This window comes from Mesoplodon mirus (assembly GCF_964341445.2).
Source record: "Mesoplodon mirus genome assembly, contig: HAP1_SCAFFOLD_1265, whole genome shotgun sequence".
In the NCBI taxonomy this organism is placed as follows: Eukaryota; Metazoa; Chordata; class Mammalia; order Artiodactyla; family Ziphiidae; genus Mesoplodon; species Mesoplodon mirus.
Genome location: NW_028294823.1, coordinates 1 through 111,000, shown reverse-complemented (window position 1 = coordinate 111,000; position 111,000 = coordinate 1). Strand labels below are relative to the sequence as shown.

The 111,000-nt window shown below is 39.2% G+C and overlaps 1 protein-coding gene across 12 annotated transcripts; it reads right to left on the bottom strand.

Annotated features, from left to right (window-relative positions):
* Window positions 1-43,117: 43,117 nt before the first annotated feature.
* Window positions 43,118-110,129, bottom strand: LOC309797946 (putative spermatogenesis-associated protein 31C2). Of its 12 annotated transcripts, none has more exons than XM_082646317.1 (10): window positions 100,316-100,446; window positions 99,979-100,042; window positions 82,561-82,687; window positions 66,149-66,367; window positions 64,543-64,631; window positions 60,697-60,969; window positions 46,899-47,187; window positions 45,881-45,938; window positions 45,478-45,538; window positions 43,118-45,249 (listed from the first exon to the last, which is right to left on the bottom strand). In XM_082646317.1, exons 7-10 carry the CDS (start codon window positions 47,079-47,081, stop codon window positions 43,683-43,685), a joined length of 1,869 nt encoding a protein of 622 aa, XP_082502443.1. In that variant the 5' UTR covers window positions 47,082-47,187; window positions 60,697-60,969; window positions 64,543-64,631; window positions 66,149-66,367; window positions 82,561-82,687; window positions 99,979-100,042; window positions 100,316-100,446; the 3' UTR covers window positions 43,118-43,682. The 12 variants fall into 12 exon arrangements, 7 of the variants coding, with proteins under 7 accessions (XP_082502443.1, XP_082502439.1, XP_082502442.1 ...); XM_082646313.1 differs by having other exon boundaries at window positions 66,149-66,370; window positions 100,316-100,444; XM_082646316.1 differs by lacking the exons at window positions 99,979-100,042; window positions 100,316-100,446 and adding an exon at window positions 110,106-110,129 and having other exon boundaries at window positions 66,149-66,370.
* Between the last annotated feature and the right edge of the window lie 871 nt (window positions 110,130-111,000).

Genomic DNA, 111,000 nt, shown 5'->3' with positions numbered 1-111,000 from the left:
ATCGAGGGAAAATACAATTAGTAGTTTTTTTAGCTTTTTCCACTTCCCCGCTCCAACTCTGGGGAGCCTTCACGGACATGGCTGCCCTCCCAGCCTCCAGCCTCAAAGAATTCAAAGAAATGGAACATAGGTTTCCAACTTATTAATTTATTAGCAAAATCAAAAATTATATATAATGTCTTCTGTTGGCAAAGATTTTTGCAATATAATTTGGTTCCATCTTTTGACAAGTAATTTGGCAATGTCTAGCAAGATAAAAATGTTAATAGCTTTTTACACATTAATTCTAATTCTGGAAGCTTATGCCAATAAATAATTTATAATCCAGAAAATTATTATATAAAGATGCTCATTGTCATGTCATTTGTAATAACAAAAAATTGGAAACACCTTTAATTGTTAACAGTAGGAAAACAGTTAAGGAAATTATATCCACTTAGTAGAAAGCTACACAGTTACTATATTATAATTACAAGGTGATGGAGCAAAATAGAATAATGCTTAATAAAGAAAGAATGAAGAAAGCTGACCTAAAATTGTCTTCCTTATGACAGTAATTATGTAAACATATAAATATTTATTAACACTTAAAACCAAAATAAGGTTTTAAAAGCTCTGTACCAGTAATGGGGATTTTATGTTTGTTTCAAAATATTTTTTAACATAACTCTTATAATTTTGTTTTTTCTACTCCTTTGCTTAAGAATTTCTGATTATTACCTCATTTTTCATTTCATAGTTTCAAATAAAGTCAGCAATTTTATCATCAGAGGAGATTAGACTTATTTGACAGTTCATAATTCCAAGTTTTTTGGTATAAAAAGACCATATACACTTGTAGGTGCTTTCAAAATAAAATTTCGAGAATTTTTTTTTTTTTTTTTTTGCTTAGTCTTTCCTAGTATGGAGATTAAGCAAACTACCTAAAATTGCTAGCCATTCTTTTTTCATTTTTCTCATTTTATTCATTTATCTTGCCCTTCACAGGAATGATAACAAATGAGTCTGCAGTTGCATCTGCCAATTTCTTAAATCCTCTATTATCCACAATATGAAACCATACTAATATGAATGTTTCCAATATTTTCAGAGCTCTTTAGTTATTATACTTCAGCATTCTGTATGAAGTATCTTATGTAAGTGTAAACTTTAGACTCAACTTCTGGAAGCTTTTGATTTCTTAGTTCAAAAGTGAGAGATCCTTAGTTCAGCCATATGATTAACAATTACTTGTATAGTAGGAAGCTCCTAAATTATTGTTTTATGGATACCTGGTAGTTTTCTTGCCATTTCTCAGAAGTTCTCTATTAAACACATTCTCTCTCTCTCTCTCTCTCTCTCTCTCTCTCTCTCTCTCTCTCTCTCACACACACACACACACACACACACACACACATACTGTGATTAAAAGCACAGACTTTGGCATTATGAAGTCTAAGGTTCAATTTCCAGTTCTTTAGTTTCTGGGCCACCTCACTTTAGGCAAGTAACCTAATGTCTCTGAACCTTGTTATTTTCATCTGTAAAATGGAGATTACAATTATATCAGGTAATCCTCAAAACATCCATAATGATTTTAGAGTTTCAGAGTCACGTACAAGCAGGCACTCAGTAAATGGCTAGTGCTTTTATTACTTTATTATTATTTAGGTTTTGGTTTTCCTTGAGTCTGTGAGTCCCCATAATGAAATGTAATTTCCAGTTGATTGAGTAACACCTGTTTTCACCAAAAATTTTAACTGAGTTCATTACTTTCTGTGAAACCCAGATTAGTTTTCTGCCTTCTTTTCTGTGCCATATGTAGGTGTTCAATAGGTTTATTTAATATATGTATGAATGCATGAGTGCGTAGATGAATTTTTAAATGCTTCTTTTTGAGAAGGTAGAACAGATGTGACACAGTAGAACAGATAAGAAAATAGTGCATGGAAAAAATGGCAAAGTCACGTATGTGCCCAGGGCCAGCCTAAGGAGAATTACTTTTTTTTTTTTTTTAAGGGGAAATGTGTTGAATAGCTTATTTTAATTATTTTTAAAAGTTAAATACAGGGACTTCCCTGGCGGTCCAGTGGTTAAGACTTCGTCTTGAATGCAGGGGGTGTGGGTTCAATCTCTAATCGGGGAGCTATGGTCCCACATGCCTCACGGCCAAAAAACCAAAACATAAAACAGAAGCAGTATTGTAACAAATTCAACAAAGACTTTAAAAAGTGGTCCACATCAAAGAAAAAAAGTTAAGTACAAAAATTTGCTGACGATTTACATATTTAGCACCAATAATATAATGTGAGATTAGCTGTACTAAAACAGAATGTTGAGCTACATTCACATTAAGTGACATTATATAGTCTAAATTTGTGGAAAACTTCTGAGATGGCTGAGAAAAAGTAAGATGGTGAGTGACCTTTGAGCAGAAAAAGACAGAAAGAGAAATGGCCTTTTCTACATCCTATTGCGCCTCTAAGTAAAATGCTTGGTAATCTAGCTACAAAGCTATATGTCATTTGGCTTTAGGCACCTACTGTGATTTACCTTGTGAAGATCAGCTTTTGCCATGGAGAGGATTTGTAAAAGTGTCACACATTCCAGTACCATTGGCAACCACAGCTACCAAAAACTCCAATTTAAATTGATGAACCTAATATCAGATGATAGTATCATTTCCTTGTGGGTGTTTTGGGAAAAGGTGGGTAGGAAATGTATAAAAGTGAATACTTTATTAACTGAAAAAACAATTCATCATTTTGAAAACATAAAATACATTAAAGTTGTTATAGCATCAGGCATTAATATTTCACTGTACTTTAGTCATTGCCTACAATCAACATTTTCTGCCCTTGGAAACAGAATCATGCTTGTGGTATGCATTAATCCTATAAAAGATTAAGCACTGAAAAGAAATTCAGCTTTTAAAGATAATTTGCTTTGATTTATTCAGTGGGTTCTTCCAAAAAGTTAATACCAAGAATTATTGCTTGTTGAATTGGAGTTACAAATTCTTTCAGAGTTACTTAGTATTTTCTGTAATATCAGTATCAAGGAAGGTAAAGCAAATTTACATATTTATTAGGAAATACAGGCACATAATCATAAAACAAGAAAACACAGCGTTTTTATAGACTTTATTTTTTAGAAGTGTTTTAATTTTACAGAAAAATTGAAAAGATAGTATAAAGTGTTTCCATATACACTAGACCCATTTCCCTCTATGATGATCCACTTATATTAGTATGTTACATTGTTACAATCAATTAACAAATATTGATACATTTTCATTTACTATAGTTCATACATTAGTCCAGTTCCTTAGTTTTTACCTAATGTCCTTTTTCTATTCCAGGATTTCATCCAAAACATCACATTACGTTTAGTTGCCGTGTTTCCTTCGGCTCCTCTTGGGTTTGATAGCTTCTCAGATTTTCCGTGGATGACCTTGACAATTTTGAGTACTTAGGTTTTTGTAGGATGCCCACTACTAGAATTTGTTTGATGCATTTTTCATGATAATATTGGGATTATGTGTTTTGGGGAGGAAGACCACAGAGTAGAAGGGTTATTTTGTCAGATCACATCAAGTGTATAAAGTATCAATATGCATTATGAATGCTGAGGTGGACCTTGATCACCAGGCTGGGGTAGTGTTTTTCAGGATTCTCCATAGTAAGATTACTGTTTTCCCTTTTTCATACTGTACTTGTTTGGAAGGAAGTCAATATGCTCAGCCCACAACTAAGGAATAGGGAGTTATGCTTAAGATGGAGTACTACATAAACTATTTGGAATTCCCTTGCACTGGAGATTTATCTATTCTCCTGCATTTATGTATCCAATTATTTATTCATATCAGAAGAACTCATGGATTTTTATTTTATACTTTGGGTTATAATCGAATTCTACTTTAGTTACTTTGTTCCTCAAATTGCTCTAGTCCTGACCCTTGTGAACTCTTTTCAGTTGGCTCTTGTCCCACTCTGAGGTATCCCCATCCTATATATTTTTTTGGAACTTCCTTACTTTCTGACACTGTAGGATGGCCTTGTATATAAATCTTGTATATTTACTGCCCCAGTCCTAGAATCAGCTATTTCTTCAAGGATAACTAGGTCTTTTTAGTGGAGAACGGTATTAGACAGCAGGATCTGGGTGTGGGGTGTGCTAATTGCTGCTCAGATGTCATTGCTTCTAGATCTTCTCAGCTGACAGAGCAAAGAGATAATATGTGTGTACATTTCCCATGTATATGCACATATCTGTAAGTATCTCTCTACATGACCCTGTGTATTAAGGTAATATGAAGCAATATTAAGCTAAACATGAATGTATATTGATATTTCCAACTTTAATCTGTTACCACATAGATCATCTTAGCCTCATCTCTTGCTTATCTTTAAATTTCAACTCCAGCAAAACACATGGCTTCTAGAAGTATGAAAATCAAATTGTAGCAACTTTGGGAAGCCACATCATCTAGCAGAATAATTCTTAAAGGGCAAGGTGTGTATCATCAAATTTTAATTTACAGTCAGCAGTACTTTTTAACATCAAAAGACCTCCAGACCTCTGCTTCCAAGAAGATGAAGTAGCCCATTTCTCCCAGGTTCTCCCACTTAAAACTAAAACCCTGAACATAACAACAAACAAACATAGGAAGACGCTGAAAGGTGGAAATGAGAAGGCAGACTTAACTAAGGACTTTGGGACTTGAGGAATGACATGGTGATGAGTCCCCTGTGTTTCCTGTTGCTTCCCATACATCCTGGAGAGGGTATTACAGGAACCCCCAATCAATAACCACCAACAGAACAACAGACAAAAAAACTTCAAAAAAAACCCCATAAAACCCTGTTCCCCCTAGCCAAAGTATGAGGAAAGGGGTTGCTAAAGACAGAAGACCATTTGGGCAATAATATACACACTACTCGAGCCAAGTGCCAGTGGAATATTGCACCCATCCCCTATGTCCTGTCGTTTCAGTTGGGCCAAGGTAGGATTTGATCTTCCACACCACCCCACTCCTGCCCTCCAGAAGAGCCAGTGCTCTGATTCCCCACCAGGGTTGTTTCAGTGAGGTCCAGTGGTGAGCTGAGGCTCCACCCCTTTCCATGAGCAAACAGACTTTAAAAGGTGGTGCCTGACAGGCTAGTTAACACTGGGCTGCCCTCACACAGTCGTGGGGTCCACTGGTGGGACTTAGCCTCCATCTCTCCCTGACATCAATAAGAATAGGGTGTTACAGATTGGAGGGAGTAGGCACCCCACTAACCCCCAACACATGATGTCAGTGAGACCCACTGGGGTGCTGAATCCCCATAACCATCCTGAGGCAGTAAGACGGAATGAGACGGCACAAGCAGGGCTAGTTGGCACTTCTCTTCCTCTTACCCTGGTGTCAGTGGGGCCAGCAGGTAGCTGACCCTCTACCCACACCCGGCATCAACAAGAAGGAATGAAGCGGGAGGAAGGACAGCAAACAGTTCACTTCTCCCCTCCCCTGGTGTCAAGAAATCTACTGGGGAGATGAACTTCCACTCCTACTAAAAGGCAACACAATGATATTAATGTTCCACTTTGGGGGGAAGGTGTCAGAAGGGCCATAGGCTAGCTGAACTTCTCCTTGATCTGTCTGCAGTGAGACAATGTAAGTGCCCACTTTTGCTGGGGTATTGTCAGTAGGGCCCAATGGAAATCTGTACATCACTCCCCAGTCCTCATACTACGCCTCAAATAGGATGACTTCCTTCTAAAAAGTAATAATAAAATTAAATGGGATACAGAGTCATATAATAACTCACAATGTTTAGAATACAATTGAAAAATACTCATGACACCAAGAACCAGGAAATCACAGAATAAATGAGAAAAGACAATAAACATACACCAACACTGAGGTAAAACATCTATTGATATGATCAGACAAGGATTTTAAATAAGCTGTCACTTAAATGCTTCAGTTAGCAATTATGTGTTCCTTGACAGAAATGGGAAAAATAGAAAATGTAAACAAAGAACTAGAAGTTATAACAATAAAAACAAATGAGAACAGTAGAACTGAAAAATACAACAATCAAAAAACTTAGCTCAAGAGTAGAGTGGAGATTACAAAGCATAGAATCATGAATTTAGAAGAGATCAATACAATCCACCAAATGTACAGAGAAAGTAGACTGAGGGGTAAAGATGGGAGAAAGAACAGGGACTCAAGAACGTGTAAACAGTAACAAAAGCACTAACATTCATATCATCAAAGTTCCAGAATGAAAAAAGAGAACAAGCAGGACTGACAAAGTATTCAAAGAAATCACGACTAAAAAGTTCCCAATTTTTTAGAAGACATAAATACAAATTCAAGAATCTGAACAAACCCAAAGAGGAAAAACGCAAAGATATCCTTGGCAAGACGCGTCATAATTAAACTTCTGAAAAGTAGAGACAAAAAAATTCTCGCAAGTGGACAGGCAGAAACAATGCATCACTTATTGAGAAACACCAATTCCAATGACAGCATATTTCTTGTCTAAAACTCTGGAGTCAGAAGCATTGACATAACATTTTTCAAGTGCTAAGAGAAAAGAACGCTCAGCCACAAATTCACACTTTTTATCTCCACTTTCTTGTTTGACTTACATTAATGGAGTACTAACTCATCTTTGTATATCCGGGACTGCCGTCACCCTTCTCCAAAAATCTAGTCACAGTATTTCCAGAGTGATCGTTCTGAAAATGAAACAAATTTTTCTTATAAAAATACCTGATTGTGTTATGAAACTTGTCTCTCTTCTAAGTTACCAGTTAAAATCCTTCAGTGGATTCCCATCTTTCTTGGAGTAAAATCTCACATCCAAACTCTCTTTGTCCTTTTGGGCTGCTGTAAGATTATATTGCAGGTTGGGTGGCTCATAAACAACAGGCATTTTTTTCTCACAGTTCTGGAGGCTGCAAGTGCAAGAATAGGGTGCCAGTATGGTCAGATGAGGGCCCTCTTTTGAGTTCCAGACTTCTCATTGTAACCTCACATGGCAGAAGAGCTTCAGGAGCTCTGTGGAGTCTCTTTTGTAAGAGCACTAATACCGTAATCATTTCCCAAAGGCCCCACCTACTAATACTATCACCTCCGGAAATTAAGATTTCAACGTATAAATTTGGAGGGGAACACAAAGACTAGACCATAGCACTTAGTATACATACATGGACCATTCATGGTCTGGCTTCTACCACCCTCTCCATTGTCTTCTTTTCTTACACTCCAGTGAGCATTTCTTTTTTTTTTTTTTTTTTGCGGTACGCAGGCCTCTCACTGTTGTGGCCTCTCCCGTTGCGGAGCCCAGGCTCCGGACGCGCAGGCTCAGCAGCCATGGCTCACGGGCCCAGCCGCTCTGTGGCATGTGGGATCTTCCCAGACCGGGGCACAAACCCGTGTCCCCTGCATCGGCAGGCGGACTCTCAACCACTGCGCCACCAGGGAAGCCCCAGTGAGCATTTCTTATACTGATTATGAATGGAACTCCTTTCTGGACTGATCCTTAACCATTCATTTTCTGGCAAACATGAATTTATCTTCTTTTTCTCAAAAATTCACCCTTCCTTCATGTTACATATCCATTTCAATTGCCTTCTACAGGAAGCCCTACTGATATCCCCCATATACTACTCTCCACAGAATGCATTAAGGTCTCACCGTGTCTTCCTAGAGCATTCTGTAATAATTTTTATGGTAACTATGGATTTTCTTATTTGAGTGTCACAATATATTGACTTCTAGGTGGCACGATAATGATTTTAGTAACAGTAACACTGGTGCCTAGTTTAACCCATGGCTTACTTTAGGTGTTCAATAAATGTTTGTTGAAGGAGTGAATGAATGAATGAATGGTCAATTTGAAATCTTAATCATGTTACTTTACAAAAATCTGTTAAAAGATACCCACAGTTTTCCAGAAGATTAGGGACTTAGGATCATTTTTTTTTTTTTTTTTTTTTTTTTTGCGGTACGCGGGCCTCTCACTGTTGTGGCCTCTCCCGTTGTGGAGCACAGGCTCTGGACGCACAGGCTCAGCGGCCATGGCTCACGGGCCCAGCCGCTCCACGGCATGTGGGATCCTCCCGGACTGGGGCACGAACCCGTGTCCCCTGCATCGGCAGTTGGACTCCCAACCACCGCGCCACCAGGGAAGCCCTTCAGAAGATTTTATGAGCCCAGTTTCTTTTATCTTCTCATATCTAGAAAAGCACTAAAATCATTAATGGAGACATCTGCTCCTTGTGACTAGCAGGCACCATTTTGTGACTAGCAGCAAATTTCTGCCAAAATGTGTCCCTGATTACGTGTCCCCCTTCACCAAAATCATATACATACTGTGACCTTCCCCTTAACTCTTTCGAGCAGTTCCTCAGAGCTATCTGAGAGGCTGTTTCCTTGGCAATAGTCCTCATTTTGCCCCAAATAAAACTTAACTCACAACTCTCGGTTTGTGCTTTTTTTTTTTTCAGTTGACAGTTTAAAACTTTCCCAATTTGGCTGTTCAAGGAGACACTGTTTTGGGAAAATCCCTGGTGTTCTCCTTACTTGCTGCAAGTAATAAACCCTTCCTTCTCCTGCCCTTTGGCTTGGTTGTGTCTTTTGGCTCAACAAAAGAAGTGTTTCAGGTAACACTTTTAGCTGGTCTAAGAATTAAATTGACATGAGACTGATTAACAGGAGAAAATAAAACAAAAGTTTAGTAATATGTATATCTAGGAGTCATTTTTGGCCTAAGCCATTTTGCCATCTAAGCCTGGCCAGGATGCTTGCCGTTGAAAGGGTCTCAGTAATTAATGATCTTAAGGGAACAAAATAATGCCGAATCAAAGGACTGTTTTCAGGTAAAAGAAGTAACAATAACAAAGATAATTGTAAAGACTCCCAGTTCTCTTTCAATGGTAAAGATTAGCCTGATCAACTGGGAACATAAGGAATGATGATATTGACCTTTTCTGACCCTCATGACTTCAGTCCACTAAAGCTTGGACTCTGTGGACCACCCAAACCCCTTCATGAATATGCATATACCCTTAGCTTAAAAATTCCCCAATTTTGCTGTTCAGGAAGACACTGCTTTGGTAAAGGCCCCCGGTGTTCTCTTTACTTGCTGCAAGTAATAAATCCTTTCTTCTCCCAATCTTTGTTTTTGATGTGCCTTTCAGCTTGACACCCACCAAGAGGCAAACCCAGGTTTTTGGGTAACATTAGCTCTTTGGCTGGCAATGAAAATGACATAAGGCAGATTAACAAGAGAAAATTAAATTATTATGTGCACATGGGGAATTCACATAAGTATGAAGAATTCCAAAGACAGCAAGACAAGGTGACATATATATATTCTTGACTAAAGAGAAGTGAAACTGAGCAGGACATTGTGGGGCTCCTGGGCACTAAAGTCTTTCTGTGTCCCCCATTTCTTGTTTGCAGGGACTAGGCTTCAGCCTCCACAACCTTCCCTGAATTCCAAAGGGTAGGGTCAAGTAGTTGCTAATCAGGGAAGGGAGGGGCTGCAGAGACAAGGGAGGAACTGTCAAGAAACAATAGTGCAGCTTTGGGACAAGATCCTGGTTCTGCCTCAAGGGAAACATATAACAATAACTTTGAGCTCTTCTACAGAACTAAAACCCCCAACAAATGGAAGATGTTAACTACTTGATGAAGCATCCTTCATTCTAGAGAGAAGGTCACAGTTTGATAACCTTGAGAAGCATAGAAGCTCATCAGGAGACCACCTGAGGCCAGATTAAAGGATTGCAGGCCCTGAACACACCATAATCCTTATCAGCAACCCTGATCTTGAACCATTGCTATAAAACTCCTCACCAAATCCCCCCAGGTTGGGACACACAGTTTTGAGGGCATTAGCCTGCTGTGTCCCTCTTTGCCTGGCAATGCAATAAACCTATTCTTTTCTACTTCACCCAAACTCTGCCTCCGAATTCGATTCCATACCAGTGCACAGAGGCCAAATTTCTGCATCAGAAGGAGGTATGGGTCTGAAATTTCAAGGGGAAGTAAGGTAATTCACAGGAAGTTAAAAAGAGTTAATGTTTGGTAAACAAATGTTTGCTGAGCCATCCAAAGACAATGAGACACAGAGAGGATTTTTTATTTTTATTTTTTTATTTTTTTTTGTGGTACGCCGGCCTCTCACTGTTGTGGCCTCTCCCATTGCAGAGCACAGACTCCGGACGCGCAGGCCCAGCGGCCATGGCTCACGGGCCCAGCCGCTCCACGGCATGTGGGATCTTCCCAGACCGGGGCACGAACCCGTGTCCCCTGCATCGGCAGGCGGACTCTCAACCACTGCGCCACCAGGGAAGCCCCACAGAGAGGATTTTGATCAAATGGGCTTTTCAATGTTCCTCCTGTTCTACCACACCTAGTATTATACTACATTTATCTCTAGTGATAGCTTCTTCCTGGGACAGGCCTCCTGTCTTAAATTATTTTAGGGAATAGGGGGGAAGTTCAAAGGCTCTTCCTGAGTCTTTTGGGACTTGATTGTTTTCAGCTCAAAATAATCCACATGCCATAGTGGCACATCTTGTGGTGGCCTGCACTTAGACCCATTGGCTCCCACGTGCAAATGAGAACCATGCAATGACTCAGGGAGAGCCCTGAGCACATTATTCAGATAGACACCAACATGATGCAATTTTTCTTCGGTGTGTTCAGTGAGAGAAAGCAATACAAGAGGCACTGCCCTTTTACTTTGGGGGAGGTTGAAAGTCCCTTCTTGGAAAGGAAAAAGAAGTACTTTTAGAGCATTTAGAAAACCTAAAACCTGTGACTCAATTTTTTTAAGTGCAGAGTTAATTTTACCCAAATGTGTTTTCTTAAAAATTGCAACCAGTCAAGATCAGTCTCTTCACGGGGTGCACCAGCTGTGATATTTGCTGACTTTACACTGTTCTGAAGTTGAGGACACCTGCCCTCTACTCAGTTAATGTTTATTTTTATTAAGTTTTAAAACTGTTTTAAGTAGGAGATCTTTTACTGGAGCCTGAGGATTGATAATGTTAACCACTGTGACACTGCTCTGTTACCTCACATCAACCAATCAAAGAACGGTGCAGGAGCTGATCACATACCCTGTGATTCCCCTCTCTCACCTGGTATTTAAAAATGCTTTCATGAAACCCATCAGGAAAGGGAGTTCAGGGGTTTTGAGCACTAGCTGACCTGAACTCCCTGCCTGGCACCTGCAGTAAACGCCGCACTTTCCTTTGCCATAACCTGGTGTCAGTAGATTTGCTTTACTGCACATGGGAGAGCAGACCCACGTTTTTTTCATCAGCATATTTATATATATTATTATATATTGTAGGCAATGGAGACATTTTACTTCTTTCCTATTGTGCTGTTTTATTTTTTAATTGAGTTAACCATGAAAGTCAATTTTTGTTGATAGGAAAGAAAAGGTACAAATTAATTCGCTATCGTTAAAAATTTAAAGCTTTCAAAATGCTTGTTATTTATAATGAGATTTATATAACAGAGAGTTAGGAAATAATTCTGTATTTAAATGGTTAGATTGTGATTGTGGAACATGAAATTGGTAGTCCACAGGACATATACTAAATTTTCACCCTTAGTGATACTATATTTGTACTGTCCATGTCAAGCTAAAATGTTGTTTTTCAACAATCTTTAGCAAACATATCTTAGTTTTATTATTCAGAGGGAATATAGGAGCTCAATTTGTTATAGGGAACTTGAGCATTCCATCAACATGAATTTGAAGAATACACTAAGAATATCTTCTACATTACATTGGAGTAGTGAATTACTGATAATTATTTAGGGAATTCTTTTGAAAAATATAGTCATCAGGGGCCGATAATTGAATTCTATTGAAATATAGAGATAGATATTAATAAGAATGGAAAATCATATTTTCATTTTATATTGCCCATATCTTCATTTTATTTGTAGTTTTTGAAAGTTTGCAAGAGAAAGATATCAGAATTTATACTTCATTCAGCAGAATCCCTTGGACCAAATGATCACACACTCAGAATACATAAGTGGAGACATTACTGACTGTGGCCCAGGAGATAAGGACAAGACCTAGAAAAGACACAGTAAATAATGGGGGGAAAAAAGATTGGAATAGACAGGCATTTCTCTTAATGAAAAATGTTAACAGTAGAATCCTTGAGGGAGAATCTTTGAAAACATTGGATTTCTATAACAATAAAAAATTGAGTCCCAAAGTACAATGAGAAATAACAATAATGAATAAATAGGATAAAGAAATTATATGTTAACTGGCATATATTCCAGGAGATTATCAGACTCCTGCAGAAACCAGGGCTTTCTGGCCTTTAATTCCCCTTGGGCAGAACTGCAGCGCCCCTGTGCCCAGCCTTCAGCCATCAACTCCAGGACTACAGAGGCAGAGTCCTGGCCCTCAAGTCAGGCTGCCTCACTGACTTGAATGCCCATGGAAAAGGGAACTTTGATCCTGACCTGAGACACAGCCCTCAGATGTTTGTAAGCTGGAAAGTCTGCGTCAGACTTCCTCCTTGCATCTCTCTAGGGTGAACTAGGGAAAACAAGACATCACAAAACCCTTTCCCACAGAAGAAGTCTGGGAAAAAACACATGACGATCTTGGCCTTGGTGCCAGGTGAGGCTGATATAACTAGAGCACACCTTCTCCTGGGTTTGGTACCAGAATCCAGGGCCCTGGTGGGAGGACCTGGGCTCTGCCCTGGGTTCCATGGACACAGACAAGCAAGTATGATCTCAGCAACCTTCAAGGACCCAGATGTAAGAAAGAGGCAATGAAGACACAATGGCTTCTTCAGGGTGGCTTGGTGTCAGCCTAGAATAGCTGGACTTCATAAGGAGTAACACACTGTGGAGGGAAATAATAAAGAATTTATAATAGGAACAGAAAACAGTTTTATTTGAGCCAAGCTGAGGGCTATAATCTAGGAGGCAGCCCCTCAAAAGCCTCTAAGGAACTTCTCCGCTGAAGCATGGTAGTCTTATACTTTATCAGAACAAAGAACATATATCAAACATGACAGGGGTCTATTCCTTAAAGATTTCAAAAGAGACAGATTGAGGACATGTATAGTGAGACAGTAGGATCCTGGTACCTGGGAAAGGAAGCTCGTCTTCGAGAGGGTGTTAACATGGGCATCGTAAGAAGGGAGTCATTTCTCCTTATTTTTGAATCAGGCATTTCTTTTCCTTAATGGTTAAAGCAGATGTGCTGTGTGTGTTTGACAGGCTCTTTCAGTTCACACAAAGTTTAGACTGAACCATGTATAAGCCTAAATGACTTCCCCATACCTCACTACGTGAAAAATTTCTCCCTCAACACTATAATTTGGGGCTTGACTAATCTTGGCGATAAACCAGACACATAATACCCTCAGCTCTCTAGGCCTCTCCACCTGCAGATCCTGCTGTCTCCTCCCTCCAGGGCCCAGCACCACAAGAGGCTGTCAGGTGAGGGGTTTGAGACTCAGAGAATTGACTCCCGAAAGTGTTTCTGTTTTCCAAGATAAATAACAATACAGTTTGGATTCTAAAAATCATCCAAATAAGTGAAAAAAAAAAATGCTAGACCAACAGTGAATCACAGCATTTTTCATAAGATAAATGAATGTTATATAATGAAAGAGTAAATAGAGCCCAGAGGCTTTAATACATAGAATTAAAATGGAGTTCAGTAGTGTTTAAAACACATCCAAAGGTCATATTTATGAGCTGCAAGTCCAACTGTATTCCACAAGAATTTAGGCAAATGCATGAAAGATGAGTTATGAGTAAAGCACTATCCCCAAACTGTGGGTGTGGGGAAACTCATCCTAGCACTTTGTGCAGAACTAATACATTGCAACCATATCTGGTTTCAAAATTGATATTTTCTGTAACTAAAAAGGCAGAAATAAGCTAAATAAGCTACCTATCCCCCCTCTGTCCTTCACTTATTAAGACTCCTATTTCTTCCTCTCATCTATTTTTTAAATTCCAATTTCAAATGCCAAAATATTCAACTATTATATATGTTATTGTTCTCTTAATTTAGTCTCTACACAGCCTGAAATTTCTTTTTAATTTCCCTATTATATAATTAGTGTTATATTCATCAATTATGTGATATTTCCAGCAGGTACTGAGCTTTTATACTCCAAATGTATGCCCTTCCATACTTTAATGCACATAAATATACTTTATACTTTTACATCAACTTAAAAAGTAATCTGTTGAGTGCAAATTCTGTCTTCAGCATTTTGTTGGGGTCAGCAGTGGGGAGAGAAAATGTAGAAGAAGGAAAAGACATGGCTTATTGTTCTCAAAAGAAGTTACAGAGAAACCTCTGGCTTCCTTATCAAAAGGAGGCCCATTTCTTTTTCAATGTCTTTTCTATTGACTTCAAATCTATCGGGCTTTAAAATTATTTGTGTGTGTGCTCATATTCTGACTGTGTCTCCCAGCAGATTGTGAGTTTTGTGAAAGTGAGGCAGGAGATAGATGGGCCCCAGGGTAAGCAGCAGGAGTTCATTCCCTCTGGACAGAAACTCCAAAATATCAATAACAGGACAATCGAGAAAGGAGGCTGTGCCCTGCCCAGATAAGAGATAAAAGACTAGATATTCCTCATTCTCAAGTCAAGGAGACCTTCCCAGCTACACATGTGCAGAAGGGTTCCTTGGAGGTCAAAAAGGGAGAGGGCACCACCCCATAGTAAGTGATGTCAACTACCCATAGGCCTCTTCACTAGAATCCATCTTGGCTAAGAGATGCACATGAACACGGGAGGACCCTGAGGTATACCAAATATGAACTCAGAACCAGGCAAAGCAAGATGATTGGTCAAAGGAAACCTGGAAGAAATTCCCCATAAAAATGATTCAAACTACCATGCGAGCGCAACTCTCTCTCTGAGCCCGCCCATGTGTCTATCCACATGTATTCTTTGTCCTCCTAATGAACACTTTACTTGTTTCACTACTTTCCATCTCTGTGGAAATTCATTTCTACACAGCAGACAGGCCAGGACCTTGTCACTGGCCACTAGTTCCTAGTGGTCTAGTGGCTAGGATTTAGTGCTTTCACTGCCCCGGCCTGACTTCAATCTCTGGTCAGGAACCAAAATCCTGCTTCAAGCAGCTGCAGGCTGAGGCCACCTGAGATGAAAACAGGGGCAATGTTTATCTTGTTTAAGGTCATGTCTTGTTAAAAAACAAAATTCAACTGAGTCAATTTGAAAATCTGATTGGACTTATTTGATGCTTTATGAATTGGGCAGCATCCCATCTAGTGAATAGAAGGGCACTTTGAGAAGTTATACAGAATGGAAGGTTTTTATAGAAAGGAGGGTGGGCAAGAAAGTCATTAGCAAAAGAAAAAAGGTTATTTGGGACCAGTACTATCTTCTCTTTGTAGGGAAGGGAAGCCTTGAGTTTTATCATGCAGATTGCCTCTTCTTCTTGGGTTGGGGGAGATGGAGAGGGCCCCTGTGACAGATTACCACATTGGTGCTGACCAGAAAATTCCAGATTTCAGAATTAAGATAACATTTCTGGTGAAGGTCGAAATTGCAAGTAGGTTAAGTATTAAATATATGCGTGGTATCATGGGCTTTAGCACAAATGAAACCATTTTGTGTCAGTGGTTTTCCTCCTTAATAGTCCCTAATGTAGAACTAGCAGAAGCACAACAAAGATTTGTGGAAAAGTAAATGAGTGCCTAACTCAATTGATCAACTGGTGTAAAGAATGTGGCATAAGAATAAAAAGATCTAGAGAGCAGATGAAAGAAGCTTTTGTGTATATTTTTAAAAGGAATGTCTTCTGTGTTTTCAAATTACTGCAAACCTAATCAGCAATGTTGATGTGACTATTAAAAATGATGCTTTTTGAAAGGTTAGAGAAAGGAAAAACAAGAAAAAAAATAAGGATGTTTGGCATTCTGGATGTTGGCTAAATGGCAATTTAATCACTAAGAACATATTTTATTCTATTGTCATGATATATATGTAATATATGTAAACATTTATTTATATGTCATACATAATATATATTTCTTTTTAATCACCCCTATTGGGGTACAATTTACATACAACTAATAGTACTCATGTTAAGTGTATAGCACAGTTAGATAAATTTTGACAAATATATACAGTTGTGTAATCACTACCACAGTCATGATACAGAAAATTTCCATTACCCAGAAAGTTTCCTTAGGCTCCTTTGTGGTCAATCCTCACCTTCCTACAAAAGTGATATGATGATTTGCTTTCAGTGACTGTAGTTTTCCCATTCTCAAATTTACATAAATAGAATCTAACAGTGTGTATTTGGTTCCTGTTTTCTTTCACTCAGCATGTTTTGAGATTCATCCATGTTATGTATATTAATATTTCATTGCCCTTTACTGCGGATGTGAATTACTCATTCACTTGATGATGAACATTTGAGCTGTTTACAGTTTGCAGCCTTAACCTTTATGAAACCACTGGGATTTCCATTAGAATTCTTTAATTTCTTACCCAATTCAACAGTATGATTTGAAAGTTATCAGAAACCTGCACTTGTCAGAAAGTCTTTAGTATGAATCTTCCTGAAGATGAAGCATTTTTGCAAAAGCATCTATGAATGATAAAAAGATTTAAAAAGACACAGTTAAAGATCTGGTTAAAATGCAATTGACAAAAAAAAATTTGTTTACTGCTGTAACATACAAATTTGACATATTCAAATTTTAGAAATTTTATTTAATTTCATATAACTTATAAGAATATCTATATTAATGATATTTAGTATAATCTAAGTGTATAACCTAAGAAGGTTGGAGATACATTTATCTCTAATCAATTGACAGTGCCTCCTATAACATACCAAATAATCCTAATTAGTTTAATATCTCTCTTTGAGATGACTTAGGGGTCCTCTGAAACATCCCAAAGCTATCTAGAGGTCAAACTAACTTTAATTAGGATTCTATCCTTGAGAAGTTTATCCAAAATGTTAAAAAGTTTCAAAACACTTGGTCAAATAGGATTACAGATCACTGTGAAACAATGCTTATCCATTTAACCAAAGTGACAATGAAAGATTTTAAAAGCAAATACAGAAAGTTATAACAGATTATTTAAAAGGTAAAGAAAATTTACAATCTGTAATCAAAAGCAAATCAGTATTCCAAGAAAACTTTTTCCTCTTAACAGAGAGAGAAAAAAATTTCAAGTTTTTATACCACTTTACTTTTAATCTTAAAATTCATTTACTCAATTAAATTCATTCTAATCTTAGTGAGTCCTGACAACACATAGAATTTCTTTCTAAAGATTACTTTTTCTCCAGAAATCTACAACTTTCTATATTCATATTAACTTGCCCTTTATTTCCTATTTAGAAATAACCAGCATTAAGACAAAATTACTTCCTTTTTCTTTAACAAAATAAATTTCTATTCTTCATACCTTCTTTTAATGAAAACACACATCCTAATACCCTGTATACTAAAATGTTCTCATTATTTCTAGTAGCTTTAATTACATATTTAATTAGAATTCTCAAGTCTTAAAAACCTAAATTCCTAGTGAAAATTAAGAAGTAAGCAATTATGAGCTGTTCTTTACATTAGCATTCTGTAGATTGGCAAATTTATAAATAAATGCTATTTATAATTTCTAAAAATATGTGCTTTCTTACGGAAAATGTCTCAGTGTGACAGCAAACATATTTATTAATAGTCTTAAATATCTTTACTTTCTCTGTAAAAGGAAGCCAATGTTTAGTAATTAATATTTCAGTATATTATTTTATTTGGAAAAGACCTCGATATTCAATGAATTCTCATCATTTAGCTTAACTTAGTTAAACTCTAAAATTTCAAGTTACTAAAACTTCCAGAAAAGCTATTTTTAAGTAGACATTCCTAAAACATAATTATTCCCAGAGTTCACCTAAAAACTCTTGTCTCATTTACCTCTGTTTTATTCACTTGTTCTCAAAAATTATGTTTAGATTACCCAAGAAAACTTTATGAGACATTAGGCCAAGTCAGCCATTATCCCACATTTAATATTGAATATTTTTCAGATCACATGAATCTGAAATTCATTCAAGTTAGTTTCTTTTATATTTCTGAGAATTTCTATAAGTGCTTAATTTCCTTTAAGTCAATTAAATAGAGCTCATTTACAAACTAACTTTGATAATACCATCCAAAGGAAAAGAGACATATTTATAATGTACACATGGACATACATACATCCAGACAAACAGAGATTTCACAGTTTTCCTGCCTGAGTTTAAAAAGGACTCTTCTCCCCTTTTTTCCCCCCTCAGTCTCAGGAATTGGCGATGGTATAGACAAGAGTGAGTGGGAGTACATTAGAGCCCAGGGTAGAACATTTACATTTCAAAGGCACAGGGAGAAAAATGTAAGTTCCTCCTAGTAAGATTCGTTTCCTTCTGGTCAGAATAGTGAAGAGATACTTTTAACAAGCCAGCTTTTTCATATGCAAAAACAAGTTTTAGAATGTCAAAAAGTGCCCCATCTGGGTCATTATTCTCCAGAGCCTAAAGAATACTGTGACAAGCCAGCTTTTTCATATGCAAAAACAAGTTTTAGAATGTCAAAAAGTGCCCCATCTGGGTCATTATTCTCCAGAGCCTAAAGAATACTGTGACCACATGATTTTAGAAAAATATCACCTTCTCCTTTTCATGGGTATGAGCCCATGAAATGAAGAGCTAAGAATTTCCCAATTCTGCAAAATACACCGTAGGGAATATAAGATGAAACAGAGCTCTGATTACCCATTCTCAGTTGTTTATGGCTGGTAATCTTAAAATCTCAAACAAACAAACAAATGTAGTCTCTCAGTGTTGCAAACTCCTCAGCCCAAAAGGGAAAATCCCAAAAATGTTTAGCCACTGACAGACCCAAATGGCTAAGAGAATGAATACCCTGGTATTATCACACACAAGTTCCACTACTTACTAGAGAAATCTCAACCAGCAAAGCATGTGTCTTTTTCCCTTTACCACAGAAATGAAAAGTGCCATGGGCCAATGATGCCTGGTCAGTGGCAAGTGTTCAGGGCCATCTCTGAGACAAAGGTGCTCAAGCAGCTGCTGAGTAGTATCCATGAGCTGCCACTGGTCAGGGGCCAGTGTGCTATGGTTGAGATGCCCACTAGGGATGGTGGCCCCTTCATGGTTGCCAAAATTATTGCCAAACCAAACACAGATTCACTCACCCAATACAGAGCAAAGCCAATCTACTGATACCAGTTGTGGTGAAGGGTTTTATTTGCAGGATGCCAAGCAAGGATAACAAGCAGCTAATGCTCAAAAGACCCAAACTCCCTGAAGACTTTTGGGCAAGTGTTTCTAAAGGCAACATTAGGAGTGAGGGTCTCAGGGTGAATTATCAGTTCATGGACATTCTTTGGATTAGTTGGTGGAGAGGTGACAGGGTGATGTTTTGGGAACCTTAATCATCAGCCTTCTTGTTCCAACCAGTCTGGGACCTACATGCTTGTGATCAGCATGTAGTCAAATCCTCCATCAGGTGGAGAGCCTTAGTGTCTACAAAAAACGCTCAAGTGTCGTGGTCCAAACGTGGGTTGGAAAAGAATTTCCAGACACAAGGCAGAATGTAAAGAAGATAGAATTTATTGGGGGAAAGTGTCTCTGCCAGAACAGCAGGCTGACTTCCTAGTAGTCTGGGGGAGTCGACCCCAAACATGTGCTATTGATCAGTTTTTATAGCCAGAAAACAAAAGAATGGTCCAAGGGGAAAATTTCATTTACTAATTGGTGGAGGCACATATACTTTCCTTCTGTAGGGTGGCAGTGGGACAGGGAAGATGCCTTTTCTTATTTGGGACAGGTCTCATGGCCCAGCTGGGCTCAGGAATTTCATAACCATCACAACATGGTGGGGAGGGCAATTAAGGGTCTGATAAGGGGTGTAACGCTGACACTTTTTCAGAGAGGGTTGTCCTTTGTCCTTGAAGCACCATTGTCCTTGGAGCACCACATCAAGGATATGTGTCAGACTGTTATCTATATCCCTTGAGGAGAAAGGGATATAGATAACACTGTTTTTCAATCTATTGTTACTTTTCTTGCTTGACTGCTTTTCCTTTGTTTCTGAGTTTTGTCAGTTCTATAATCATTAACTGCTCTTTGGAAATCAAGGGAGGCCTAGGAGACTAAAGCTTTTTTCTACAAACAAGAAGCAGGGAACACTGGGAGTCTGTCACTGGGAAGGCCCCACAGGATTCTACTCAGTTTCACAATCATGAATAAAGTTGTTTCTATGAACGTTCATGTACAAATTTTGTGTGGACATATTTTTCTCATTTAAATTCCTAGGGGGTGAAATTAGGGGGTTGTATTAATGCTAAACTGTTTTCGAAAATAGTACATCATTTCACATTTTCTTCAGGAATGTATGGGACTTCTGGTTGTTCTCCATCCTTACTAACATTTGATGCTATCAATCTTTTTAATTTTAGTCATTCTAGTAGATGTGAAGTTATTTGCATCGTGGTTTTAATTTTTCTTTGATGACTAATAATGCTGAACATTTAAAAAAGTTGCTTATTTACCATTCATGTATCTTCTTTGGTTAAGTGTCTTATTAAATTTTTTGCCCAATTTAAATTAAATTGTTTGTCTACTAAGTAGTGTTTTAGTAAAAGCTGGAGAAGAAGTAAGTTTGGCTGGATTACAGAAAACAAGGGGGAGAGTGGTAGGAATGAGGCCAAGAGAGACATGGGAGAAGGGGAGAACAGATCAAAAAGGACTTTGAGGCCTTGGTGCAAACTTTGGATTTATTGTAATTAAATTGAATTCACTGGATGATTTTGAGTATAGAGTGGCACAATCAGGCTTAAATTTTAAGGGACCACTTTGGCAGCTCTGTGAACAGGCCAGAGGAATGGGAGTAAACACAGGATAGACTAGGAGGTTATTGCAGCAGTCAGAAAGAGAGAAACTGGTTAGTTGCAGTTCTGAATGATCTTTCCCCTCACTCTTGTTCCTGACATTCCAAACTGTATAATTTCAGATGTGGAAGACTGAGAAATTTCCTGGATTTTCTCAACAGAATATTGACTTACTCAAGGCCTTTAAGTGGAACACACTCTACTGAGGGTTGAGAGAAAGCTGACAATAGTGGCTTGCTTAGCTTAACTCAGTGGTTATGGTTGTTAGTTGTGGTTGCAATATTATGGTTGTGTGACTCTTTGGTTAGTATTCACTTTCTCCATCTTGGAATATAAGTTTGATGAGGATGGAAAAATTACCTCTTTTTTTAACTCACCACTGTAGCCTCAGTTTGAGCACAGTGCCTGCCAATTAGCATTTAGTCAATGAGTTTTTTTGTAGGGGAGTGAATGTGTGTATGTGTGAGGGAGAGAGAGAAGAGGGGCAGAAACAGAGAGGGGAAGAGACAGACATAGGGACAGGGGAACAAGTCCATATTGCAAAAGAACAGGACAATATTTTCTGTGAGTAGAATGCTCAGAGCCTGTGTACTGTGTTCTTTTCTACTTTCTCAGGTTAGATTTATCACTTCATAAATTTTCTTTATCTTATCCAAAATGAATCTACATATTTTTTTCTTATAAGTATAAAGAAAAAGATTTTGGGGGGGGGAAATTTTTAATGTCTCACTACAATTCAAGTACCATAGATGTCTCTTTCTATTATTTGTATATCTTGAAAATATACCAGTATTATTGTCTAACACAAAGGAAGCACTAAATAAAACTTTTTCTTTGAAACATTGGTACTATAAATTATAAGAGACAGGAGCTATGTTTTCACAGCTCTGTTTCTTGAGCACCCAGCCCAATGGTATTGTGGAGATGGAATAACAATCACCATGAGCACAGGTCACTGCTGACATAGGGACTTGCTTTCTCTCTAAACCATTTGACTTTGTTGGTGCCCAGGGCAGGATGCTCCAAAGTATGCCTCAGTGGAATATTACTTTGAATTAAAGTTACTGAAGAAATGACTGATGCAAGAGAAACACACTGACCTTCCTATCTGTCTCCATGAAAGCAGGAAATTAATATCTCATGTGAATGGTGCCCTCCCTGTACCAGGAGGTAGAAAGACATCATTAGCACCAGAGATAGGGAATGCAGGGTCAAGAAGACTGTATAAACCTTTTTACTTCTTTAACTCAAGAAGGTTGGCAGGGACATTTCTTCCTCCTCAACAGCTGACAAGACAACCAAGAGGCTGGCTAAACCCTGCTTCCCACCACAAGACTGCTGCAGCTGAGAGATCCTAGGACACATGACAAAGGCCAGCAGAAGGTAAAATTTCTTATCTCCTCAACTTCCCAGGCCTTTAAGGTCTGGTGGGAGGGAAAGTGCTTAAGAATCTCCTTTTCTCTATCTCTAAATTTAGATTAGCAGAAGAAAATACTTATGGAGCAAGATCCTTGTGACATAGAAAATCTGGTATTTGGAAATGAGTAATCTCGTCTCAGTTTTTCTTAATCCTTTCCTCCCAGAGACAGTCACTGTTTTTCTTTGTCTCTGTCTCCTGAGTCATGTTTCATAAGAAGAAAGAACCATAGGGCAGAATACAGGCGTAGGCCCTATAAGCCTGCTGTCTGAGACAGCCTCACAGACTGGTGAGTTAACAGTTCTCTCCAGTCCAGTGCCTATTAAGACAAACTTTGCTGTCAGTCCTCTGTATAAAAACTGGATGAGATTTTTCCTTCTGTATTTTTCTATGTCCTGAGAGTTTGGCTTTTTGTCCAGTGAGAATATTATCTCTGGTCTCCACCATCTGGATGGTGTATTTACTGGGGTGCATCTGGTAACCCGTTGAATTGACTGGGGTTCTGAGACACAAAGTCACAAACAGCACACTCTAGTCTTGTTGTGCCAGCTGTCAGAGGAGTTTGTCCTAAGGGGACCCAGTCCATAAGGGGCCTTTGTTGTTTCAACCTTCATTGCCTTGTTAGTGTTGGAAAAGTCCCATTCCAGTAGCATATGCCTGATGTCACAGATTAGTAGGTTTGGGATCAGAGGTGCCTCAAATTCCCAGGAGAGACCAGGGACACCGTTTGCATTATACCACCCTTACTGCCTGTGCAATGAAGGCCTTTGCTTTCTTAGATTATCCTTGGAAATGAATTTTCACATTATAGGGGCTATATCATCTGTGCCCTCTCCATCTGAAAGTCTGCTTATTTTATCCATGGTAAGGATTTATTCTAAGCCTGAAAAGTTACCTCTGGGTCGTTCCATTAAAAGGCTTACTGATTTGAGTCACTATTTGAAATTAATGTAAGGTCTTACTCCTCAATGGCCAGATGATGGATCCTTTAAATTTGCTGTATTTAAAAGATTGCCTTTTTGAGAGCTCTCATCATAAACAGCTGTCATATTGATATTTATGGAAGGATCAAATTGAAAGGAAAAATAATGTATAACAGCTAGCCTTAGGGAATCGTTATTAAGATGAAATAACAGAAATTAGACTTAAAGATCCAACATGAATTCCCCTTTTTAAGAAAAATTTTAAAAATTGCCCCATCTCCTCAGCAATTCCTTAGGTCCTCCTACAAATAATTAGGAAAAGATCAGTTGGAAGCCAATATTCAAGAGCTAATAGAAACAATTATCTTTGTCTTCCAAATCTCTACAAAACCAGAAATGCAACTTAGGAACGAGTCAAGGCCCATTTATCTTCACCAACCCTGAAACCTATTCCTCTCAAATTCTTGTAGATATTATAAAAGTTAAGGATAATTGGAACAAAATTGTCCTGTACTTAAGAAGAAAAAGTTTTTTAAATAATAATTACCCTGAGACTTATGATAATAGAAAAATACACTCCAAAACTCATAGAAGAAAATTTACATTTTTTTTCCTCTGTCCCTTAAAGTTATAAATCTTACCATGTCTTTGAAATGTAAACACAGCCACATTGGCTGAGACTGAGCCCAGATTAGCTCAATTGTTAGAACCTGAAACTAAAATTTAAAGAAAAAAAAGAAAGAGGTTTTTTTTTAAACAAAAACCCTCTCTTGCTCAAACTCTAAATCACAGTCTCCTTAAAATTGTTTATCAAGGGCAAGTACACTTAAAGGGCAAGAAGACTTAAAAGTCTTCTCCATAAATAATAAAAGACTGTAGCTATCTGAGTGAGTAAACTTAATTTATTCCAACAAGCAATATAAAAATTCTCAAAAATATAACAAAAACAAATACAAATATTTTTCAAATTCACATGATCTAAGATAATTTTTGGTAAGTAAAATCTAGTTCAGGTTTAGGTTTAATTAATACAGACATATCTTAAGAGTTATCAGCATTAAGTATAATAGCTTTATTCTATGTAGTTTTACTAAAAGTCAAATAAGCTCATGTTATCTCTTTTACAAAATTTCTCAGAAAAAAGTAATAATAATAATAATTTAAGATGATGGCTAACACTACTTTAACATCTTATGAAATTGTCTTGAGTAATCTGAGTGATTGTTAAGAACAAATTAATTAAATAGACATAAGATAAGAATTCTTTTAGGTAAACTTTTTTTAGCAATAATTGTTTTTGCCATGTCAACTTAAATAGTTTTCTAAATGTCTTTGATAAATTGTACCCTTAGAGTTTTGCTAAGTTAAATTAAATGAATTGAATGTCTAGATCATTTCCAACTAAGACAAAATACTGAAATATTAATTGCTGAACGAGTCTAAGTTTACCTACTTTTGACCTCTTATTACACACTAAATATGTTTGGTTCTATTAGTAAACATGTCTTGTGCTTCATTAAAAGCTTGTACTATGAAGTAGAATATGTTTCTAGAAATTATGAAATGTATTTATAAGTTTGCCAAGCCACAAAATACTTACACAGTTAATAATTTTAACTTTATCTTTACAAAAAAATTAAAGCTTCAAAGGATTAAGAATTGTAAATAATATATGTGGTTAAAACTACTAGGAATTATAAGGAAATTAGAATGTGTTTTGGGGTAAGAAAAAGTGTAAGGTATGGAGATGTTTTTGTTAATGTAAAAACTTTGTTAAGTGATTTTTGTCCTAAAGCCAGTTACTTCTAAATGGGAAAGAGAACAAGGGACAAACCAAAATGGACATAGAAAGTTGTAAGAGGTTTGTTAAAAAGGAATCTTTAGAAAGGAATTTTATGTGTAGTCAGGTCTAAGATTGGAATGAATTTAATAAAGTGATTGAGTTTTAATATCCAATGTAAGCTTAATATCCAATGTAAGCTGGTAGAAAATTAAAATTTGTTTTTTCTCTCTTTTTGCAAAATTTTCTTAATTATTAGTCTGCTCTTAATGAGAAATTGTAAACAAAGACTTTTTTTTACATTTAATGTAATCTGTCTAGCAAAACAAATATTGTTCATTTTGTCTTTATGAGTCTTTGATAATTTTGAAGAAAAACTGAGTGCTTTCAATATTAAAAGAGCTAAGTCTTTGTACAACTATTTAACTATCTGTATTTACATGTGAATCTTTGTCACTTTGATTAAATTGATAACTAAATATTAATTCACAGTGACATATGATCATATTTGACAAAGTGTTTTAAAACATTTTTATTTTTGAAAAAGTAGATTTTCCCCCAAATCAAATTCTAAATGAAGTCTTATTGACCTGGAAATAACGTTCAGGTTTTCCAGAGGCCCCCTGGAACACCTTAAAAGATTTGTTTTATCTTATTAGAAAAGAGAGCTATGAAACTCATTAGGCTTATTTGGTATGTTACTTACATGGGAAGCATTGCTAAATAAATGATCATAAACTCTAGGTTATATCATAAGGGTGAATGTTATTAATATAAATGTTCTAGAAAGTATATGAAATTCCTAAAATTGGATATGTCCTAGTATAATGTTATCAGTCATAATTCTAGTTATTATCTTAAATGTTTTGTGTCACAGATAAATTTTCTTGTCAATTCCATTAGAATGAATCAAATTTTTAGTAATGGATATTTGTCTTTTATTACTTAGACAATGGTTTCACTCAGATGCTTTTACAAAAGCTTCCTGAAAATGTGTTTCATGTTCAGAGAAATTCTTGGAAAAGGATCTAACAAGTATTCTAGAGCACAAGTTTCTGATGAATTTCAAATCATTACACTGAACTGAGTAAGAATTTACAAAACCCTAATGGAGAAATTGATGGTTTCATAAAACTTCTAACAAAAGATCAAACAAAACAAGAATTAATTACATGGGACTAAGTAAACTGAAGAAGATGGTTATAATGTTTTATGATTTTAAAAATAAATTTATTTATTTTATTTATCTTTGGTTGCGTTGGGTCTTTGTTGCTGTGTGTGGGCTTTCTCTAGTTGCGGCGAACGGCAGCTACTCTTCATTGTGGTGCGTGGCCTTCTCATGTTGTGGAGCGTGGGCTCTACGTGCATGGGCTTCAGTAGTTGTGGCTTGTGGACTTCAGTAGTTGTGGCTCATGGGCTCTAGAACACAGGCTCAGTAGTTGTGGCGTGTGGGCTTAGTTGCTCTGGGGCTTGTGGGATCTTCCTGGACCATGGCTCGAACCCATGTCCCCTGCACTGGCAGGCAGATTCTTAACCACTGTGCCACCAGGAAAGCCCCATTTTATGATTTCTTTTTCGTGGTACACGGGCCTCTCACTGTTGTGGCCTCTCCTGTTGTGGAGCATAGGCTCCGGACGAGCAGGCTCAGCGGCCATGGCTCACGGGCCCAGCCACTCCGCGGCATGTGGGATCTTCCAGGACCAGGGCACGAACCCGTGTCCCCTGCATCAGCAGGCAGACTCTCAACCACTGCGCCACCAGGGAAGCCCTATGATTTTTAAATTTGAAACATTGCTGGTTCTTTTTTTTAAGTTTTGTTTCTCCAAATTTAGGAAAATTTGTTTTTCTCTCTCTTTTTTTTTTTTTTTTTGCGGTATGTGGGCCTCTCACTGTTGTGGCCTCTCCTGTTGCGGAGCACAGGCTCCGGAAACGCAGGCTCAGCGGCCATGGCTCACGGGCCTAGCCGCTCTGCGGCATGTGGGATCTTCCTGGACCGGGGCACGAACCCGTGTCCCCTTCATCGGCAGGCGGACTCTCCACCAGTGCGCCACAAGGGAAGCCCTGTTTTTCTCTCGTAAGCTTAGAGCAATTTGGTAAATTATACCCTTGTAAGCAAAATTGAATCATTTGTCTTTTTCTCCCTACCCGATTCCTCCAGAATTCAGAGGCTTTCAGTGAACATTCTTATTTTCTTGGCAATATAGTTATTTGCATAATTTCAATAAGAATCTGTTCTCCTTATAATAGCACATAATTGCAAACATTGATTATATTACTAAAGTTTTGCCTAGAATGTCATATTTCAGAGAGATATACATAAACTTAGATTTGACCAAACAGCTTTAAGAAACTAAGGTTGACTTCATGGAGCCAATAAAGCCCCTTGGGAAAATAGTGTGGTACCTTGCTTACAGAGTTCCCAGCAGCCTTACTAGCTGAGTAAGGAAGGTCACTTCCTGGCAAATGCAAGAAACTCAGAATATTTGGGGGACATTGAGGAGAAAAATTCCCCCAAATCTATGGATGTCAAATGATTGGCTTGGCTTCTTAGCCTCAAGGGACTATTAAAAGTTTAATCTGGAGATTCCTTATAAAAAGTTCCAGCAAAGCAGATTTAAAAGAGCCTATATGGGAGATTTCCCTCTAACCCTGGAGATATTCTGCATAGATAGTGGTTGACCAGAGGTAAAGCCTGAAGTCCTTCATGAATTTCAATCAAAATTGGACTTTAAGAAGCCAGAACTCCTCACAGTGACATTCAGGAGAGAGGGTAGAGACAAAGATGGCAGAGTAGAAGGACGTGAGCTCACCTCCTCTCATGAAACCACCCAAATCACAACTAACTGCTGAACAACCATCAACAAAAAAGACTTGAACATACAAAAAAGACATTCTACATCCAAAGACAAAGAAGAAGCTACAAGTAGATGGTAGGAGGAGTGCTTTCGTGATATAATCAAATCTCATACCTACTGGGTGGGCGACCCAGAAAGTGGAAAATAATCATCATATCACAGAGGTTCTCCCACAGGAGTGAGAGTTCTGAGACCCACGTGAGGCTCCTCAGCCTGGGGACATGGCAATGAGAGGAGGAGATCCCAGAGCATTTGATCTTGAAGGCCAGTGGGACTTGAGGGCAGGAGCTCCACAGGATTGGGGGAAACAGAGACTCCACTTTCGGAGGGTGCACACAAGGTTTCATGTGTACTGGGACCCAGGGCAAAGCAGTAACTCTGTAAAAGCCTGGGTCAGACCTACCTGAGGGTCTTGGAGGGTCTCCTGGGGAGGAAGAAGTTGGCTGTGGCTCACTGTGGGGGCAAGGACACTGGTGGCAGAGGACCCAGGGAATATTTTTTGTTGTGAGCTCTCCTGGAGGTCACCATTTGGGCACTGAGACCTGGCCCCACCCAACAGCCTGCAGTCTCCAGTTCTGGGATGCCTCAGGGCAAACAACCAACAGGGTGGGAACACAGACCCTCCCATGAGCAGACAGGCTGCCTAAAGTTATTCTGATCCCACAGCCGCCTCTAAACACCACGTGACACAGCCCTGCCCACAAGAGGGAGAAGACCCAGCTCCACCCACCAGTGGGCAGGCACCAGTCCCTACCACCAGGAAGACTGCACAAGCTCCTGAACCAACCTCACCCATCAGGGGGCAGGCACCAGAAGTGAGAGGAGCCATGATCCTGCAGCCTGAGGAAAGGAGGCTACAAACACGGAAGGCAGAGAAATGTCTTCCAGATGAAGGAACATCATCAAACTCCAGAAGAACAACTAAGTGGAGTGGAGACAGGCAATCTTCCAGAAAAAGAATTCAGAGTAATGATAGTAAAGATGATACAAGTAACTGGAAAAAGAATGGAGGCACAGACCAAGAACATAGATGAAATTTTTAACAAAGAGCTAGAAGTTTTAAAAAACAGAGATAAACAAAACTGAAATGAAAAATACCCTACAAGTAATCAATAGCAGAATAAATGAGGCAGAAGAATAAATAAGTGAGCTGGTAGACAGATTGGTGAAAATCACTGCTTTGGAACCGAATAAAGAAAAAAAATGAAAACAAATGAGGACAGTCTAAGAGACCTCTGGGACAACATTAAATGTGCCAACATTCACATTATAGGGGTCCCAGAAGGAGAAGAGAGAGACAGAGGGGCTGAAAAAATATTTGAAGAGATAATAGCCATAAACTTCCCTAACATGGAAAAGGAACAGTCACTCAAGTCCAGGAAGCACAGAGAGTCAAATACAGGACAAACCCAAAGAGGAACATGCCAACACACATGAATCAAATTGACAAAAATTAAAGACAAAGAAAACATTAAAAGCAACAAGAGAAAAACAACAAATAACATACAAGGAAACCCCAGTAAGGTTATCAGCTGATTTTTTCAGCAGAAACTTTGCAGGCCAGAAGGGAGTGGCCCACTATATTTACAGTGATGAAAGGCAAAAACCTACGACCAAAAATACTCTACCCAGCAAGGCTCTTATTCAGACCTGACAGAGAAATCAAAAGCTTTATAGACAAACAAAAGCTAAGAGAATTCAGCACCATCAAACCAGCTTTACAACAAATGCTAAAGGAACTTCTCTAGATGAAAAAGAAAATGCCACAACTAGAAAAAAAAGAAAATTATGAATGGGAAAGCTCACCATTAAAGGCAAACATACAGTAAAGGTAGGAAATCATCTACTCACAAATATGATATCAAAACAAGCAATCATGAGAAGAGGAGAGTACAAATGCAGGATATTGGAAATGCATTTGAAATTAAGAGACCAGCAACTTAAAACAACTTTTCGTGTATATATATATATATATATATATATATATATATATACACTCTGCTATATCAAAACCTCATGGGAAATGCAAACCAGATATCTACAATAGATACACAAAGAAAAAGCAACCCAAATGCAACACTAAAGATGGTCATCAAACCACAAGGGAAGAGAACAAAAGAGGAAGGGAAGAAAAAAGAGCTACAAAAACAAACCCAAAACAATGAACAAAATGACAATAAGAACATACATATTGATAATTACATTAAAAGTAAATAGACTAAATGCTCCAACCAAAAGACATAGACTGGCTGAATAGATACAAAAGCAAGAACCATATATATGCTGCCTACTAGAAACTCACTTTAGATCTAGACACCCACACAGACTGAAAGTGGGAGGGTAAAAGAAAGGTATTCCATACAAATGGAAATCAAAGGAAAGCCAGAGTAGCAATAGTCATATCAGACAAAATAGACTCTAAAATAAAGACTGTAACAAGGACCAAGAAGGACACTGCATAATGATCAAGGAATCAATCCAAGAAGAAGATACAACAATTGTAAATATATATTCACCCAACACAGGAACGCCTCAATATATAAGGCTAATGCTAATAGCCATAAAAGGAGAAATTGACAGTAACACAATAGTATTGGGGGATGTTAACACCCCACTTTCATCAATGGACGGATCATCCAGACAGAAAATCAATATGAAAACACAGGCCTTGAATGACACATTAGACCAGAAGAAATCAATTGATATTTATAGAGCATTCCATCTGAAAGCAGCAGAATACACATTCTTCTCAAGTGCACACGAAACATTCTCCAGGATAGATCACACACTGGGCCACAAAGTGAGCCTTGGTAAATTTAAGAAAATTGAAATCATATGAAGCACCTGTTCCAAACACAATGCTATGAGATTAGAAATCAACTACGAGAAAAAAACTGTAAAAAACACAAATACATGGAGGCTAAACAATATGCTATAAGCAACCAATGTATCACTGAAGAAATCAAAGCAAAAATTAAAAATATACCTACAAATGAAAACAAAAACACGAAGTTCCAAAACCTATGGGATGCAGCAGAAGCATTTCTAAAAGGGAAGTTTATAGTGATAAAATCTTACCTCAGGAAACAAGAAAAATCTCAAATAAACAACCTAACCTTATAAGTAAAGCAACTAGAGAAAGGAGAACAAACAAAACCCAAATTTAGTAGAAGGAAAGAAATCATATAGATCAGAGCAGAAATAAATGAGAGACAAAGAAAACAGTAGGAAAGATCAATGAAACTAGTAGCTGGTTCTTTGAAAAGATAAAATTGATAAACCATTAGCCAGCATCATCAAGAAAAAAATGGGGAGAGCTCAAATCAATAAAATTAGAAATAAAAAAGAAGTTACAATGGACACCACAGAAATACAAAAGCTCATAAGAGACTACTACAAGAAACTATATGCCTGTAAAATGCACAACCTAGAAGAAATGGACAAATTCTTAGAAAGGTACAACCTTCGAAGACTGAACCAGGAAGAAATAGAAAATATGAGCAGACAAATCACAAGTACTGAAATTGAAATTGTGATTAAGAAACTCCAACAGGGCATCCCTGGTGGCGCAGTTGTTAAGAAACCACCTGCCAAGGCAGGGGACATGGATTTGAACCCTGGTCCAGGAAGATCCCACATGTCACAGAGCAACTAAGCCCATGGGTCACAACTACTAAGCCTGCTCTCTAGAGCCCACGAACCACAGCTGCTGAGCCTGCATGCCACAACTACTGAAGCTCACGTGCCTAGATCCCATGCTCTGCAACGAGAGAAGCCACCGCAATGAGAAGCCCATGCACCGCAATGAAGAGTAGCCCCCGCTTGCCACAACTAAAAAAAGAAAGCCTACATACAACAACAAACACCCAATGCAGCCAAAAATAAAATAAATAAATTAATTAATTAAAAAAAATTTATTTAAAAAAAAGAAACTCCCAACAAACAGAAGTCCAAGATCAGATGGCTTCACAGGTGAATTCTCTCAAGCATTTAGAGAACACTAAACACCTGTTCTTCTGAAACTATTCCATAAAATTTCAGAAGAAGAAACATTCCCAAACTCATCCTATGAGGCCATAATCACCCTGATACCAAAACCAAACAAAGGTACTACAAAAAAAGAAAAAGAAGTCAATATCACTGATGAACATAGACTCAAAAATCATTTACAAAATACTAGCAAAGTGAATCCAACAACACATTAAAAGGATCAGACACCATGATCAAGTGGGATTTATCCCAAGGATGCAAGGATTTTTCAATATCCACATATCAATCAGTGTGATACACCACATCAATGAATTCAGTAAAGTCACAGAATACAAAATTAATACACAGAAATCTCTTTCATTCCTATACACTAAAAACAAAAGATCAGAAAGAGAAATTATGGAAGGAATCCCATTTACCATCACATCAAAAAGAAAAAAATACCTATGAATAAATCTACCTAAGGAGACAAAAGACCTGTACTCTGAAAACTCTAAGATGCTGATGAAAGAAATCGAAAGTGACACAAACAGATGGAGAGATATACCATGTGCTTGGATTGGAAGAATCAATACTGTCAAAATGACTATACTACTTAAGGCAATCTACAGATTCAATGCAATCCCTGTTAAATTACCAGTGGAATTTTTTTTTTTAGACTTTTTTCATGTGGACCATTTTTAAAGTCTTTATTGAATTTGTTACAATATTGCTTCTGTTTTATGCTTTGATTTTTGGTTTTTGTTTGTTTGTTTGTTTGTTTGTTTTGGTTGCATGGCATGTGGGATCCCAGCTCCCTGACCAGGGATCGAAGCTGCATCCTCCTCATTGGAAGGTGAAGTCCCAACCACCGGACCGCCAGGGAAGCCCCCACCAATGGCATTTTTCACAGAACTAGAACAGAAAAATTTTAAATGTGTATAGAAACACAAACCCCCAAATAGCCAAAGCATACTATGAAAGCAAAATGGAGCTGGAGGAATCAGGCTCACTGTCTTCAGACTATATTAAAAGCTACAGTAATCAGTATGGTACTTGCACAAAAACAGAAATATAGATCAGTGGAACAGAATAGAAAGCCCAGAAGTAAACCCACACAACTATGGTCAATTAATCTATGACAAAGGAGGCAGGAATATACAATGTAGAAAAGACAGTCTCTTCAATAAGTGGTGCTGGGAAAACTGGACAGCTACATGTAAAAAAAAATGAAATTAGAACAATTTTCTAACACCACAGACAAAAATAAACTCAAAATGCATTAAAGACCTAAATGTAAGATGGGATATTATAAAACTCTTAGAGGAAAATCCAGGCAGAACACTCTTTCACAGCAGCAATATCTTTTTGGATCCACCTCCTAGAGGAAAGAAAACAAAAACTAAAATAAACAAATGGGACCTAATAAAACTTAAAAGCTTTTGCCCAGCAAAGGAAACCATAAACAAAACAAAAAGACAACCTACAGAATGGGAGAAAATATTTGCAAATGATGGGACTGACAATGGAATAATCTCCAAAGTATACAAATAGCTTATGCAGCTCAATATCAAAAAAGCAAACAACCCAATCAAAAAATGGACAGAAGATCTAAACAGACATTTCTCCAAAGAAGACATACTGATGGGCAAAAAGCACATGAAAATCTGCTCAACATCACTAATTATTAGAGAAATGCAAATCAAAACTACAATGAGGTATCACCTCACACCAGTCAGAGTAACCATCATCAAAAAGTCTACAAACTGTAGACTACAAAAATGTTGGAGAGGGTGTGGAGAAAAGGAGTCCTCCTACACTGTTGGTGGGAATGTAAATTGATTCAACCACTATGGAGAATATTATGGGATTCCTTAAAAAACTAAAAATAGAACTACCATATGATCCAGCAATCCTACTCTTAGGCATGTATCTGGAGAAAATTATACTTCCAAAAGATACATGCACCCCAGTGTTCAGTGCAGCACTATTCACAATAACCAGGATATGAAAGCAATTTAAATGTCCATTGACAGATGAATGGATAAAGAAGATGTGGAACATATATACAATGGAATATTACTCAGCCATAAAAATGAATGAAATAATGCCATTTGCAGTAACATGAATTGATGTAGAGATTATCATACTAAGTGAAGTAATTCAGAGAAAGACAAATATCATATGATATCACTTATCTGTGGAATCTAAACAAATGATACAAATGAACTTAATTACAAAAGAGAAACAGACTCACAGACTTAAAAAACAAACTTATGGTTACTAAAGGGAAAAGGTATGGGGAGGGATAAATTAGGAGTTTGGATTCACATATACACACTACTATATATAAAATAGATAATCCACAAGACCCTACTGTATAGCAAAGGGAACTCTACTCAATATTCTGTAATAACCTATATGGCAAAAGAATCTGAAAAAGAATGGATATATGTATATGTATAACTGAATCATTTTGCTGTACACCTGAAACTAATTCAACATTGTAAATCAACTATACTTCAATATAAAATAAAAATTAAATTTAAAAAAGAGATTAAAAAAAGAAGTGTCTTCCAATGCAAGGATCAGATCAAAGAACATGAATGGAATATTCCTACTGGGACGATTAGGAGGATAACACATCCTTGGTAGGTGCAGAGCCTGTTCACTTATCCTCTGACTTTCCTTGTTCCCTTTCTCCACTACATCCAATTAAGCAGATAAAAACTTTGAGAAAGCTGCCTCTTCCTTCACCAATGCCAAGAAGGACAAACTCAAAGAGCCATTTGTCTGTCTGTCTTCCTCTGATGTTGCTTCTTCACGTTTGAGCTATTGGGAGGAGAGAGAGGCAATAAATTCTCTTAATAAAAGCAAAAAATAAAAATAAAAAACAAGCCTATATGGTCAGTCACAATCCTTGCTATACTTATATAAATAAGACCAAGTTTATTGAATCTAGACTTATTTTGCAAACAAATTTGTCTTAATTTGGCTATCTTTGATAGAAATGAGGGTGATTTTAGAGGGAAAAATTATCTTTCAATAGAAACCAAAATACGTATTGTGGATATTAGATTCTAGTGCTATTAATTTTCCTTGAAGTTTTGTTAATTACCTGAAAACTGTACTGTATCCTGAATTTTTCTAGTTTCCTCCACTACCTGACTACAACTCTCCAAACTAGTGTTTCCAAATTTTCTCCCACCCTTTTGACTTGGAATCATTGCAACTAAAACTGCTTTTTTTTTCTGAAGTCCTGCATACTGAAGGTAGATACCTTAATATAAACTTCAGAGAAATCTCCACAGCAGCTCATGTTTAGACAATCTTCTTCGTTCCTGTTGCTATATGGACCACTCAGAAAGTTTACCTGAACATCTGATGGACATTCAAACTACAAAAGATGCTTTAACCCTGACATTTAGAGATCTTCTCAACTGTCTACCCTCAGAACTCAAAAACTGATCCGAAATTTGCCTCAATTATTAACCATTGTTTTTTTGTCTCCATAGCAATGCCTCTTATTAAATACCTGATTGCTTGTACAGTAAGCTTAACTTCTACTTGGAAATACTGCTTTGGAAGAGAAAATTAAGGTAAAATGATCATATAGATGGACTCTAATCCAATATGACTTGTATCTTTATAAGGGGGGAATTTTAGAACACAGACATGCACAGACTGAGGGGCAACCATGTGAGGACACAGCGAGAAGGTAGCCATCAAAGGAGAGAGACCTCAAGGAAACTAAACTTGATATTTTGATCTTGGACTTCTAGCCTCTAGAACTATGAGAAAATATATTTTTGTTGTTTAAGCCACCTAGTAGCCAGTGTGGTATTTTGTTATGGCAGCCCTAGCAAACAAATACAATCACTATTAGGGAAAAAAAATCATGTGCTTTGTTATTCCAGTAGAATGATTTTAACACTGATTACTTCTTACCTTGAGATTATAAAAGACAGGGATAAACATTACTGTAGAGTATATATGAGTTGTGTCCTATGAAACAAAGCTAGTTAACAAACACCTCTCAGCTGTAGATGATGCCATGTGTTCATCTGATCAGCAAGAGGACATGAGTGGAAGGGAGAACCTTTTTTGCTTCAGACAAGCAACTTCCTGGGTTACCCTGAGTATGACAAAGAGGGCCATTGCTTGGGGACCAGGTCTCCAAGCAGTCGCAGCAGGCCTCAGGGACCCACAAGAAAATTGTGAAGGAAGAATATTACTAGCCAGGCCCATATGTATCTTTTCCTCCCATCACTGCTCTTTTGTGAAAAATTCTTCCAAATGCATATTTTTGTCCCAAAATATCATGTTGGACGCTCGCTACTAGGAGCAAAATTTTCTAGCATCTCTGTTGGATGAATTTTCACACTTGCAAAATCACTCAGAAAAGAGTTCATCCTCCCAACACCTGCCCTGCACCAGTGTCCCCCTAAACAGCATCTGACCACAATATGAAGGAACTTACCTCCCAGGTAAACAGGTGCTTGAATGTGATTTAATTATCTCTGCATCCTCTCCCTGGTTTCCCTGTGAAATCTAGTCACCTCTTTGCATTAAAGCATTTCTGTGAGAAGCCCTGTAAGGTGCTGGATATTCTCAATTCTGTCCTGCTGGTTTCTCTGAAGTGCCTAGAAGCTGTCCTCTCCACACACAAACTGTTCTGACAAACTTCATTTGAATGATTTGGATTTTAATTCTCAATTTGCTTCTGTTCCTAAGCTCTTAAGGCTTTTTTTTTTTTTTTAACAATTCAGAAAAAACATTAAAAAAAAGACAAGGTTGGGCTTCCCTGGTGGGACAGTGGTTGAGAGTCCGCCTGCCGATGCAGGGGACACGGGTTTGTGCCCCGGTCTGGGAAGATCCCACATGCCGCGGAGCGGCTGGGCCAATGAGCCATGGCCGCTGAGCCTGCGCGTCCGGAGCATGTGCTCTGCAACGGGAGAGGCCACAACAGTGAGAGGCCCACGTACCGCAAAAAAAAAAAAAGGCAAGGCTACTCGCAGATCTAACATGCTAAGCTTTAACTTAGTACGTTCTTAAGACTGATGTTTTCCAAGGAACAAACTTTCATGTTTCCTGTGCAATAATAAAGGTTTGTTATAAAAGTTAAGTACGAAAAGTGAAAAAAAATAAAAATTGTGGTATCTTCACAGTTGAGTTCTTAACATATTTTCTGATATATGTAAAAAGAGAAAAATTGTCAAAATGAATACCAACATTTTAAAAAATAATAATTAAGCCTAAATCCCTAGATTTACCAATTTTATAAAATAAGAAAATAACATTTTATAAAATACAATTTTATGAAATATGATTTTATAAAATTTGTTTAGCTAAGTAACAAATGATTTGCCCAAAAAACAGATTGAGCAGGTGGAGTCCAGAGGGCACATTCTACAAAATAAGTTTATTGACACTGTAAAGGGTCACTAGCATAAAATTGTGGCGGGAATAAAAAGGGCAGTGACCTTCCTCCTGAAGTTTAGGAGTGATCCCTGAATTGAGAGATATCTGAGTTGAAGTGGTCATTGGAAACAAATGGTAGAGAGAAATCACAGAGAGCAGACTATCAATTCCAGCTTCAGGACTCAGAGAAGGAAGGAAGAGCTTCAGATTTCACTGCAGAGAATGAGGCTGAGAAACTTTAAAATCAGATGCTGTTTCCCAGATCCAGGAGGCCAGCTAATGCACAAAAATGCTTAAAGCCACATAGGTATGTCACCTTTATTTCCTAGAGAAGATGTTAGCATTTTCTAAATCCTCATCTACCGTGCCTGGCATGCATTATTTTATAGCTTTCTGGAAGTTTCATCAGCACCACTTGTATATTTGTAGTACGATGTGTCTGTGGAGAGTACAGAATGCAGGTCCGAGGTGGGGGCAACGGACTCTTCTAGCTACCACAGTGAGTGGTTCCCCTGCAAACCTGAGTAAGGAAGACAACTTGCCTTTGGGTGGGTAGTGTTACAATCTGCATGTCTAGGGGCACAAATGTAAAGACCGACCCTGTTCTGGGAATGATTCTGATTCTGACTGACCTCAAAGGGGTAATTATGAAACCCCTGGATCATCAGGATCTGGATGTTCCCTACTTTTTCCATGGTGTGATCATGACAGAAAGTGTGGCTGTAGATATCTGGGAACATTTCCAGAAATGTCCTCCTGTAGGAGTTAATTATAAAGTAAATGTGTATAAAACAGAAAATAATATTGAAACCTATCAAGGGGAGTAGATATTAAGGGTTAATATTGTAGATGGACTACTTTGGAAAAACTCTTTTTCCCTTGGAGTATTAAGAAGTCATCGCATAATTGCCATCTCTCCACATTTTGTTCTAGAGTGCCTGGTTTATTGATATCAGTGTGAGACCTGTTTTAAATAAAAATCTATTTGTAAAAATCCAGATCTGTAATATGTTCTAAATATCATTATAGTGTCTTTTAACTATAGATTAAAAATCACTTCATTTTCAACAAAATATTTTGATGTAAACATCAAATGTTTTGAAAACAAAGGGGATCTGTTTTTGTTGTTTTCTCTTTTATCTAATTTTTGTATCCATTTTGTCTGGGCATATTAAATGGTAAAAATATTTATAAGATTTGCAGTAGGTGAATCTTCTTAAAAAGAAAATACTGAAGGCCACAGAGTCTGGGAATATTAATATCTTTCTAATAGATTGATCCCCCTTGATTTCTTATTCTGGAGTAAAAGTACAAGTTTTTCCATGAAAATTAGACACACAAATCATCTGACACAATGTATGACAGATGGAAAATGATTGATGGGAATTTTGCTTTAATGCACATTGCTCATTGTAATTTTGCCCAGCTTAATGAACTGTGAATTAATAATGAGGAGCAACACATTCAACGTATTATAGTAATAAAGTGCTTTTATGGACATTTTTCATGTTTCCAGACTTTCTTGGCCACCCTGAACAATTTTAACTCAAAGGATTAAAAAATAATCGCTTATTTAACTGTGTTAAAATAGTCAACTTTGAAAAGGATATTTTCCTGTATGAACTTTTTCCTAATTGATTCCATTTTGTTCTGATCAGTAAAGTTACCTGAGTAAGCTGCACTATTAAAAAAAAAGTGATCTGATGGAGTATTAGATGACATACATGACCATAGTCCATTGTTTTCTGATTCAACGACATAAGGGAGTAAAGTGAAAAATTAATACTTATACATTTTTTAATTAGGAGAATAGAAAAACTAAATTTCTTGTAGAAATAAGCCCAAAGAGTCCTCGTGTCAGCCCTGCTCCTCTTAAAAGACCGTGATGCTGTAATACCAATGGATAATCTGGGAGACAACCAGCTGTCATTAAAATAGATTTTACCAAGGCAAGGACAATAGGTTGCTTATTAGCAGTGAGAAATCAGTAGTCTTTTAGAAGTGTACCCTTTGGAAAGTGTGAGATATATAATAAATGAAAGCCTTTCATTATTCATTGTTATAAGCCAAATGTAGATTAAATGTAGACTACCTTCAATTCAGATATTAAGATATCCTTCCCTCAGTAATTTTATGAGGTAACATGTATAATGTCAAGCATAGGCTAAGTCATATATTTTATAATCTTTCAAAAATTTTTAAAGCAATGTGTTAACCCTATAATGAATATAAAATGGATCCTAACTGCATGTCTTAGAAAATGTGCATTTCATAGAACTATTTAAGAATGAAGCCTTAATAGCCCATCTTTTTAAGTATGTTAGCTGAACGTTATGATTGTGTAATATCATTTTAGGGCATTGCCACATTTTAAGAAATAAAATAATATTCAGAAGCATAATTTTGCCAGAATGTAAAATTTAAAACCAGAAATTTGACTTGTGAAAAATCCTCACATGATTATTGGCCTGTTAAAAAATAAAGCAAACCCCACAAACCTGATGCAAGCTATTATGTGCAAAATAATGTGCTAGTTACACAGCCCTCTGGGAAGTGAATGTGAGTCCGGATGCTTCTTTCTTGGTTTATTTCATTCCTAGAGTACCTTTGTTGCAGGTTTTTCTTATGTTTCCAAAGGAAACAAGTAAGCCATCTCAAGTTTAAGTTTTGTCCTCAATAAAGTAAAAAACGTGCCAGATACCATTTGACTGGATGATAACTAAAACTGGACAAATATTTTCCCTCACTGGAGACTGACAGTGTTTTAGTTGTGCTTAAAATTTGTGATTCTCCTAAAAAAAAAGGGTACAAATGAAAACTTATGGTTACCAGGAGATAAGGGGGGAAGGATAAATTGGGAGATTGGGATTGACATATACACACTACTATATATAAAATAGATAATAATAACCTACTGTATAGCACGGGGAACTCTACTCAATACTCTGTAATGGCCTATATGGGAAAAGAATCTTTAAAAAAAGTGGACATATGTATATGTATAACTGGCTCACTTTGCTGTACACCTGAAACGAACACAAATTTGTAAATCAACTATACTCCAATAAAAATTTTTAAAAATAAAAAATAGAGTACTACATGCATTTCTAAGAAATAAACATTATTTTCTTCATTCTTCTAAAATAAATAAAAATTAAAAAATGTAATTTGTGATTTTCAAGCTAATGAACACCTAACAATGAAATTTGCAAATCTGCATTTGGAATGTATAATTCTTTTGTTCAGAGGCAGTGACATTACAAAAGAACAAAACTTCTCAAACATTTCCCCATTTAGAGTAATGCTGACAGTGAGTGTCTGGTGGATCTCAGAGGGGCACAACTGATGATATATTTATCATGCTGCCAGTTTGCTAAGTGGTTTCATATTCACTAAGAAAGACTTGTCAATGGATACTGAAGAATAGATGTGAGGTCTCTGTGAGGTCTTTTTGCCAAGTCTCTGTGTGTTGTCTCTGGGTGAGATCTCTGTGTGAAGTCTCTGTATGAGGTCCCTTTGGAAGGTATCTCTGGGAAATCTGTTAAATCTGTGCTAGGTTTCTGTCTGAGGGTCTGTGAAGCAACATGAGGTCCCTGTGTGAGGTCTCAGTATGTGATCTCTGAGAAAGGTGTTTGCGTGAGAAGTCTCTCTTGAGAGGTGTGTCTGTGAAGTCTTTGTGTATTGTCTCTGGGTCTCTCCATTTCTTTTTTTCTTTTGGTCTCTCAATTTCTTGTCTTACTGTACCTTATGGAAGATGGAGCAGCAAGAGAAGGGCAAAGGGACTTGCTTCTTTCTGTTTTCTTGCTGTTCCATCAGCATCACCTGTCTGTGGCACTCTCCCAGCAGGAGCCGAGGGGTCCAAGTCCAGCTTCCCCATATTCCCAGAACTCACTTCTGGGTGCCCCTGAGAGGACCCAGCAGCAGCCAGGCTCAGGTCCCAGCCCTGTCAACTCTTTCCTCTGGGTACCGACCCCTCCCACAAGTCCTGGCTCCACTCTCACTGCTGTGCCCATTCTGGAGGTTGCCTTGGGAATTGGGGCCCAGAGGTAGGGCCTGGCTCCAGGGAGAAACCAGGGGTGTGAGCAGTCCTGTGCTCACTCTGCCCCCTCCACCCCAGGTCACAGCATTTCCACGTGTTGAGGGGCCTGACAGGGATGGGGGATGGGGTCCATTTCTGTTGTCATCTGGATCAGGGGCATCAGCTGGAACAGAAATCTCCACACTGAGAAAGACACCACCTGGAGCTGTGTCCACCATGCGCCCTGCACATGGCAGAAAGCACCAAATCACTCTAGAGAAATTCTTCCTCATCTCCCTGCTTTTCCATATGGATGGGGGTCAGGAGACAAGAAAAGCTGTGCCAGAAGCAGATCAGTGGAACACTCCTGGATTGCACCCTGCCTCATCCACTTTGCACAGGTCACCTCCACACCACCACAAATCCTGTCTGATTGCTTCTTCACCTGCCAGGCTCTGGGGTGATCAAGGACTGGGAGACAGGCAAGGCTTACTACACAATCACAAGCCAGTCCCCACCTCTCCCCTGGAGCAGTCCTTGGGCCATGTGTTTATGTGAAGGTCACCAGACTAGGAGTCACATCCCAAGTTCCCTAGTCCTGGCTTTTACACCTATTGTTAAGTTATCCTTTCTATAAGTCAAGAGGTGATGATGTGTAAGCTTATTAAATATAGTATTAAGAGATTAACCTTCCCTGATTTGCTTTACTTCTATAAGTTTGACTTTCTGTTTTGACCTAAAGGTGGTTTCTCTAGGTCTGTGATCTTAGAGTTGGAATAGGGTAGAGACCCTGGGGTGGGGCCATGATGAGCTACTGGACCCTTAACGTTTCCTCCCCTTTAGGCCTTTAGATGGTGGTTGTAGTCAGGGGGCTGCTCTTTCAGAACTGCACATTTATGGGAATCTGGTACCACTTTGCCTCCTTCCTTGGATCCAGTGATTTTTCTACACCTACATCCCACCCTAAATTCACAGTGTTTGACCATCAGATAGTTACTACCCACAGTCACACCCCTATTCCATTCATCCAAAACTCCTTCTCTGGGGTTAACATAGAGTGGAAGGTAGGTGACCCATGAACATAGCCATTCATTTATATGGGACTGGACTCAACACAGCCCTCAGCAGCCTCCCTGATACTCCCCCCACCTACACACACAGAGCTGGAAATGCCATCCTTGCTGCTGCTCTAAAGTATAGGAAAAACAGAGGTGGGGGAGGGTGATGCTGTACATTTTATTATGGCTAAGCTAAAAGGGGTTCATAGGGCGTATCTCAATCCCAGCCTTCATCAGAGAGAGAAGGAACTCTTAAGAGCAGATGTTGTATATTCCCTACCAAGAGATCCAGGGGCAAGCTTTCTCCTGTTTCTGAACTCAGAGCCCATACTCTATTCCCCCCAAACTTCCATCCACTTGGCTCTGACACTTCCTGGAGACTGAATTGGAATCTCCGGCCCTATCGTGTAAACCTATCCACTACAGTTGCATAAAGTTCAAAGTAGCATAGAAGAAGGAGAAAGACTGGTTGAACCAGATCCTTGGGTGTGGGTTTCATAGGTTTTTCCCGTCTCATTGTTAGAGTAATTTTGGTTTGTGTAATGACAGTATTATAAGGTGCAATGAAGGGACACGAGACAAGGAGCAAGCTTGTGATGCTACCGTCAACCTCCCTCCATGCCCCTCCCTTCTAGAAGACAAAGTGCACAGCACAGACAGCAGCCATTACACTATGCTTTTATTAGAAAAAAAAAAATATATATATATATATACATGTATTGGGGAACATTAAATACCTTGGACGTGCTAATGAGAAAATCATTTTCTCTACATGGACTGAATTTTTACTTGGAGACATGTTTTCCTACTAAAGGGAAGACTAAAGAAGGATTTTACTGTCGACCAGGCAAGACACCTCCCCAAAGATGACAATGCCTTGGACAGTGTTGATGGCGGGCTGGGGCACCTGGAATCCTTGGCCCATACTGGCAGGTACTAACTGGAAACAAACTCTTCTTGGGGGGCAAGGATGGGAGGCACCTTAGGCCCAGCTGCTCATCTTCGAACCTTACACTTTTCAAGCTATGTTGGTGTCTGACTTTCCTTTCCCTCATAGAACAACTCTGGCCATTGGAGGTGGCTTTATGACTGCAGGCTGTATAACCCATCATTCTCCCTTGCTCTGGGTAGGAGGTAAGCCTATGGTAGCAGAAACACCCACATACTGGGACTTGGAATTCCAGTTTGTGTTCATTTAACTTTGTGGCATGAAGTCCATGGTGAATTGCTCTTTTTTCTTCTAGGATCTGTCCAACAGCTGCCATGCGTGCCTGACCCTCAGCAGTCTCACTCTTCAAGATTGATCTGCTTTTGACTGATCCGTGACTCTGGGCAGTGGCTGATATGGGCTTTTTTTTTTTGCAGAGCATCTCGACCATTGACTTTTTTCTTGGGGAAAATCCACTTTAAAAATAACCTCATCCTTTTTCTGAAGAGGCTTTCTGGAGGGCTATGTTTCTTCTCTGGCATGCGCTGGAGACATCTGCTCCCAATAGAGTCTGTTATTCCCCTGACCTGGGCAGGGCGGCTCATACTTCCAGCTTGAGAGGTCCCTAATTCTTTAAACCTTTCTTCATGCTCTCCTGGTTTATGCCTCCTACAGTCCTCTCTTTTGTAAGTAGGGGCAATCATCTTGCTCTGGCTCTTCCATGAGTCTTGGAGTTTTGAAGTTTTGGGCTCCTGCTGCCCTAGGTTGCTCCTTTGGGCTTCCATAAGGCCACTTGGCTCCTGGGAAGCTAACCTGTCTCTGGTGAGGACTCTCTGGGGATGGCACTGAGGCACCTGAGAAGCCAAGTTGTCTGCAGCAAGGAACCTGTGTTTGGGAAAGTCCTGAAGCTGGTTGTCTGACTGTACCTTTACTTTGGAGTTAAACTCACTAGCAACCTCCATGTTAAGGCATGGCTCACCTGGATGTTGGAAAACAGACATTCTAGGTAGTAGGAAACTTTTACTGGCCCCTGGCACCTCTAAACTCCTCATATGTACATTTGTGGTTTGGGATTTTGTCAACACTTTGGTTTCCAAGATAACACGAGACTGTGGTTGAAGAGCAGGAGACTCCTTGGCCTCCACAGCCTCCCTGGCCTCTTCACCTCTCAAAGACTGGGATCCTAAGTTCACCTCCATCACTGTTACCCTATGGCAGGGGTCTCCTGAGGCCTGACCACCACTCTCCTCTCTTGGCTCATTCCTGACCATTGCTGAACTTGGACCTGGCTCTAGGCTGTCCCTCTTGACCCATTCCACAGTCTCACTCTTCCAGGTTCTGCCCACAAGGCTGAGTGTGAGGGACTGAGAAGGTGGCCTGCCCTCCTGTCCAGTCAGAGAAGCCTTTGAGGGCCCATGGTAGTCACCAGATGGAATCGCTCCCAGGGCACTCTGGATTTCCTTACACACAGTTGAGGGGACAAGGAGAGGCCTCTTCAGGGTAGGAACTGACTCTTCTGTTATCACCTTCTCTCCTGAATGAGCCTGAGGAGGTTTCTCCAGGAACTCAGCAAACTGGACTGTTGAGTGGGACCCAGACACACAGGTAGCTGCAGGGGAAGAGGCAAACTGCAGAACGGTGGAGGGTTGGAACTTTTTCAACTTAAAGACATTTATGGCCTTGAGGACCTTGAGGGGTAGGGTCCACCTGTGCTTTACCCCAAACCGTATAATATGTGCTTCCAGCACCTCTCGAGTGTCTGGATCAAGGAAGGAAACCCTACAGGAGGTGTTCATGCAGGGTTCCCAACCCTTCAAGCAGTGTCTTCCACAGGCTCCAGCAGGCACTGCTTTGCACGCCTCACCAGGAGGGTCTTGACATGAGAGCTGATGAAAGTTGTCCTTGCCAGGAAGCCTCCCCAGGCAGCTATAGGAGAGCAGATGGGGCCAGGATGGCTGGACAGGACAGGCAGGGCTGGGGACCTGCAGCCCAAGAACCCTCCTCTACCCCCACACTGACTTCATAAAGCTCCTGCTCTCCCTCACTCTAGGGCCTTAGCCACGCCCTCCCATGGCTCCCCCTCCCAGGGCTGGGGTCACATTATAGGCTCTGGGAGGAAGGACGACCCAGGAGAGAAGGGGAAAGATTCTTTACCTTTGCCGAAGTGAAACCAGGTTGTGAGTCCCCTCCAGTTCTTCCAGGCAATCTCTGCAAGCTGGAAATCAGGAGACTGGGTCATGGTGGTGAAGGCAGAGGCCTAAGAGTCTTTCAGGAGGCTGAGTGCAATGGCCCTTTAAGGGAAATCTTTGGAGGATTAGACTCTGGAGCCCAAGTATCAGTGTCCAAGGCCACATGTCCCTGACAGTGATGGTAAATCTCACTTGAAAAGGGTTTGTCCTTTGCAAAGTGCTTCCACGTTAATTAGGCTCAGGCTCTGTTTCCTGAGGAATAAGCTCTGCCACTGGCATCCTCAGAGACCATGAAGCTGGGCCCTCAGGACTAGGAGAGATGGAAGCTAACTCTCGGGGGTGCGCAGGGCTGAATGGCAAAGGCTTACCTTTCAAAGATCCACTTTTCTTCCTACTCCTGCTCCTCCCCTTCAGCTCTACTTGATGCTGAGAGATAAGAAAAAATGAGGGGCGAACACCCAACTCTCACTGTCCTCTATCTAGGCAAGCTGTGTTCATGAACAACATGACTTTCTACATTTAACTAAAACTCTGTGGGTTTTTTTCCCCTTTTACTTATTTTTAAAGTGGATAACAATATTTTCAGTTTTTCTTCTTTGAAGAGTGCAAAGAAGGTTTTTTTTTTGTTTTGGGGTTTTTTTTTTTGCGGTACGCGGGCCTCTCACTGCTGTGGCCTCTCCCGTTGTGGAGCACAGGCTCCGGACGCACAGGCCCAGCGGCCATGGCTCACAGGCCCAGCCGCTCCATGGCACGTGGGATCTTCCCGGACCGGGGCACGAACCCGTGTCCCCTGCATTGGCAGGGGGACTCTCAACCACTGCACCACCAGGGAAGCCCAAGAAGGATTTTTAAAGTTTTAATCACCATAGATTTCTTCTGTCACTGTTCCTCTGATCAAGAAACACACACATTCTCAGACCTAAATGCTCACGTGAGCTTTGTCAGATAGGATTCTGCTTCCCAAGGCCAGACCTCCACTCCAGCCTCTTCTCTCAGGCTCTCAGGGGCTCAGCCCCAACACAGAGGAAGGTCTCACTTGTGACACCCGCTGCGGGTAGGTGGCTGGTGAACCAGGGCTCAGGGGTCAGCCTTCCTGCAGAGATTGAACTCTTAGTAATCCAGTCCTTGACCATTATTAGTCACGGCATTTGGGACTTGCCCTGGAGCCCTCTACCATACCTGAACTCCTGGTCTAAGATCTCAGGCTAGAAATCCTCATGCCCACTCTAACCCCTCTCTGGCCTGGCTTTTCCCTAGAAGGATGATGTTCTATACTTTTCTGAGAGTTCCCATCTCAGGAGTCTCTCTAGGTGGTTTAGAAAAGTGGAAATAAGAATAAGAAAAAAAGAGATAATCTCTGCTGGGATTAAGCCAAAGCTTTCTTACCTTCCTGATGTTTCTATGTTTCCTAGGTGGTGCTAAGAATGGATTACTCTGGAAGCAGGGGAGTAACATTAGGAAGAGCACCAGTCCACACAGGAACCCAAGGATGATATTAATCACCCAGGAAGTTGGGCTGCATCTCAGCCACATAGCAACAATGCTTTTCGAAGAAAAGAGATTCTCCATCTTCTGAATTGCATTGCTGCCCTCAGGCAACAGAGCACTGGGAGTTCACTTGATGGCAGAACCCCAGGCCTGCATCACAGAGCTGTGGCCTTGTCACAAAGGGCTCCTGAGTGTGGGGGAGGGGCAATAAGAGAAATAGGCTGAATCACTGCCCCGCCTTCCCATCCAGACCCACAGACACCTGCACCCTCCTGGGGCTTCCAGATCCCTCCTTCCAACTACTCTCATCCTGTCAGAGAGACCTTAGCCAATTTTCTGTTCATTGCATCTGGAACCTGGTTCCTTCATCCATTAGAGACCTTTACTTGAGGCCCACCAATTTGATAACTCTTGAACATCTTAAGCTGACCCTGGAAGACTAGCTGTTTCACAGACATTTTTACTCAGGATTTCCTTTGTCCTCAGCTCCAACTTTCCCACATCATGTTTGTGTCTTGTGTAAACCCAGGGATAGAACTTGAATTTCGTTTACACTTATTTAGTTTTGTGAATTTTGAATAGTGTATGTTTTGCCTCATTTTCTATCAGAGGGAACTACACACAAAAATTAAAATAATTTATTTTTCAAAATTCATAAGTATGAAAGAATGATAAATAGTTATGTAATAGGGAAGAACAAATCTGACTCCACATTAGATCTTTTTTACTTTAATCTTTATGCTTTGTTGCCGGAGCTAACTCTGTCCATCCCTGTGACCCAGGCTGGCTCTGCACTTTTTGGAAAACAATGTTGCCTATAGCCTGAAATATACAGGATAGCCTATTGCTAAGGCTCTGACTTTTAAGAGCCCATTCATGGAGATAAAAAGTTGCAGAACAGAGAATAATAATTGTTTTGTTGGAGGTTTACAGGAACACGTGACCTGACCAGGATCTGACCCATCTGGCCAGCTGCTAGAACAAAGGATCCAACACCAAGATATTTGCAACAATTAGCCATGCCCCTCCCTCACCTTGCCTTTAAAAAGGCTTTGCTGAAAGCCTTCAGGGAGTTTGGGGTTTTTCCTGGGCATGAGCCACGTGTCTTCTTGCATGGCACTGTATAAACCCTTCTCTGCTCCAAACTCTGATGTTTCAGTATTTAGCCTCACTGTGCATCAGGCACACAGACTTGCATCTGGTAACAGTTACACCTTCAAATGATGTTTTTGTAAGTTTGTAGTGTTTATAATTCTGGAGTTAGTAAATCTTTAAACTGCACAAAAACTTGGGACACACTGCAAACACGCACACACACACGTACTCATTTTCCTTAACCAATCTACTACTTTCAAATCCAATAATCCATAACTTTCTACTTAAAGAAAATCTTTCATATGTTGTCTCAACCCAACTTCTTAGTTTGCAACGATAAGACAGTCCCCACTCTCCAGATAAATTTTGAAATATGTGGTCTTAATCCATTAGGGCTGCTATAACAATATACCATAGACTGGGTAGATTAAAAACAACAGACATTTATTATCACAGTTCTGGAGGCTGGGAAGCCCAAGATCAAGTCACCAGTATGGCCACCTCGTAGTGAGAGCTCTCTTCCTGGTTCACAGCTGGAGCCTTCTCTCTGTATCCTCATATGATGGGAGGAGGCTAGAGCTATCTCTGGAGTCTCTTTTATAAGGCACTAATCCCATTCATGAAAGCTCATAAGCACTTTTGCATGGCCCCGCCTCCTATCTGTAAGAGGTAGGATTTCAACATGTAAATTTTGAGAGAACATTAACATTCAGACATGTGCACTCATGCTATACCCGGAAGCTAGGAATGGGTTAGGGTGAGCCAAGGTCCTGACCCTAAAGGGCTGTAGGGTGAAGAGTAGGACTAGGGGTCAAACCCTTGGGGCTGAGCCAGGTCTTGAGCAGCCTCTTCAGATATTCCTAGTGTGTTATGTATGTATTCTCTTTTCTGAGTGTGCCTTGCCTTTCCAGCCCCATCCTCTCAGGCCCCTGAAGCTTCAAGTCCAGCCTGAACCATATAGAAAGGGAGCTTTGAGTCTTACACAAAATTCCCTTATGACACCACTTTCTATCCCTTAGCAGTAACACAAGATTCACTGAAGGATTCACATGGTAAATATGTCTTAATGCCCCATGAGGGCTTTAAAATAATGTGTATTCTCTGCTTGTTGGTCAAAATTTTATACAGTTTTAGTGGGAATGTGGGCATGTGAGTTTATTTGGCTATATTGCTATGAATGTGCACTTTCACAAACATATCTCCTACATCTACTATTTTTCCTACAGTCTTTTCCTCCCATATGATATTCTCACCTTAATTCAACCTTTTATCAAAATTTAGACTTAGGTCTCTCACCATGTGGACATGTTTGTAACAAAATAGCTTCAACCGAGGAGGTCAGTGGAAGGCCTGGACCAGCTACCTTGGTTCCATGATAGTAAGCAAAGGATCGCAAACTACCATGTTAAGCTTAAGCACAAAGCAAAGTTTATTTAAGCATAGGTACACTCTCAGAGAGGGAGAGAGAGGAGGAGAGAGAAAGAGCAGGCTGTTTCTGAGAACAGGCTATTTCAGCGAAGTGAAGCAAGCCCAAAGCAAAGCAAAGTATATCGAAGCAAAGGTACACTCTCGGGGTGGGGGGGGGATGGGTGTACTGTTTCTGCAAATTGAAAGCAGCATTCCTATAAAGGCTTACGAGCGCTTTTAAGGAGCATTTTGCAGAGAGGTGGGGGTGAGTGACAAGGATCATTATTTGATTGACAGTCCTGAGCTATGTAACAAGTTTTCTGCTGTGCATGCTCTCATCCTTGAATCCCCAAGAAATGCCTACTGGGTGGGGGGAGGGGCAAAACCACATGTAATTTATTGTAATTATGGTATAATGAGTTTGGATTTACTATAGGTTATACGCCTGTCTGGTCTGGGCATGCACAGCCTGGAGAAGTCCCCTTGTGTTACTGTGCCTCTCTTTATCAGGATAAGCTGCCCACCACCTGACCATAGTTTCTCCCATTCTGGGTGGATTCAAGGGAGAGTTCCCAGATGGCTGGGTGTGACTCAATTTCTTCTTCTTGTCTTTCTCACCACTGTCACCTCCTTGCTGCTAATGTCTGACTAACTACCTAACAGGTCTTCTTTGCATTCATATTTGCTCTCTAAATTTTCTCTGTTACTTTATTTTCAATATGTTTTGTTTGATGGGTTTTTTTTGAAATTTAAAAATCTTATGATAACATTTACCTTGATTTATTTAATTATTGTTCTACTGTTATTGATTTCTGTCATCTTATTTTATGCTTTATTTTCTACATTTTCTTTATTGTTTCTTTTTTTCCCTTCTTTGGCATCTTCCATTTTACAGGTCAAGGGTACTTATGTTTGTTTGACATTTGGGAATTTTTAATATTGTAATGGTTTTATATCTTGAATTATGTTAATTTTCTCCTCAATTTCTTACCTGTGGATGAAAAATGTTCCCTGCCATATCAGTAGACAAAGGATGTTGCAGTCGTCAAGTCAGACGTCAAAGCAGGAACCCTCAACTGTGCACCTTGAGGGGATTCGGGACGGAGAAAAACAGGGCACTGATCCTAGAGTTAAGGTGCATATCAAAGGAATGATTTCACGGAGCCCAGATTCTTTCATCTTCTCATACATAGAAAAATGCTAAAGTCCTTAACTTGAGATGTCTAGTTTTCTTTAATTAATAGTAATCTTTTGATGTTCTGACTACCTGGTTTTTGTTGACTCCTCCCTTAGGTCTTCTGAGCAGTTCCTCAGAGTGATCTGACAGGCTGTGTTCTGGGCTTAAGTCCTCAGGAAATCTGCCAAATAAAACATAATTCTCCTTTTGGGTTGTGCATATTTTTCAGTCAGCAGTCTTGGCAACCAATGAAGGGGCCCAGAGCAGACTTTTCTTCTTTGCCTGAACTCTATGAGGATCCAGAGTCCTGGCACCAGCAGAGGCTTCTTGGGCCTGTCCGCTTTCTCAGAGTGTCCAGACGAATTTGGGTGAGTATCTCCTGGTTCTTGGATCTCCAGTTTTGGTTGATGATCCTAAGTTTTATTCAGTGGTGTTAAACTCTTCTCTTGAGTAGTAGGTTATCCTTGAAACTTGGTTTCAAGAAGAAGTACCTGGGTCATCCTCAGTGAAAGACACTGGGAAGATTTTTACTCAGTTTAAACACTGAGAGCTTATCCTCAGTAGAAAAACACTGGGAAGACTTTTGCTCAAGTGGGTTAGCCTCACTTAAAAGACACTGGGAAGATCTTGCTCAGTTTAGACACTGTGTGTTTTATCCTCAGTTGAAAGACTGGGGAGACTTTGCTCAGGTGAAAGACACTGAGTAAAAGTTGGACTGGGTAATTAGGTGGAAGACTAAGCTGTCTTCCTTGAATTGGCTACTTTAATAGAGTTTGTCAAAATAAAAGTGATCTTCACAAATTGAGCTCAGAATGGGGAACTTAGCTTTCAATACAAAAGAAAAAGGAACAACAGATTTCCAGCCTCCAACGGATATCCTGGCCAGGTTTATGTACATACAAAATTTACATTTACAAGTGCTTACTTACTTGGGACTTAAAGAAAATCTTGCCCTAAAAATGACTAAGATAGGACTCTTTTATTGCATATGCAGTTAAGTTAGAAAAAGCTGGCTTAATAAAAACATCTTTTCAGAATTCTGACTTCAAAAAAACAAAAGGCTTTCTAGGGGAAACTTGCATTTCTCTTCCTGTGTCTTTGAAATGTAAGTGTTCTGATATTCTTCAGTGTGTGTGTGTGTGTGTGTGTGTTTTGAGAACTTGGTCACTACCATCCAAAAGTACTTATATGGTGTACATTTGGCAGCCAGTCAAATAGACTGGGATTCTGAGCAGGCTTTTGTCTGACTGTACAACTCTCGGGGGCTTTTTGCCATCCTAACCTTCATTGTGTCAGCCTGTACAACAAAGACCATTACTTTCTTAAACTACTTTTGGGAGTAAACTTTCTGGATCTTATTTAGACAGCATCCTTTACACTCTTTTGTGGGGAAGCCTCTTGCGTCTTATTGGTTTGAGTCACTATTAAGGTATACCTCATTTATGGGCAGATCATGGATCCTTCAAATTGGAGAAACTTCTAAATTGGTAAATTTTTAGAGAGCTCTCATTATAAACAGCTGTTTCATTGGCTCCTATGGGGGGGAAATGTGGGAAATTAGACATATAATGGTTAACCTAAAAACTCCTTTAGTTTCAAACAAACCCAAAAAATTGGTTTGGGAAACCTTATTTGTGGTCTCTGCTTCCCCTAAATGGGTCTTACAGATGCTAATAAAAACATTAGAATAATTATTGTTAATTAGGTTAAGTAACAGGGAAAAAAACTGAAGGAAAAGTCTAAAAACTTTTTCCCAACAAGGTGAAAATTTTAAAGGGACTTCTCCTAAATGAATAAGAAATCTTTAGATGGTTAGTTTAAAGTGGGATAAATAAAACAGACATTAATGAGATAAATCAAAGATTGGATACAATACTACCTAAGATTGGATGGGCCAAAGGGATCTCCTACTTTTCATCAACATTAAAGGGCCAGACCCAAACAAGTCTGCCCTATTTACCCCAGTTTAAAATACGTATATTTTATTACATGTAAATTTTATACACGTAAAATTACACTGAGATACCTGACCAACAATTACTTGGGGCAAAAGTTAGACCAATTAATCAAGTTAAAAGATTGACAAAAGTGCCTGAGTCCCTTGGCTCAACCACTCTCTGGGGACCCCAGAGTCTTTATAAAAATTGGTATGTTTAAATGGGCATTGTATAAGATAATTACCTCTCTTTTGCCTAATTATATTGTGTGGGATAGACATGTTTCACTGGGGAATTCTTCCCCTGCTTGATATTATAAGACGGCATATGAAGGAAATATTAATTAAACATACTAAAGGAAACCAGTGGGATTACCTGAGCCTATAAAATATAAAGTAAAAACTAACAGCTAATATTTAAGGGATAATAAAAATAAATAATGGAGACTTTACTCTGGGTCTAATCTGTGCACTCAGAAAGAGGGTCTTTGTTGAATGCCTTATGCACGTTTTGAAGGTATGATAAATTAAACCATAAAGTTCTAGACTATAGAATTCTGAAATTTCAGTCTAGTTGGAAATCTTCTCACTGTTACAGAAAAGCAAATTAAAGAAAACGTAGTTGGGCAAATCACTCTTTCAATATTATTTAGGTGACAGGCCAGTTCTTTGGGGAATTAAAAGCAACTGTCTTTGTCTTGCAAACCGGTACAAATCAGAAATGTAAATACAGACCACAATGACCTGAGACTGAGCCTAATTAGCTAAATTAGGTAGAACCTGAAACCAAGGTTAAAAAAGGGGAAAAAGTGGCCTTTTAAAACTCAAACTGCTGATTAGTCAGTCAAGAAGACGGAGGAGTAGGAAGATGTGGAGTTCATATCTCCCCACAAATGCATCAAGAATACACCTACAAATGGAACGATTCTCCCAGAGCGCCTGATAAACACTAGCAGAGGACCTCAGGCACCTGAAAGGACAAGAAAGATCCCCACGTAACCAGGTAGGACGAAAGAAAGAAGAAGGGAAAAGGAAGAGCAGATGAAGTGGGACGTGACCTGTGACCCTGGGCGGGGGAGCGGAGCTGAAGGTGAGAAGAGGTTCCCGCATCTGGGGAAGCAGCGGGGAGAGAAGCTGGGGCAGAAGGAGAAATTTGGTGGCTCAGAGAACAGTGCAGCAGCCAGTCTGTGGCAGGCAGGAGAGAGTGAGGCCTACACAGATGGTCTGGCCACAGCTCTGCATGCCCCAGCCACTGGGGACCACTGGTGCACACGGGGGCTGAGTGTTGGAATGTGGGGTTTGAAGAGCAGACCCAGGAAGGGGAATGATGTTGGCTGTGAGGAGACAGCTCAAGGGGATAGGAGTGAGGAGCTCCACAACAAGGAATGCTCCTGGAGGAAGCCCAGACCAGCATAGAAGCAAAGTGCCACTGCTGAGTGATGCACAAAGGGCGGGGCCCCCATTGCAGCCTCTCTCCTCACACACCGGCCCCTGCCTCCACAGGCACTAGGAAGGGCTCCTGCCAGAGTGGCTCACATGCCCCCAGCCATCATCACCTCAGCACTCTCCTGCTTGGGTGGCCCATTTGCCCAGCTTGCCACCTTGACTCCCTCCTGCCTGACAGGCTCGTACATCCCATAGCCACCCAGCACCCTCTCACCTGGGCAGCCTGCCTGCCCTGATTGCCGCTTCTACATCCTCCTGCCTGACAAGCTCGTGTGCTCCAGCAGCCTTGGGAGCAGACGCCAGTGGGTGGCCCACATGCAGAGATGGGGCTGAAACCACAGCTGAGTTCCAGGGAACATGCAACTAAGGAAGAAGAGCTGAAATCTCTCCTCATGGCTGTGCAAATCATGGCATTACACTTCCTCTGATGGTTTCCTAAATTCAGCACCTGGGAACATCCCAATGGACAAGTGCTCCTGCAGCTGAGACAGGTCTGGCTTTAGCAGCTGTGGGTTTTGTGGGCACATACATGCTGGGGTTTGGCCAGGCCAGAGTCTGAGCTGCCTCCATATCTCACATAGTGGGTCCAGGTACATAATTACTGCAGTCCTGGGACCTGACCTCAGTGGATCTGGGCCAGTGGCCTAGTAAAAATGAGGCCTGAGTCACCAGGGCCAGTTGCCGGCATAACCATGGTTAAGGTGGGACTGAGAGCAGTACCAACAGCCGTGTACTTTGTAAGCCCACACAATGGGCGAAAGGAGACAAAACAGAGCATACCCACAGGTGAACACCTCCAGAGGAGGAATACTCAAAGGCTTCTATCCCAGTGGGAGTGCTCCAGTCCTCCCGACCTCACACCGCAGATCAGAAACACAGCTAAGAAACAGATCTGACAGCCTCTACTCCAACGACTAGGGGTCAGAACCCAACCCTGACAAGGCAGTGACAACCACAGAGGAAAGGGAAATTTCTGCTGAATAAAAATCAAAATTAAGAAAATCAACAGGAAAGATCAAACTTGGAAAATGTTTGCAATATCAATATCTGGCAAAGAACTTATATACAGATTAAAGAATTTTTACACTTCAAAAATAAAAAGACAATCCAATGGGAGAAAATGGCAAAAATATATTTATGGATATGTTATATATATAAATGTAAAGTATATGTATCTATGAATATATGCCTATTGGCTATTTGCATGTCTTCCTTTTATTTTTAAGTGCCTAATTATATTTTTTATATGTATACACACTATTACATATAAAATAGATAACTAATAAGAACCTACTGTATAGCACAGGGAACTCTATTCAGTACTCTGTAATGACCTATATGGGAACAGAAACTAAAAGAGTGGATATATGTATATGTATAACAGACTCACTTTGCTGTACAGCAGAAACTAACACAACATTGTAAATCAACTATACTCCAATAAAAATTAATTAAAATATTTACATATATTGTATACAACATATATATTAAGTATATATAATTTATATATATTTAGAGATTGCTCCATCAAAGACGTATAAATTATAATGAGATACCACTACATACCACTATAATGTCTAAAATTTAAAAAACTGTTAATATCAAGTTTTGGTGTGGACCTAGAGAAACATGAATACATTGTTAATGGACTTGTAGCATGAAAGTTTTAAAGTTAAATATACATTTACATATGACCAAGCAATTACCTAATAGTTCATACTTATCCAAGAGATATGAAGTCTTATGTCGCACAAATTTGTTCACAAAAATGTGTAACACCATTATTCATAATAGGTAAAACTGGATATGACCAAAATATCCAAGATTTTTTTTTAAACATCTTTATTGGAGTATAATTGCTTTACAGTGGTGTGTTAGTTTCTGCTTTATAACAAAGTGAATCAGTTATACATATACATATGTTCCCATATCTCTTCCCTCTTGCATCTCCCTCCCTCCCACCCTCCCTATCCCACCCCTCTAGGTGGTCACAAAGCACCGAGCTGATTTCCCTGTGCTATGCAGCTGCTTCCCACTAGCTATCTATTTTACGTTTGGTAGTGTATATATGTCCATGCCACTCTCTCAGTTTGTCACAGCTTCCTCTTCCCCCTCCCCATATCCTCAAGTCCATTCTCTAGTAGGTCTGTGTCTTTATTCCTGTCTTACCCCTAGGTTCTTCATGACCTTTTTTTTTTCTTCTTAGATTCCATATATATGTTAGCATACGGTATTTGTTTTTCTCTTTCTGACTTACTTCACTCTGTATGACAGACTCTAGGTCCATCCACCTCACTACAAATACATCAATTTCATTTCTTTTTATGGCTAAGTAATATTCCATTGTATATATGTGCCACATCTTCTTTATCCATTCATCCAATGATGGACACTTATGTTGCTTCCATGTCCTGGCTATTGTAAATAGAGCTGCAGTGAACATTTTGGTACATGACTCTTTTTGAATTATGGTTTTCTCAGGGTATAGGCCCAGTACTGGGATTGCGGGGTCGTATGGTAGTTCTATTTTTAGTTTTTCAAGGAACCTCCATACAGTTCTCCATGGTGGCTGTATCAATTTACATTCCCACCAACAGTGCAGTAGGGTTCCCTTTTCTCCACACCCTCTCCAGCACTTATATGGTACTGGCACAAAAACAGAAATATAGATCAATGGAACAGGATAGAAAGCCCAGAGATAACCCCACACACATATGGTCACCTTATCTTTGATAAAGGAGGCAAGAATATACAGTGGAGAAAAGACAGCCTCTTCCATAAGTGGTGCTGGGAAAACTGGACAGCTACATGTAAAAGTATGAAATTAGAACACTCCCTGACACCATACACAAAAATAAACTCAAAATGGATTAAAGCCCTAAATGTAAAGCCAGACACTATCAAACTCCTAGAGGAAAACATAGGCAGAACACTCTATGACATAAATCACAGCAAGATCCTTTTTGACCCACCTCCTAGAGAAATGGAAATAAAAACAAAGATAAACAAATGGGACCTAATGAAACTTAAAAGCTTTTTTTGCACAGCAAAGGAAACCATAAACAAGACGAAAAGACAACCCTCAGAATGGGAGAAAATATTTGCAAATGAAGCAACTGACAAAGGATTTATCTCCCAAATTTAGAAGCAGCTCATGCAGCTCAATATCAAAGAAACAAACAACCCAATCTAAAAATGGGCAAAAGACCTAAATAGACATTTCTCCAAAGAAGATATACAGACTGCCAACAAACACATGAAAGGATGCTCAACATCACTAATCATTAGAGAAATGCAAATCAAAACTACATTGAGGTATCACCTCACACCGGTCAGAATGGCCATCATCAGAAAATCTCCAACAAGATTTATATGGGTGAACCAGTTGTGGTATATCCATACAATGTCATACAGCAGTAGAAGGATAGAATTATGAGGAATGCAACAAGGATGAATCTCAGAAACACTATGCTGAGAAAAAAGCTAGACACACAAGAGTATGTACTTTATGTTTCTGTTTATATGACTTTCTAGAAAAGGAAAAATGAATCTATGGCGACAGAAAACATATCAGCAGTTGCCTGTATCAAAGATGGAGTAGAGAGTGACTGCAAAGAGGAAAGGGAAAACTGCAAAGGGGGGTAATAGGAAAATTGTCTACCTTGATGGAAACAGAGTTACAAAATATTTACATTTGTCAAAATTCATTAAAGTGTACATTCAAGTTAGTATATTTTTTATATTATACCACAATATATTTCTTTTAATAAAAATAATTATGAAGAGTAGGTAAGTGGGCAAAGGACCTGAACGCCAGCTTTAGCTATGTTAGAGCTGTAAAATCAAAAAAGATTAAGTTGCCCCTAATTTAAAAACCAGGAAAATGCATAGAAGTTGAGGAATAGAGATTTTAACTTATTTTAAGAGTGAGTTTTCTAATAATTAGAGCTTCCTAAAAATGAAATAAACTTATTTTGAGTTGCAATTTCTTTCTCAGTGAGGACATTCAAGTACAAGATGACGATCATTTTTCAGGTATGTTGTAGAAGTGCCTTAGAGATTGAAATTTGCATTAACCAATACTTAAGATGATTCAATAACATCAGAAAATATGCTATATTTATATATGCTCTTTTATGATAGAGTTCTGTCTATAATGTTTTCTAAAATATACTTTGAATTAATATTTCAATAGTAGTCTCCAGTGCTGCAAATGTAGGCCAGAAAGTTAGATCTGTGCACAGTCTATTTTTTAAGAAGCTTGTAATCTGGAAGAGAAGATAGACAAAAATGTTGTAGCAAAATGCAGTAAGTTTCATAATAGAGATATCCTCATGCTCTTATATGACATGGAAGCAGCGTCACATTCTTAATATGTCATCTTTTTCTGAAATACTTCAGTATTAATTTCTAACAATGATAATAATTAATTAAGGCATGAATTATTTACGGAGAGATACTAGTTATTCCTAAAATATTTGGAGATTGTTTTAACATGAAGGTATTTCTTAGAATACCTCCAGTAAAGTTCCAAAACGTGTCTTTCAAAGCCTAAATGTATTTGTACAATCCTGAAAACCTCAAGGAAAAATGTGAATGTTGCTGGTTATCCACCATTTAAAGTTTTCTAGGCTTTGGCATTTTTCTGCAAGTATAAATAATTGACTATGAACTATGCAGAGAGTTGTTTTACCTGAATTTCTTTGAGATCCATCAGATGTGGCCATTAAAATGAGCCAATCTCCTCCATTACAACTACTCACTGTGCAGGCTTCTAGTCAAGCATTGGTGGAGATAGCGCAGCTCAATTTAAATTTAAAATTCAAGGTAATGTAACTAAACAAGTTAGTCCTATCCTTTTCCCCTTACTTTCCCTTAGAGAGTTTTTGAAGTTAGGGATTTGTAAAATGAAAATATTAAACCAAATTTAATAGCAAAATGTCATTGATATCATTAGTGAAACCAAACCCAGTTTCCATTTACCCCAAAGTATAAATCGCCTATCTGAGAAGCAGTTCAAATTTAAGTCATGTCAGATTGGTGGTCTTTCTGAGTTTCAGTTTGGAACTCTTATTTGAAGTCATTGTTTCATTCAAGAGCACCTCAATATCAATAGCAGATTTTCTACTTCAGCAAAAGCCTTGATGTACATCAGTGCCATTGGGTCCAGAGGATAGCCTTTTTGTACGTTTTTTTCTCCCAGTCTCACTGCAATGTTAAAGTCACTGATATCACAGAGCACACTTCTAATCCTAACTATATGCCCTAATTTTGGCAGAAATCCACTCCTCCACTTTTATGCAATGTATTAACAACCAGAAATTTAATTGTATTTGTTGAGACTGTAATATCAATGTGAAGCATTCCTTTTTTGAAGCTCAAATTCTTAATACTTGCTTTCCCCTTTGCAAGAAATACTTACTCCTTTACTCCCTTGTCCCCTTAGGCTACCTACCTCATACATCAGTTAAGAAGACATTTCACAAGGGATGCCTTTCCTCATCCTTCCAGGAGAGAAAGGCTCCCTGTTCCATGGCTCATAGTACCCTGTCTATATTTACTACAATTAGTAATTATTCTTTAGACTGCAGGCTCTAAGAAATATGGACAATGCTTGCTTTTTCACACCTTGTATTACCAGCACCTAATGCAGTGCCTGGGACATAGTAGAAGTTCTATAAATATGTAATGATTGATGAATGAATGAATGAACGAATGTGTTAGTAACAAGATAAATGCATAAATCGTATTTGTAAAGCACAATACAAAGTAATTTCATTAATATTCACCCACTTATTTGTACCTTTATACCCTTCTCTTCATTTATATATCTTAGAATTACTTTTAATTTTATCAGCAGGGATACAGGATTTAATGATGAAATTTTGATGAAATGTATTAGAAATATTTGTGAGTGAGTAAGCACTATGCCATGGTGAGAAAGAGAAAAAAAATAAAAGCTATTGCTATATTCTTGACTCAAGTCATACTCAATATTATTTGTTACATATTATATTACACACACAAATGCATTCTCACTGGCATGGTATCACCTACATTATTATAATTTCCATTTCCTTCCCAATCCCTTTAAAGCCCACATCTGACCCTTAGACTTATTAAATTGCATTGTTTTAAACCACTTCTCCAATTTGTCAAGGTCATATTATGGTCATGTTGAATTTTGATCTTGACAAAGTATTAATCAGTCTTATCAACTAAAGAGAACTGTAAATTACTAAATCCACATGCTTTTCTATCATCCTAGACTTGATGAAAATACTAAGTAGCCTCTGGCCCAGGATTGACCTCTACATATAAAACTTCTGTCCACTTTGGTTGAGAAGGAACTATAAATGAGTTTAATTGTTCTACCTACTTTGTTTCCAATAAATAGGTCTCTGGTGCTGATCTATTTTTATAAATTTGTGAATGAATTCAATTAGTAACATTTTTTTATAATATTAATATTTAATGTCTGATTTCAAGTCATGGATGAAAAAATGCTAACATCAATGAAAACTACTACTTGCCCAAATAGATTAATAATAGTAAGAACAGTTAAAGTAGATTTTAAATCTACTGTCATGTTTTATTTACTTTCCTGAATTGTTCCCACTATGCCACTTCCTTACTTTCTGAATATGACAGGTTCATGCATGACGTCTTCCTCTAGATGCTGTGCCATTAAGAAATCTCACTGATTATAATAGGTGATCATCTATGATGGATAGTAAGATAAATATGCTTGTGCATTTTCAATCACAAATCCATGTCTTGCACAATGAAATGATTTTACTTGTTGCTTGATCACGGGGACTTCTTCCTCTGAATAAATAAGACTTGACTTTGCCTCTTTATGCAGTCATCTGTTCACAGTTCTGCCTCTCTCCAGTAGACTGTGTCTCCTTAAAGACAAATGAATATTCATTCATCTTTGATCCCCATTGCTTAGCATGCATAGTAATTGTTCAACAAATATTTGTTTAATAAGTTAAACACCAATATGCCGTGAAGTAGGAAAATCTGGAGATGTGAGTGGTCAAGATGGGGGGTGTGATTAAAGGACCCCTCTGAATTCTAAGAACAACATACTTAGGAGGGAATGCATAAGTAATCAATGGGGCTGACTACTTGACAACTAGTATGTATTCAACTTTCAAATTCTATATTATAAGCATCCCTGAGTGTAATTTGAAATGGATAGACAGGAATCTTTATTTTATTTTTTCTAATGAGGAAGCAGTGTAGGTCTCTATTCTCATGGCCTCTGTTGCTTCCTATGAATACTTCTCCAATATCTTGACATAATCATTTTCAGGAAGCCAAGAGAGTCCAAAAGAAAATGACAAACAACAGAAATTGCTTTCATTTTCTAGTGTTTGGAAAAACATAAAAATAGGTTTAAGTTTTTCAAACATACTTAGATTTCATGAGATTTTACTTGGTTTATAATCAATATGATAAGATGCATATATATGTATATATAGAATCATCATTCATTTTAAATTGGAAATAATGTGTATCCCCATGGCTGATTTGCAAACTGTCAATAATAAGAACCAAGCTTATGTCCTCCTAAGTCTTTTGTAGCCCCATTTTAACACATTTTCTGAAAGTTATTTCACTTCAGCCACTCTAGATACTTTCTAAAAAAACAATAGATGACTTTTTAAAATTTTCATTTCAAAATGAAAATATTAAAATATGCTACAAATTGGTGCAATAATGGAAGCTACAACTTACCATGTAAGTTTGTTTGTAATTGAGCAAAATATGTTCCAATAATTTTTGCATTGTATTTGCCTTTCTCTCTGTAATTATTAACCCTTTTTCTTTCACTATGGAATGTGAATTTTGATTTCTCATCTTCAAATTTGCCTTTAAATACATTTCTACCCCTATTTTTCTTCCATCTGGAAGCTAAGTTTTCAAGAGAAAATTTGTTTCCACAAATATTGAATGTCTTCATATTAGGAATAATTCTAATGCAAATACTTTGTATTTGGAAATGTGCCACTGTGTTTAGGAAGGCTAAACACATACTTTTGGGTAAGTTCAAAAAAGATTACTCCAATGATTCAACCAAATATATTTCCAGCATATTGATAAGAAATTTCAAACTAATTGTGTGTGATAGCCATCGATTAAAGACGTAAAATGAATGCCTGCTATTTTAAAACATAATTAAGCCAAGGAAAAGCTATGCATAACTAGCATGTTCCGTAAAGATAATTGGCTCACTAACTAAATTCTAACAGCCCATTCACATTTCTAGATTTTAATTGAAGAATGGATGGAAATAGTAAGGTGAGCTCATTGCCCAATACACATAAGCATGTGAAAATTTTAATTTCTGCAGAGATGCCCATATCGTATGAAATCTTATTAATATTGTGATGGAATACAGTGAATCATGCTGTGAAAGAAGCACATATTTGACTGTTGTACATGTGTTCACACACACACACACACACACACAAACACACAGATACACACACATTTCTTTTCTCTCCTCTCTATTCTCATTTCAGTCCCATTTTTCCTTTTCTTAGGTAACTGGTATCATGAATTTAATATAAATATTTTGAATCCATGCTTGAAGTTTTTACTATATGCAAATGAATCCATGAAAAATACATGATTGCTTTGAGTTTTAAAAATTTGTATACATGTCATCATGCCAAATATGTAATCTTGAAAATCATTTATCATGTATATAATTAATTATTTCGAGTGAAGTATTGCATTGCATCTTAAAAATAGTTTATATATGTCTTTTGTAAGCAGCAAAAACTGGAATTTTTAAATTTATTTTTATTGTCTCTGTGATCAAATGTATTGTGATTATTGATCTATTTCTCCTTTATTTTTCTATGTTTTATCCCTCCCAGTACTAACTTCGTTTAAACACATTTTTCATTCTCTTTTTATGGTCTACCTTTTTTATGAATCATATATGAAGTATTCATTTTTAGTGTTTTCTGAAAAATTTGACATATATTTCTAACTTTAAAAAGTCTAAAACTAATTATCTCATCTTCCTCCTAAGCGGTTCATGGACCCCTCAAATTTTAAATCTGATCTTCAGTATTTCAGTATATTATCTAGTGTTTTAGTTTTACTTTGTACATACCCCCATTGGCTATTATTTTTTACACTCAACCGTTATTCAGATTCATTCCAACATTACAAATTTCTTTGCTGGTCACTGTTCAGTGCACCTTCCTACTTCTTTTTATGCTTATTTTCTTTCTTACTGAAGAACATTCTTTTGTACAATGGTCTCCAATCTTGCCTAAAACACATGAGAATTATGTGAGAACTTTTTAAAGCTCCCATTATTGAAACACTGCCTAGATCACTTTGGTTAAAAAAAAAAGACTCAAAGTATTGGCTTTAGGCATCAGAATATTTTTTAATGCCTTCAGACAATTCCAATAGCTGCTGCTACTGCTTTAGTCATTTTTTGTTGTTGTTGTTACAGTTTGTGGGTGGCAATTCCTCTTTGTCTATGAATGAAAATTTCTTTACTTCTTGTTCTTGAGTAGTTTTTTAAAATGAGGTGTAGAATTTTAATTTGGACAGCTATATGTCCTCAGTACTTTGAAGATATTATTCTATTGTTTTCCAGCATCTACCTGTTTTCTGATAAGAACGAATATTTAAAGCCAGCCCTCAAAAACAAGGCTTATTATTTCCAGGGCCCCCTTGAATTTCTTGGTTTCAACTCCTCCTCACTATTCTAATGTTGAATTTGTTTTTTCCCCTTAAATCCTGAGACTGGGGATCCCCCCCCCTTTTTTGTAAGCTTGTTCATTTGCTTTTTATATGTTGCTACATGTAAAAGCAACATATAAAAGAAAACACAAGTATAGCAAACTGTGTGTTCAGATTGGAAGAAAGGATTCTCAATATCTGTTCAGCCTATCGTATTGACTGAAAGCATTTACCTTGTTTCTTTTACAACTAACTTGAATATTATGAGTCTTACATCTATACAGTACTCTTCACCCTTCTTGGAATGTCTATGCTCAATAAGGACATTAGTTGATTTGTCACTAATATTGCTTTCCCTACATGTGACCTCATTCAGAGTTCTATCCTGTCCCATATACATAGCATAATCTTATATTTTGTATCTAACTGGCATCAGTTTTCCAGTTTTTTTTTCGATTTACTTTTAAGCTTTACTTTTAGCAGGACTGTACTGAAACACTCTTACACTTTAATAGATCTAATTGTCTGGACTTAAAATAATAGATTTCTCTATCACAGGGGAATTTGTCTTTACAGATACTGATTTCTGTTCTCTGCACATGTTTTCATGTTATATGCCCAGTGTAATATGAAGCGAGTTAATTTATTGTGTTACATATAGTAAAGAATCCAGCAGAATAATGTTATTTAGGTTTTTTTTCATTATTTCTATGAATAACAACAACATCAACAATAATAGTAATAGAAAAGATAATTTTTACCTATAGCAAGTCTCAGTTTTTTCTTAAATGCAGTAGAAGGCCCTTCACACTCTATTTGTCAGCTTGGCTTCAGGTTTTCATTTTGTTGGCTAGAAGACAGATAAAGGGGATTATGGACAGAACTGAGCCTGGTTTCTGCTAATCTCCGACTTGAATTCTTTCAAGGGTTGCAAAATACGATTCAAGTATTTCACAGGCCTTTATAACCTTTGTCATCTGCCTGATATATGTGCCATCATGGGTGGATTTGGAACTGACATTTTATATCTCTGATCTCAACTGTATAAATATTTGTTTAGACTGACTATCAACATAGAACACAGACATTCTCTTCTGATGTATGGATGATACAGTAGTCCTTAACTGGGCCCCTAAGGATGGGGCAGGCACAAACTAACAGAGGGCAATGAGGCAAATTTACAATGAACTCAGATTTTATACTTTCCTTTAGGTAAAAGAGTGGTTGCTTCTATACCAAAAAACTATTTCTTATAATTTGGGTTACATTAAAAATATCTCATATATACAGCCATTTATCTGAATCTATAATAGTGACTTGGTTTTCTCAAATACATTATATATGGAGTCCTTTAGACTGGAATTAAATTAATCATGGTTGTATTTTTTTTTCTATTGACTTCCCAGCTATTTACCCCTAGGAAAACTCTCTTAAATAATCAAGAGAAATATTTTAGGCAACATTATGTAAATCATCACCCTTATTAGATGAATTAATATTCTTGAAGTTACAGCTCATTTCATGGAAATCAGATTAACCTGGTGTTATGGGCATTGTCATTTATCAGTAAGTTATTTGTTAATATGCTCAGTATGTGCCATAAAATATGTAACTTTAATAAGAGAATGGATCACCTCAAATAATTTAGCAAATCTTGAAAATGATAAGGATTAAAATTGTGGATGTATAAAGGACACAGAAGCTTGGAGAACTTTAAAACCATCTATTTCTATCCTGTTTCCCTCAGACAAGGAAATGAAGGCTGACACTTTAGCATGGTTTGGAAATCCTTCTAAAAATTATCTGACTTTCTCTTAGAATTAACAAGTAATTTAAAGTTTTAAGAACTGCAGAACTGATCATATGAATTACCATAATTTAGTCAAGATTTTTTTTGAATATCCACCTTTTGACAAACACTGTACATATATGTACCAGGCTGTAGAGATGAATAAAATCATCCTTAGTCTCAAATAACTGAAAGAAAAATCCCCCAATATTAGTGAATACTGAGGAATTAAGGATGATGCTATGAGAAAATTTTTATAATGTGAAATTTATTAAGTTAAATAAAATATTTTGCTTTTGAGATTAGAATGCCTTGTTTTTGTTCTAATGATACTGATGATAGATAGTGGTTGTATTTTGCAGAAGTTTTATGGGAGCAAAATAAAAACTTGGTAATGTGATATAAATTTGGTCCCCCAAGGTGATTTTTATTGTGATTTCTATTGGTGTTGTTAATGAGAGAAATTTCTGTGAGGTATTAGAAAAGAACATGTGGATATCAATATCTAATCAAAAAGAAGGACAAAATAATGGATAATTAGAGAATATATATAACCAGTAAATTAAAAATATACTCACATGCCAAGGAAGCACAGTGGTGGAAGTTTTGCTCATCATAAAGCTTTAACAGTGAGTAGAAGTTATCTTGGTGTCTTGGGTGTGGGAAGATATGCTAACAACCAGTGATAGATCCGTTGTAAAATTTGGAACTGTTTCTTTGGTATTCAATTTCACTTAAGACCTGTGCTTCTGGACAGGATGGAGTAATAGGAACTGGATTTACTCTCCTGGCTTAAACTGCTAAAAGTAAAAAAAAAAAAAAAATATATATATATATATATATATATATATATATATATATATATATAAAACAATAATTTTAGACATTGAACAACAAACAGCACAAGACAACGGTTGTATAAAGCTGTTAATTATAATGAAAACCCATAAAAACCAGTGGCATAATGTTTTATGTAATACAGTTAAATGTTGGTGTTTGAACAAGTCCCTGGTCACCTGTAAAAAATAAAGGTGGATTCTCTTTTCATATTTATTAACAAAATGAATTTCATAGGGATACAGTATTTAAATATGTTAAAATACTACAGTTACTAGAAGAAAACATTTTTGTTTTATTTAATAAAAGTTAATTTTAAATTTTTTTTTATATTTTTATGTGTTGCATTTATTGTTTTAAGATTATACAAATATGTTTTGATATAATTTAATACATGCAGCATCAACTAGAGTATTCAATACACAGAGTATTCAATGGGTATAGCCTTAGTAGTGGGACCAAATTAGCCCTAGACTAAATTGTTTCAGTTGCAGCCTAATAAGGCTTACAAGGAAGCCTCAAAGTGATCAAACTATTTCTTAACTACCTCTTTGAGCAAAGTTACAAATATTTAAAAAAATACAAAAACGCCCTGCAATCAGTAAAGTAAAATTCACAATATCTGACATGCAATCTAGAATTACCAGGGATGCAAAGACAAAGGAAAATATAACCCATAACAAGGAGAAAGATTAATTAATGAAAAGACACTGAAAAATGGTACAATCAGTAAACAAAGACATTCAAACAGTTATTATAACTAATTTTCATAGGTTCAAAAAGGTTAAAGGAAAGCATCAACATCTTAAATAGACATATAGAGGATATAAAAATAACCCAAATTGAGTTCCTAGAGATGAAAAATATAGTTTCTGAGATGAAAAATAAACTGGATGGGATTAAAAGAGATGAGGCAATGCAGAAGCAAAGATTGACCTCCCTGCAAAAGCAAAATTTTGTTATTATAATCTGTCCCACTGAGTAGTCCAAATATAAAGTCTGAAATGAAAAATGCCAGCTTGGTCACCTTTTTTCATTTCGAATTTGCTTTACCCTTGCTTTACCCTTTCAAAAATAATTAAAGTATAAAATTATGAAAATTGTATTCAATGGTATTAATATTAAGCATCTATCCATCTTATGGATTGCCCTGCATAATGCAAATATCTAAAATCTAAATATTATGTGTATATATACATATATGTATATATACATATATGTATATATATCTCACTAGCAGAATGAAAAGAAGATGTGAAAGTACAACACAAGTTGTGGAGGAATATAGTAAAGGAAAGTAAAATAGTATTTTTTTTAGATGTAGTTGCTCTACGCAGTGGAAAAATGATATATGGATTAGCATATTTTATTTTCTGAGAAGCATGAATCAATTTAAAAGGCGAATGGGCAGATGAATTTAAAGAATGAGTAATTTGAATACATTATCATTCTTCAATTTTTCTGTTACTGACAACATCCCCTTTAAGATTTTCAAAATGCTGAAAGGTGAGATTCCAAGATTTTTAGTTGCTATAGAAGCAATTATTAGCAAATCCTTTCTTCTAATCTCATTACAGAAAATACTGCTCTTTGTGCCCAGAGAACTCCCATTAGAACAGATAGCTAGTGGGAAGCAGCCACATAGCACAGGGAGATCAGCTGGGTGCTTTGTGACCACCTAGAGGGGTGGGATAGGGAGGGTGGGATGGAGGGAGACGCAAGAGGGAAGTGATATGGGAACATGTGTATATGTATAACTGATTCACTTTGTTATAAAGCAGAAACTAACACACTATTGTAAAGCAATTATACTCCAATAAAGATGTTAAGAAAATAAAAAAGGAACTGCATTTCGGAGCAGCTCAGAACATAGGGTGTAGCAGTCTGGAGCTATCCCACATTTCCTGTGTCTTATTAAATATTGTGTATATATGCTATGTATTTATATCTCCATCTAAATATACATCTATATCTCCTAAAATACTGTCTCACATATAATGAAGGCACAGTTTCCAGATAGTTGTTCTGGTAGTCATTAGACAAAATATAGTCTCATTTATTTAAAAAATGTGAAATGAGAGAAATGTACGAAAAACTTGATCCATCTTCTGACTGAATTTGTAGTATTAGTACCTTCAGAAGAGGAAATAATTAATTTATTGTAAATTATTTTATTCCTCATTTATTAGAGAGGAAATTTATAAACTGAATCTGTTAGGGCTTAAAGGGTTTTTTTCCAGAAGATAATATCTGTGGTTCTCACCTTACACTGAGCAGTATATCACTAGTGAACAATCTGACAAATATGTACATTATTAAGTTATTTTATTTTAACCTGGCTTTTTAATACTATCATCTGATATACATCATATTAATTGACACTGCAATTTCTTCCTTGATTTGTGTATTTTTTTCTACAAACACTTTGCATTCCATCTTCCACGTATCTGATTTACTCATCCATGTGATGGTCTTCATCTTCAGACATCTTGCTGTCTGAGCTGTTCAACCCTGTGACAGTAAAAGCACACTCACTAGGGACTAGGAGTTTGAGAAGGACTTAGAAAATTGTTTGACACCTGAAAAAAATGGCTCCAGGGTATGAAAAAAAAATCTGCAAAATTGAGATCAAAACTTGTGTAATTAATTTTTTCAACTAATATTACTACAACAGCAATGTTACTCAGCTTTCATATAGTTATCTATAAATTATATTGGATATGTGACTTGGGCACATATTAATGCATTTGATAACATTTAGGGTAAAGCTTCTAAAAGGGCAATTGCCTAGGACTGAGGAAGGTTTAAAAATGGCCCTGCACAGAATGAACTAGAAGTGACTTGAATGGGAGGCTGAGGCAGAGATGCTGGACCCAGAGAGTTACAGAGCAGGCGTACATTGGAGAGAGCTTTCCTATATAGGAGAGCCAAGAATTTGTTACTTATTGAGCGGGGAGCATGAAGGTAGGGGACCCTATAATGAGAATCCTAGGATTGCTTCTAGATTTCTAACTTGGATAAGTGACAGGACGGTACTCTTTGGTGAATACTAAAGGAACAGCAACAGCAGCAAAAGTCTAAGAATGGAACTTTAACATATCACAATGCCACCTTTAAAGTAAATTTGGCATTCTTCTCCTTTTTGAATGAATGAAAATGCATTAATTAAAGACATACACGTTCACACACCTGCTAATATCTGCTCTTCTGCAATCATGTGTTTTCTGTATAGTGTCTAAATATCTATTCCAGTTAAAGTAGTGCTTAAACACTGCAATATGCCTCTTTTCAGCCAAAAAGAAAAACTGTCTATGACTGTTTCAACATATTTTAAATATATGTATAATCATTGCCAACTTATCTGCTTTGCAGATACTAGTTTCCTATACAATATTTAATATCTCCCTTTATTGAAAATGGCATTGCTCAGTATTATGATTGTTTTTCATTTTTATTATATGTCTGACTGTTAGAATTATTGATTAATCTCTTTATTAATGGAATGATCTCAACACAATGTTAAATACTCTTCTTCTCTACCATTATTGTATGTTATTTTAAAGATTTTCCATACAGTTACTTTAAATGGGATTTTCAGATTTTTCAGGCTTTTTGAAGTCAGTAGGATAGGCTCCAGTGAGTAAAAGAAATGCTGAAGAACAACAATATGAATTAAACAAATTTAAGTAGTTAAGAAAGCACTAATCTAGTCATTGAGAAATATATACTAATATTTACATAGTATGTATATATAAATCAATAGTTTCAAAATGAGATAATTTACTGAACAAAATATCTTAAAATGTGAATGAAAAGATGTTGTCAAATCGCTATATGATTAAAGTACAAAAATTTGTATAAGCTTGGAATATAAATAATAAGTACATTTTTGTCTGGGAGACAAGTTGTTATCTGGGAAACCTCAAGACATTTTGTAGATTATCGAAATCACTTTACTATCAATCTTGAGCATTTCTCCTATCAACTCTATAATTAGTATTGGAAATTAGCATGCTGACTCTATTTCACTATCAGGAACATTGAAGAAACTATTTCAAGTGCTAAACATTGGTTTTAACAAATAAAAAACAATTCATCTGAAGAAAATGTTACAATGAGCTGAGGAATTAAAAGATCTCAAAGTAGAGAAATTTCACTGACTGCAGTATACACAACTTGAAGGTAGAGTTTCTGTTTTTCCTGTTTGCCCTCCAAATTTTGGAACAGTGTTATATGCACAGTGCAGGGTAATAAGCAAATATTTAACAAATGAAAAGTACTGAATTCATTACCTTGTGGTACAAATTAGGATTTCTTTTGTACTGTAACTAGAAGATTTTAATTTCAGCATTATGAATTATTAATGTCTTTATCTGATTCCCAGTTCTGTGTCAACCAAACTTATTTGAGTGATAATTAGAGGACTTCATGTTTATCCTATCTTCTAGGATTTCACTTTTGCATATCTGTTAATTCATAATTTTGACATTTTTATAGCACAACCAAAGACTATAAAAACACATGGAGCAAGCACTTGCCGAATAACTAAATAAAACAGGTTTCAGATATGAAACTAGAGCCATGCTTGGTTATACTTCTAAATGCTTCATCTAAAGAGAGACCTGCAACACTGCTGCACGAATTAATCACCTAGGGTGACTTTTAAACCTACCAACAGCTGGCCCCTCTATCATATCTGATTTTATTCAATAGTCTAAATGATAATAATTTTTTGATCAAGAACTTTATTTTACTGGTTGTAAAGGTGTGCGCATGAACGCGCACACAATCCCCAGGGCTTTTAAAAATGGTGGGACAGAATTAATCATAACTATTGAGTTTAAATGTCATTTATCAACTTACTAAAGTGCAAGCATGCAGGGAAAATAAGCTAAAGACAAGACTTTTGTTTTTCAATTTATTTTTAAAAAGTCTTGTAGAAATCTTTATGAAATTAACACAAAACGGTAGTACCAAAAATCTTTTTGCTTTGTTTATCCCCTAGTCTGTGGCAATGTAAACAGTGGAAGTTAACCCGGAATTTAAGTTAAGGAAAGCTATATTGTATTAAGTTTAGCCAAACATTGTCTAACTTGCCATCATATTTTTTCAAATCAATAAAATTTCTATTCTCTTCCCTCTCTCCTCATCTCCCTTAAGGTATGTCAACTCTAACCCCGCCCCCCCCATACACACACCTTGTTGCCTCTGACATTATCTCCTCTACTAGAGGTGCTTTTGTACTTATTGCTACATAACAGTTCAACAATAAAATGTGATAAATGCAGGCAAAGTTGTTTCAAGAAGGAAGGTAAATGTCCTTACACATTTTCAACATAGAAACAGAATTTTTCAAAAGTGAGTTACAAAACAGCAAAATTAAAAAAAAATAGTTATAAAGTTTGCAGATAATGTTGTCATCCCTCTTAAAAGAAGAGGGATAAGGCACAGAAGAAATGTAGTGTTGAGGACAATGAAAATCAGCAGTTATTGCAATCTATTTATGCTGCATTCAATGGATTTAGAAGACAGAGGCTTGAGTGCTGTCGTTATTACTTGTTTGCCATTTGATGGTGGGCAAAATATTTAATTTCATTGCGTTTCTGTTTCTATGCCTCTAAAATTTGGATTCCCAGGCTAAGAAAATATTTCAAATCTTTTCTAGGTCTAAAAGTCACACACCTTAGTGTACCCTTTATAAAGGCCACATTTTCACAAAAGATAGCATTCTTGTAAAACACCTTTATAGAAAGAAAAAGCTATATTTAGAAGGTCCACTCAGTGTCCAGGGTTTTCTGAAGTCGTACTGCTGTTTATAACCAGGTGTAGGCCAGTAGGACAACACATTTGCTTTAATAACTGTCCAGATTTCTTGGAGTTAAAGATAAGTTTTCCATTATTCTAAGTGTTGACCTAAGAAATTATTGAAAGAATTGTTCTAATTTACTTATTGAATTGCCCAGTTCTTACATGGCCTGACATGAAAGGTGATTTAAAAGATTGCATTTAAGTTTGGACATATAGCCTTCACCCTGCTGTTTCATCACAGATCTCTTACAGGATAAACACGTGCAACCATTTTGAGTTTCTGAATGGGAGTGCTCCTTATAGTATTTTCCCCTTATAAATTTCTTGCCAACTTACTCCAATTTGAATGCAGGTAGAAATTTATAAATTTCTCCAAGAACTTATTTTTATTTTTATGAATCTCACTGATTTTGTTTTAATACCGAGGACTTTATCAAGTTCATAGACATTTGATAGAATAAAAAGCAAAAGCATAATTAGGAAAAATCCAAAAACCTCAAATAGAAAATAAGATGCTAGGTTGTTAGTAACAGAAATTAGCACAAATAGACTGAAAAACTGACCACCATTGTAAACTGAGCTTTTAACTATGGGAGTCGCCAGGAAAAGGAGGGTTACCTGACTCAGGGCTCTTCTCCTCTTTCTTTGCCTTCTTTTAACAATCTCGAAAATTAAAGAAAGATTGAAATGACAATAAAAATAATTTATTTCCCAAACCATTTGAGAGTAGTTGCCAACACAATGCAATGTCTCCCCCAAATCCTCTAGTATTTCCTACAAACATATATCCAAATATAATCATGAAAATCAGGAAATTAACACTGACACATGACCACAGAGCTACTAATCCTCAGACCCCTTTCAAGTTTTGTCAATTATCCCCATCATGTCCTTCATAATAAAAGGATCAGCCCAGTGTCACATGTTGCATTTAGCTGTCCTGTCTCTTTAGTTTTTTAATCTGGAAAATTTTCTCAGGCTTCCCTTGAATTTCATGAACTAGAAAATTTTAAAGAATATGGATCAGTTATTTTGTAGGATTTAGCTGTTTGTATTTGTCTCATGATTATTCAGGATATGTGTCGTTGGCAGGAATAACACAGTGGTGAAGCTCTGTTCTTCTCACTGCTTCCTATCAAACAATTTCGGCAAACTTTTAACTTGTAACCTTACTGGAATATTATTTTACTCATTTGATTAAGGTGTATCACCCAGTCTTCTCCATTGTAAAGTTATTTTTTTTCTCCTTCATTATTAATAATTTTTGTGGTAAGGCACTTTGTAATTATGTAAATATCCTGTTCCTCATCAAACATAATTTATTCAATTTAATTATTTAAATCAGTATGAACTCATAGACTCCTATTTTATTCAATTGACTATAATATGTTTCTACCATTATTAGTTTTGAGGCTTAGATTGTTCAAGATTTGTCCAGTGGAAACCCCTTCAGTTTGGCTTCTATATCCTTTGATGTTTCCCAATTATTCTGTGATATCTCCCTTCTTTTTTTTTTAAACATCTTTATTGGAGTATAATTGCTTTACAATGGGGTGTTAGTTTCTGCTTTATAACAAAGTGAATCAGCTATACATATACATACATCCTCATATCTCTTCCCTCTTGCATCTCCTTCCCTCCCACCCTCCTTACCCCACCCCTCTAGGTGGTCACAAAGCACCAAGCTGATCTCCCTGTGCTATGCAGCTGCTTCCCACTAGCTATCTATTTTACGTTTGGTAGGGTATATAGGTCCATGCCTCTCTCTCGCTTTGTCACAGCTTACCCTTCCCCCTCCCCATATCCTCAAGGCCATTCTCTAGTAGGTCTGTGTCTTTATTCCTGTTTTACCCCTCGGTTCTTCATGACATTTTTTTTTTTTTAGATTCCATATATATGTGTTAGCATACGCTATTTGTCTTTCTCTTTCTGATGTCACTCTGTATGACAGACTCTAGGTCCATCCACCTCACTACAAATAACTCAATTTCATTTCTTTTTATGGCTGATCCCTTACTTCTTGAAACAATAATATGTTCTAGAGTCATCTTCTATTTTCCCTATAGTGGTTCTAGAATCAGCCATTTCTCCAAAGAGCTTTAATTCCTTCAGTTGGAGAGCTGTATTTAGAAACCAAGATCTGGACACTAGGTGTATTCATTGCTCTTGGGAAGTAGTGGTCCCAGGTATTCTCAATAGGCAGGGCTAGGGGATTTATGTACATATATACATACACACATATGAAAACATATATTCATAACTATTTACATATATTCACAAACACATTCATAAACATATGCATACATATTGTCTATGTTTATTCTTATAATGTCTCTATATTGAAAATACATCCTCCATTCCCTTTCAACACCCTTTCATTCTAGTTTTTGCCCTTTTCATATTTTAACTCCCTCCACAGATATTAAAATAACACTGATTACCATATTGTTAATATCCTTACTTATTTGATCAATCTTCCTGTATTTAAGTAAATTCTTGTAGCTGCCACTTTCCCATCCACACATTTTCTCCACCTGGCACGGGTTATGACTATCTGTACAGAGTGGTTGCCAAGGCCACTTCCTCATGTGGATGCCCTTTCACACGAATCAGACTTCAGCAGTCAACTCCAGGCTCCCTTATGCAGACATCCTCTCCCCTTTCTCAGACTCTGAGACCCAATGCCAAGTCATGTGGCTCCTTGAATGCCCACCTCCCCCATGCTGACAAAGGGTTATTTTACCTCACTTAATGGACTAATTTGTTCAAGAAGGGAAGGGATCACAACACTAAAAAGCAGTTATACTCCAATAAAGATATAAAAAAAAGGAGGGAAGGGACAAGGAAGGGGATGAAGGGAGGTGGACAGGGATGAACAGGTATCTTTTTTTTCTAAACAATATTTGAAGAGGTCCTTCATTTAGAAGTTACAAAGACATTATGAAGTATCAGCTGAAGAACTGAAACAACGACATATATTTACACATCTATATCCCTACATCTATGACACACAATGTACACCTAATTTTATAGCAACCAAAATATAATTTAACAAAACTTATGATGCTTAGCCATACACTTTAATACTCAGCAACTTAAAAAAATATGCAGTGCCATTTGGCTGTTAACTATCAGTCCATTCATATGAATGGATTTGTAAAACTTCTAGCCAAGAGTGTTTGGGATAGCGTCTCTACTGGTCCTACTGGATCCTCTTCTTCTTTTGTCACTCTTTTCAGTCATTTGTTGATTCTCCATTGTATCTCATTGGTGACTTGCATGACCTTTGCTAATCATATCTGGGCAAATACCCCAGCTTGGTGTCTCTCAAAGGGCTGACTGAAAACCATCTGCAACAGAATCAACTGTGGTACTAGATAAAATTCAGGTCCACAGGCCCTGTTCTGATTTCCTGCTCAGAAGCTCTTTAGAGAGTAATGAGTATTTGGAAAATACCTTAGCTAATTCTCACACATTAACACTGAAACCATGGTGTAGTTTGCATGTCTACAATTCCTCAAAGTTCACGGTTTAAAACACATAGGTCTCACCAACTACAGTTCTTTTATTTTAGCTTCATCAATTCACATTTGTTATTTAACCAACTTGGAAATTGCCAGATGTGTGAATAGCCGCCAAAGTAAAATGTATCTGTCTTCTGCAAAAATGTCTTCTACCAAGTGTCTCTACAAAATGAAATGTAAATACCTTCTAAGATCTTGCTTGGAGGAATCTTACAGATTTTTAAAATCTTCCAGGTTTTAGGGAATACCAAGTGCAAAGGCCCTGATGTTGGGAAAGCCACTGCAGAAAGAAAATCTGGATGTGTGTGTGAGAGAATAGTAGTAGTAAACGAGCTTGGAGAGTAGGGCAGAAGAAATACTGAATAAAGCATGTAGGACAGGTAAAAAGTTTAATTTTTATTCTAAAGTTATGGGAACAGGTTTTGGGAAATAATGTGATATGATTCATGTTTTTTTTGTGATTATTCTGGCTATTGTATTGGTTATAGACTATAAGGATTGGGGCAAGAGGGGAAGAAGCAAGGAGGTTGTGGAAGAGGCTGCCTATTGCATTAGATGAGGCAAGCAATGATGGCTTGGAGTAAGTAAAGATGGCAAGAGTAAGGTGAGAGGTAGGTGGATTCAGGATGTATTTTCAAGTTAGACTGGCAAGAATTTCTGATGGACTGGACATAGGAATTGTGGGAAAGTGAGAGTTTAAGGATGAATCTAACATTTTTGGCCTGAGCAACTGGATGAGTTATGGAGCCAGGAAAAACTGGAGTGCGATGGATGGATCAAAGCAAAATATTTAGTTTTATTTGCTAAGTTTGAAATGTCTATTATGCATAGATTGGAGATATTTAGTGGGAAATTGGAATTAGGAGTCTGGAGGTTAGGTGAGTGGTTAGGGCTAGAAGTATGAATTGGGGAGTCATAAGTTATCTTCCCATTAAAGTAATGGGACTAGATTAAAACTCATGAGTAGTTAAGGTAGATGGAGAGTGAAGGGGGCCAGGAATGAGCCTTAGGGCATTCTAACAGACTTTGAGGGATGGGAGGCATCACCAAGGGAGACTTCCAAGGAATGCTGAGTGAGGAGGGGAGAAATCTAGGAGAGGATGGTGTCCTGGTAGCCAGTGAAACAAAATATTCATTCTGGAAATTATGAAGTTCATTTTCCAAAGTTTCTTGAATTGATGATCATTTGAAACTTGGTATTTTAAAAAGAGCTTTAGCAAACAGAAAAGAGAATAATTTTCTATCATGAGTGATTGATTGCAGTAGCATGGGGAATGGAAAAGTTGTGAAAAGGGAATCAAGAATTTATGTAAAAGACAATTTTAAACAAAAGTCTTCATTTAAAAAACAAGTACACAATATTTAGACATTATATTTTGTCTTTGTGTCAACAGCAGCTACAGCATGCTGTAAGTGAAAGATGAAGGATTACAGTTGAATATCAAATCAGGGAAAAAGGTGAAATAGTTGAGTTCTTTGTAGATTTTTAATAGATTTCAAACCTCTATTGGTTTTGAATAATGTCATATTTCAAACATAATTTTCTAAATAATCATAACAATTTTAGAATCAGAATAAAACTTATACAAGCCTTATTTAAATGCACATATAGTTCATTTTTATGGGTAAAACTAGGACTCTAGTCTTCTGATTACCAGTACTATTTCTTATTGCAACACACTGTTTAAATGTATAGATGATTGAAAAAAAGAGCATACCAGTGATCTCTTAAATGGTTTACAAAATATTAAGTAATTAAAATTAGGGGAAATAAAGCTCATGAGGATTAAATTACAGGAAGAGTTTAAAGGGGGCAAAGAAGTAGGAGATGTATTTCCACATGGATAAATATGATATTTTAGGAGAAAATGACCAAAACTGCATTTATAAGGTCATGATACTAGCTAAATGAAATAAAGACAACCATCATGTGAATAACATATAATTTTGATGGTGAATTTTGAATATGGAGACTGATACAGATTAACATCTGATTATAATAAAAACCAGATAGGCAGGGTAACAAGGTCTTCTTCATCCAATCACAGCTTATCAGGAATAAGGGAACCTCTTGTGCCATTTTAGGACAATGAACTTGCTACAAAGTGAACACTTGACACAAGAAATAGATTAGAAACATAAATATGATTCAAGAAATTCATGGATGGTGAAAGCTATGTTGGATTATTTCAAAAAGTTAGGGATGACTAGGTTAAGTAACTTCTCTTTTTAATAACAGAATAACTGTCACATGAAAGATCTCACTATGCCATTGACAAAGATAAAATCCCGGGACGCCATGGCTTCACAGTCTAATAGTCTAGAGATACAATGTCCAGTATAGTGTCCATTAGTCACAAGTGGCTATTAAATACTTGAAATGTGGGCAAGTTTGACTTAGGAACTTAAATTTTAATTTTATTGAACTTACATTTAAAAATTTAAAAACATATGTGACTAATGGCTATAGTTTTTGACAGCACTAAGAACATTTCCATTATCATGGAAAGTTCTATTGACCAGAGCTGACCCATAACATTTTTATTTAATTTTACATTTATTCCTCTTTGCTAAGAAAATCCTCTCTCTTACTAAAAAACAATATTAGCAAGATGGCTAGATATAAGCTCAAGATGCAAAAGTCTATTGGATTTCTATAATCCAGGAACAAAGAGAGAGCTTAAAAATTATTTAAAATGGAAAAAAAAAACTACCTAGGAATAAATCTAAATAAAAATGTGCAAGACATTTATGGAGAAAATAAAACCTTATTGAAAGATATTAAAGAAGTCTTAAATAAATGGAGAGGTACATCTTGTTTATGGAGAGAAAAGACTCATCATAATGATGTAAATTTTCCCCAACTTAATTTATATAGTCAATACAATTACAATAAAAATACTTAATAGAGGTTTTACAGGATTGCCAATTCTGAAATTTATGTGAATGGTCAAGAACAGCTCAGACACACCTAAAAAATCCATTCATTCCAAAATGGTCCTGGAAAACTTAATTATTCATAAGAAAACAAAGAAATTGGATAATACAGACAAGTCGATTGTAAGTGCATTAATGGCTTGAATATAAAACAAAGATACACTAGAACTTTCAGAAGAAAATATACTATATCTGGGTAGCATTAAACTAGGGAAGGACATTTTAAGTAGAACAAAAAGACACTAAACTAAAAGATAAATTTGATTTCATTAAAATTGAGAGCTGCTATTTATCACAAGACAACATTGAAAAAGTGAGAAGGCATGAAGTAACTTATTTGTGTCATATATAGCTGACCAAGGATTATTTGCTTGTATTTAAAAAACAATAGAAATAAGTAAGAAAAAGATAAACAGTAGAAAAATGGACAAAAGATATTCTCTGGACTTTCATAGAATAGGAAACATAGGCAACTATTAAACAAATGAAAGGATTCTCAACCTATCGGTAATTAGGGAAATACAAATTAAAATTGTTATGGACTGAATTGTGTTCCCTAAAATTCGTATGTTGATGCCCCATCTCCCAATGTGGCTGTTTGGAGACAGGGACTTTAAAAACATAATTATGGTTAAATGAGGTCATAATGGTGGGGCCCTAACTGATATGACTGGTGTCCTTGTAAGAAGAGGAAGAGATACGAGGGATGTATACACACAGAGAAAAGGCCATGTGAGGACATAGCAAGAAAGCAGTGGTCACCTGCAAGTCAAGGAAAGAGGCCTCAGGAGGACCCAAAACTGCCAACATCTTGATCCTGGACTTCCAGCCTCCAGAACTGTGAGAAGATAAATCTCGTTTTTTAACCCACTGAATCTGAGGTATTTTGCTAGGACAACCTGAGCAGACTAATACAAGGAACAAAAGACTAGAATGGCCATTCTAACTGGTGAAGCTATAGAGCAAAAGGGCTGAAAATTGATTCCATATCTTTGGAAAACATTTTGACGTTATTTTTTAAAGTTGAATATTTGAATTCCCTACAACTCAGCAATTCTACTCTTAGTATGTCTACTCTTTTACTTATGTTAAATCTTGCACATGTCTACCAGGAAACATTAAAATAAATGTTCATGGAAGTACTGTCCGTAATAGGCCCAAAACAACCCAAATATCATTAATAGAATAATAAAGACATTTTCTTGTATTTATACAATAAAATATTATACAGTAGTACAAATGAATGAACACTAGTTAAAGTAAAGTGGGTGAACCTTAGAAATATAATGTTGAGTAAAAAAAGCAAGCACAGAAGACTAAAGTATGATATCAATTTTATAAATCTCAATAATAAGCAAAATCAGATAAAAATTATGTGGATGTTGAACATAGAGCCAAGATCAGAGTGATTTCTTGGGTGAAAGCAGGAAGGTGGGATCAGGGTAGAGAACAGAGAGAAGACTCAGCAGTTTTGATTCTAGTTCTTAGTTTCGGTGGTGTGTTTGCAGGAGTTTTTATTATTTATCATAACTTACATACAATTAAATATATTCTTTTGTATATTATCTAATAATATTTAAAAAATCAAAATACATTGTATACCAAAGATAACCCTTAGACATTAATTATAGAGAGTCCACTTTGAAACAACATACATAGTTACTCATAAATCTTCTGTAGTTGAAAGCTTTTAGCTATGAAATTCTTCCCCCTTCATATGAGGACTTTATGTTCCATAATGAAGGAAAATTGTTCCTACTTTGGGACAATTTGCATTCTTTATTTAAGTGATACTAGTCCTTTGGCTGCCTAGAAATTTTAAAAACAACCGATAACTACATCTACTGCCTGCAAGAGAATAAAGGAAAAGGAGCATAGGAGGCAATCTCATACATTATTGATAAACACATACAAAGACAATATTGGTACAGAGCTATTTCTCCATATAGCAACTCTGAATTTTATTAATAAATACATATATGTATATATATCAAACATTAATAAAAGAATAAAATTATCCAATATGAGTACATTTGCTCTTTTTTTGCAATTAGTTCCAGGATTCTATTTTAGATTATTACTTCATATCTGCGAGAGTTGGGTGTGTGTTTGTGTGTTTGGTTTTGTGGAAGTTGCATTGTGCTAAATTTTACATTTCTTTCTTGAATTAAATGGCTTTTGTTATCCCTTGGGAATACTGAAGATAGCAACAGCAGATTACTACCTACAGGTGGAAAAGTATAAACAGCAATTTTAGCTGCTAGTGATTCTGAAATTGCCCTTAACTTTGCCCTTCTAAAAATGCTCCAAGAATTACGTTTTGCAAATCCACAGATTTACTATCCATATTCAAGTCATTTACGTGGACAAAGAATGTAGCCTGCGGTATCAGTAACAAAGAATGTTACAGCCATCAAGCCATCAGCACCCTGAGGGGATTCAGGATGGAGAAAACAGGATACTGGCCCTAGATAATTAAAGTGCATATCAAGGGAAAGATTTCCATGAGACCAGATTCCTGCATCTCACCATATATAGGAAAGTGCTAAATTTATTAACTTAACTTAGTTTCTTTAATTAACAGTAATCTTTTGATGTTCCAACTACCTGGGGTTTTTTTTGCAACAACCCCTAAATATCCTGTGCCCTCCCTTACCTTTTCAGAAGGGTCCCTCAGAGCTATCTGAGAGGCTGTCTCCTGATTTAAGTCCTAAGTATGTCCTCCAAATAAAACATAATTCTCAACTTTCAGGTTGTGCATTTTTTTTCAGTCAATATTTAATTGTATGGCTCACGTAGGTACTATGCCTAGATGTAATGGGATGAGATGTAAATTATTAAAACTAGATAAATTCTGTCAGCTCTACCACTAGCTGAGATCCAGGCTTTCATCTCTGGATACTTCTGTCATAGACCTTGGCAGATATGGGGTCTGTGTTGGTCTTAAAATTATTCTTAGAATTGTGGGGACTCATTCATTCTTTCAACAAAATTTTATTGATTATATTCTATGTGTCACTTACAGTTCTGGGTCTTGGAATATAGAAGTCAACACACGAAAATACAAGGATAAAACACATTTTCTACCATATTAACTTTCTTCATTCATTAATTCATCCCTAAGTCATTCAACACGCATCTTCTTATTGAATACTGACGAGGGGTCAAATGCCATGCTAAACACTGAGTAGATAACTGCAAATGAGATGGATAGGCCCTGATTTTGATGTCACTACTATCTTTTGTCCTGCCATATAATGGGACAGCTTCATTATTCCCTTTACCCTAAGTTTTTATCACAAATTGCTAATGAAAATAAAACTGTTAGTGGAGTTTCAACATGCATAGGTAAATGAGAACAGAGAACTCCCCTTTCGCATGCCCCATTCTCCTCCTTCTAACTCCCTATGTGAACTCACTTTGTGCCAAGACCAAGAAGATGTGCCCCAATAAGAACTAAGCTGATTTCCTCACACTGACTGGGGCTTTGCTCACTTAGAAGACTTGATGCTTAATTTTGATAAGCAACTAGAAGACCATGGAGACAACCTATAAAAATGATTTGTCTTGGGAGAAAATACTAAAAAGGGTTAATGTGCTATTCCACATGTCTAACCTCCTGGGATTAAACCACAGGCACCAAGATCACCAAGTGTACGTGGCAACAATGAGCTAAAAATGAAAAAAAAAAGCATCATACTGTTATTGTATTCGTCTTCCCCCAAGGCACTCTCTGATAAACACCACAACCTCTAAGGGAATTGAGACCAACTTCCTTGTGAGGTAGGTTATATATGCATCTTTTTCCAAGCAGTTAAATCATATCCAGCTATCAGCACACCTTACTTAAGGTGATTGTAATGTATGAGATTAAATGTTCCTACCTGATTGGAAACCTTCTTGTCCTCAATTCATTGGCTATACTGGATTATTTTTCTTGGGTCAGACCTTCAGACTTCTACCAGAAATCGTTCCTTTGGGGAAACAAGGCCTTCCCAGAAACTCAGGAAACTGAAATGGAGACAGCAAGAGAGAAGGAAATCATTTGGACATATAGACCTCAATTGTTTGGTTTTAAGTAAACGTCCAAGCAAATATCTTCTAAATGGTATAATAACTTTAGGGAAATTCACGGTTTATAAGTTTGTGTACTCATGAACTGTACATATTATGATAAGAGTACAGGTTGCATTTTGTGTCTTCAACTCAAGCAAAGACTTCAAAAAAGGCCCAGTTATCCTTTGTTCATTAAGATACAAAGAGAGGGCAAAAAGGGCAAGTTTCTAAGTCTTTTTCTTTAAAATTTACTTCCTTTCTTCAGTCTTTATCAAGATCTTCAGGAAATTAACTTTACTAAAGTTAATTATTCATAAAATAAACATAGGAACCTGCAGAAGACTATTTCACAGAGACCTGTAATGTACAATATCCATTGCATACATGCACCATGAGCTTGTCTTTTCGAGCACTGGCATACACAAAACTCTGTGTGTGTGTGTGTGTGTGTGTGTGTGTGCACATGTGTGTCTTTTTTGTGATGGAGCCATAGGGAGAAAATAAAGCTATTGGCTGCAATTCAGTGATGTAGAAAGATTTAAGGGTAAAGGAAAAGGCTACATCAAGCGAAGCAATAAAGTCATGAGGTTGTGCCTCCATAATAATAACAATAGCAGTCTTCTGTAACCAAGGGAGCAGGCTCCTCAAATTATACTCACACCTGTTAGACCATCTGCCCATAAATTTCACACTATCATTAATGGAAAACAAATGGCACTGTCTCTCCTTCCCTTTATCCATTGGCTATTCTCATATAAATTATTTTTCTCTTCAAGGTCACGCTCTTTTCTATCTGTTTAAAAATATTAGGATTTAGGAGGAGTGATACAAATGTGCCATGCCTTGGTACTTGTACCAGTGATGGCTCTGTAAGGAGCACCGGATTGGTAGGAGGCTATAAATTGAATTCCCCTAGAAGCAGAACCTGAGGCAATAATTTGAATGCAAACTGTTCATCTGGGAGGTGCTTCCAGAAAACTCAGAAGTGGAGCAGAAATTGAGAATGGAGGCATGGAAGGAAGACAACAGAGGTGCATTACTGAATAAATTACTCCTGCAGGGAACTGCTGCCAGTACTTCAGGGGAGTTCTGTGAAACTCTACAGAACATGTCTCAGAGTTATCCTAAGAATTGGTGAGAAACTTGAAGTACTTATCTTCCAGCCCCCTCTGTCCTTGGTTGAAAGCTACACCCAGATACATTAACTCCTGTACATTTCTGGCCTGCCTTAAGGTGGATAATTGCAGGTGGTAGCATGAGTCTATCAGCATATAGTGGAATGATGAGTGCTGGGGAGATATGAGTGGAGCAGTGAAACCATCTAATACAGTCGGGGCAGGAGATATTAATTACTGGCTTGCAAGTCCAACTGGATAACCTTAAATTCCTGGGTTAATGGTTTTACTTTGAGGTATTTAATCATGATGTATGAGTAAAAATTTCCTCTATTAAATCAAGTTGAAGATCCTAAGTCCCTAATCGTCTGGAAAAATGTGGGTATCTTTTTAACAGATTTTTGAAAAGTAACATGATTAAGATTTCAAACTGACCATTCATTCATTCATTCATTCACTAATTCAACCAACATTTATTGAACACCTAAAGTATGCCATGGGTTAAACTAGGCACCAGTGTTACTGTTACTAAAATCATTATCGTGCCACCTAGAAGTCAATGTATTGTGACACTCAAATAAGAAAATCCATAGTTACCGTAAAAATTATTATAGAGTGCTATAGGAAGACACGGTAAGACCTTAATGCATGCTGTGGAGAGTAGTATATGGGGGATATCAGTAGGGCTTCCTGTAGAAGGCAATTGAAGTGGATATGTAACATGAAGGAAGGGTGAATTTTTGAGGAAAAGAGAAGATAAATTCATGTTTGCCAGAAAATGAATGGTTAAGGATCAGTCCAGAAAGGAGTTCCATTCATAATCAGTATAAGAAATGTCACTGGGGCTTCCCTGGTGGCACAGTGGTTGACAGTCCACCTGCCGATGCAGGGGACACGGGTTCGTGCCCCGGTCTGGGAAGATCCCACATGCTGCAGAGTGGCTGGGCCCATGAGCCATGGCCGCTGAGCCTGCATGTCCGGAGCATGTGCTCCGCAACGGGAGAGGCCACAACAGGGAGAGACCTGCGTACCGCAAAAAAAAAAAAAAAAAAAAAAAAAATGAAATGCTCACTGGAGTGTTAGAAAAGAAGACAATGGAGAGGGTGGTAGAAGCCAGACCATGAATGGTCCATGTATGTATACTAAGTGCTATGGTCTAGTCTTTGTGTTCCCCTCCAAATTTATACGTTGAAATCTTAATTTCCGGAGGTGATAGTATTAGTAGGTTGGGCCTTTGGGAAATGATTACGGTATTAGTGCTCTTACAAAAGAGACTCCACAGAGCTCCTGAAGCTCTTCTGCCATGTGAGGTTACAATGAGAAGTCTGGAACTCAAAAGAGGGCCCTCATCTGACCATACTGGCACCCTATTCTTGCACTTGCAGCCTCCAGAACTGCGAGAAAAAAATGCCTGTTGTTTATGAGCCACCCAACCTGCAATATAATCTTACAGCAGCCCAAAAGGACAAAGAGAGTTTGGATGTGAGATTTTACTCCAAGAAAGATGGGAATCCACTGAAGGATTTTAACTGGTAACTTAGAAGAGAGACAAGTTTCATAACACAATCAGGTATTTTTATAAGAAAAATTTGTTTCATTTTCAGAACGATCACTCTGGAAATACTGTGACTAGATTTTTGGAGAAGGGTGACGGCAGTCCCGGATATACAAAGATGAGTTAGTAGTCCATTAATGTAAGTCAAACAAGAAAGTGGAGATAAAAGTGTGAATTTGTGGCTGAGCGTTCTTTTCTCTTAGCACTTGAAAAATGTTATGTCAATGCTTCTGACTCCAGAGTTTTAGACAAGAAATATGCTGTCATTGGAATTGGTGTTTCTCAATAAGTGATGCATTGTTTTTGCCTGTCCACTTGCGAGATTTTTTTTGTCTCTACTTTTCAGAAGTTTAATTATGATGCGTCTTGGCAAGGATATCTTTGCGTTTTTCCTCTTTGGGTTTGTTCGGATTCTTGAATTTGTGTTTATGTCTTCTAAAAAACTGGGAACTTTTTAGTCATGATTTCTTTGAATACTTTGTCAGTCCTACTTGCTCTCTTTTTTCATTCTGGAACTTTGATGATATTAATGTTAGTGCTTTTGTTACTGTTTACACGTTCTTGAGATCCTGTTCTTTCTCCCATCTCTACCCCTCAGTCTATTTTTCTCTGTACATATGGTACACTGTACTGATCTCTTCTAAGTTCATGATTCTATGCTTTGTAATCTCCACTCTACTCTTGAGCAAAGATTTTTCATTGTTGTATTTTTCAGTTCTACTGTTCTCATTTGTTTTTATTGTTATAACTTCTAGTTTTTTGTTTACATTTTCTATTTTTCCCATTTCTGTCAAGGAACGCATAATTGCTAATTGAAGCATTTAAGTGACAGCTTATTTAAAATCCTTGTCTGATCATATCAATAGATGTTTTATCTCAGTGTTGGTGTATGTTTATTGTCTTTTCTCATTTATTCTGTGATTTCCTGGTTCTTGGTGTCATGAGTATTTTTCAATTGTATTCTAAACATTGTGAGTTATTATATGACTCTGTATCCCATTTAATTTTATTATTACTTTTTAGAAGGAAGTCATCCTATTTGAGGCGTAGTATGAGGACTGGGGAGTGATGTACAGATTTCCATTGGGCCCTACTGACAATACCCCAGCAAAAGTGGGCACTTACATTGTCTCACTGCAGACAGATCAAGTAGAAGTTCAGCTAGCCTATGGCCCTTCTGACACCTTCCCCCCAAAAGTGGGAACATTAATATCATTGTGTTGCCTTTTAGTAGGAGTGGAAGTTCATCTCCCCAGTAGTTTTCTTGACACCAGGGGAGGGGAGAAGTGAAGTGTTTGCTGTCCTTCCTCCCGCTTCATTCCTTCTTGTTGATGCCGGGTGTGGGTAGAGGGTCAGCTACCTGCTGGCCCCACTGACACCAGGGTAAGAGGAAGAGAAGTGCCAACTAGCCCTGCTTGTGCCATCTCATTCCGTCTTACTGCCTCAGGATGGTTATGGGGATTCAGCACCCCAGTGGGTCTCACTGACATCATGTGTTGGGGGTTAGTGGGGTGCCTACTCCCTCCAACCTGTAACACCCTATTCTTATTGATGTCAGGGAGAGATGGAGGCTAAGTCCCACCAGTGGACCCCACGACTGTGTGAGGGCAGCCCAGTGTTAACTAGCCTGTCAGGCACCACCTTTTAAAGTCTGTTTGCTCATGGAAAGGGTTGGAGGCTCAGCTCACCACTGGACCACACTGAAACAACCCTGGTGGGGAATCAGAGCACTGGCTCTTCTGGAGGGCAGGAGTGGGGTGGTGTGGAAGATCAAATCCTACCTTGGCCCAAGTGAAACGACAGGACATAGGGGATGGGTGCAATATTCCACTGGCACTTGGCTCGAGTAGTGTGTATATTATTGCCCAAATGGTCTTCTGTCTTTAGCAACCCCTTTCCTCATACTTTGGCTAGGGGGAACAGGGTTTTATGGGGGTTTTTTTGAAGTTTTTTTGTCTGTTGTTCTGTTGGTGGTTATTGATTGGGGGTTCCTGTAATACCCTCTCCAGGATGTATGGGAAGCAACAGGAAACACAGGGGACTCATCACCATGTCATTCCTCAAGTCCCAAAGTCCTTAGTTAAGTCTGCCTTCTCATTTCCACCTTTCAGCGTCTTCCTATGTTTGTTTGTTGTTATGTTCAGGGTTTTAGTTTTAAGTGGGAGAACCTGGGAGAAATGGGCTACTTCATCTTCTTGGAAGCAGAGGTCTGGAGGTCTTTTGATGTTAAAAAGTACTGCTGACTGTAAATTAAAATTTGATGATACACACCTTGCCCTTTAAGAATTATTCTGCTAGATGATGTGGCTTCCCAAAGTTGCTACAATTTGATTTTCATACTTCTAGAAGCCATGTGTTTTGCTGGAGTTGAAATTTAAAGATAAGCAAGAGATGAGGCTAAGATGATCTATGTGGTAACAGATTAAAGTTGGAAATATCAATATACATTCATGTTTAGCTTAATATTGCTTCATATTACCTTAATACACAGGGTCATGTAGAGAGATACTTACAGATATGTGCATATACATGGGAAATGTACACACATATTATCTCTTTGCTCTGTCAGCTGAGAAGATCTAGAAGCAATGACATCTGAGCAGCAATTAGCACACCCCACACCCAGATCCTGCTGTCTAATACCGTTCTCCACTAAAAAGACCTAGTTATCCTTGAAGAAATAGCTGATTCTAGGACTGGGGCAGTAAATATACAAGATTTATATACAAGGCCATCCTACAGTGTCAGAAAGTAAGGAAGTTCCAAAAAAATATATAGGATGGGGATACCTCAGAGTGGGACAAGAGCCAACTGAAAAGAGTTCACAAGGGTCAGGACTAGAGCAATTTGAGGAACAAAGTAACTAAAGTAGAATTAGATTATAACCCAAAGTATAAAATAAAAATCCATGAGTTCTTCTGATATGAATAAATAATTGGATACATAAATGCAGGAGAATAGATAAATCTCCAGTGCAAGGGAATTCCAAATAGTTTATGTAGTACTCCATCTTAAGCATAACTCCCTATTCCTTAGTTGTGGGCTGAGCATATTGACTTCCTTCCAAACAAGTACAGTATGAAAAAGGGAAAACAGTAATCTTACTATGGAGAATCCTGAAAAACACTACCCCAGCCTGGTGATCAAGGTCCACCTCAGCATTCATAATGCATATTGATACTTTATACACTTGATGTGATCTGACAAAATAACCCTTCTACTCTGTGGTCTTCCTCCCCAAAACACATAATCCCAATATTATCATGAAAAATGCATCAAACAAATTCTAGTAGTGGGCATCCTACAAAAACCTAAGTACTCAAAATTGTCAAGGTCATCCACGGAAAATCTGAGAAGCTATCAAACCCAAGAGGAGCCGAAGGAAACACGGCAACTAAACGTAATGTGATGTTTTGGATGAAATCCTGGAATAGAAAAAGGACATTAGGTAAAAACTAAGGAACTGGACTAATGTATGAACTATAGTAAATGAAAATGTATCAATATTTGTTAATTGATTGTAACAATGTAACATACTAATATAAGTGGATCATCATAGAGGGAAATGGGTCTAGTGTATATGGAAACACTTTATACTATCTTTTCAATTTTTCTGTAAAATTAAAACACTTCTAAAAAATAAAGTCTATAAAAACGCTGTGTTTTCTTGTTTTATGATTATGTGCCTGTATTTCCTAATAAATATGTAAATTTGCTTTACCTTCCTTGATACTGATATTACAGAAAATACTAAGTAACTCTGAAGGAATTTGTAACTCCAATTCAACAAGCAATAATTCTTGGTATTAACTTTTTGGAAGAACCCACTGAATAAATCAAAGCAAATTATCTTTAAAAGCTGAATTTCTTTTCAGTGCTTAATCTTTTATAGGATTAATGCATACCACAAGCATGATTCTGTTTCCAAGGGCAGAAAATGTTGATTGTAGGCAATGACTAAAGTACAGTGAAATATTAATGCCTGATGCTATAACAACTTTAATGTATTTTATGTTTTCAAAATAATGAATTGTTTTTTCAGTTAATAAAGTATTCACTTTTATACATTTCCTACCCACCTTTTCCCAAAACACCCACAAGGAAATGATACTATCATCTGATATTAGGTTCATCAATTTAAATTGGAGTTTTTGGTAGCTGTGGTTGCCAATGGTACTGGAATGTGTGACACTTTTACAAATCCTCTCCATGGCAAAAGCTGATCTTCACAAGGTAAATCACAGTAGGTGCCTAAAGCCAAATGACATATAGCTTTGTAGCTAGATTACCAAGCATTTTACTTAGAGGCACAATAGGATGTAGAAAAGGCCATTTCTCTTTCTGTCTTTTTCTGCTCAAAGGTCACTCACCATCTTACTTTTTCTCAGCCATCTCAGAAGTTTTCCACAAATTTAGACTATATAATGTCACTTAATGTGAATGTAGCTCAACATTCTGTTTTAGTACAGCTAATCTCACATTATCTTATTGGTGCTAAATATGTAAATCGTCAGCAAATTTTTGTACTTAACTTTTTTTCTTTGATGTGGACCACTTTTTAAAGTCTTTGTTGAATTTGTTACAATACTGCTTCTGTTTTATGTTTTGGTTTTTTGGCCGTGAGGCATGTGGGACCATAGCTCCCCGATTAGAGATTGAACCCACACCCCCTGCATTCAAGACGAAGTCTTAACCACTGGACCGCCAGGGAAGTCCCTGTATTTAACTTTTAAAAATAATTAAAATAAGCTATTCAACACATTTCCCCTTAAAAAAAAAAAAAAAGTAATTCTCCTTAGGCTGGCCCTGGGCACATACGTGACTTTGCCATTTTTTCCATGCACTATTTTCTTATCTGTTCTACTGTGTCACATCTGTTCTACCTTCTCAAAAAGAAGCATTTAAAAATTCATCTACGCACTCATGCATTCATACATATATTAAATAAACCTATTGAACACCTACATATGGCACAGAAAAGAAGGCAGAAAACTAATCTGGGTTTCACAGAAAGTAATGAACTCAGTTAAAATTTTTGGTGAAAACAGGTGTTACTCAATCAACTGGAAATTACATTTCATTATGGGGACTCACAGACTCAAGGAAAACCAAAACCTAAATAATAATAAAGTAATAAAAGCACTAGCCATTTACTGAGTGCCTGCTTGTACGTGACTCTGAAACTCTAAAATCATTATGGATGTTTTGAGGATTATCTGATATAATTGTAATCTCCATTTTACAGATGAAAATAACAAGGTTCAGAGACATTAGGTTACTTGCCTAAAGTGAGGTGGCCCAGAAACTAAAGAACTGGAAATTGAACCTTAGACTTCATAATGCCAAAGTCTGTGCTTTTAATCACAGTATGTGTGTGTGTGTGTGTGTGTGTGTGTGAGAGAGAGAGAGAGAGAGAGAGAGAGAGAGAGAGAGAGAGAGAGAGAGAATGTGTTTAATAGAGAACTTCTGAGAAATGGCAAGAAAACTACCAGGTATCCATAAAACAATAATTTAGGAGCTTCCTACTATACAAGTAATTGTTAATCATATGGCTGAACTAAGGATCTCTCACTTTTGAACTAAGAAATCAAAAGCTTCCAGAAGTTGAGTCTAAAGTTTACACTTACATAAGATACTTCATACAGAATGCTGAAGTATAATAACTAAAGAGCTCTGAAAATATTGGAAACATTCATATTAGTATGGTTTCATATTGTGGATAATAGAGGATTTAAGAAATTGGCAGATGCAACTGCAGACTCATTTGTTATCATTCCTGTGAAGGGCAAGATAAATGAATAAAATGAGAAAAATGAAAAAAGAATGGCTAGCAATTTTAGGTAGTTTGCTTAATCTCCATACTAGGAAAGACTAAGCAAAAAAAAAAAAAAAAAAATTCTCGAAATTTTATTTTGAAAGCACCTACAAGTGTATATGGTCTTTTTATACCAAAAAACTTGGAATTATGAACTGTCAAATAAGTCTAATCTCCTCTGATGATAAAATTGCTGACTTTATTTGAAACTATGAAATGAAAAATGAGGTAATAATCAGAAATTCTTAAGCAAAGGAGTAGAAAAAACAAAATTATAAGAGTTATGTTAAAAAATATTTTGAAACAAACATAAAATCCCCATTACTGGTACAGAGCTTTTAAAACCTTATTTTGGTTTTAAGTGTTAATAAATATTTATATGTTTACATAATTACTGTCATAAGGAAGACAATTTTAGGTCAGCTTTCTTCATTCTTTCTTTATTAAGCATTATTCTATTTTGCTCCATCACCTTGTAATTATAATATAGTAACTGTGTAGCTTTCTACTAAGTGGATATAATTTCCTTAACTGTTTTCCTACTGTTAACAATTAAAGGTGTTTCCAATTTTTTGTTATTACAAATGACATGACAATGAGCATCTTTATATAATAATTTTCTGGATTATAAATTATTTATTGGCATAAGCTTCCAGAATTAGAATTAATGTGTAAAAAGCTATTAACATTTTTATCTTGCTAGACATTGCCAAATTACTTGTCTAAAGATGGAACCAAATTATATTGCAAAAATCTTTGCCAACAGAAGACATTATATATAATTTTTGATTTTGCTAATAAATTAATAAGTTGGAAACCTATGTTCCATTTCTTTGAATTCTTTGAGGCTGGAGGCTGGGAGGGCAGCCATGTCCGTGAAGGCTCCCCAGAGTTGGAGCGGGGAAGTGGAAAAAGCTAAAAAAAATACTAATTGTATTTTCCCTCGATTGTTATCTCTCACTCTTTAATGCCTCTGTGTAACTTATATCCAGGTAGCTGGAGAAAAATCATGTGGCAGGGCAAATTGGTATTCCAATAAATTAATAATCACCAACTTCAAATGGATTTTCAAGACTGGAAATATTGCTCTGACTTACAGCACGTTCTTTCTAATTCTCCTTAAGGACTATATTCTGAGAAGCTTTACCTGCCCTCCTCAAATGTTCCTCCATCCTCTCCACTTCCTTCACTCTGAGCCGGTGAGGTGCTTCATGACTCATTAAGAACACAGAAGTCAGTAAATAGTCCACTGCCAAATCCATTAATTCATTAGCATTTGCGTTGCTCTTTGTATTCCCTTTTACTACAGGACTCGAAAGGCCATGTGCACTACAGACAGCATTTCATTTTCTCTCATCTTCTCAAGTACTTCACAGCACTGCGTTTTCTACAACCCAGCTACTCCTTAGGAATGATTCTTGCCAAAATTCAACCTCATTCTAGACTAGTAACTCCAACTTAAAATGTTAAAAACTATACGTGTAACATGAAAGCCTCCCTCCTCCCCTAATCCCTGCATATCTTCTTTAGCCAATTCATGTCTGAACTTTTCAAAATTGTTATCTTCATGTATTGTTTCCATGTCCTCACGTCGCATTTACTCTATAATTTACATCCATCTGACTTCTCTCACCGTAAGCTCTTTGCCCACTGTCCTGAAATTTTACTTATGACGGTCACCAGCGATCTCCATGTCAGTATAGCCAATGAATAGTTTTTGTCCTAATTCTAGGCTCTTTCCTTCTTTAAAAAAGAAAAAGAAAAAGAAAAACAAAAACCGTTTTTTTTCTTCTATGCTTTTACACTCTCATCATCTTCTGTCTTGGTATATTTTACTGGCTTTCTGTGTTTAATCTGATTTCTAATATTCTGTTAGTTTCCTTTATCTTCAGTGGAATAAACCACTATATGAAGGATTATTCTCAACAGTTAGTTCTCATAATAACAGTACTAAGAGCAGCAGTCAATACTCTTTAATGCTTACCATGTGCCAGACACTATTCTAAGACACTGTTTAAATACATATATATATACACATACATATATATATATGAGGTTTTCCTCCTCATAGGCCTATGAAATAAGCCTATTATTATATCCATGTTACAAATGAGAAAACTGAGGCAATGAGAGGCCAAGGTCACATGATCAGTACTTGGTGAAGCCCCGCCTGAGTTAATGCCGGAAATTTAGAGTAGACAAGTTAAATAATGTCTCACAGATTAGCCTTAAAAGTGAGCAACATTTAATTAATGACTTGTGAAGTATCAGAAAAAAATGGAACATTTTAAATTGAATGGAAACTACTAAGTCATGTATCAGTAACTAAGATTGACTCTTATTGAATGAAATTATTTTTCATTATTCTTTTGAAAGAAGATTATTCTTGTGTTAGTGTTTCACAGTATTTTTTTATTCACATATTTAATCATTTATTAGACACATATTTCCTACACACCTTCTATGTGCCAGTGTCTGCTGCAAGCCTTGGAAGATTCAGTGGTGAGCAAAAAATTACAAAGTCCTTGCTCTTAAGCAAGTGTCCAGTGGTGGAGGAAGACAGAGTCAACATGTAAATACATTTTGTACAGCGACAGAAATACGACTGGACAGTGGGATGGAGAGGCAGTGAGGAGGCAGGTCTCTTTGGTCAAGATAGTAGTGGTGGCGTTTGAACCGAGACCTTAGTGATCAGAGGGAAATTGGTCTGGGTAGAAGGATTAGCCAATCTAAAGCTGGGAGAGCAAGAACTAGAGCTTGTTGCATCTGAGGGACTGAAAAAGACAACTGTGCCTCGAACCCCATGAAGGTCAGGGAAACATGTAGTAAGTGACCAGAGCACATGGTCCCTGTGAACCTGGCTAAGTAGTTGAAATTTTCATCTCTTTACAATAGACAGCATTTAGAGATTAGAAGCAGTGCGATAATAGCATCTGATTTGTGCTTTTTAAAAGACTACTTTGACTGTGGAGTGTCCTACAAAAGCAAGCTACTTGTGTCTCTATGAAGTGCAGATAGTAAATTTTAAAAAGCCCAATGAGCTCATAAGCAGTTGGTTTACTAACTGTAATCATTTATCTTAACTAGACTTCATTAATATAAGCTTGGTGACCTTGGGGTCTGGGGACATATTAGATTAGGGAAACCCAACTATTTTCAAATAGTGTGATTTGAAAAATTCTCGAAATTGTTGGGGTTCAGGAAGATTATTTTATTGCTGGGCCTGGATGGGAAGTTTAGAATAAGAAAAGAAAGTATGATGGCTGGCTTCCATCTATTCTCCCTTTCTGTGGGAGAAATGATGGTGGGGTGACTACTTTGCTGTTGACCCAATGCTTAAATTTCAGAGCTAGTTCAATCCAGTAAATATTCGCTGAACAACTATTATATGTTAGGCACCTAGCTGAAACTGGGAATATAAAGAGAATAATTAATAATAAAAGCAGGTATGACTAACAAGAGACAGGCACTGTGCTAATGCTTAACATGCACTATCTCAAGTTACATTAATTTACACACTAACCATATGGGGTAGATGTATTTATTATACCATTTTCCGGGTGAGAAATCTAATCCGTTTAAGGGGCTTAAGTTACTTCTCCAAGGTTACACAGCTAGTTAGGGGCATAGGCAGTATTTGGACTCAGGTCTGGTATCAGCACCAATTCTCTTAGCCATTATGCTCTATAAGGACCTTACTTGAGAAGTTCAGGATTATACATATATGGGTACAACCAACCCTAAGACCATCTGGCAAAACTGGCTGCTTGAGAAGTCCTGGATTTATGTAAGATGCTCTTGGAATGGAGAAGATCGTGAAGGAGGGTCCCCAAAACACACTCTCTATACTAAGGGGCAACAGAAGAGAGAAAGAATTAGCCTACAGCAGTATGATATTGAGGACCAAGAAACAGTGTTTCTCTCTTTTGTGAATAGTTATTAAATTATTTCTACTTCAAAGTATCAGAAAGAAATCACAGCACTATGGACAGTTTGCGGAGCCACCCTATCTTAGCGTGAATCCTGGCAGGTGTAGAGTCCATAGTATGACCGTGGCACCTAAGTGTAGTTAAGTAAGCTTTCATTTTTCTTTAGCCTTAAAGCAAAGTAGCTTTCTGATAGGTATAATTTAGGAAAGTCTTCAAAGAAAATATTTGAAGTCCACTATCTCAGAGAAAAGCAATTTTGCAAAAGATCTGTCAGCAAAAGCAGGGCCAAACACACTAATTATTTAGTGAGACTTGTATTGTTATATCATTGCTCATGTTGTTTCTTTATGCATTTACCTGGAAGAAGGCTTTTAATGTTCAACAATTCTCAAAGAGATAAAGACCCACACTGACCTGTCAGAAAGAGCTGTGCCCTGGAATTAGATCAGTTTAGGTTTGGCTACCTACTAAAACTAGGTAACATTCTTAATCTTTCTGAGCCTGTTTCCTATCTGCAAATAGGGATAACACTATCTATTACAGAGGGATGGGGTTAAATTAAATGACACATGTAAATGAAATATATCCTTCCAGACTGAGAACATACCTAGTAAATGTTAAGTGATCTGCAAATATTCTGCTTTCTTGAAATGGATGAAACCTGTTATGTTCTTAACCAATGGTCTAAATATCAAGACAATATTTAGTTAAAAGTTATATTTGTTCTTTCACTGTCCATCTGCATTTTAACATATTCTAACATATTCTCCTTGATCAATTGTGTCAATATTAGTAACATTTGTCATTTAAGCTATTACTGTTCATATGTTTAAAATATTTCAACATGATATAAGTCATTACTCAAAGGGATGCCTAGCTGGCTTTGTCAAAGATTTATTTTAAGTAAAAATAAAAGACACATTTTTCATTTTCACCAAGTTTTATTGAACAGTGTATTCATTAACTGTATGAACTTTCTGGCCAACCTAATACAGTAGCCAAGACATGGAAACAACCTCATTGTTTTTTTGTGGATGAATGGATGAAGAAAATGGGGTGCATACAACCTACTATTATTCAGCCATGATAAAGAAAGAAACCTGGCTATTTGTGACCACATGGGTAGATTTGGGGGTCATTAAGCTAAATGAAATGTCAGACAGAGAAAGATAAATACTTTAGGATCTCACATGTGAAATCTAAAATACTGAACTCATGATAGAAAGGATGGAATGATGGTTGCCAGAGCTGGGGGTTGGAGGTGAGGAAAATGAGTGAAGATGATCAAAAGATAAAAACTTCTAGTTATAAGATAAGTGAGTAATGGTGATGTCATGTACAGCTTGGTCACTGAAGTTAACAATACCGTATTTTATGTTTGAAAGTTGCTAAGAGAGTAGATCTTGAAAGTTCTCATCACAAAAATAAAATTTGTAATTATGTCAATTAAGGTTAACTAAACTTATTGTGGTAATCATTTCACACTATATCTATATATATCAATCATCACATTGTACACCTTGGACAGATACAATATTATATATCAATTAAATCTCAATAAAACTGGAAAAATCTCATTTATATTTTAGCATAAATATATCAAATTGGGTTTCCTGACAAGATTAATAATAACTATAGATAAAAGGAAATAAGATATTGTTGTTGCTGTTGTTTGCTTTTCCAGAGTGCAAAACACTAAAAAGGGGGGAGGTGAGTATGGGCTTGCAAATGCTGCTCCATGGGCCCTAATGCTGTGATATAGACATTTAGTCCAGATCTGAAAGAGAACTTGAGTCATTTCAACAAATCTGCAAAACAGTCGTGTTCAAACGTGAAGAGATGAAGAGATATCAGTAAATTCTTTTTCACACTGCAAGAAATCTGCCTTCAGCTTTCAGCAAAACCTCAGTTTTCGGGTTATGAGGGTAACAGTTCTTAAGCAAGCAGCACAATGCTTCCACCAGTGCTTTCTCCCTACGATGAATAAGTTTTCAGTCTCCCCACCAGTGCTCATCCCTTCTCCCCTTAATGTCTTGGCCAAAATTCAACCATCAGCCCAGAAAACTCTTTCCCAGTTTCATTGCCTGTACATGACCACGTTATTTCAATCACCTTGGCACATTTATATTACCTACTTCCTAAGGTAGGTATTATATATATGAGATTTTAAATAAAAGAATGCCTGTAAAGTACTTAATGCTCAACTCCTAGAACAATATGAATATTCCGTAACTGCTGACTAGCATTCTTGTTATATCATTTACATTAAAACTAATCTGTACTTTCACACACCCATGTTCTTTGTCCCCAACTGGGGTAAAGGAAATAAATGAACATTTATTGATTATCTACAGTTAAGAGTATAGAATGCAGTGTAGGCTATAGAATTAGTGGTGTTCAAGACTGAAACTGACCTGGATTTGAATTCCAGACCTCTCACTTACTTAAGACTTTACGACGCCTCAGTTCCCTTACTGATAATTAGAGATAATAGACATTTCAGGGACCACGGTAAGGATTAAAAATATTATAATGTTTGGATCCAGAAAGGGCATTCATTACCTCATTTAATGTAAACTCTTAGATAATCTGATTGAGTTTTGAGAATCTGATAACGGCTCTGCATCCTTTTGCTAAAAATAATTAGATAGGTAGATAACTATTCATAGCATTTTGCATAGAATTCCAGGGCTTTGCTAATACGAAAATCAATCAAAGGCTTTAGTTGGCACAAAGAACTCAGAGAAATTGTTATGGGGCAAGAATTAGAATTCTTCTTGAAATACAGACTATCATCCTGGAGAAGAAAGGACAACATTTTAATGTGGTTAAATTTGGGTCAAAACTATGCACTTCCTTAATGGTGTTTCTACCAGCTCTTGATTTGACTGGGATTGAAATTTCTGACATTACTGTCCCCATCACAGACTTGAAAACCTGGCAGACAATCAAGTGCAACCTACAGTTAAAGGTCGCTCATCTAAAAACATGGGTATGTTACTACCATTCTGACAAGAGCGTTATGAAGATTAAGAAAAAGCACAAATAAACTCTCCTAACACCTGACAGCCAAGTAATACATCTTTCAGCTCTTTCAATTCTTTTTCCTGCTTACCTGACTTATTTCCTTCCCTGCTCTGAGTTCTCACTGTGTTTCATGTCCCACAATGCTGAAGTCATTGTAATGCTTTTACTCAGCAATCTCATTTAACATTTAGCATAGTAAATAAGAAAGCCTAAGAAGTGACTGAGGTAAACTGTCATTATTGCATCATTCTGATAACCTGATTTGTCCGGAAATGTAACTCTGTGATTCTCCTTTACTTCCAGTTGCTCACCATTCATGGGCACAAATTGAGTGTATATCAGATATATTAAATTCCTGGAAAATTATCTGTGGTGTGATTTGGGGTTCTATTTGTGTACTACAGCCTTCCTAAAACTAAACTATTATCATTTCTACCCCTCTTCTGTCTGAAAATCCTCAAAACATAAGTTCTAATTAATAGTTATACTAGTTGGCATTATAGTCGTTCTTTTTTGCTTTTTCTCTGATTGTAAGTCTCTTCTGACTCTTAAGTCAATCAAATGGGTTCTCTACATATGAGGAAGCTCAGAGAGGAAAATAGGATGAGTAGGGTAAGAAGACATTCACACATAGAATTAGTGGAAGCCTTACCAGTAACAAAACTAGTGAAATTAGAGCTAATTAATTAGCAGCCAGGAAAATTTCATTTTGTGTTGTCATTAACTGGTCAACTAGGGTAACTAGGCTTACAAACAATAGAAAGAAAGAGTAGAAAATCTATTGGTTCTGCCAGCTTCTCCTGCTTGTTATCAGCGCAATTTTCTCCTAGTTTATGAAACAATAACAGTTTGGTATTAGAATTTAAATGCCATCAATATAAGATATGGAGATATGTGAAGCCTACTACACTTTCTTCGTAAACTAGTTCTATAGCATCATAAATCCCACAGTAGAATGATTCATTTCAAAGACAAAATTCATGCAGAGTACACTATTTGTTTAAACTTCAAAAAAATCAAAAAAGATTGCTATATCTTGTTAGATATGTTATGAGCCCAAAGATATGTTATGAATCCCAAAGCCAGCCAGGCTATCCCTCTGCATTTCTTTGTCCTAACACAGGCTTTTGTCCACCAGCATCCCCCGTCGGCCCCTATACAGAAGAGAACACCGTCTGTTCATCAAGAGCCCCACGCCGCAGACACACGGCGCGGAGTTAGAGCTCAACGATGAAGCTGGAGGAGAGGCAGGGATCTCCCAGTTGTGTCCGGCCTGGTGGGATTCTAGAGAAGCTATTTCTTTAGGAAGCGTCCCTTTCTTCAGACAGACTGGGGCATTTCCAGTGGCTGGCCACAGTGCCCCGAAAAGGTGGACTCAGATGGACTTGGGCATCAAGGAAGGTCCTGTGGGGGGCTCACGGGCTGTTCTTCCGTGTTTCGAACATACAAATCAAGGTGGGGGCAGGCCACCACTAGTGCAGGGCCGACCAGAAGGCACGTCAACAAAGTGTCCCCTCCCTAACCCCTGCAGCCCCTTCTAACAAAAGGAAGACCAAAAGGAAGATGTCCAGGGAAGCCTCATCTACAAGGTGGAGGAGCAACATTCCTCGGTGCAAGTGTCCTGGCCGCGGCTGCAGCGGGAGGACCACACCATGCCACCCCCTGGCTGGGTGTCATGATGAAATTTGGACATTATACCAGAAGCCAAAGGGTCACTCCACCAAACCCTCAAGAAAAGGATGAGGGACGAAGCATGTGTGCCCTCGAAGCCCCAATCTTCTGGTGCTCCAGTCTTCAAAACTTACACAAGCTGCCTCTTACATGTCTCCTTTAGTTGTCACCTTGGGACAAGGACCTCTGAGCACCTGACTGAGGAAACAGAAAGGCCGCTGCCACAATCATCCTACTGAGCCCTCTCCCCTCCCCTCAAAAAGGGCCAGCAGCCCCCTTCCCTTGAAAGGGCTTTTCTTTAGAAAGGGCGGCCTGGACTTAGCATGACAGGGGAATGCAGTTTAGAGACACCTGGGACCACGGGGTGCTTTCAAAGCCTCTCCCCGCCCTTCCAGGTCTTGTCTGGTGGGGTTTTCAATATTAACGCCGCACAGAGAAATAACACCCAGTGTCAGGATGAAGTGTTCTTACGTGCACAGGGTCAGATGGAGGGTTGAGGCCCCGAGCGTGGTCCAGTGTCACGGGAGTGGGGGCGGGGCGGGGGGCTGGCCGTGAAGAAACAAGAGGAGGAGGGGCAAGGCTCAGTACTGGATCCTGCTGACTACACACACACACCCACACCCACACACACACACACACACACCCACACACACACTTATAATCTTTAGCTGCCCCATGAACTTTTTGTGAACTGTTTAAAACTGGAGGTCTGTTGAACAAACAGCGGCGCCACTGCCAGCCATAATTTCATTGCAACGAGCTAAAGACTGTTAACTCTTCAGGTTCCAGGCCAAAGATGGACCTGAGCGGAAAGGGCCAAGGAGCCGGGGGCCCTGCCTGGCGTGAGGCCCTTCTCCAGAGCGACAGCCCAAATCCTGGGCAGGAACACCCTCATCCTGGGCAAAGGCCGTACTGCGTACACCCCACCATCACTGAGAAACGGGCCCACCCCCCATCTCTCTGGGATGTAGAACTAACTAAGGGGATCTTGGGCACAAGGGACACAGAGATAGGGTCAGAGACACCGCCACACTCACCCCATTCCTCTTCTAAAAGCGGCTATTGAAATAGTTGGGGGTCTTTCTTACTTTCTTCTTTTTTTTTTTAACCTCCAAGGAAAAGTTCTTCAAAAGTGACTTCCCTCACCCTTGGCTGTGGGTCATGCTGCAGGGGGCAAATGACGTGATTTAGATGACAGACAGAGCAGGCGCTTTGCTGCTGTATATAAGAGGCTCATCTGCCCTTATTTCTCAACGACCCCCCCCTTTTCTTCCACAGGTGGGTGATGCTTCTGGAAGTGCCAAGATGTGTGAAGTCAGTCATGAAAAGCACTTTACAAGCACCAACCTGTTTCCAGTGGGAGCTGCTAAGCTACACCTTGGCTCTGGGTTTTAACCCTTTTTTCCAGCAGTGGAGAGAAGGGGGCAAGGATGTGGGATAGGGATGAAGAGGGAAGGTGGCCAAGAGAAGGGGTCAGCCGGGGAGACGGAGGAGGGTCTGGTTTCTGAAGAACAGACCAGGAATTGTGGTGGCTGCCCGCTGAACACCCAGTTCTGGGAGAGACCCGGCTTGCAAAACGCAGACTCGCCGCGTGGTCTCCGGCTTTCGGTCTGGCCCTAGGGCCAAGCACAGGAGAGCTTGAGTCTCCCTCGACAGACTTGGGCAGTCATCTGGTCCGGGAACCAAGAGTTATGATTAGCATCCGAGCTTGGCCTGGACGCTGGGGAGAAGAGCCTGATTGGCAGAAAGAGGTCAGAGGGACCAAGATTAGGAGCTGTCCCCCCAACCTCGGCATCCCTGAGTGAGGGCACCTTGGCCCTCTGTGAAAAGACACGAGGGGGCACACGGGTCCCCAGCTGTACCCACCACCGTTCTGCCGATTCCTGCTATGAAGACACCATTATGGAATGAGGAGAAGGAGAGAACGTTTGTTTTGTTTTTTTTCTTTAAAGGCGACTCCCCTTGGCAGGCAACAAACAGATTGCAAAGGAAGGAGCAGTGGCAGTGAGAGGCTGGCGTGAGCGCAGGGAGGAAGGCAGCACCAGGCCACTCCTGCCACCTCTCCTTTCTCTCCACCCCAGCTCCTCCTGGCACCGGGCCACTTTCCACTGCCTCCGCCCTTGAGGCGCTGATGGATTGGTTCAAGTCTGCACAGCACGCTTGTCAAGTGACAGCGACGGAATGGGAAGCAGCGCCACCAAACCATCCCAACTCCACTCCAATACTAACGGTGCCCCTTCCTAGGGCCTCACTCTCTAGGCACCCCATGCCGCATCAGGCACTTATCCAGTTAGTGACCAAGAAGACCTGGACGGGTTTTGGGGAGCTTCCGGCTCAGAAGGCCGGGCAGACGGCAGGGCTCCCAGCCAGCATGCCATGTGCCACGGTCCTCCGTAGGCTGGGGACCTCTTCGGGGAAGGGGTGTCTCTCACTGCACGGGCATGGCTGGTTCTCTGTGGAGGACACGCGCGCGCGCGCAGTCACCACAGCCTCCCAGCTCCCACTCTCATCCATGGCGTGTCTCTGGGCAGGTGGCCGGACCTCTTCAACTTTGACCCCCTCATCTGTAAATCTTTGGCACCGTGTTTTCCAGAGGATTAAACTGCACTATGGACTTGAGTTCTGCCTGGCAATAGCTGGTGCAGGCCACATCTAACCCATTAAACAGCATCTGACTCCACTAAACATTCTACGTAACAAACAAACCCCAGAATGGCTACATAGTTTCCTTGCGGCAGAGGGAAGGCTGAGGCAGGGACACAGAGGGGGCCAGGGAGGGGTGACCTTCTGCAGAGTGTGTGGCTTTCATGGAAGCCCAAAGCTCATGGCGCGGGAGCCCTTCCTGGGACTGCTCCAAGCGCAGACTGAGTCACACACAGGCACTTCTCTACTGGCGTCAAGGAAGGGAGGGATGAAGAAGTTCCTATTTTAGCACTGGGGGCCGCGAGGAGGTGGGAGATGAGAAAAAGCAGTCCAGGGTGTGCAGCGTTGGGGCAAGTCCTCCTGGGATGTTTTCCCCAGTATGCGTAGCAGTGGGGAGAAGGGAACCCCAAGGATGCACCCAGGTCGGGGGGAGGGTCGCAGGCTTCCTGGGGTGTGGCTGAAGGAGGTCGCCTGACTGGGTCCTGCAGCCGGGCATGGGTGCTGGGGGGGAGTGGAGGGTGGGAGGAGTGATCCAGCCTGCCCAGGCTCTGTCTCTTGGCACACTCCAAGTCATGGCTGTCGCCGCCTCCAGAGGCGTCCCCACTCACGACCCAAGTTTTGCATTAGTAACAGAGCTGCGGAGCAGGAGTGCGGGTGTGACGGGGTGGGGGACGGGAAACTCACGTGGCTGGCCCTGACCTTTTGAGCAACCAGAACCTTCCCTGCCTCCTCCCAGGGCGCCAGGATAGCGCCGCGAGCCACTCGGGTCAGTCGGGAGTGAACTTGGCCTGCAGCGGCGGCGGCGAGTGGGGGAAGGGCGCCCCCTCCCCCGCCTCAGCCCTGAGCACGGATCGGTCGGCATCAAAGGGATTTTCTCTCCCACCACACACACCCGCGCTGCCGCAGGCTCCTCGCCCCTCCTCCGCCAGGTCCCCGCGCGGGGCCGGTCCCGCACACGCACCCCCCGCCCGACCTTCCAGGACCACCGGCTCTCTCGGCCAGCCCCCGACCCCAGCTCACCCCGCCCGCGCGCTCCTCTGGGATCCCCCTTCCCAGGCGCCTGCCGCTGAATCTCTGACAAAAAGCAACTTTGGGTGGGCGCACGGAGAACCCAGGATGTGCGGCGGCGCGCCCCAGGGGAGTGGGCACTGACTGGAGACCGCTCCGGCCCATCGTCCTGCGCTCCCTTCGGCCAGTCTGGAGTGTTCTCTCCGTGGACGCCTCCCCCACCTTCCCCGATTCAAAGATGCAAGCCAGGTGTAGCCAACTGTAAAAGGGGGCTCGGGGGCTTGGGGAGGGGGGCACCAGCAAGGATCGACCGGGAGAGCCGCTGCCAAACCGGGGCTGCCCGCCACACACCCCCTTTCCCAAAAGCAGAGCCGTGGCCCCCCGTCAGCTCTTGGACCAACCTCAGACACTTCCCCTTCCCCCCGCCAACCCGCCCCCCCCCACGCCAGGCCTCGGCTTTTTGTTCCTTTCACTTTCTTTCACGGTTGTGCCACACACAACCACGCGTGTATGCAAGAGGGGGCCCCATTTGGAAGCTGGTGTCCCTCAACAGGAGGCAGCAGCCCAGGACAGGAAACCGAGGTTGAATGCAATTAATCGACCTGACTCCACTCCTCCCCGCCCACCCACCCTCCACACCCCCCCGGGTCTGGTCCCTACAGGCTGGGATCCCACTTGGAGTCTACACAACCTGGAAACAAATCCAGAATAAACGATCCATAGACCACGACTCTAGAGGGGGTGTCACTGCACTGCAGCCTCCATCAGGGCTTTGTAGAAATAAAGTGAACTCACTGCAAACTCCTCCCCCCACAAGGAACAAGCTATACCAGAAAGCTATTAACGACAGCTATCATTAGTACACACAGGAAGCACAAAGGAACTTTTTACGAATAAAAGATGCATAAAACACAGGGTCCTGTGATCTGCACCCGGCTTCCCTGCTGATTGTGTGCAGCCTGGGAGTCCTGGGAAGGCTGGGGATGAGGGTCAGAGGAGGACAGGGGCTCCCACTTTCTTTACGAGGAACAATAGGAACCCCACGTCTGTTCATCTTGGAACCCGGAACACCCCAAACAAAGCTGTGGGAAAACTGCGGTAGACGTGGGGGCCCGTGAATTCTTCTAGCTGTTCAGAGCTTAATTACTCCTCCTTGATCCGTGGGACCAGACACGACACCACCAAGGTTAAAATGCCCCAAACAGCGCCGAGCAGATGTGAGCGAGCTGGCAGACGCGCAAATGAGGCCTGCCTCGGAGCACGATAACAAGTGACTAATACGTTGCATATCGTTGAAAGAAAATTATTTTTCTCTGATTTGCATTTGCTTCGGGGGAAAAAAAAGCCAACCAGAGTCCCTCTTCACAAGCACGAGTCTAATCCTGGAAATGCAGCCCGGCTGCTTTAAGAGAGCTGGAAGGAGGGAAAGACTGCCAGCGCTTTGGCGTTGCAGGCTTGTCTATCTTTCCGCCTTTCCTCCAAGGCGAAACTCGTTTTGCAAGCAACATTCCTACAGAAAATGGCACACGTCATAAAAAGAGACCAGTTTATAGAACTGGCACCGAAGTTCATGTATCATTCCAGAAGCATCTCCCAGCTCCCCTCTAGGGAACCCAACTAGATGTAGAAGTCCACATTATAACTCAGAGAGTAGATCTGGGGGCAGGGTGGGGCGGAGGTGGACCCATAATTTGCAGATATCCTGCAAGCTGTACACTCAGGGGCCGAAGTCACACAGAAGGGCACGATATAGAGTTAAGTCAGCTCTAAATGATCCTCCAAAGCCCGGGGGCCAGGGCTGCGGAAGCCTTCAACCTTGAGGTTGGGGGGAGTGGTGTTTACACCCAGCTTGCCCCAGGACAGCCCAGGGGCAGGCCCATCTTCTGGACCAACCTGAGGACCATCCTGAGCCCGCCAGCTTGGACCGGCCCAGCGGGGTATTGCTGCCACCCACCAACTGTTCTCCCTCCCACCCTGGCGCCTCCCCGCAGTGCCTGGCAGAGGACCAGGAACTCAGAGAAGGCCGGGCTCTGGGCATTTAGTTGATTAAGTCACAGAGTGGGTGGCGCTGTGGGCAGACCTCAAGACAGCACCGTTGGTCCTGCAGCTGAAAGGCAAGCGCGCTCTTAAAAACCGGGAAGGCAAAGGGAGGCGGGTGATCAAAAGCCGACTTGCACCCCTCCCCACCCCCATTCACCCCCCCTTCGGGTCCTGAACCTACCCACTTGTGTTTCCAATCCAGGAAACAGGGCCGAGGGCATAGAACACAGCGGCCGCCCGTCTCTTGAACTTGTCTGAATAACAGGGCCATTTCAGAGGAAGAACAACGGCCTTCAGAGCCTCTGCAATTTCCAGAAAGCCTTCAGTTAATAATACATTCTTTCCAACAGGCTTGCTTTAGGGCGGAAAGTTATTTTCCCAAATCTTAACAACCCGGTCACAAGCCACTGAGGCCCCAGGTCAACAGATCCCGGCCAAACCCCTCCAGACAGTTGACACTCATGACCCCGCAGGCCTTCTCCTGCCACCTCTGCCTAACAAGTTCCCTAAACCACAACACACCAGCCAGCGCGCACGTCCACCACGATCCCAGGAGCCAGAAAGATGCGTGTCGCGGGGGGCGGGTGCCGCCGCCGAGGGCTCTCTCGCAGCGCATCCGAGGGCTCCCGGGCCAGCAAGGGGCGGCCACCTCTGCAGCTCTCCGCGGGCCTGCACGGTGCGCGCTCTGTGTGAGCGCCGAGGAGGCACAGCGCTGCTCGTGCGCCAACAGCTGTCACATTATTTGCACTCGCTGTAAACAGCCTTCACACTCCCCCCTTACCACACAGTTAAGGCCAGACTAACAATCCAGTTAGAGATCAAACCAACAACAGCAGCATTGTGTCTGCCTTCGCACCAAGCCCAGCAGCTGGCAGGTTTCTCCGGAACAAGAGACCGCCCTCCCCCCACCCCTCCAGGCTCCAGCCAAGGCTAGCCGAGGCAGCAATGCGTGTGTCGCTGCTGATTGTTAAAGCAAGACAACACAGCCATTTCGCGCAGAGTTCTGTGCGGTTCATCAGCTCTCCCAGAGTTTCCTCCTCCCAGGCCCCCTCCCCCATTTCCTCAGCTGGGAATAAAGGTTGTTCAGACTCCCAGGGTCGGTTTCTCTGCTCAGCAAAGTGTGGGTCGGCCTGCCCCGGCCAGGCCTGGGGTCCTGCAGCCCTCTCTACCGTGGTCCCAGAGGCTAGGCAGCCCGGCACTTTCTGCAGCCCAAAGCCTCGTGTGTTTCGGAAAACCGTCCAACTCCCTGAATCCTTCCTGGTCGCCCCACTGACCAAAATGTCTCCTTTTATGATTTTTGGTTAAGTCGAACATTTCCATAATCGTCATTATTAGCGCAAATTACATGCCTAATCGGTCCTTAAATAGATTTTAATTAAATAATCATACAAGGCTCATTTTATGACTTAAGAAAGGCATTAGTTTTCGTTATAAACTTTCCACCAGGATATAGAATACTGATAGCAGACATACACTTATTCTTTGAAAAGCACCAATAACTGATGGGCAGAGTGTTGGGAAAGCAGACCCTGCTTCACACCTTCTGGAATCCAAGTGGAGACTAGACAGACCACATCTGCACAACTTTCCTCCGGAGAAGGGAGAGGGGATTTCTTCCTCCAAAGCATTACTTTTGTCTTCTCTTTGGGGCCAGGAGAAAGGAACCCCAAATGTTCCTTTTCCTTGCCCATCTGAAGAGATCTCTCCAGCTTAGAAGTCTCTTCTAGAGACCACTCCTCGCCACCCCCATCTGTTTTCCACCCCTCAGTCTGCTGAGAGCCGTGGTGGAAAGCAGGCAGGCTGTGCTTGTTAAATGCTGTGTAAAATGCTGTTAATAAAATAATAAATACAAAGGATGGAGGCTGCTGGTTCCATGGGTGTTTTGACTGGAAATGCCTTGGCACTTGTCATGTGTTTATGGGAGGGCAGACAACTCTAGGATTTACATAGTTTGGACATCTCTGTACTTCATTTATTCTTTCCTAATTGACGTAGGCCTAGAGCTATTTCAAGTTTGCATTTGTACAGAACTGTTAAATGCCTAAGAGTTTCTCCAATTAAACCAAGTTTTAAATCAGACCCAAGGCTGGAACGTACTCTCGGCCTCGCCCCACTCCACCCTTCTGCCTCTGTGGCTGGAGAAAACAAACAGACACTCAACAACGATCCCCTGTCCTTGCTCTCCCCACCTTCACCACCCCCACCCCCGGGGGGGGCACCTAGGGCAAAGGTTAAGGTGTCTTCAGATTACAGGCAAGGCCCTGGCTACACACACTGGAAAGCACTGCAGTTGGGCGCATCCTGGGCATACTCGAACTTCTAAAATAGTGAGCTAAGATGGGGGAAAACTGCTGGCCTGGTAAAACCCACTGTTCACAAAACAATGTCAGCAAAGGCTGAAAGGCATTCTTTAGAGAGGTACCAGGGACTCATGCCTACTGAAGCTCTTTCAGCACAAAGTCTTTTAGGGGAAGAAGGGAAAAGGAGGGTGGGGGCGGGGAGGAGAGAAAGGCAGCGCTCCTGTTTCAGAGCAGGCATCCCCAGAGAGTCAAGAACCAAGTGTAGCTTCAATCAAACGCTGACTTCCCCTCTGGGAGTCTAGTAGGAAACCTGATCACAGTAGCTTACTACCGGCCTGGATCCATACAGGTCTGGTTTTCTTCTCATGCTAGTAATTTTTTTAAATACATATCGATAGAAAAGAAGCAATCCCTGACAGACTTTTATTGAAAACCACACTGAGACCTCATAACATCCAGACTTAATCCCTATCAGACAAACCACAGCACCTCTGGCCCCTGCAGTGGGCCAGACCCTTTCACCTCTTCCCACCAGGTCTCTCCCCTCCAGCCGTTGCTGTTCCCTCTCCCCAAAAGAATGACGGGAGAACTTGCCAAAGAGCACCTAGATACCGGTACTGGAATCAATTCCTAACCATATAAATGATCCCACTTAGGGGGAGAAAAAAAAAATCCCAGCCTTTTCATATGGATTCCTTTAAAGCCCAGAATGCAAAGAACTGTAACAAAGGGAAAGAGGAACCCACGGAGGCAGACCTGGAGGAATAGCCTCAGGAATACCCTTGGAGGGGAGCTTAACCTGAAGTTTGGTCCCCAGACACTGGCCTACGCAGGTCTTGGTTGGGGGGGGGGGCGGCTGGCATCTCAGGGGCAGCAGGGAACGGAGAAGCAACCTATAGGAATCTGACCAGTCATTCAAAGCAATTACTAATCCTCCGGGCCTACTATGTGCCAAGTATTCTTTGATCCTAAAGGTGGAAAATTATTCCCAGTCTTACAAATGAAGAAACTTACTGAGGCTCAGAGGCCATAAATAACCTGCCCCCAAGGTCACACAGCTAGTAAAAATGGGCCACGGTCAAACTCAGTCCTGGAGTTGAGGAGAGGAGCCAATTATTGGTCAAATTGTGCCATCCAGAATCCCCAAGAAGTTCGGAAGCCTTCCTTAGCCCTTGTACTCCAATACAGGGTAAAAGGATAGCACTTAACACGTATGAAATTCGGTCCACAAGGAGCCCGCACCCTAGTTTCTCCTACACCCAGAAATCTCTTGGTCCATGTGAAGTCTTTCGAAATTTCTGCCAACATCCTACCCATCTCCCTACACTGGAACACCCTGGTGTGAGGCCAGGGGTTCCCAACAAGGCTCCACTTTCCCCTCCTCCAGGAGCCCAGAACAGGCAGTGGGAGGTGGGTGCTACTCTTAGGTCTCTATAAAAAGTGCTGACACCTGGAACTAGAAGAAGGCTTGCCACATAAAGCAATAAATCAAATTATCTAGACAGAGCAAAAGCCCTTTGGAAAGACTGCCTACATCTACCTTTCCTAGGACTTTAATGAAAAACTCAGGGACCAAAGTGGGCTGGGGAGGCAACTGAGGGGGAAGCGGCTTGCAAGATGCTGGACCCTCCTGGACTCCTGGGGGTCCCCACAAAAAGCCAAGTCCCGAGACAAGCCGGAGGTTGGGGTTATCTCTCCTCTCCCCAACTTCTCATCCCAGCAGCGCAGGGTCAGCGCTCAACATCCCCTCCCCACCCCATCTTCAATTTCCTGCTCTGCCCCGGGCTTTCAGAAGCTCCGGGAACCATCCACACCCGATGCCACAGACGCCACAGGCTCCACGACCGAGGGCCGTCTCCAGCTCAGCTCGGTGGGAAGGGGAACGGGCAGGAGCGCCGGACACTCAGCCGCCCCTGCGCCTTCCCGGCCCCGGGCGGGTGGCTCCTCCAGTGGCCGAGGCTCCGGATGTGTGAAATGGCTCCAGGAGCGCCTGGGGCAGGCCAGGGCCTCCGCAGCGGGAGGGACCGAGGCGATGGCGGAGCCGGGTCCTCACCCCTCTAGTCAGCCAAACACGCCCCGGCGGCCCGGCAGCCCCTGGCTCGCAGCCAGTGGCTTTCTCTCTTTTTTAAACTTTCCGGCCTTGGCCATCACCGCCGATTGGGACAGGATTTCCAGCCCCCGCCTTCCCGCCTCCACACCCTCCGTGCAGGACCTTCCAACCTCCAAGGAGGTGACCCCCGCCCCCGGGCACCGTGAGTCCCCTGGGCCACCTGGAGCGAGCCGCTTCCCAAAGCGATCGTCGTGCGGCCGAGTCCGGGGCTGCTGCTGCGTCCGGGGAGGAACTCCCGCAGCCTCCAAAGGTCCAGGCCTGCCCGCAGCGGCATGCAGAACCGCCCCCTACTCTCGCTCTCTTCGAAAGACCAGACGCGGGGGCAGGGGGGTGCGGAGGAAGTTTAAGGCCTGTCTTTAAAAAAAAATTTAACTCTTCAGATGCAAGAATGTGGGTGCCCTTGGCACGGTTATGAGCGCTCGGGTAGAACAATAGAAATGGGGGGTGCCGGAAATGGTGCAGGAAGACCCCTATAACCCTATAAACCTCTCCTCCCCCCTCGCAGTTACTACTAGCATTAAAAGATCCCAGTGCCTTCAATGCAATAGTGCCTGTTTATAACTTTTCCCTGCTGGGTCCCCATACCCTATACAAGCCCCCTCCTCACGTTTTGAAATCACCAGGGCAAAGATCGCTCCCAAATCTGTGACCTCCCGGAGCTCTTGGGCCTCTCACCTGCTCTTGCCCCTGGCACCCTGACCTGACTCACCCTCTTCCCCCCAGTAGTTCCTCTGGTTTGCACCTAGACAAGAAATTTAGTTTCATTTAGCTTCCGGTCTTTAATTTTAGCAGGTCTCCTTTTTGCATGCACATCAATATGGCAATTACCATCTAAAAGCTCGCCCAGCCCCGGGTCAATGTAAATTGATCATTGTCCGCCTTCCACAAAATAACACCGGGAGTCTGTGATGCATAATGAGATTATACTGGAAACTGTCTTTTAGATCAAATTCTATTTTAGGCTGTCAGGATCTTCTCCTGGCGAACTTCCCCGCTAGTCTAATCACGGGGCGCCGGAGCCCATGGGTGCTGAGGGGCGATGGCTGGCCGGGGAG

What these genes read in the sequence shown, in the direction of transcription:
- LOC309797946 (XM_082646316.1), bottom strand. Translation starts at nt 47,081, where the DNA reads ATGGAGAATCTCTTTTCTTCGAAAAGCATTGTTGCTATGTGGCTGAGA. An exon ending in AACATAGAAACATCAGGAAG is followed by an intron (nt 45,939 to 46,898) that starts GTAAGAAAGCTT and finishes CTTATCTCTCAG; the next exon opens with CATCAAGTAGAGCTGAAGGG. An exon ending in GAAAAGTGGATCTTTGAAAG is followed by an intron (nt 45,539 to 45,880) that starts GTAAGCCTTTGC and finishes CCTGATTTCCAG; the next exon opens with CTTGCAGAGATTGCCTGGAA.